At 42.7% G+C, this 119,790-nt stretch overlaps 3 protein-coding genes across 10 annotated transcripts in view; 2 read left to right on the plus strand and 1 right to left on the minus strand.

The window, feature by feature from the left end:
• RAB40B (RAB40B, member RAS oncogene family) overlaps positions 1–575 on the plus strand; it is a 24,368-nt gene extending 23,793 nt beyond the window's left edge. The window contains exon 6 of the mRNA XM_066614700.1: positions 1–575. This exon is cut by the window's left edge and continues 537 nt beyond it. The gene's annotated coding sequence lies outside the window, so the exon portion shown is untranslated.
• Positions 576–5,655: 5,080 nt separating this feature from the next.
• WDR45B (WD repeat domain 45B) lies at positions 5,656–26,907 on the plus strand. 4 transcript variants are annotated; one of them, XM_066613451.1, is made up of 11 exons: positions 5,708–5,798; positions 8,753–9,469; positions 11,884–11,958; positions 13,105–13,206; positions 14,864–14,951; positions 18,036–18,130; positions 18,757–18,947; positions 19,746–19,831; positions 21,642–21,743; positions 24,317–24,438; positions 25,597–26,907. In XM_066613451.1, exons 3-11 carry the CDS (start codon positions 11,901–11,903, stop codon positions 25,701–25,703), a joined length of 951 nt encoding a protein of 316 aa, XP_066469548.1. In that variant the 5' UTR covers positions 5,708–5,798; positions 8,753–9,469; positions 11,884–11,900; the 3' UTR covers positions 25,704–26,907. The 4 variants fall into 4 exon arrangements, with proteins under 4 accessions (XP_066469547.1, XP_066469548.1, XP_066469549.1 ...); XM_066613452.1 differs by having other exon boundaries at positions 8,753–9,465; XM_066613450.1 differs by lacking the exon at positions 8,753–9,469 and having other exon boundaries at positions 5,656–5,798.
• Positions 15,009–92,154, minus strand: FOXK2 (forkhead box K2). 5 transcript variants are annotated; one of them, XM_066613447.1, is made up of 11 exons: positions 91,744–92,154; positions 61,930–62,124; positions 54,227–54,374; positions 51,728–51,874; positions 49,947–50,140; positions 43,207–43,382; positions 41,200–41,496; positions 40,798–41,007; positions 38,564–38,603; positions 37,666–37,761; positions 35,240–35,305 (listed from the first exon to the last, which is right to left on the minus strand). In XM_066613447.1, the coding sequence occupies exons 1-10, from the start codon at positions 92,139–92,141 to the stop codon at positions 37,743–37,745; spliced, it is 1,824 nt and encodes a 607-aa protein (XP_066469544.1). In that variant the 5' UTR covers positions 92,142–92,154; the 3' UTR covers positions 35,240–35,305; positions 37,666–37,742. The 5 variants fall into 5 exon arrangements, with proteins under 5 accessions (XP_066469546.1, XP_066469545.1, XP_066469543.1 ...); XM_066613449.1 differs by lacking the exons at positions 35,240–35,305; positions 37,666–37,761; positions 38,564–38,603 and adding an exon at positions 15,009–15,222 and having other exon boundaries at positions 40,813–41,007; XM_066613448.1 differs by lacking the exons at positions 35,240–35,305; positions 37,666–37,761; positions 38,564–38,603 and adding an exon at positions 15,009–15,222.
• Positions 92,155–119,790: the final 27,636 nt, after the last annotated feature.

The following is a 119,790-nucleotide window of genomic DNA, read 5'->3' on the forward strand; positions in this document are numbered from 1 at the left end:
GTAAAGAGCTTTCAATGACACAGGAATCTCAAAATTGACTGATTTTTATTGCTGAATTAAATATTGTTGAAAACAAAACTTATTTACTGTTAGATAGGAATGTGTCAGTTTGTAGATTCAGGCAGTTTTTAAGCACAATGTATTGTATACATTGTAAGATATACTGTACCAGTAGTGAAGCAATTCTAGTGATGTTGCAGCAGAGCATCTGATTCTGGTTTTGTACAGCTTCCTCAGTGATTTCAATGCACTGCTTTGAGCTACCAGTGTGTATATGCAACAGGCATAAGGTTTTGTCCCATCTGTGTATAAAACATTTGATAAAGTTTTTGCTATGTTGTTTAATATTTTGAGGGATTAATTTGTGGTTTATATGCTTATTTTTCTGGTAAATCTACATTTTTGTATTGAATATTCTAGAGACCAGTTATATAGTTAGAAAAAGCCAAAGACAGCAAATGTATTTGCCACAGCAGCAAGAAGAATGTGATTTGAAAAGCTGCTTTATCAGGAAAGGACACTACTCTTTAAGAATAAATTGCTCAAATCCTACAAAGCATGTTTCTTCAGCAAAATGTTTGTTGTCTTTTTTTCTTTCCCAACATTTGAACATATCCCTGAGTTCCCCAAGTGTCAGGGTATATATGGTTTTCACGATAACTTCTTCATGTCTTGATTTAATTGTTATCTCCTTGCAGCTTAGATTGTGAGGTCAGGGGCTTTAAGAAAACAGATCCTTTGTTAGTTAAAAACCAACAGGACAGTGGCCCACAGGCAAGAGATAAAGGTAATCCTTGCTCCTGCCATTGCTCCCCAGCAACTGCATACTGTTTCTGAACCTGGAGGTTGTATATACTGTAACCATAGTGACTAATAGGCAGTTACAAACCTGTCCTCCATACATGTGTCTAATCCCCTTTATACCATCTAAGTGAGATGCCATCCTGTGGCACAAACTTCATACCTCATACATTGAATAAAGAACTGTTTCCTTTTGTCTGCCTTAAATCTCATGCCAATCTGCTGCATTAGACAACTCTGAGTTGGGTTCTAGTGTTATGGGCATTTTCTCCTTTCTCCATAGCATGCATAATTTTACAAGCCTCAACTAGGTTGTTATATCTTTGGGTTGCCTTTTGTCTGAACTACAAAGCCACAAATGAGGTAGACTTTCTTCATGAAGAAGGTTGCTGCAGCCCACTGACCAGGGTGCTTACCCTTCCTGCATATTTTCTAGCTCTATTTTGAGATATGCTGAGCAGAAGCATACAAGCTATTCCAAATGGGATCACATTATTGTAAGGGCATTAAAACATTAGCAGTTTTATTTTCAATCTCTTTTCTAACAAGCCCTAGAATGGAATTAGCTTTTTTCAAAGCTATCCCATACTAGGTTGACATTTTCATTGTGCAATCCATGACAACCCTAAGACTTCAAATTGAGGGATATCTCTTCTGTGTTTGCTGTTTGTAGAAACTTTTATTGTTTTTAAAATTATTTTTGTACCAATTTTAAATGATACAGCATTTCAGATTTGATTTTTGTTGCTGACTGTATTGTAAACCACTTGAGAACCACAGGACCATGTGACAAACAACACAAAATAATGTAAATATGCAGAGTTTTATGTACTGAAACCTAATGTTGTGAGTTTAGACATACCCACCGCTGCATAAGAATGGGTTGTATTATACCAATCTACATGTTCAAAGCTTCTTGGGAGAGGACCTTTGCTCCAAACTGTTGTAAGAAAAGAGGAGGCTATGGTGAATATCTCCACAAAATGTCCAAATACATGTAGAAAACAGACATGAAAGAGGAGAGACAGAAAGTGACAAGTGATCAAGGAAAGAACAGACATAAGACAGGAGCAGCAGAAATGCAGGAGAGGAGGTGTCGGCAACAAAACATTTAAGGGTACAATCCTAACTAGTAGTTAGGCTGGCTCAAGTTCCTTGTGCCGGCCCAGGGGTGTTGCAAAAGCACTTTCGCACCACCCCAGAGGCAGTTAGGCCAGAGCAAGGGACTTATGCCAGCCTAACTACACAGGCCCCAGAGACGGTGAATTTGCTCACCTGGTCTGGGGGGGGCACGAGGAGGGCAGACAGGAAGTATTTCGGGGTGGGGGAGAGCAAGCAATGGGCGGTCGTGGGGTGGGCAGGTGGGGAGCAGGAGGCAGGGCCTGGATCTTGCTGTTATGTTGGATCCTAACCCCATTCCTGGGGAGCCTGAGCCAGTCCTGGGCTGCTTGGCTATTCGCTACCTCCAGAGGTGGCACAGATCTGAGTAGTCTCATTGGGGCTGCAGTAGCTCTCCCCGGGGTAAGGAGAAGCGATACCTCTTGCCCTGAGCTGAGCCGCTGAGCAACCGAAACTTGCGCTGGCAGGCCCACTGGCCTACCTGTTTCCAGCACAGGTTAGGATTGCGCTGCACATGTTTGATTACATGCCCCACTGCATTGAAGTGGGGCACTGACCTAACTCACTGTATAAAAGGGGCTGTACTGAGGTATAATTTGACCCTGCAGCTATCATAAGCTCCAGAAATGTTCCTACACCAGAGAAATGATGGCTCATATCAATTTGCTATTCATTGATAGTGTATTATATACTATTGGCCTAATCAAGGGATTGTTTCCATGATGCACAATCTGGTCTAAATAGAAAATCACTGCTCAAATTCTGCTCAGTTATGTTGGGGAGGGATAAGCAAACTTCTGATACCTTACTCAGTTTCAATGAAAGGATATGTCCCTTATGATACTCCATATGATACTGTTTGTCTATTGAAAGACCAGCTACCTTAACAGAGACTTCTTAGCTCATAAACACACTGCCCATCATTACCACAGTCCATGTTCACCCTTGTTAGAGTGGTGTGCCAGTAATTTACGGAAAGTAGAAAGAAATTTACCATTACTATTTACACCCTTGTCACAGGAAATCTATCCACTAGTTTCTCCTAGTTCCCAACACTTACACCAGTCAAAATTTATGTAGCACCATGAGCAGAGAATAGTAGGATTGCCAGCTTGTCAGTCATGAAATTCTAGCCCATGAAGATCTATCCCATATGGTATTTCAAGATGCCAGTGGATTTTTTTAGTGGTCATGTTTTTACTAAAAAAAAAACTTATAGCTATTCCTCTGAAACTAAAGACTGCCTGTTCCATTAAGGCTGAGGTTCCCAAATTTTCATCTGGCAGAACCATATCACTCAGTCTTGCACATACAATGGACTGGAGTCAGTCAATTTTAGAAACTAATACTGTACATATATTGTGTACATAAATAAGAATGTCATATTAAAATATTTGCAGCTGCAAAACTGCTCTCTTCCTCCCTCTCTCTCTCTCTGCACTACAGTACCTCAGTCCAGCAGTTGCTTCATCCAGCAGGAAGATACAAGGTGACAGGCCAGGGTAGGCTGAGAAGAGGAAGGAGTGCAGGGGTGCATGTAATTATGCTACAGGAGTCAGTGGACTAGTCAAAATTTGTTGGGCTGGATGAGGTCTGTGAGTTATACGTAGTTCATTGACTCCTCTTTTAGAAGTTCTAAAGCAATTCTGCTGATGGGCTGTATACCCTCTCCCATTTTCTCCTAGACCTACCAGTAGGCATTTAACAAGGCTCTTTCCCTGTCTGCTGAACTAGTCTTACTCCACAACAGATGTGGAAGAAGGTGGTCAAAAGAAGGATCAGGGGAAGAGGCATGGTGGCCCAATATACACCTGCTGATTTTTGGAGCATTTAAAGGGAAAGGTAGGATTGCTGGGTTGACAACCAGGGCAACATGTGCCTGCACAAGCTCACTGGGAGCCCTGGGACAAATTCCTGGACCACAGCCCCCATGGCACTCCTACCCACCCGAATGGTCCATTGGGCACTGACACCAAGACTGAGGGTTCAGGGATCAGCCTGGCCAGATGGCCCATGAGCTTGGGTGTCAGCTAGTGCATAACGTGGCCAATCTCAGATTACATCCCAACTGGAATCTAAATAACCGCAACCTGCAAAAAGCTGTGAACAAATGCAACAGCTTTACAGTCTGAGCCCACATCATATTTGTCTGAAAAGCAAGATCAAAAACTTACAGAAATAAAATATGCAGCAATAGGCAAGAGGAAGCCCACTGATTAAGGATCTTAGAGAGTTCAAGCAACGCACAGCGGGGAACAATCATCCCCTCTCAAGTGTACAAGACAGTCCAATGGGGGTAGGAAAAATGCTTCCTGGATGCATTTCAAATAATCAAATAAAATATTTGATTTTATCATGATCAAATAAAATATTCATTTAGCATGATCAAATAAAATATTCATTTGGTGGAGTCCATGCTACCACTAACCTGTCCCTAATTGTGACAGTACTGGATGCAGAGGAAGGGGCCAGAGCTCTGACTGGACTGTGCCACAAATGAAGCATCAGAAAATATTCTTCAGAAATGTATCAAACTGGCCCTGGAAACCAGCAAGGTTCTTCACTGCCACTTCTTCTATGGCCCCATCCCGTACATGTGTAATTGGAAGTCAGTCCCAATGTGTTCAGCAGAGGCTACTCTCAGGTGTGCTCAGGACTGCAGCCTTAAGAGAGGCTTTTCCAGAATGTCCACTCTAAAGGTGAATGGCCATTCACAGACCGTATGCACCTATCACCTTCTTTCTCCCATTTCTGCCCAGCCCACAGGTGTACACATTTAATTGCTGTTGCACAAATGCAATGTTGGGCAGAAATGGCTGAGGGCCCAAACCTATCCAATTTTCCAGTGCTGGTGCAGCTGTGCTAATGGGGCATGTGCTGCATCCTGTCACCAAAGCCTCCTCAAAGCATGGGAACATTTGGTCCCTTACCTTGGGACTGCATTGTAGCTGCACCGGACTGGGCCTGCAGTTAATCAAAAACTCCTCTTCCCTTTTGACTTTCTCAGCTCAAGCATCAAACACCTTTAATACCTGCTCAGAAGAAAGACAAAGTTGCTTAATTTGATGACAATTTATTGACTGTCCTGCTTCCCCCCCCCAGGAGAAGTCCTGAGTTAACCATTGCTCCGCATGTACACCACACACACCCAGTTAGCAACCAGGCCTACGTTAAAGCACACAAATGCTCCGCAGTGATTGTGCATTGCGAAGAAGGGCTTGTGTCACTCTGAGGGCCCCATCCTAGGCATGTCTACTCAGAAGTCAGTTCCAATAAAGTCAATGGGGCTTACTCCCAGGTAAGTGTGGGTAGGATGGCAGCCTGAGAGCCCCATCCCGGGCATGTCTACTCAGAAGTAAGTCCCATTAGAGTCAATGGGGCTGCTCCCAGGTAAGCGTGATAGGCTGGCAGCCGAAGCGCTCCATCCCGGGCGTGTCTACTCAGAAGTCAGTCCCATTCAAGTCAACGGGGCTACTCGCGGGTAAGCGTGGATGGGGTGGCAGCCTGACTCGTCTGCCAGGCCACGCAGCGCAGCTTCCCGAGCTGGGGGCTCGTCTGCTGGCCCGGCCCGGCCCGGCCCTGCGTGGCTGAGACGCTCTGCGGACTCGGGAGAGGGCTGACAGGCGAGCCGGGGAGGGAGGCGGCGCTCGATGGCTCGGCGCTCCGGGGCGGGGCGGGGCGGGATCGAGGCGCTCGGTGCTCGGGCCGCCGCCTGTCTTAGTCCGGAAGGAATCGTGGTGCGGCCGCCCCTCAGGCGCTGACCCTTCGGAGCTGCGAAGGACCGCCGGCCTCGGCCTCCTCCCGCCGCGCCATGAACCTGCTCCCGGCCAACCCGCACGGGAACGGGCTGCTCTTCGCCGGCTTCAACCAGGACCACGGTGAGCGTCTCGGGGGTCCGCCTGTGCCCGTCTGCTCGGGAGCAGGTCTCGCTCCCTCCCGGGCCAGTGTGCACGGAGCCCGTCCCGTCCGTGTCTCCTCAGAAATGAGTCCCACTAGGGCTAACGGGGCTTACTCCCGGGTAAGTGTGGACAGGACGGCAGCCTTGGGGCACAAGCCTGAGTCTGTCTACTCAGAAGTAAGTCCCACTATGGCCAACGGGGCTTACTGCTGGGTAAGTGTGGAGAGGGAGGCAGCCATGGAGTCCAAGCCTCTGCATGTCTACTCAGAAGTAAGCCTCATTATAGTGAATGGGGCTTGCTCCCAGGTAAGTGTGGAGAGGATGGTGACCTGAGTTCTCCCCCCTCCCCCAGACCGCTCCTTTGCTCTTAGGCGCCCCCGCAGGGGGAGGGGAGAACATGAGAGGACCCAACTCAGGCGAGCCTTGTGTCTCTCCCCCTTCCTTTGCCTGGACCCGCCTCTGAGGTCCCATCTGCAGTCAGTCGCAGCCCCCCAGGCTCCGCAGAGGGGAGGAAGCCCCTGCCACAACCCCATGTGGGAACTGGCGCCTCGCTGATTTCTCTGGGATGCTCCAAAGATGGTATTGAAAGCCATTCCTGCCCAATGTTGCCTATGTGCAACAGGGACCAAATGTGCACACCTGTGGGCTGGTTGCTGCTTTTCCTTTGACTCTCGCTATTCTTTCTTTCTGCCACTAGTTCTCACTGTTTCTCAGACTGTGGGTTGGGTGGGTGGCAAGACAATTTCAAGGGGGTCCCCATTCTTTTCAATATTTTATTATTTAGCATATTAGACTTGATGCGAACATGGTATGTGGCTGCATTTGGGGAGTTTTGTACTTTTAATAGGCTAGAATGTATATACTCTTAACAATACTAGTCAATGGGGCTTATTCCTAAGTAAGCGTAGATAGGATTGTGGCCTAGGATTGTTTAAAAAGTCACTTGATGATGTCACTTGTGGCCATGATGTCACTTCCAGGTTAATGACATCACTTCCGGTGGGTCCTGACATTGTCGTTGGCAACCTTCAGTCTCGAAAGACTATGGTATCACGCTCTGAATGGTGGTTCTGGAACAGCGTCTAGTGTGGCTGAAAAGGCCGATTCGGGAGTGACAATCCCTTCCACACTGGGAGCAAGTGTAGTCTGTCCCTGGTCTGTCTTCCTGGCTATGGGCCTTCCTTCTTTGCCTCTTTGCCTCAGTCTGTTGGGCAAGTGTCTGTTCAAACTGGGGGAGACCTTGCTGCACAGCCTGCCTCCAAGGGGGACGCTCAGAGGCCAGGGTTTCCCACCTGTTGAGGTCTACTCCTAAGGCCTTCAGATCCCTCTTGCACATGTCCTTGTATTGCAGCTGTGGTCTACCTGTAGGGCGCTTTCCTTGCATGAGTTCTCCATAGAGGAGATCCTTTGGGATCCAGCCATCATCCATTCTCACGACATGACCGAGCCAACGCAGGCGTCTCTGTTTCAGCAGTGCATACATGCTAGGGATTCCAGCACGTTCCAGGACTGTGTTGTTAGGAACTTTGTCCTGCCAGGTGATGCTGAGAATGCGTCGGAGGCAGCGCATGTGGAAAGCGTTCAGTTTCCTCTCCTGTTGTGAGCGAAGAGTCCATGACTCGCTGCAGTATAGAAGTGTACTCAGGACGCAAGCTCTGTAGACCTGGATCTTGGTATGTTCCGTCAGCTTCTTGTTGGACCAGACTCTCTTTGTGAGTCTGGAAAACGTGGTAGCTGCTTTACTGATGCGTTTGTTTAGCTCAGTATCGCGAGAGAGCGTCGGAGATCGTTGAGCCAAGGTACACAAAGTCATGGACAACCTCCAGTTCATGCACAGAGATTGTAATGCAGGGAGGTGAGTCTACATATTGGCATTCTAAAAAGTGGGTCCTGGGCTAGACCACAGATTTACCTTGTCTGCCAGTTCAGACTTCAATACATAGCTGTACTCTTTCCCGCCCCCCCTTTTTAATTGTGCAAAACAAACAAACCCAAAAAATCCCCTTGCCCCCAAAATGTTACTTTTTAGCCTTTCTCTATAAGAAGCTGCATATATTCTCCCCCTTGACACACTTGCTGCTTGGCATGTTTATCAGACCGGTCTTCCTGTCACTTTCTCAACTCTGTCATCACTTTAACCGTTCAGCTCAAAAAAGCAAGCATTGGAACTACTGGGATTTGTTTTCCAAAGTAGCTTCTAGGTCAGTACATAGAAGGATCACAGTTGCTTTTTCTCAGGTTTGCTTCAGAGTTCCTCATCAAAATGTAGCTCTTTCTGAAGTGCCTTGTCAGCAGGTAGTAAGAATAGTTGCATTACTTTTGAACAAGTAATGTTCAAGGCAAGGCAAAGAAATTTTAAAAAAATCTTCTACAGCTCATGGCCTATAATGGGGCTGAGTGTGAATGCCTGCAACAATTGCCACTTTACAACCATAAGCAGTTTGTCATTTGAACCTAGTAGGGAAGCCAATAGGCACCTATGCTTGCAAGTTGATGAGCATCTTTGGTTTACAGTGCTGTGTTTTGTTCAGTCACTGAATTTCTTGAAGAAAACCAAGTGTAATAGAGTGTGCTCATGGGACTGTTTTGGGGCAAGGTGGGGTAAAGCTTCCATCTGCATCTTGCTGTCCTTTCCCTGTTCTTCAGCTGGCTGCTGAGCCATTTCACACAGTACAATAGTATGTGCTCAGTAGGGAGCAGCAGCCAGTTGTGACATCAATACTTGTATAATACACATGTCACAATCCTACTTAAAGTTCATAATATTAAAAATTTTAATGTTTGTAGATACTTTAACTTTCTGAATTGGCAGCTATTTCTCAGCTACCATTCTTTTTTGTTTTTTTGTTTTGTTTTTGCAACTAACAAAATGGGAAATGAGTCATTAGAGCAATGCAAATTAGAATTCATCCGTTTCCTTTCCTTCTATTTCAGAATAGCTTGTCCTGTCCTGTTCTGCCACTTAAGGATTTACTAAAAACAATTTAAGACTGAAAAGATAAGTAGCACACATCTTACACCCTAGGCTGTTCCCATTTCTTTAGCCTGCAGTGATGGAAAAAATCTTGTATGACTTCACTATATACTGTATCCTAAACAACCCTTTCTGACTGTGATAATGGTAGTAGCTTAAATCCAGAGGGAGTACTCTTGTAGTCACAGGCATATCCAACCCTGCTGCCAGTCCAGACTATTGGGTGAAAAGGAACGGAAATAAGGAGGGAAAACAATCTTATTCAGAACATGAAAGTAGTTGCTATTGATAGGCAGGGATGCACTGAATTCTGCACTTGATCAGGCTACATAGCTGCAATCCCCTGTACAGTTAGCTGTGAGTAAGGATTGTTAAATACAGTGCAAGGGACTTGCTTCTGAATGCACATGCATTAGATCAGGTTGTAAGAGAGAAAATGCACATGGCATTCTCCAAGCATTATCAGTGTTTTCAGGCTATATAGTACACAGTTTCTACATGTTCTTATTTCCTATTCATCTGCATTGCAGATGTGCAGAATTGGGGTAAACATAAGTAAAGCTCTGCTGGATGAAGCCAAAGACTCATCATCCTGTTCCCTGGCAGGGAATTCTTCCTGCCTTTGCTCCTCTGCTGTGCAACTGGTATTCAAAGGCATACTGCCACTGAACCTGTAGGTAGTGAATACATCATGCACTGTAGGGGTAACACATATGCATGTTCTTATGAGCCACATTGCACCTGTGTTTGAGATGGGTGGATTCTTGTAATATCAAAGGACATAGGAACTGGTCGTACAGATTTATTTTTTTAATACATTTAAACCATGCCTTTCCTCCACTCTGTACGTGCCCAAGGTAGCTAACAAAATATATAAATATGCATAGAAGGGCAGAAGCTGCAAAGACATGAGTCAAAAAGCAGCTAAGTGTACTGGAGGCATGATATAACTAAGGATCATTCTGAGACTTGGGAATGGTGGGTTTGGGGAGGGCTGCTGCAGTAGAGTTAAGCAGGGCATCCTGAAACTGCATTAGTAATTGGCAAGGTCACTTACAGAAATATTTCATGTTACTTAGCATGTGTAAGCCTTTACATGTGTAGCAATATGTTCAATCAATTTGCAAAATTAGCTTAGTGTAGGATATGGTGTGCGTGTGTTAGGTTAAGGAACCTACAGGCTGTATGATGCTCCTTTGTAGGCAGTTTGATTTGCTGGAACTTTATCTTCAATTTTTTAAAAAGCCAACAAAGCTGTTAGTTTTGTTGAAGAGTATATCTGAATGTATAATAGTACAAAATTCTGATATGGTTTTCAGTGCCATTCAAATTGTTCACCTATGAGTATGTGCAGCTAGAATGAGGAAAGGGAAGTTTGGGTTGACTGAAAGAGAAGTGTGTTCTAGGTAAATATGGCTGGGCCCCTGTATCTGCAGATCCCATATCCACAGTTTCAGTTATCCGCTGGTATGGGGAATTCCCCACCCACACCCATTAATGTGTTTTAATGCCTTAGCAGGGTGAAAATCTGCTTACTTATACAGATTGCTATAAGCCTAGAGGCTTATATTGCCTTGCAGGCTGCCTTCAAGCTGGGCTACTTGGAAAAAAAAAGTCAAGGTCAATAGGAAGCAAAGTTAGCACAGGGAGTATCTATGGTTTCTGCATCCATGGGAGGTCATGGAAAGGAGCCCCCACGAATATGGGGGCATGCCTGTACACTAAGCTACAGAACCATGGAAAACCAATGAAAATCCAATATACAGTTCAAATGTGGGAGGGGGATGGTAGGTGTTGGAGGAAATTAAAAATAGTTTCCTCTTTGGGGGGTAAGCAGAGTAGCTTAAGCAGCAGACCCCCCTTTTTGGGTATCACCCCAGGGAACCTTCCTCACCCAGCTGACTGCTAATCAATGAAAACAAAAAAGACAAAGAGGCAATGGCTTGTTAAAGTTGCAAAAAAAAACAAAAGAAGTTACTTACTTACAGTTCCACTGAGTGTATATTTACAGCATCTGATTCGGATCAGAGGTTCAGCTAACACTTAGAGATAGCAAGGCCCTAGAGCTGCCTCGCCCTGCATGCCTTGTGCTCAAGATGACCTGGGCATCAGAGCCCTGGTGTGTGCCATCTTAACAGTTAGGTGGTCAGAGGACAAGAGGAAGTGCTCAGAGGAGAAGGGAAGGATAAAGGGTTAGGGCCACAGACAGACAGCAGACAGAGTTGCACCAACTCCAGCAGTAGGTGGGTGGGTGAGTGAGCAGGGTATCTCCCCCAAATAATACATCTGTCATTAACTACATAAAACTAAAATAGGTAGCTGGAAGAGCTCTCAATGTAAGCATGTCGTCATGTGCAGTCCAGGTCAAAAACCATGCTTGTCATAATGACGATTCTTTGTATCCCTTCAACCTACAGTATGAGTTTTGATGGGTCAGTAACTAACAGCTTGAGGATCTAAGGATCTTCACAGTTTTTTGTATATTACCTTTCATAAGAATGTACACTTTCCCATCTGCTGTCATGGAAACAACTGAAATGGTGTAATGAATTCAACCTATATCTTCACTCAAATTTCTGTTCAGTCATGAACTGCCCATGTGATGTAAAGCCTTGCATATTTTGCTCCATGGCATCCTCTCCATCTCTGTACAATAATTACTGATAGTCACCTACAGGGTTGTTTATAAGACTTGTAATGTACAAGGCAACTTACAATCTATAGGAGCTTTTGGTCAAGCCATGTGGCTTGTTGGAGCTTTTGGACTACACCCACTGAGACTCGGGTTCAAATCCCTGCATGCTGTGAAGCTTGTTGGAAGACACTGTGTCAGTTACATGACGTAACTCAGCTGTACAGGGTGGTTGAGAGAATAAAACAGAGTAATGCTCAGGTATGTTTCCCTGAAGTTCCAGGAAGGAAGACTGGCATATATGTGAGAAATACAAAGCTAAAGGCAGCCATTTCTATTCCAGTCTGGTTAGTAAGCTAAACACTGTGTCTTGTAGAAACCTTCGTTTATGTGGATGTCTGGATTGAATCCTGAGATGATTATCTCCTTTTGTTTAAAAAAAAATTCTTTTGAATTTAGGGTGCTTCGCATGTGGAATGGAAAATGGATTTAGAGTGTTTAATGCTGATCCGCTCAAAGAGAAGGAGAAACAAGGTGAGGTGCTTCCTTGGTATCCATGGTTGTTCTGCTATGATTCTTTGATCTTAAAAGTGAAATGCAAAAGTGAAAAAGTTTAAAAAACATAGTCCTATGGATGTTTACTTGGAAGTAAATCCTACTGAGTTCAGTGGGATTTGCTCTCAGACATGCATAGGTTTGTAGGCTTCAAGCAGCAAGTGCAGCTTACTAAATTTGACTTTTTTAAAAAGTTCTTGGCAATACCATTCATTCTTGCCTGGAGAATGTCTTGACCTGTAATATTGTGGCCATAATGTGTTGGAGGAGGACCTCGGAACAAACTTATCTGAGAGGTTGCTAGTGAAGCATTGTCTTGAAACAAGGTAGGGAAAAGTTTCAAGGTCAGAGGTGTTAGAAATAAGGGCAACACTGGCTGCAGAGAATGACACAACATTCTTCAGCAGTTAATAACTTTTCAATCATCAGTGACAGGTTAACTGTCTTTACCTGAACTTCTAGAGAGATGGATGTGCATAGCTGAGCTCTTTCAGTAGTTAGTACTGTACTCACAAACCAAGAGTGATAAAACACATAACCTAGTTTGTTTGTGTTTCATGTTTCTACGCTGTTAGAACCTCTGGTCCTAAACCAGATGCAATATAAATAAGTACAGTAGTGCCTCGCAAGACAAAATTAATTCGTTCCGCGAGTCGTTTCGTATTGCGAAATTTTCGTCTTGCAAAGCGCGATTTAAAACAAACTCCCCCCCAAAAAAGCAAAAAAATTTGTCTTGCGAAGCACGGCCATATAAAAATTCGTCTTGCGAGTCACCAAAAAAAAATCACAAAACGCTTTCGTCTTGCGAGTTTTTTGTTGCGCGAGGCATTCGTCTTGCGAGGCGTCACTGTATTTACTGAAAGTAAAATTTCTTTGGTCTTTTACCTCACCCTCAGTTTTTATTCCTTATGTGAATCATTTAGTCTTAACAGCAAGTAACCTGATGTTAGAAAGTCATTTTGACTGCAGGAGGAGTTTTGCTTACCAACCACTCCAACAAGGGGACTGGACCCTAGCGGTGCTTTAGCATGTCTTAATAGTCATCTTGATCTGCAAATATATTTTAGTATTAGCAAGTCTTTATATTGACCGTTTTAATTAAAAATCCTCTTTTTCCTCTTCCAGAATTTCTAGAAGGAGGTGTTGGTCATGTTGAAATGTTGTTTCGCTGCAATTATTTAGCGTTGGTTGGTGGAGGAAAAAAGCCCAAATACCCGCCTAATAAAGGTACAGTAGTGACTAGTAAGGATTAATTTAAGTCCAAGTCCAGCCCTAGAAGCTTACAAGTTGTTAATTTTTTAACTGGTGTTGAAGCGCACTAGCTATGACTGTAAGAGTAGTTTTCAATTTGTATAAATTTTAATTTGGCTGTTACCCTCCTTCTAGATGCATTAGTTACCTTCTTGCTGTTTTCTCTCTTCCTCTCCCCCCTTCCCCAGCTCTCCTGGTCATGCCACGGAGAGCTGAAGGCTTTAAGGCTCCATCACAACTGGATATCTTATATCGGGTCACAGCTCCCTGTCTTGCCTCCTATTCAATTACAATTTATAAATTTTAGTATGAAAATAAATTCTGAATTGCTAGCTGGAACTACTCTGTTAATGTGGAGTTTGGAGTTGCTGTTTTTTGGCAGGGGAGAGCAAATGTACAGGTTGAGTCTCGGTATTCGCATGGATGGCAAAAATCGCATTAAAGCAAATCCGTTTAAAAAAACAATGGCCCTTGGCTCAGTGATTTGAAAACAGCCTTTCTGAACTTCGTAATGCATCAAGCAGAGAATCGGTCTGTCTCCAGGCTCTTAGAAAGTCTTCAATGCTAGGCAGCAATCTCTCCCTTGACCAGGAGCTGCAGTGCAGGGAAAGAATGGAAGAAGTGATAATCGCCATTTAACATTCTTTCACTTGCTCAGCGGAAAGGGAGAGGTTGCTTGCCTTGGAGTGAAACTGCTCTAAGTACCTGGAGAGAGAATGATTGATGGATTGTCAGCCGGCTCCCCCATTCCCCCATTCATGAGGCTATTGTTAAATGACTTTTTTCCTTTAATTTAAAGGGCCCTTCTCATCGCATTGAGATAAAACTGCAGGTGAAAAATCCGTGGATAATTGGGTTATACCTGTACTGTATTATAGAGAGGAGCAGTGACTGAAGAATCCATTCTTCTGGACTTAAGCCAGTAGCTATACCAATTTCCACCATATAGTTCCTCAGTTCTTGTATTTTTCCAGATGGCCAAACTGATTTTTGGATAAGTAGGGATAATATTGTACTTCCTCTGGTAGGAATGAATTACTCACAGTAATAGCTGGATGGGTTCCATGCCAATAAAGGTTGTTGATTTGAATTGAGCTGGATGAGAAGAAGGGAATAAGTCACAGAATGGTTCACACAAGCCTTACAAGGAGTTGTTCCTTTGTGATAGATGAATTCAGACTGTAGCACCTTAAAGACTAATACATTTATTTTGGCATAAGTTATGCTAAAGTCCATACCATCGGATGCTTCTGCTGAAGTATATCTGTTAGACTTAAAGATGCTACAAGCTTTTTGTGTTGACTGCAACAGACAGTTTCAACTACCCCTCTAGAAGTTGATGGTAAGACTAGACTTTGAAAAGTCAGGCTTGGGGAGTGTGGCTTCCCTTCTGTTGTGTTAACTGTGCATTGTGGTATGCAGATAATTCTTCATGGATAGAGGTGTTTGAAAACAGAGGGGTTTTTACTCAGAAGTAAGCCCATTGTGTTCAGTAAGACTTTGGCTGTAATCCTATCTTACTCACTGGAAACAAACACCTCAATTCATGGAACTAGACTTTCAAATTTGCAGAATTGGGTGTGCTGTTGACTGTTGCATTTTTGGACTAATGAGAGCGCTTCTGCTTTTGTAGTGATGATCTGGGATGATCTGAAAAAGAAGACAGTCATTGAAATAGAATTTTCCACAGAAGTCAAAGCAGTTAAACTGCGAAGAGACAGGTGAGTCTGGTCATACTGTATTTCACAGAAAGCCCATTTTGTTTCACATGTAGGTTTTTTTCCCCCATGGCCTCAGCTTCTTTTGGAAGGAGAAACCTGTGGAATGTTGCATCATAACATCAAACTAAACATCTTGTTGAGCTGTTTTGGATGTGATGGAAGAGGATGGCAGGACAGGATATTCAGTTGATGTGTGTCTTATGTTCCCCACATCATCTCACAATCTTGCCCAGTACCCAGAGCAGGGAATTGCACTAGCACTTGCTTCAGCCTGTGTGGAAGAAAGCACATAAAGTCAACTTTTGGATAAATTTGAGTAGCTCAGGCATTGAAATGTGTGTTACTTGTAAGTCTTTCCCCCTCCCCCAGTTATGGTTTGGTTTGAATTTTTGTTTTGTAAATTGTGCATTTTTGAATGGATGCATGGGATGTTCTTGTTACTTCCTAGACCATACACTGAAGAAATTGATGGGTACCTCTGCAGTTGAGAATATTAATGCTGTCTTTTGATGTCTTAAAGTAGTATCATGTGATCTGAGGATACGCATTGTTACCGGGTGTGCTTTTCATCATGTGAGAGAAATCTGTTGCATTGTAGACACAGAGTTCAGTGACCATGGTCTATAAGAAAGTGTAGAAGTGCAACAGCAACAAACTTTTTTTGTGGAGATAATGTTAGCGGAGTGGGAGGGATCAAAATACAAAGTAATGCACTGTATTCATTTACAGCGCATGTTTGTACCTCCTCAGGAGGAAGATGTGCCAGCGCACGGAGGTGTGCTGGAGCATAGAGGTTGCATCCAGCCTCCATGGCAGCTCCCCCAAGGTAACTTGCATTGGCTGAGCTCAGCCGACGCAGGGGTCGGGGGTGGGTGGGAGGGAGGGGTGGGAGGGAGGCATTCTGGGATGGGTGGGGGGCTGTCCCAGGGGTGGGCGGGGGGGCTAGAGGAGGTGCTGCCAGATCCCAACCCCATTACCCAAGCAGCACAGAGTGACTTCAGGCTGCTCCGCTCTCCTTAGACTTGCGCCACTTCAGGAGATGGCACAAGTCTGAGGAGACCCATGGGGCTGCAGTGGCTTACCCGGAGGTAAGGGGAAGAGTTTCCCCTTACCTCTGACTGAGCCACTTTGGGCACCTATCCTGTTCCAGTGCAAGATAGGATTGCGCCGTTAGTCACCCTAAGCATAAGCAGTTTCTAGGTAAAAGAGAAGAAGAGAGTAAGAAATCCTTACAAGGGGTAGGGGGTGCATAATGTCATGAAAAAGAGGGGGAAGGATGTAGGGAAATTAGAGGGTTAACTGAGGGAACTGGAAAACTAGGAGTTTTGTGGTATTGTAGGAAGAGAGCTGAGGGAGACCGGAAGAGAAGCTAGAGCAATTTGAAGGTTTGGATTGTGGTATTGTAGATCTCTGTAAACAAAGGATATAGGCAAGAAATGAGACCCATGATGGGCTGTGAAATTGCTTGTGGTAGGCTGGTTAGTCTCTGTGATAGTTAAGGGTATCCACCTAAAATGAAGGCATGGAGCTGATCTCAGACCTCCCCTTAAAGCAGTTAACAATAGAATACACCCAGAATCCTAAACTCCCAGTCATATGTGCATACTTGCATATGAAGCTGTGGCTGTTTTCCTGGAGGAACAGCCCCATTGCAAGTTGGTCAACAAAAGACTGGCTTTCCAGGAGGCACTAGGACAGCAGTCCTCACTTGTGCTCTAGAAGAGAAGGGGGGGAAGCTGGAAAGAGAGTTGCCAGTACTGGGTACTGGCTTGGTACTGTGGTTCTTGGGTAGCAGAGGAAGGGGGTGCTTCATGCAATACTAGTGACTAAAATGAACAAATGCAGCAACAATGTAAAGGGCTGGTTAATGAAGGAAGAGCACAAGGGGTCTGTCATCCAGCTTCTTGTATACTAAATTTCCATAAGAACATTTGGGATCTTTTGTGGAGTGAGCTCATCAAATAACCTTATTTAGTGTCTTGATAGCCCTTAATTGTGCTCCCCCCCACGCCTTAAATGGGTGCCTCTGTTTTGCACCCTGCTGAGTGTGTAGCAAGAAATTGAGTCATTCTGTAAGTCAGTGTCTTCATTACCATTGAGTCCTTGATTGAATTCAGCTGTGGAGTTGATGAGGATTGGAAAAGGGGGGTTGTTTTCATTAGCATTTTTGTTTGTTCCAAGTTGGGACGCTCATAATGTGTGGCTTTGGTTTGCTGCTTCAGATGTGTTGGACAAGCAAAGTGCAAACAATAAACATAAACAAGCTGTTTATGGAATATTTTCCAAGAAATAAAAACCGGCCCGTTGTGTGGGTGAGGAGGGAGGATGATTACTCTGACAAATTAAAACTGTGGCCTTCCCAAAGCCTGTGGGTTTTGAGGCCTCTTACTTTACTCTACTTAAAGGTCACGGTACTGGCCTGCCTTGTACTCTTCTGGCAAGCACCCAGTGCCACCACATATGCATGTGTACAAATGTCCTTTGTCACACATCCAATACTGAGAAAAAAAGTTGGTCTAGATTTGGTCAGTGTCAAGACCTTCTTGTAAATGGCCTTGAATGTCATGATGGATAAAAGACAGGATCTAAATGCAATGAAACTGAAAGAGTTTTGATAGTCTCACTGTTGACACAGTCTAGAGCAGGGGTGTCAAGGCCCGGGGGCCAGATGCGGCATGCAGAAGCCTTTTATCTGGCCCTCGGACTCTCAGCTGCTGAAGTGTTACTTCTGAAAGGGTGACCCACAAGATAATTGGGCTCTCCCATATCTTGAAATATGATCAAGATTTGTGTATTTTCTCTTCTGTCATTTGCAGCTAATGTGTTCCTAAGCAAGAAAAAGTGCTTATTTCTGGTCATGACCTGTTTAATGACATCACGTACTGCCTAATGACTAATCACTTCCGACCCTCAGCAGGCATCATAAATGCCATTTGGCCCACTGTATGAAATGAGTTTGACATCCCTGATCTAGAAAATGCAAGAAAATAATGTACTTGGTACTAAATCGGCTTAACTGGACAGAACGTTTGTTAGTAATATGAGCGTGTGTGTGTTGCGCACACACTGCCTTGTCTCTTTCAGAATTGTGGTAGTTTTGGATTCCATGATTAAAGTTTTCACATTCACACACAATCCTCACCAGCTACATGTCTTTGAAACCTGCTACAACCCTAAAGGTAAGCTGTTTCCAGTACGAAAGGTGTAAGTAGGACAAAAACATGTCTTGGGTGGTTTTTTGCTGTTGTGCTCCCTGAGAACAACAAATGTCATCTTCACAAGCCTCCTCTTGAAAAGCAACATGCATCTTTTGGACGCATTATTGAACTGCTCAGTCCCATTAAATGTACAATAAAGCTTAAGAAGTCTTTTGTCTTCCATCTTCCTGAACCCAGTGAATAAAATCTGAAAACAGCTTGTGGGAAAAATGTAGCTGCATGAGGGCATTTCAGTATTGGATTGAAATTGCTTATTTGAACATCATTTTTTGGCTACATTTATACAAGAATCTGCCTAGTAGCTTCTTTTTTGTGCAAGGCACGCAAATATGAGTTTTACAAATTTGAACCCTGAATTTTTGTTTGCTTTGAAAAATATCTGAGTATTCAGATATCTGTTTTCTTGTGTTTTCCATCTGGTGGGCCACTGAGATTCAGGAAGCTGGACTAGATGGTTCTTTGGTCTTATCTAGCAGGGCTTTTCTTACATCCTTATCCTGAGGCTCTTAAAGTTTTTAGGGGTTAATGGGAAGAGATATGGTAGTAAACATAGCTGTTTTTCAGAACTTTTGAATTGTGTTTTTTAGGTCTTTGTGTCCTGTGCCCAAACAGTAATAATTCCTTACTTGCATTCCCTGGAACACACACTGGACACGTGCAGATAGTGGACCTGGCAAATACAGAAAAACCTCCTGTAGATATACCTGCTCATGAAGGGGTCTTGAGCTGCATAGCTCTAAACTTGCAGGGAACAAGAATTGCCACAGCGTCAGAAAAAGTAAGCAAATTAGCAAAGCTAGTTGACTAGAAGGCCACAGAGCAATTCTTAATGATCTAGTATTAAGATGAATGTATCATGTGATGTCTGCATGGGATCTGTGTAACATTTTTATTTTATCGCTCCCCCTTGACTACCCCACTGGGGAAGGCTATATCTGGTACAGAATTGGTTTCAAATTCTTAAAACAAGTTTCTAACTACTGTAGTTGTGGTGAGGCATCTGAAAACATGCGTGCTCCACCTTTAACAGCATTAAAACTCCATTTTTAACAGCATTTAACTCCATTGTTTTCAACAGCAACCTGTCCCTCATGCACTACTTCTAACTGGTTCCCCAGTGGCCTGTCCCCAGTTAAGCCTCTCATACTGGTGCTTCCTGCTACCCTATTGCTTGCCAGAATTTTCCAAAATTTATAAAAATGCTGAGTTCAAAATAAACAAAGTGGATCAAGTTTATGCAAACATCCTCAATTTTTTTTCCCCAAAATGGAAATTTCCTTGGTGCTAAACCTGGGTATACTGATGCAGATAAAGTATCCTGAGAGCAGATCCAAGCCCACTGGAAAGACAGTCCTTGATTTTAAAATACTTTGATCAGTTTTGAATTGAACTGTAAATAAGGCAGAGCATTCCATACAGTAAGGTGTGATAGCAGCTAGTGGTAAAAGAATGTAAACAATTTCTCATCTGTTTAAGCAATTGCATCTTTGCATCATGATTGTCTTGGGAGACCTAACATTGCTTTTAAAAAATTCTTTCCGTATGTCTTTGAAAAAGTGTTTTATTGCTTTTCAAGGGGACTCTTATAAGAATATTTGATACATCATCAGGGCACTTAATCCAGGAACTGCGCAGAGGATCTCAGGCTGCCAATATCTATTGGTAAATTTTGCAATTTTACTGATGGGTTAAGAGTGCCCCAGCAGCATGTTTAGCTTTAAGGCATTAGAGAGTTGGGTAGCTGCTTTGCATGGATGGGAGTGTTTTCCTGCTTGCTAATCACACTTGTAAAATTACTTTCAGGGTTTCTTTAGTTAAGGCATATGGACTTGTAGATTTGAGATGAATTATTTGCAATATTAGTGTATGAGGACTGAGATGTGTTGACTCCTCACTTACCTGGGAGTAAGCCACATTGACTGTAATGGAACTTAGAGCCCAATCCTATTCATGTCTACTCAGAACTAAGTTGCTGTAGCCAAACTTATGCCCCAAGACTAAGTACTTGGGGGCTTGTCTTGGGTATTTGAAGACTTGCTGGAGCTCGTACAACTATGTTGTGTTCAAAATATCTTTAAAAATTGTGGCCTCTAAGAGGTACCATCAGCAGCAGTACATCTTAAAGAGGGATTTAATCTTTGGTCAGTGTGTGAAATATAAAATACAAACATCAGTTAAACAGGTATACTTTTCAGTATGTTCTTAGCTCATACATTTGGGAAAACCAGAATCTTTGTTTCTAAATCCAGTTAGATGGTCAATCTCTGCATCTTACTGTTGGAATGAACAGGAAACAAAGGGTTTCCTTTGTTTAAAGCAGGGGTCTCTAAACTTTCAGCTTGTCAAGGGCCGGGGGGGGGGAAAATTCAATAAATATATTAGAGAGGGAAGTTAGATGAATGAATAGATGGGCTCAAATGTCCAGGATTTCAACAAGCACCAGCACAGCCCAAGAAATAAAACACACACTTAAATGGACCCCCATTTCCCCATCCGACAAACACAACTCTGGTTGTGTTTGGTCAAGTGGGCCAGAGGCTCTCAGGGGGCCAGAGGCTGGCCACGGGTCGGATAGAGGCTGTCCGCGGGCCACATCTGTCCCCCGGGCTGGGGCTTGGACACCCCTGGTTTAAAGAAATGTAATTAATATTATTCCTACAACCTGGTTGATATTGACTATGAAAACAAGATAGTAAACCAGTGGTTCTCAAACTGGGGTGTCGTGATGCCCCAACATGCAGAGACAGGCAAAATAATGATTATGACTCGCTTCTGGTTTTGCAATCGCAAACTGTAAGTGGGTCACAATCGTTATTTTGCCTGTCTCTGCATGTTGGGGAGCCCTGCGGGGGCTCCCCACACCCCCAGGAGACTGCTGCAGGCTATGGTAAGTCTCAGCAAGCCCCTGCGCCCCTCTAAAGCAACGCAAATCATGTCACTGACTTCCCCGTCCCCCACAAGGACTGACAGTGGGGATCGAACTCCCTAGGAGTTTGAGAACCGCTGCACTAATCTAAGAAATAGCTGGATCAGTATGTAGCTTTGCCCTAAGCTACATAAATTATGAATCTGTTAACATTTCTTATAGTGTGAAGGTGTTCTCCCTATTCATGTTTGCTTCCAAGATATGTGCTTATTCACTTTCATGGTTGCTGATGCTCTGCTCAGTGTTATGTTTTACTGTTAAAAGGCCATCTGATTAAGCTTATTGGATGTCAGTTGATTTAGCCTTGGCCATTGGACTCCAGGTGCCTTTGTTTTGTTAACTTCCCAACAAGCTACAGGTTGAGAGGTTTCAAGCTTTATGGGTGGGCAAGTCGGTCTATTGCAGGAAGACTAATTGACAAAGAAAATGCAGGAAAACCAGGAAATAGCAGAAAAGGAAGCAATTACTAAGTAGTTTGTAAAGTTTGTATACACATGTTGGGTGCAGCATTGGTACAAACAACTTTGTTTCTCGCCTTTTCATTAGTATTAACTTCAATCAGGATGCTTCACTTATCTGTGTGTCAAGTGACCATGCCACAGTACACATCTTTGCTGCCGAGGATCCTAAAAGGAACAAGCAGTCAAGGTAAGAGGCTGGGTGGGATGAGAGGAGGACTAGGCCTATTCTCTGTGAATAGTCTGTCAAGGAGTCTGTCAACCATGATAGTGAAATGAACTTTCATGTACAGTATATTGCATGCCTTGTTTGTAAAATTCCAAGATGTAGGAATTTGTCTAAGCCATCAAGAGTGTTCTGATGATTGGAGCCTTTATTGAGGCATACCATTGGTTATGTACAATTTATTTGGCCTGGAAATCTCAGGCAGAGGTCTTTCCAGGCTCTGTCACCTATGAACTTTTTTTAACAAAAGATGCCTTTGAGCAGGGGTGTCCAAAGTTTTTGGCAGGAGGGCCACATCATCTCTCTGACACTGTGTTGGGGGCCAGGGGAAAAAAGAATTAATTTATGTTAAAAATTTGAATAAGTTTACATAAATGAATATATTAAAGATGAACTTATATGAATGAATGAAGGTCTTGCAATAGCTCAAGGCCTATAAAAGGCCTTGCACAAAGCAAGGTTGACCTTTCCTTTGCTGCTGCTACTGCATCACAGACATGAAACAACAAGCAGTGGAGGGGAGCCCTCATCCCACAGCTCACGCGAGAGGTCAAACAGTTGCCCTCATGCTGAGAGCAGTTGCATCAGGCCAGCGTGGGCTCCAACAAATCTGTGGAGGGTCAGAGGCTCATTGGAGACTAGGGGCTCCCTGAGGGCCGCATTGAGAGGCCTTGAGGGCCGCAAGTGGCCCCAGGGCTGAGGTTTGGGCACTCCTACCTTTGAGGATTTGTGTGTGTAAAGCATGAGCCATGGTTCTTGTGGTGGTGGCAGCAGTAGTGTAGAAATTCCTACCCAAGGGACACTTGCTTTCTAATTCAAGTGTGGAACATTTACTTTCATTCTATCTGTTTGAAGACTTAAGACTATCTTGTTTGAAGACTCAAGAACAGTTTATATAAAACTGTATAAAACTCTGTAAAACAGTTTATATAAAATGGTATAAAAATGTGAAAAATAAGTAAAATAAATATATCCCACACTTTCGCCTCAGGAGGCTTCCGAGGCAGCTTACAACATTTTACAATGCAATACAATACTAAAACTCTCAGGCTAATGCTGGTCTCCACAGAAGCTGGTATTATAAGCTCTGTCTGGTCTGAACTCTTTCCCTTCATGGCATGTAGGAAGAAGATTTTAAGTAGTCCCGGGGGGGGGGGGGAGTGTCAGGCCCCGACACAGTGTCAGAGAGCTGATGTGGCCCTCTTGCCAAAAACTTTGGACACCCCTGGCATAAAGAAAACATCATGCAGCATGATAAAACAGAATAACATTATACAGCATCAATAAAATGTTACAGCTGATGATGAAAATGTTTCAGAAGTCCTTGCATCACATAAAGAGGTTTAGCACCTCATGTTTTAGTTGCAACTATGAGCAGCCCTTAGGTTTCACTTGTTTTTCTACCTTGTTCTGTTCCTTAGGACCATATTCACTGTAATTTGTAGAAACACCACAAAATAGATGCACAGCTTTATGGGTGGCCTGTCCCCACTGTTCTGTGGCATGTGCATTTCATGCTCCCTTGTACCTCTACCCACGCCACACGTCCTCCAAGGGTCCTGAAGAGCACTTCACTTAAAGCCAGCAGTAGTACACCCAAGAACAGGGGATCTTATGGATCTCTGTCCTACCAAAGGGACAAATCAAAAATTTGATCCAACCTCCTGGAATGCCTTCATGGGCACTTGTCCTCTTCTTTGTCTCTCGATCTCAAAGTGGAATAGAAGTATACCTATTGAGTAATTGAGAGGTAGATCTGGCCTCCACAGGAAACCTCATTGTTTTCGTGGCACGCCACCCCATTCCCAAATCCTGTATCAAAAAAATCTTAGTATGGCTAAAGAGGAATGGTCTTATATGCAGTATATAAGGGAAAATCTATATAGATAACTTATACAGAGGTAAGAGTGTACATACAGTTGATAATTATGCATGAGTAAAGAGAAGCCACTAGATAACAAAAACACACATACTCTCTGAATTATAAGTTCTGTTCTGGTCATCCTTACATGTCAATTTTTATGTAAGTTGGATTTCTTTTTGCACATGAGCAGGGAAAGAACTGTGCAAGGAGAAGATGGGCAGCCATGTGGTAGTGGGCAAGGCTTATGGAATGCTTTGCCATGGTTCAAAATCACTCTAGTTGAGGCTCACAGAAATTTTCAGAAGGACAATCTTGAAATTTCACTTAAGAGAGCAATTGGTATAACACAGCAATGCTTTGGCCTGGCTTTTGAATTTTTTTAAATGTTAATCTAACAATTTAATTTTTAAACTGCTGAACCCATAATCGAGCAAGCATGAAAGGTTAAGCAAATGGATCTCTCAATTTGTGTTTGAAATGCGTGGGAGTAATTTTCTGACTGGTTGGTGGTTTTAATATACCTAATTCCAAGTTGTCTAAATATTTGTAATTTTGACCAACAATAAAATTAGTCACTGAAATAATTGAGGCACCTGGGAGCCAGGTTGCTTTGATGGTTGGAATTAAGACTTCAGATTGTATTGAAGGGGTTTCTTTACTTTTTCTCTTCTAGCTTAGCATCTGCCAGCTTCCTGCCCAAATACTTCAGTTCCAAATGGAGTTTTTCTAAATTTCAAGTTCCGTCAGGCTCTCCCTGCATTTGTGCCTTTGGAACAGAGCCGAATTCTGTCCTAGGTAAAGTACTAGATCCGCAGGAGGAAAATCCACCTCCAAGCACATCCTATGAGTTTGTGCCTATCTAAACAAACTTTTAGCAGGTTCACTGTAACCCTTTTTACTTGAAATATCAGTTACAGTCCTAGAGTGGTTGAGTTTGTCAGTGGTATAAATCAGAGGTGTCAAACATAAGGCCTGCAAGCCGGATGTGGTGCAGAAACCATTTATCTGGCCCACATGATAGTTGGGCTCTCCCAGCACTGACATTGGCTGCTGAGCTCCGAAGTGATTTATTGGCAGAAGAGGCATTGCTGAAACAGTAGCCCATGTGATCATTAGGTTCTTCCAGTGCTGCCCTTTCAGCAGAGGGAATTCTGTTGAGGCTCTGGGAGGGAGAGATCAGAGACCTCAGGAGGCAAGGAACAGTATGGTGGAGGAGGCAAATCAAGAGGAATGAGAAAGGGAGATGCTTTTGATGTTACTAGGAGAGTCTTTCGTAGGCCACCCTTTCAGCCTTGCTGCTTCTGCTGAGGTGTTACTTTGCAGAGCATCTCTCAGCAGCTGCACTACAAAGTGGCACCTTGGCAGGCCCGCTGAAAGAGTGGCCTGTGTGATAGTTGGGCTTTCCCAAATCTTGAAAATATGATCAAGATTTGTGTATTTTCGCTTCTGTCACTTGTAGCTAATGATTTTCTAAATGAGAAAGTGCTTATTTCTGATCATCACCTGCTTAATGATGTCACTTCCTACTTAATGACATTACTTTCAGTCCTTGGCTGGTGCCATTAATGGTATTCAGCTTGCTGTGTAAGAAGGGTTTGACACTTCTGGTGTGTAATGTTTAGATTACAAGGCGCATTTAATTCTCCAGACTGTCGCCTGAGATCCTAGCATGAAGAGCAGTGAAATGAACTGCTTCTGGGGCAAGACCATGGAATTGAACTGAATCTAATTCCACTACAAAACAATTTAAATTACAGCTTATTCTTTGCAGTCATCCAATATATAGCAGTAACTACCTTAATAGAAAAATAGCACTTTACCCAAGTATGGGTAAGCAGTAGGTCTTCTCTTGCAGTGTTCAGTGGTACTACAGAAACTGCTCAATGAAATAAAGTGTAAACCAAGTTACTCTGTAGTTGCCAACTTGAAACGCCTTTCTCTCTCTTCTTGCAGCAATCTGTGCAGATGGCAGCTACTACAAATTTTTATTCAACCAAAAAGGAGAATGCTCTAGGGATGTCTATGCTCAATTCCTAGAAATGACTGATGACAAACTTTGACTGAACTGCTGGAAGTATGTGGAGGGGAAGGGCGTCCAAATCTCCCTCCTAATTATTCTCCCTCTCTGAAGAGACAGCCTCTGACTACCCCAGCAGTCAACAATGCTGCTCAGGATGGGACAGATGATCTTTAAGAAGCCAAGGCCAAAATGTTCAGAACAAGACAGAGGACTAGTAATTGTCAACAGCTGGTTTTAAATGTTGGTTTTGGCTGCTGTTGTTCAACTTTCTTTACAAAAAAGTTTCAATAGCCTGTGCCTATTGAGTTTCTCTCTGTAATTAACCTATGAAGCTTCGTGCCTGACATACCATAAGGCTGAAAGGGAGGGAGGTTGGTTACAAGTGTTTTAAGCAGTTAGTGAACTCAACATACAAATTGGGAGTTAAGTATTAGGATGGGGGAGGAGATGGGCCAGACAACATGGATTATTTGTACCAGCAGCTTTTTGCCTTTACAAGTACCCATTTCCTCCTCTTCCTCCTAATATCTAGAAAGCAGTCATCACCAGTTTGCTCTGAGTTGTGCTTGCTCAGGGATAGAATGCTCAAGTCCTTGTTTCCATTGTTATGAATGTGTTACCTTTTTAATGTCATTTGTCAAACATGCCAAAATATATATCCTGTTAAGAACAGCATTAAGTACTGTACTCAAATCAACATTCTGCAGGGTAGGATGTAAATGGCATGAGAGGGTGTTCTCAAGCTCATAGCAGATAAGAGTTGTCTAGATATTGGAACTAGAACCATTCCAGGCAGTTAAAGGTTTGCACTTATGCTGTGCAAAGAGAGGCTGTGAGGGACAGGCAACTCCTTGTTCAGTACACTTGTAACCTGCAAAATGTCCTTCACTCATTTAGCAAGTTTACTATGTTTAGAACAAGCAAATCTACTGGCAATTCGTAAGTGACAAATTGCACATCTGCATTTCAGGTGTTTTGGAAAATGTGGTATGTGGGCACTTAATTTGAAATTACCACCACCTTTCAACAAGCACAACTTTGGTTATTAGTTTCCTTGATAATTTCATGCTTCAAAATGAATTGAAGTCTTACTTCACAGGGTAGTATCCCAATTTGTCATTTAACTAAAAGCTGTATTCAGACTTGTCAGTTTGCATGTTGCTTTTAAATGTGTATTTAATCATGAATGTTGTTTTGCACACCTTTTGTAATATTCTTTTAATTAAAGTGACTAATTTGCTGTATTCATTTTATAGTGAATAGAATTCTATGTATGATCACAATTTATCTTTTTTTCCTCTTGCCTTATGTAGCTGAAGATGAAGCAATGGAATGACACTTAAAATGGTTCATACATCAGCAGTAGCAGCCTGTTCTGTCTCATGCCAATGTAGATATTATTGGACTTCACATTGGGTAGACTTCACAGGGAAAACTAAGTGACTTGTTTAAAACCACTCTCTCCTGCGATGGCTGTTGATAAGAAAGAATGGAAAAGGGTTTTAATTTTAACCAAAAAAGCCTTACTACTGAACAGTATGGACTGTAGTGTTGAGGTGCAGGTGCTGTAATAATTACAGAGATCTTCACATAGCTTTTTGTTGACTTTAAGGCAAGTTGTAATAAAAGTTAACTCTCTAGCAGTAGCCCCCTACTTGTTCCTTTCCCTAGGGGCAGCCTTTTTCCAAAGGATTTCTTTTCCATGTAAAGACTAAACTTAAAGATGCACTAGGCTTACAGGACTAAGCAATATGCTTCTATAGTGGGGTGTCAGACAAGCTTATTGCATATTCAGTGAGAAGTAAATCCTGCTATGTTCAATATGTCCTAAGCTGCACACAGTTGCTTTTTATATTTCTGCACAAAGTTCTCAGTGGTATTGTTTCTTTGCATCCAAAAATATATGGAAGAGGAAGTGGTGGCTAATTCCAGTAGAGGAAACAGTTTTATCAGAGGAACAGTTAAACTTAAGACAGGAGAACACATGAACATTTAAAACCTAGAACTCCCATTATGTACTCTATTTTCAGAGTTCTTAAAAGATCCTCAGTAGATAAAAGGGGGGCTAGGCCTCCTTAAGACAACAATTTAGCTACTAGTAGTTCAATATGATTTACACTCACCGTACATGTACTTATAACAACCAACAATTAAGTAGCTTATTGCAGAACAAGTAACTTCTGAATAACTTCCTTAGAAATGGGGGGGGGGAATAGCTATCTAGCAATTTGAAACAATTGTTATAGTTTTGGTTAGGATGAGTTGTAGCATGGAACCACTTTAACTATAGTCACAGCACCAGATAACCCATGTAGTAGGTTATTGGCAAAGAAACACAAAAATAAAAAAAAGTAGTGCGGAAGGGTAACATTTCCTAATTCATGTCTGCCTCGTTCAGGGGTGGCTGAGATGCTTGAAAGTTAGTTCACTCAGCAGGTTGTTATTTTACACAGCTATTCAACCATTTGAGGTCAAGTATAGTCCTGATGCCCCCTTACTTTTGGGGAAGAAATGGGCGTATACTCTGGCTCGAATCTGATTCTATGGTCTGATCAAAGGAGGTGTGCAATTGTATTTGGTGCTGCAGGCTGTGAATCTGTCTCCTGGGATCACATAGCTTCCGCAGTCTCTATGAGCCAGTGATCCATTGTTGACCCAACCCACCACTCTGCAAAGTTCAGGAGACTGAACAATTTGGCTTGAGAGCATGCTACTTAATATTTGAACCCCCCACCCCCCAATGGATAGAGTGTTAAGGTGGGTTGGGTTCAGGGGTGGAAGCTTGTTGCATGGTTGGAATGAGGGGCTGAGTCCTCTGCTGCCACTCTTACCACTGGCATGGGCTGTTGTGGTCAGGAACCCATAGGACTGGTGTACATACTTGCAGTTCCACATCACTCTAGTAAGCAAGGCCTTCTTGCCCTTAGTTTTAATTACCATGGGGTCAAGTGCATCCACAAATAGCTTGCCCCCTGAAAGGGGAAACCGCCACCTTGGGTCCATGGCCATGTCTCAGCGAAATAGCCCTGCACACTGCCACACCTGCTGCCATTGCTGTGGTGAACTGGAGGACATCTGATGAGTCATCAGTGATGAAGGCTGTTGCAAAGGAGACCTTTTTTTAGTTCACTCCTGGGTTGCTTTCGACTGGTGTACTGGTTCAGTAGGTCCTAGGGTCAGAGGTGGGAGCCTCCCATGAAGACTGAGCTTGCCACCAAGGACTGCAAGGCCTTAGAGGCAACAAAGACTTTCCTGACTGTCGTCTCTACCAGCATCCTTGGGGAAACTGAGGCAAGATGGAAGAGAAACCCAGTGCTGCAACAGGGGTGTCCAGCAAGAGACCTTCCAAGTCTCCACCTGCTAGGTTATAATCTTGTGGACAGCCTGATTCTCTCTACTCTTGGCCAGCAAAGACCACTCCTCCATTAGCATCAGGAAGAGCACAGATAGAGGGCAGCCCATGAAGTTCTCCTGCTGTGCAGGAAACACAGCATTGCATACCCACAGCTTAGCTGTAGGATCCAGGTTTGTTCACCGCTGGAGTTTCAGGACTCACCACCTTATGATACATATGTTGGAAGAGGTGTGAGCTCTGGGACTCCCATGTTTTGCTCCTCCTTGAACAGCCCCCTCCTGCGGAGTGTCTACTGAGAGGTCAGCAGCAAGTTGGTCCCACTGGGCTGGGCCCTTCTATTTCTGATGAGGTAGAAACTTGTGGTCAGCTCTATCAACACTTCTGGCCTGTGTCCTTCTGAGAGCGGCGGTCACCCTCCAGGACTGCTCTTCTAGGAATGGGGGCCACTTGGGTGCAATGTTCCTTTGCTCTGGAAGTGTATGACACTCTCCAAAGAATGCGTTGACCCTCTCTGTCACAAGTTGGTCAACTCTTGCCCTTATTTTGCCCATCTATCCCCTATGGGCCTGGGGCTGTCCAGGGTGATTGGGAGGTCTGCTCTGTGGGCATGGCCAGTTGCAGATCTCCCACCACCTGCTGGCCATGGATGAGGCCTACTCTGTGCCTGAGCTAGCCATCTTGGCTTCAGGAGTTACAGCCTGGCTTATCTTCACTCTAGACCAGAGGTTCTCAAACTTGGGCATTGTGACACCCCAGCCTGAGGACTTCTGCCTTTATGTCTTTAAGGGTTAGGAAGGGGGAATGCAGCAACACATTCTTGGGGCACTGGGGACTTTTACTTACATGGACACAGCAGCAGCCTCCTGCGGGGAGCCCCAGAGAAGCTTCCACAGGTCTCCCTAACTCACGGAGAGTATCAACTGTTGTGACCCACTTCTGGTTTCACAATCGCAAACTGGAAGTGGGTTGTGATGGTTACTTTGACATTCTCTGTGAGTTAGGGAGCCCTGTGATGTTTCCACAGGACTCCCTGCACCCCAGGGAGCAGCTGCTGCTGCATCCAAGTAAGTAAAAATCCCTGGTGCCCCTGGCATGATCATGGGGATTGTCACCTCATTCCCCCCTCCCCAACAACTTACTGAGGCTCCCAAACTGGGAGAGTTTGGGAACTGCAACCCTAGGCCCTGGTGGGTCAGGCTGGTTGAGGGGTTGGGGTGGTGGTGTTCAACCACCAGTCCTGCTGCCACACCTCCTCTCTGACCCTCCAAGGGCAGGTCAGAGCAGAAATGCACCTGTGCTGCTTCATCTCTCTGGCCAGCTGGCTGCTGAGTCTCTACCACACACCGCCACCCACAAGGGAGCAGCAGCAGCTTAATGGCCACCCCACTACTGCTTTGGTTTCCTTTTCTGATCACCCTCAGGTGACAGGATATATATTTGTTTGTGCTTTCTCTGGCCCTCCGCTGCTGCAAAGCACTGCAGCTATGTTTTGTTCTCCCAGCTGCAATATGGCCCAAGCAACAGGGATATATGGCAGCTGGTCTTCTGGCAGCCACACCTCCAGCAACTGTGTGCTATTGCATGAGGCAAGGCTCTTCTAGAGCCAGCTGACCTCATTACAGGACATCCACAGCAAGTTGCCTTGTGGCTTGCCCAAGCATCAGTTGGGGGGAAAATGTAAGACAGCAGACCGTCCAGCACTGGTATACCTAGGGGGTCAGGAGGGCAAATGCCCTGAGGTATCACGCAGGAGGCAGTAGAGTGACTCCCCTCCCTCCACACCATCCATTAATTAAAGTTGAAAACAGGAAGTGACATTTTTTAAGCTTTTTAGAGGCCTCAGAAGGCCTTCTGGGAGCCACAGAGGCAGTGTGCTGCCTCTCCAGCTATCAGAAGGTCTCCAGACATGCCCAGTGGGGAGGGGCAGCACTTTGCCATCCTGGCCGTGGGCGAGATGGGCCAGGATCACAATTGCCATCCAACACTTCTGCTTTCCCTCTCCAGCAATCAACTCATCTCTTGAACAATTCCACAGAAGTCGCCTGCTTTTATTGTAGATTCCAAGTGCCGGGAAGTGCTGCAGAGGGCTGCACAGGGCTCCCCACACCTCCTAAAGTCTGCAGCCCTACAGCCTTCACAGTAAGTCTGAAGCACCCCCCCCAATCCACTTAGCAACACGATCCTGGGGATCATGTCGCTGCCCTAGTGCCCCCCCCCCCCCGCAAGAACCTACTGAGGGAGTAAATCTCCCTCAAAGTTTGAGTAACGCTCAAACTACCATTGAGGCTAGCAGGACTTCATCAGTACCCGAATGAAAGTTAAACTAGTGTAACTATGCCCAGAAATTCACTAAAAGTCAGGTCTTATCTGGTAAGTCTCCTAATACAGTGCCATATAGCACATGAAAAATTCTTAAGGTTTTCCAGACAAAAAAAACTAAAGTAAGGAGAAGACAAACTCAGAACATCTCTCAGATCTCAAGAGCATATCTTGAGTTGTATTCGAAGGTTTCCCAAGAACAGGAGACTGAGTGAGCAGGCCTTTTCACAGACTAAGATCTTAGGATCCTACAGTTCTATGGGAAAGGGAGTAGGCTACAACCAAGACATACATGAAGATTCACCTCCCAAACACTTGATGCATATGGGCAAATGTAGTACCCACATGTATCCCTTTAATTTGTTCCACATAAGTAAATAGCTGGCATGCAGTCCTATGGGTAGAGAAGCAAAGTGCTGTACTTGAGAATGCAACAGTGAGGACCAAATCTTGTCAATGTAGCCCATCCTCTACTGGATCAGGACCACATAGGCAGGCAATGGGTATATGTAAAATGCAAAGGCTTTATACCCTACTCCAAGGCTTTTCAAACTGGGGCATCACGATTCCCCTGCCTATGAGCCCTGGCCACTTTCCCCTTAAGGGGTGGGGGAAGGCAGAGACATGATCCCCAGGATTGCATTGCTCAGGGGGTTGCAGAGACTGGCATTTACTTACCAGTCCCTGCAGCAGCCACCCTGCAGCAGCGAGGGTCTGCAGGGCTCCCCAGGCTTGAAAAGTGAAAGCACTGCAGTAAGTTCTTGTGGGGGCAGGGGGAGGCAGTAGGGGCTGCAGGGACTAGGATGCACTCACCAGTCCCTGCAGCAGGCTTCCTGGGGTGTGGGGAGCCCTGCATGTGTGTCTGCAGGGCTCCCCTAGGTCTTGAAAAGTGAAAGCACAGTGATCGCATTCCACTTCCGCAAAACCAGAAGTGGAGCACAATCGCTGTGCTTTCACTTTTCAAGACCTAGGGGAGCCCTGCAGACACACACGCAGGGCTCCCCGCACCCCAGGAAGGCTGCTGCAGGGACTGGTGAGTGCATCCTAGTCCCTGCAGCCCCTACTGCCTCCCCCTGCCCCCACAAGAACTTACTGCAGTTCAAACTGTTCCTGAGAGATTGAAAACCACTGCCCTACTCCCAAAGGCACCTGCCTTATAAAATGTCCTTCTGCCATTAATGCACAATTCTACAATTGTCATTGGACAGATTCACATTCAAAGTTGCTTCTTTGAGAGGGCAAACTATATAGAACAGTGGTTCTCAAACTGTGAGTCAGGATCCACCAGTGAGTCACAACCCAATTTTTGGTGCATCATGAAACAAGCACCAAACAAGCCAACAACGAAAATGTATTGAACTCTATGGAAACTGACATAGAGTAGCATGTGCATTTACTTGTGAATAGGTGATTGTGTCTTAGTCACTTTGAAGAGCAGGCTAGGGGAACAGAAGGCCATCAGAATAGTCCCAATCCAATGAACGTGGAGCTCAACAAATGCTCCAGCAACACACACACCCCAATAGTAAAAAGGATAAAAAACAGAGGCTTGAGCAGCTGGTAAAGTGAAACTTTTTTAAAAAGTCTCATTATGCTAGGTGAGTCCTGATAGAAATTAAAGATTTTAGAATAAAAATCCCTGCAGTTCCCTATCCCTAAACACAGATTCAATTTACAGGAATTTACAGCATTTCTAAAGCTTGCAAGTCTTAAGCAAGAACAACTCCCATGCAAGCCAGCTGCAACAGGCAAGTTTAATCACCCTGAAAATAAAGTCTCTTGTTGTAAGAGCCTGCGCCCTCTATCTAATTTGAGCCTGCATCCTCTCTATCTAATTTACAGGCTACACATACAGAACTTCAAGTGTGAATAATTTTGATTGACTTAATTATCGGTTTTTTAAAATTCAAAAATTTGCAGCAGTTTGCCCAATGCTCAGATTTATAACCAAGTATTTTGCCAGTACTTCAATATCATTACTTCTAAATTAGGTGACAGCTGCACAAGCTGTAGAATGCTGCAGTTACACAAACTGTTTTGTTTTGCCCATCTTATAAATGGCTTTTATAAAATGAGCTCGTGTACAGCATTTTTTCCATAATCTTTTAATATGTATTCTCTGCATTGACACTGTGACAGCTCTACTGTGTGTTAACATGATACTTGGTACAGAGCTTTCATATTTGGTCTTCAGATAAACAGAGTTTCCAAAACTGTCTAAGTATAAGCCATTCCAAGCCATTTCAGTCCATCATGAAAATACAGATTCTTCGCAAAATTAAAAAACCACATAAATAATGGTATTGCCAAAAAAGGACAAATCAAAGGTTAAAAGCCCAGTCTTCACCTTTAACTCGCCTTAATATGTGAAGGGACAAGACAGAGAGAGAATTAAAGACATAAGAGCAGTCTTCACTTTTAGTTCAGTTAAGTTCTGAAATGTAAGGTGAATTCTACTATCACAACTCTGAGAAATAACCTTTAAAATGTTCAACTGCAGAACACACACTTTAAAAAAAACACATTTATTATAGTATGGTAGCCACTGTTAGAAAACCACAATAGCTACTCTTAAGACCAGAGGTCTGTGTATGACATCAAAAGTTAAGGATAAACTCGTCAGATTAATTTCTACTGGTGGGTGCTTATGCTTAAAAATATTGAATATACCTCTGACAAGATAATTTTTCTTTTCTTTTTTTAAAAGGACTTGTGATAAAGAATTTTTTCTTTTCTAAATGAACAATAGTCTGTCATTTTTAACATACACAATATTAAGCGAGACTCTTGTTTTACCTTAGACTGGAAAAATATGCCAGGGACAGTCAAAGTCAACACAAAGTAACAAACAGCAAAAGGTAGCAAGAAAGAGAAACAGATAAGTGCAGCTCTGGTCAAATTCATAGCAGTTCTTTACGTCAGTTTAACGGCTCATTTACACTGTAATTTCTAATCAGTTACATGCAAGCCCAAAGAAGCATTTGATCACTACACAAGGTAATAAAATTTGATTAAATTTATCAGGCAACTGCTAAAATATGAAAATTTGCAGATGTAACAAAGTAGCTTTATCTGAACTTTTAACAGGACAAAATTAAATCATTCCATTGGTTAAAAAACCCTACATTCAGTTTTACCAAACAAAATTTCACATGAAAAGTATTGTGTGATTCCAAAGTTTCTGGAGTAGAAATGGAGTGATTTGAAATGTCAAAGACCCCATTATTTTGAAAAGAAAATGAAAGTACACATCAAAAATGTCTAATTCCACATGTGAACAACAAAATACTGCATATCTACCAACAACTGCATTGGGTAGGTCATTATGAAAGGCTAGCTGCCAAGATGTAGGAAATGGCTCCTTGCCTCTGTTCCCTTTGAGGAATATACAATCGTTTGAAATCCGGTCACATGAACCACTTTTCATGCTGTGATATACGGAGACACTCAATCTTTAAAATCATCCAGAAGAAGTTTTAAAGTTGCAGACTTCCCCAACAATGTATCTATCTCTCAACAGTGAAAGTCACTTCAGAACAGCAAGGAGGAGAGGGGGAGGGGTCACAGCCTCTGGAACAAGATGTTTGACAGCTTATTTTTGTTTTGTTTTGAATTAAGTTTTAAGGCCACCTGTGTTTTTCTCAGTGCTGAAAGTTGAAGTCTGATCACAGGGCCCCTTTCCCCACTGTGTGAGAACATATTCAATATTTTAGGTGTTCAAATGTCTCCTTTTGGCACCATGGAGCATTATTAAAAAATATTCCTTAGTTCCTAGTTCTGGCTGCCTTGTTCACTCACTGCCACAGGCGGGGTTTCAACATTCACAGCTATGACTATGCTTTCCCCATCCTCTGTTTTGATACGTTTCAATTCTTGCTGTTCAGACTGGTCTCCATTCTGGCGTTTTGTTGGAAGAGATGCAGACGCAGATGCATGGGTGGCTAACATGTGTAAAGGACTTGCTGCAGCTGTAGAAGAAATGAAAGAAACCACCTCACTACACACAAGCCAAACAAGAGCAAGTCTGACTCCATAACAAATGTTAGTGTTTCAAGAAAGCCTGGAAGACAAAACACACACACACACACACACACACACACACATACTACACTAGCTGTTCTCTACCTTTGGGGGCAATACCTATAATTGACACTAAAGAAAACAGCAAGGCCCAAATCCTAACCAACATTCCAGCACTGGCATAGCTGTGAGAATAGGATGTGTGCTGCATTCTGCAGTTGGGTCACACTCACAGAGGCCGCCTCAAGGTAAAGGAATGTTTGTTCCCTTACTTTGGAGCTGGAAAGTGCGCCCTAAATCACTCCACAAGGTAGAAGCACCAGACAGATCAGTGGTACATTTGCAGAGGAAAAAAGGAATTGCTTACCTGCACTGTTCCACAAGTTGGCATTCTGTGCAGTCACACAGAAATGTCCGCACCCAGACAAAACCTTTCAAAAGCTCTGGAAGATGCTTTGGGCCCCCTCGTTTGCCCATGTGCAGTGGTTTTCCCGTGCATGGGGGCAAAGTGATAGAACCAGTACCTTCCCACTCAGTTTGATTCACTGACTGTTGAAGAACAGTCAACAGGAAACCTGATTATAAGGATCATGATCTCTGGTCAGTCTCATCCTGCAGGAATGGAGGACAGAATGTGTGACTGCACAGAATATCTACTCAAAGAATGGCTATAAGCAAGCACAGTCCTACATATAAAAAATTAGATAGCTCAGGTGGCAGGAGGAAGAAAGAATTGTGCTGAGACAGTTAAGTATAATTCACTTGAATTAGACGTCACTTGAATTGCAGACGTAATGCTTTGTTTCCACACTGTCCAAAGAACACTCGAGACAACAGATATGGGAGAAAGGGCCACTTTATTTAGCAGTTACAGCAGAAGAGGAGGCTGAGACCTGCAGCATCAGAGGCAGCGAAAGCCCCCTGTGGTGCAGAGGCGGGACCTCTGGGTGGTACCAGAACACCTCTGCCCACAGGCGGGCATGCACCCGACTCCAAGTCATGCCCCGTTGTTGGGCGGCGCGTCTCATCCATGTCTGTCCCTTAAGGGGAAGGCAGCCAGACCGTGGGCTGCGCCACCTCGAGCCGCTGAGCCTCTGAGGTGTGCCCCGCGGTCCCAGCCAGGGCCCCGTCTACGTCCTCGTGCCGCCGAGCCTGGGGGCTGAAATTGGGTTGCGCCCTGCCTATGCTGCCTGAAGGTGCATGCCCAAAGTCCCATTCACGCCTCCTAACCCGCACCACCTGCCCTCTTAAAGTGACCAATGGCAGCTGGAAAAGGGGAGCAACCCCCTGGCCCCTGACAGCCTGGAGTAGGCGAAAAAACTGCCTGCCCTTTGGCCAATCTTGACAGGCAGCAAAAAATTCCTACCCAGCCCCAAATGGCGACCAGTTAAACTCAGACTACCTCTAGGGCAGACGGGTGGGTCTTCCCATGGTGCCCACGTGCAAAGTAGGAAGAGGGCTGGGTCTAGCGCCTTTTAAAAGGCCCACTGTAGCTGCCAGCCCCAGCCCCCTTCCCCTCTCCACTGGGAGAAGACTCTCGTGTCCCAGGCCAAACAAACTCCGATCACCCCTTCAATTGGGCGATCGGGATTGTTTCTGCACTGTCCAATGAACACTCGAGACAACAGATATGGAAGAAAGGGCCACTCTATTTAGCAGTTACGGAGGCTGAGACCTGCAGCATCCGAGGCAGCAAAAGCCCCCCGTGGTGCGGAGGCGGAACCTCTGGGTGGTACCAGAACACCTCTGCCCCCAGGCGGGCATGTACCCGACTCCAAGTCATGCCCTGTTGTTGGGCGGCACGTCTCATCCATGTCTGTCCCTTAAGGGGAAGGCAGCCGGACCACCTCGAGTCGCTGAGCCTCTGAGGTGTGCCCCGCAGTCCTGGCCAGTTTCCACCTCCACAAAATGAGCTTTAAGCAATTCATATTCCTTCAGAGAGTTTTTGGCAAATTTTGCAAAATTTTAAGAGGGCCTTCACCTAAACAAAATCCATGGAATTCTGATGCTAGGGTTTTACTCCAATAACTGCAGTGCATTAAGTGCCTTGCTCAACATATGGCAAGAGGTAAAAATCCTCGGTTTTTATCCAAGCAGAAAACTCCAGTAAAAAGACTACCATTTACAGAGCTAGGCAAGAAATTCTTTACTGCTGCTGCTATCTGGGCAATCAGAAGGAGGTTAATAGGAAAGTACATGAATTTGACTCAACATGAATGGCCCCTGAAAATGAGAAGGCATGTGCTGATCCCTGGAGAAGGGGAAAAATGCATCCCTTTAAAATCATTTAAAAAACTGCTTTTCTTACTGTTGTAGAGAGAGTCATGCAAGCGATCATTCCATTCTTCAGCTGAGCCAGGCAAAGACAGGGAGTCCTTTGCATTTCTAATTGCTGACTGCCTCTCTACAATAGTAAGAATAGCTGTTTTTAAACCACAATTGTAACGAGACACACTTTAATTTTTTTAAACTGCTTTTATTTAACACATTTTATGGTATCATCAGGGAGTCCCAGACTAAAACCCCTGCAGATGTCGAGACACAACCTTATTCCGTTAGGAGCAAGAAAACTGGAAGTGGATCTTTAAATCTATTTTTCCACTTTTTAAAATCCATGGATTTTTTTTTTATTCACTAGGGCAGTGTTTCTCAAACTGTGGGTTGGGACCCACTAGATGGGTTGCGAGACAATTTCACATGGGTTCCCATTCATTTCAATATTTTATTTTAAATATCCTGTATTAGATTTGATGCTACCCTGGTATGTGACTGCATTTGGGGAAATGTTACAGAACTGTACTTTGAACAGGCTACGATATATATTCTTTTAACAATGATAGTCAATGGGACTTACTCCTTGGTAAGTGTGGGCAGGATTGCAGCCTAGGATTGTTAAAAAGATTCCTGCTTGATTATGTCACTTCTGGTCATGACATCACTTCTGATGGGTCCTGACCAATTCTCATTCTAAAAAGCGGGTCCCAATGCTAGATGTGTGAGAACCACTGCATTAAAGCATCTAGTTACTTCCAGCAATAAATTCAGCTTCTTTACAAATAAAGAATTCAGCTATATTCTTCAGCTTTTTTACAAATTTAACTTTTGGCAGTATGCGAAAACGAAACTAAAGCAACACAGCATCCAACCATCCCAGCTGGTAGACAATGAATCCCCTGACACAGACATGTGTAAGTTCTTCAACCTACCTAATGGTGGAAGAAGAGATAGTTTTAATCAAGTTCTGTCCTGTAAGGCAGTTAAACAAATTAGCTGAAGTGGTAGGAAAAATTAAACACTACCTTCCTACTTGTCATTATTAAAAGGAATTTTTTGTTACTTATAGGCTTGCTGACCTGGAAGCAATCAGCAAAAACCAACTTCTGTCAGTCAAATGACAGTAATTTGTTTTAAGGAACTGTTAAGGCTCTGAGTAAAAAGACAAAAGATAAAATATACAATAGTTTAACTGGTATTTGAATCTTGGAACAAATATGAACACTTGAAGTTGCTTTCTACTGAGTCAGACCACTGTTAATTTAGGCTCAGTATCATCTACACTTGGAGTGTCCAAAATTTTCAGCATGAAGGACGCATTGTATATTTGACACAGTGTTGAGGGTCGACAGACAGACAATTTGATTGAATATAATACATGGGTGGGGGGTGGAAGGAGGAGGGGAGCAGAGGGCAAAATTGAATTTCACAGGAAGGTGGGTGAATGGATTTTGAAAAAATATTGGGGAGAGGAGAGGGCAAAATTGACTTTACTAAAATGCACAGAACTAAGAACCAGGAGTTCACAGGAAGAGTGCCTGGGATTCTCCTCTTCCCACCCAGCACCTTATTAAAATGCACAAAACGAAGCATCTCAGAACTAGTAGAATTGCTGGATTTCACCAAGCACCAAAACACATCCCCAGACACATTACTAAAACGGGAAGTATCTCAGAATCAGCAGATTGCAAGAGACATCCTTGAGTTTCACAAGCACCAATACATATACATACTTATCTCAGAAATAAAGCAGGCTCTGAGATACCCATCCCCCCAAAAAGGCTTTTTTAAAAAGGTGTGGAAGTAAATTTCTCAGAACAAGCATCCCGGAAGAGATGTCCCTGGGTTTCACAAACACCAGTGTACACACACACACACACACACACACACACACACACACAATCACAGCCTTCCACTTCCCTCACAGACCTGAGAGAGGAAAGCAGTACCAGGGTCAGTGATAGGATCAGCAGTGCAGTCTCTCCACCAGCAGCCTCTCCACGTGGTTCTTCTTCTGCGGGTCTCTGCAGTTTTAATTCATGTGGTAGCCCAAGAGCCCTGAAGCTCCTGTACAAGCTCTCACGTGAACTGTAGGGCTCTGCAGAGTTTACACTGAGCTTCAGGGCTCTCGGGTGACCTGCAGAACTGCAGGGCTCTCGCATGAGATTGCACAGGAGCTTCCAGGCTCTCGCCTGACCTGCAGGGCTCTGCAGAGCTCACACTAGCTCATGACCCAGGAGCCCAGAAGCTCCCACCTGAGATCTGTAGAGCTTGGGTGTAAGTGATTACAGACCAGAGGGTCTCTGTGGGGCGTAGGTCTCCAAGGGCTGTAGTTTGGGCAGCTCATGTAGTCCCATGGTCTACACCAGCGTTTGTCCCCAACTGTACACTTTGCATAGTCCACCTACTGTAAGTACCACAGGAAGTAACTTCCGCATTGGGAGGCCAGATGCAACAAACACCAGTAAGAGGTTCAGGGTGGACAGGAGGACATTATCGAGCATGAGAAAAGTGCATGCTGGAGCTCTGCCCACCAAGCCAAGCTTCCTATTGCTGTTTGTCGTGTTGTGTTGCTGCTCTTGCTGCCAGGAGGCAGGGATTTGGGGGGTCCTGCACATACCACTGAACACCACCTCAAGTACCACCAGTGGTACAAGTACCACTGGTTGTGAAACACTGGTCAACAAATTATTACCAAAGTCTCAGACATTGGATTGTATCAGACAGGGGTCTTTCCCAGTCATACCTGGAAACATTCAGGACTAGAGCTAGAACTTTCTACATGCAAAAGAGGTACTCTACCACAAACCTAAGCCCTCAGCTCATATAGCCTTATGTAACACAGACCAATGATCAGAAAAGTTACTTTTGGCTTTTTAGTTTTAGAAGATGTTTGTCATGTGGTATCAGGAATTGCTCTTCCAGAAATACAAACCCAAAAAGCCCTGCTGGAGAAGCAAAGTGAACTGCAAATGATACTAAGGATCCCAGCCCAACTTCAAAGGGAAAATGTACACTAAAACTTGATGTGCTAAGACAGCAGTAAATAAGTCAATGAGTCTATAAAGATTTGGAAAACAGCAATCCACTTACTCTGGCTCAACAATTCTTTGGGGGGGGGGGAACACACCACTCAGGCATGAAAAACACCATTCCAAATGCTTACCAGTGTTGGCCTGACCTTGAATCGTGGTGGTGATGGGGACTATGTGTGTTCCATTCTGTGTTACAGTTTTTATTGGTAGCTGGTGTTGACCTAGAGGTGTCTGTTGCACTAGAGTAACCGTCTGTAAGGGTGTGGTCTGAGATGTCTGAATAATCCGACTAGCAGCTCCTATAGTTGTATGGCTAACTGCAGGTATAGGCTCCACTTTTACTGGGGGGGAAAGAAATAAAAATCTGTTTAGTTAAAATACTAAATCATTAGTGGAAAAGCATCAATCTTAGCATTTCTTAAATTAGTATGAAATAAAAATGTGAGTAGTAGTTCTCTCTTATAACAATGAAAAGAAAAATATATGAAATGCATCAATGCAAGAGTGAACAGTGAATGGAACCAAATTCTCACCTTTCATTTCATTGTGGTCTCCATTCTCTTGAGGTTCTCCCTTAGGCTGTGCCACTACAGCTGCTTGCGTGACCACTGCTTGTCCAGCTACAGTGTATGTATTTGCTGGTGCTAATCCAGTCACATTTGTGACAGACACAGCTGGTATCTGGTGAACAACATGAACTGTCTGTACTACAGGCTGCTGGGATGTTGATGTTGTCACAGGAGTTGCAACAGTGTACGTGACAGGTTTCATAGTCTGTGGTAGCTGCCTCTGTACAGTAATTAAAACAGGCTGGCTAGATAGGGGTGATCCTACAAAGAAAGGAAGAGAGAAATTGGTTACATCATCCTCTTTCTATAAGACTATGAACTTATTTCCCTGACTGAAATCCCCCCCCCCCCCAAAAAAAAATCCCACTTCCTTTCTTCAACACCAGGGCAATTTGGAGAACACCTGATAATGTAGAGAAGGATGAGAGAGAAGATGTCAACCAAAAGTCAAGAGGATGGGTTTAAACAAAGACTACAGGGTAGTCAACATCAAACGATCCAATGGGAAAAGTTGAGGGAGGTCCAGGAAGACAGAGACCTGGAAAGAAGTGCCTGGGAGGCACAGACAGAGACTAGAATTGATATATTTCAATTTTAGCATTAAAGAAAGGGGCAAAGCCTCAAGGAGCAAGCAATAAAGTGCTTAATAAAATAAATAGCAGGCCTTACGAGGGCATAAAAGATAGAAGAGACTGTGGAGATTCCTCAAGGTGTGAATCAGAGAGGTGTAATATAGTTTGACTACACAATGGCATATAAGAAGAATTTATAGCAGATGAAATCTGTCAACTCTTTTGTTCTCCTTCAAAAGCAACTACACGAAGAGCAGAAATGTTCTTTTTGGGAACTGCCTTCTAAACCTCAAACATGAAATTTCAGCCTGATTCTTGAGCCAACTGTATCTCTCCAAGTCTCAATGGTCCCGTCTGTAAAAATGGGACTTGCATTTAAAACACTGACACAAACACATTAAAAAGTTAACAAAAAAAGTATTTTCTGTCATAGGATTCAATGGCTGGCCTTTAGGAAATCATATGCAGCTGCAGTGTTCTTTGCTTGCAAAATCATACTATTCATCTACCTTGAGGTTTTGTGCAACTCTCCTGACACAAATTTAAGATTTGACATTAGAATCCCTGATCAATAGTAGCTCAACCGCTGTCAAAAAGGCTATTAGTACTGCGACACATGAGTATACCTGTGTATGTGAGGTATCTACTCAAATGAACAGTCTAACATCTGAGAAACCTATTCCTAAAGTATGCACGTGGCAGCTACTGTACGTTTGACATCCCTAAACGGTTATGCTCATGCAAGCTGCTGCTGTGTCTTCCAAGAGGAAACTCCTCAGATGTGAACTGTTCACCCAAAGCAGATCACTATCATGAGTAATTATTTGCTGGAGAAATGTCTGAAGTTTTAAATTATTGTTTTTTTGTTTGGTTTTCTGTCCTATTTGCATAGAGCTTGTCCACAGAAAGTTATGGGGGGGCATGGTTTGTACTACTGTCTTCTAAAACATTACTATTAAAGAATAAGGATTATGAATTCAGTCAGTTACCCAATTAATACAAAACAGTATTGCCCCTTCTGAAGCTGGCTTGGGAAAGACCCACATCATGACTCCTGCCACATGAACCCAAACTTTGGGGCCTCACTGACAATAGTTCCCATGCCAGCTAGAACACCAGAACAAATCCTCAGCATAGCATCAGGATGCCAAGTCCATTTCAATCCAACTGTATACATCTGTAACCCAGCCTAAATATTCAAAAACCAAAACACTGTATCAGTCTGCAAGAGAAGGTAACAGGTCTGCACAGAAATTATGAATGAAAATGAAACTCACTGAAAACCAGCCTGGTTTTTGAAGTGAAACCTAGGCCTATGTTGTACCAAACTGACAGAGATCATCATTATTTTTAATATATACAAAGGTTTAAATACACCAGAACTGAGTGCAAATTTTACCTGGGGCACTCTGTGCAAATCGTGCTTCTTGTATTACTGCTAGTTTTGGCTGGATAGTGCTCGGCTCAGGCTCCATGGGGACTGGAGACCCTTCCCTTGACAGGCTCTCTGGGGTCTGCACACCACTCGAGTGAGCAGACAGAACTCCAGAATGATTAGGGGAAGCTGGGGCACTTCTGTAAACAAAGAAGAAAGGCAGCCATTTAGATTAAGAGTTAATAAGAGAAGTGTATCTGCCTCACATATACATATTCTTTCCACAGGGAGGAGCTCTCTGACTACTGCTTAGGTAGTAGTAAAAATTCCTGGTTTTGTACCAAGTTAATTGCTGAGATAACTGAGGCAGACTAGGTGGCTATTGTAGAAACAGCAAATGAAAAAAGGGGTCAGAAGTAAATGAATTACACTCCTGAATCAATAGAACCACATACCTTAGAACAGTGTTTCGCAAACGGTGGGTCAGAACCCCCTAGGTGGATTATGAGCCAATTTCAGGTGGGTTCCCATTCATTTCAATGTGTTTTTTATTTTTATTATATTAGACTAGATGCTACCATGGTATATCTGACTGCATTTGGGAAAATGTTACAGATCTGTACTTTTAACAGGCTACAATGTATATGCTTTTAACAATGATAGTCAATGGGGCTTATTATTGTGTAAGTGAGGATAGGATTGCAGCCTTCAGGATGTTTGGGGAATTTTTTTTAAACAGATCAGCAACTTCTTGGGAAGTTTAGGGGGGTTCTTCATTTTAAATAGATTTTTATACTTATTGTAAACTTTTAATGTGCTTAATTGATTTGATTTTGTCATATGGGGTGTCAAAACTTTTTCCACTTAATGATGTCACTTCCAGCCATGACATCATTCCAGGTTAACATCACTTCTGGTGGGTCCCAACAGATTGTCATTCTAAGAAGTGGGTCCCAGTGCTAAAAGGTTTGAGAACCACTGCCTTAAAGCATATTAGATATACAATCCCCCCCCACACACACACACACTCCATTTGGCTCATTGCCAGATATCTCCATCTCCCTTTATTATCACTTCTGGACTAATATCAAGCGAATAAATAGCAGATGGTGAACAGTTTGTGCAACTTCAATCTGCTCCTTTCTAAGAGAAAGAAATGAAGCTAACGTAAGTCCTTTCTTCACAGTGGAAGGACAACATCTTCAGACAGGTTGGTCCTCTTAGTTACTCTAAATAGATACGACTGTGCAATTTAGGGCACAATTCTGACCAACTTTCCAACACTGGCACACCTGTGCCAGTGAGGCATGTGCTGCATCCTCCACTTGGGGGACAGTCATGGAGGCCTCCTCAAGGTAAGGCAATATTTGTTCCCTTACCTCAGAATTGCATTGCCCTTATGTCAGTGCTGGAAAGTTGATTACGATTACGGCCTTAGTCATTCTTAAGGGCTGTAAAAGGAGGTACCCTCACCAACTAGATTCTAATAGTGGAGGAAGAATGACCTTGATCTCCTGTAACTTCAATATATCCAACTATGAATAAAGAATTGCCCAACTTGCAGCTTTGGAAACTTGAACTTTGAGTGTAGAACCAAGTGGATGGAAGAATAGGTTCTCCGTAGGGTTAGTAGTATACCACCTGTCCATGTGAAAGAACCTATTACAGTAAGTCCAACTTTGCTCTTTCTTGAAGTGCAGAAGATCTCCAGGTGGGATTGCCAAAAGCTGCTTGCCTGATCTGAAAATGAATTGGTTGGTCTTCTCCAGACTAGACTTGCATCTTCTGTTGCAGAACCTGTCCACCAAAAGGTGACATTTGCTGACACAGACGGATGGCATGATGGCATTCCATGTGGCTACCTTGAAAATATGTGATGGAGAATATTTGGACTGAAGACATTTAAGATACCTGCACTATGCCCGGAGTGTGCTGCAATTCTTTAGGAACATGGTGGGATAATGCCTTGCAAGCCAAGGCAACACATGCTGTTCGGGAGGTTTTCCCCCCCCCCTCCAAGTTGGTAGGGTGAAATGAGAAGAGCAACTGAGAAATGGAAGGTCTAGGTCCTCCACAGTTTGACCTTCAAGGTTCTATATACCTCTAATTTTTGCCAGTCCTTTTCTGGAGATGAGGGGTGGCAATAGAAGGAATGTGTCTTATGCCTCATGAGAAGAGTCGACTGTGGAAGGAAGAGGAGGTCTACACGAAGTGTGATGCAGCCCTTGCTAAAGATGCAGAGATCCTTCCAGACAGATGCAGTTGCAAATTCAGAAACCCTATGGGCCATGGTGATTACTACAAGGAAAAGGACTTTCCACAATAAAACATGAAGGGGAACCAGCCTGAGAGAGATTTGGTGAGGGATCTGATAATCTTATTAAAGTTACACTTTGGGTACCTATGGATGAGAAAAAGAGAAAGTAGTGAAGTTCCACTGAAGAAGTAGTTGAGGTGAGGGTGTGATGTGAGAGAGGACTTCCTTTTTTTGAGTTAAGGACTGCAGAAAATATTGAAGTTTGTCTTTTCAGGGTATTAGGATCTAGCCTCTAGTTCAGACAGTCCTAGAATAATGTAATAACCTCAGGAATTGATGCAAAGGAAGAAAACAAGCTCTTTTGGTCTGCACTATTGTGAGAAGGCTTGCCAGGTAGTTCTGTATATGGAGGATGGAGAAGAGTTTCCTGGAAGCCATGGTGGACTAGGATCTTTATACTGTATGCTGTTCTAGAAGCACCACTCAAGTCTCCACACATGCAGCCACCTAGAGACCCTGAGCCAGCAGATTTGGAAACAAAGAACTCTTTCCATTGTGATCAAATGGTCTGAAAACCAGGTCTGTCCAGGTCAGTAGGGTCTAGGATGATGACTTTTGGGTGTTCTAGATCCATCTTCTTTAGAACTCTGGCCAATAATATGGACAAGAATGTATAGAGCAGCTCATCAAGTCACAAGATTGTCAGGCCATCTCTCTTTTGCCCCAGCATTCAAACTGTGCTACAAACCTGGCAGCTTTGTAGATCACTGTAAGTAAGAACAAGTCCACTGATGGGCATCTGAAGCATGCTGAGGTTTAGTGAAACACTTCCAGAAAGAGGCTCCATTCGGTTTGATCTAGGTCACACCAATTCAGCCAATCTACTATCTTTCTTCTTATGTTCTTGACTGCGATAGATCTCAGGTGATGCTGAGTCTAGAGTGTGTGTATTCTTCATGAGAAAGTGCAATCTGGTTCTCCCTTAGTCTGTTTATGTGAACCTTGGCAGCAGTGTTATCAGTTCAGACCAAGACAAAGGCTGGAACTCCAGGCGGTTCCAGTGGATCATCTGGAGCTCCAGCTAGTTGATAGTGTGAGAGGTTTCTGCTATTGACTACTTGCACTGTGTGAAAGAAACTTTAGACTAGCACCCCAAACCACCAGACTGTAATCTGTTATGAATTCTATCCTTCTGGGGTCTCCGAGAGGGACTCCCTTAAGAAAGGGCTGGAGTGATCAACCACTAGAAGAAGTGTTTAAATCTCAAGTGGAAGATGAAGGGCGATTCTGAAACATCTCTCTAAAGGTAAGGTTGCAGACCATAGGGGCCTTGAACAGAAGTTGCCCCAGGGAATGCAAGACACACACAGTATCAGAAGGCCCAGAAGTTCAGCACTGCCATCAGGTATGTCATTATTGGACTTTTTCCCCCCTCCAATTCCTGGGAATTGAGACTAGGGCCCTGCTGGTATCTAATGCAGGGTGCTAGATATGCTACAGTGAAGTGTGTGTGCTCTTTCTGAGACTGACAAGGAAACCATAATCTTCCAGAACTCAGAGGACCATCTCCAGATTCCTGACCCCCTGCAGGAAACAATGGAGATCTCAAGTGACAATCATTCAGTTAAAGGTATGGTTAAATGTTTCTGACTCTTGGGTGTGCCACAAGCACTCCCATCAATTTAGTGGCTACCCCAAGAGCCAACAAGAGACCAGTTGTAACTTCTCTGTTCATAGGTCATACACAGGAAGCAGTAATGGTCCATGCAAATTGGAACATGGAGATAAACTTTCATGTGGTCTATGGATGAGAGGAAGTCTCACTGTTGGATAGTGCTTATTATAGTCCTCAGTGTCTCCATCCTGAACTTGAATTCTTTCTGCTGAAGTTGTTGTGCTTGATGTCAAGGATGGTGCTTGATGTCAAGGATAACTCTCCTTTCATCCCCTTTCTTTGATATGGTAAATAAACTGGAGTAAGCACTGTAAATCTCAGTCAGAGAAACAGATTCTATCATACTGGTGTCTAGGAGGTGCTATATTGCCCAAAACATGCAAAGGTGTTTTTCCTGGCTTCTTAGACAAAAAAGTATCTTTATGAAGCAATCATGGGGTAGGACAAATGAAATCTGGTGCTCTCCTGAGAACCAATGTGTCCATGGTGCAAGTTTTGGTGTTGCCAATGGGATAAGAAAGGCATTGAATTAAGCCCTCCTTCAGCTTCTGTTCTAGTCAGGTTTCAGCCCTGCTGCTCACCTGCCTTGCTCACATTTGGATGGTTGTTTCCTCAGGAGAGCCTTAGATGCCGTTTGCCCACTTGGCAGATGGCTGTGCAGCTACCATGATAGGAAATCTGAGCCTCCCGTTACTGACGTGGTCCAATATGAAGGGGCTCTCTGAAAGACTGCCATGATGTGCTTGGGCTCACCAGAGAGAAGACTCCTAAGGGACTATGTTTCCCAAGCCATAAGTTATTTCTCTGCCTATGAAAGAAATCCTTAGATGTGATCAGTGATGATCCCATCACAGTCTGATTTCACTGAAGTGAAATAGGACCTGAAAGGGTTCTTAAGAATGCTAAGCTGTTTAGGTCTATCAGAAGCAGGAGGAGAAATATATCTACAGATGCCTTCTTCTTTTGTGAGAGAAATCCTTGCATAACAGTATTTGCCCTGCAAGGTATGTCCTTTTATAAAAACAACTAATTTTCATACCCTGAAGCAACATGTGTAGTCACTATTGGTTGCATACTAAGCAAAGGGCACAATTCTAACCAAGTCTACTCAGAAGTAAGTAATATTTTGTTCGAGGGGGCTTACTCTCAGGAAAGTGTGGTTAGGATTGCAGCCTTAGTTATGTCTAAAGAAATTAATCATGATTAAATCCTACTTATTTCAAGAGGTCATGTCAAACATCTTTAGGGTTATTACCCCAAGTAGCACTTGTATAATGGCAAGCTATCTTCCCACTCCTCCTCAAGCTGAAAAACTGCTTCTAAGGCTTTGACAGCATTGGGATGTAGTGCAAGAGGGGAGGCTGCTGAGAGAGGAGGAGTATCTAAAAAGCATAAAGAGGATAACTTCTCAGCATATAACTCTTAATTGTTTAGGATACATTACATTTTAGTTAAATGCTGGAACAGATGCAGCTACTAAAATAGTTTTCAAAGTGTTAGTAGCTTTAGCTTTCTCCAAAAACCACCACACATGCAGCTGTCTTCCTGCTAGTAGGAGCAAGCACAGAGCATAGGGGATTCATTTTTCAAGTGAATATACTGTACAGACAATTTTTTAAGTGACAAAAAAGCAGTACTGTATACATTCGAATTTAAGCCTTAACTTGCAGGATTCTTTTAGTCTTATTCATGGGAAAGAAAGGCCAGGAAGTCATCTAATCCAACCTTTTGGCCTAAGGGTATATCTTCCACCCAATGATCTAGATCAGTGATTCTCAAACGTGGGTCGTGACCCACCAGCTCGTGTAACACTTCCCCCATCCCTTTAAGGGGTGGGGGAAGGGGAAAGGCAGTGATGCAATCCCCAGGATTCACATCAATTAAGTGAATTAAAGATACAAGCATCTCCAGAATGTTCACGTTGCAGCACAAAGCAAACAAAATTCATTTAAAAGCCATGTGGAAGTGTGTGCTCACTCACTAGCTTCTACAAAGAGGTGATCAAGTTGTGAAGGAAGGGGCTCATGCACTTGCTTGCCATCACTGTCACATAGCACTGTGGAGAAGAGGACAGACTGGCAGGCACTGCATCAATGATGCAAGCCAACAATATTCAACATGAGAGTATCAATATTTGTGGTTGCCCAGTATCCACATTGTGCAATCCACATCCTTCCCTCTTCAACAGTATCAGGCAGCTGAGAAGCGTGGTGCATTCCCACTCCAAATGGGCCACAACTGAAGACGCAGTATTACTAGCCAATCTTACACTAACTATTTCATGACCCCAAATATGGCAATCAGATCTTGAGCATAAAAGCAAAACCCAACAAGCCACAAGGAGGAATTTTAATAGCTCCTTAATACTACATCCAACATTCCTCCGGTATTTGGAAAAGGTATTTGTCAAATAGGTCTATTGCTCCTCTATACTGATCTATGTCATCAATTTCTATTCCCATTTCTGGAAAACTTTCAAGGATCGGATATTGACACTTTTTGGTATCTGTTGGATGGGAGAAATGAGTGTTGCTCGTTATATGTTGCAAGGTATTTGTTCTCAGTGTTGTCAAGGCATAAATTTTTAGGTATATCTGCTCCCCTGCATGGTCGTCTTGAACAATGAGTGATTTCAACCTCGGTTGTTTTATTCCTGTTTACTGTAACCCTCTATGTTGATATTGCTGTCATTTATTGGAAATTGGTTATGCCAATAAAGGTTACATGAAAAGAAAAATGTTAAATAGGTCAGTGATTATTCTACAATAGCAAAATGTGAGATTCAGGGGTTTCTCCTTTAAATGTTTTTCAGTCCTCAATTTGATTTCTTACCTAGATGAAAGAGGTCCCAGTGGGGTTCTAAAGCAAGGTACTCCCCTTGGCCGCCTTTTCCTAAAAGCTTGCTCTATTAATTTGCTTTCAGAGGCAGGATCTATCCTCCAGAAGGAGCCTTTGCCTGGTTCTTCCTGGGAACGTGGTACTTTGATGAAATAACGATTCAGAGAGAGATTGTGACGTATTGAATTCTATGGACATAAAAGATACATAGAAATCATCCATCTCTTCAGTAGTAAGTAGGAAAATGGCCTAATACAAAGGTGTGAATTCCTTATGAGAACAGACTCTGGCCACCACACACTCATTTGGCATGACTTGCTCTTTCAGCAGATGAGAATTTTCAGAAGGAAAAAACCTGTAAATTAAATCTGATACCATATAGCCCCACATAAAAAATGCAAAAAGAAAAAAGTACAGCTATTTCTCCCTCCTTAATTTTAAACCTTTCCCTTGTTTCGACTATTCCTACTCTGACACTTGCCTGAAATACTTCAAATTCTGCTCATATGCTAAAGAGACATTTACTTTGCTCTGAAGTTTTATTACATCATTTTCTATTCTTAAATTGCTCCCAACACCAAATTTAGGTCTCCTCTTCACTAACATCCTTCCATCCCAGTCTATACCTTTGAAGTCCCCATGGTCTTGCCCCACTTTACCTTTCAAGCTCTCTGCATTATATTCCTGGAATAGGCATATCCATACCTTTCAGTTTCATCACAGTCAAAGATGAAATTCTCTTAACTAACCTCTCAGTATAATACCAGAATAAAGTCTGAAAATATGCAGGCAACATCTGTTAAAGAGTGCGTGAGTGAGTGTACACCAGTGCGAGCAGTTTTATAATGCAGCCCCAAATAACAGAACAAATTTGTCACAAACTTTCATGTTCCTTCCCTCTTCTATGACACTTAATTTTTCAATTCCTGTCAGAAAATGCCTCATCCTTTTCATCCCATCCTGTGCCAGATAATCCCAAACTGTGCAAAATCTTAATAGGTGCCAAAAGACTATATTTGACTATATTAGATGAAAGTATTCAAATTGACTTTACGAGATTAGGAGCATAAGTTATTCAAATATGGTTACAGCGTTTTTGATCCCAGTTTATATTTTGCAGATATAACTTCAAATCAAGTTTTTCCTCCACATCAATGACGTGATAATTTTGAGAACTAGCATAAGCACAGTAACAAAGAGACTGAACTGTGAATCAGAACTTGCCCATTCAAATCTCACATCTACTGGGAGTCACTCCTTCTAAGCTTCAGCTACAATATTAGAATACTTATGGCTCTGGTTAAGAGAATATCATGATAACATCTGATGCATTTCACATATTCAGAAAGTGCTATACAATGGTATTATTTCTCCCCTAATTGAAATTTAACATTTGCTTTGAATTCACCCCTACCCACCCCATTAGACCTCTGCCACTATTTTTTTAGTTGTGGACAGATGGCATTCTTTAGTCAAGAAGTCACTGAAACAGTTAAGTATAAAGGTTTGCTTTTGTGGAAACACTATGAACAGGCCACTTCTACACACACGCATATGCGCACACAGAAATGCTGTCAATGCAGCACACCCCTCCAATGAACATAACCAGATAAACATACCTGATTTCTTAAAACTCTTCAAAAACCTCCTTTACAAGAAATCATGTATTTATTTGGGGGTGGGAGAAAACCCTGCACAGACTGTGGTTCATGTACTCAATTCTATGACTGTCTAATTTTGCTCTTTATTTCAAATAATACAACCAGTTACTTTACCTGCCAGCCCTTGTCTGCTGTCCTGTAGTAAGGGTAGTTTTTAGTTATGTGCGTATAAATTCCATTTAGTGTAAGTTGCTTATCAGGTGCCATTGTAATTGCTTGTACTATTAGTTGTGCATAGGAATAAGGTGGCTTTGAGTCATCCTATAAAAAAAGATTCAAATATTTCCATAGTAAAAGCTTTCTACAGCAGTTTATCGCTTCAGTAACATTAAAAATATACAATTGTTATATGGTGACACTTCAAGAAATCTGAAAATACCAGAGATAGTTCTGGAAGAGATTTATATTAGAAGCTGTTACACCATTTGATGTCTTTTCTATTTGAAATTCATTTTTATTAGGTTCTGACATTTTCAACACTATAGCAAACAATGGTTTGTGTCCTAAGTTTAGTCAATCATAACTAAACTTAGGATACAACCTATTGTAAAGTGACATATTTTAAAAAATCATATTCATTAAGTAGGAAAGGATAAAAAGCCAACAAATAGGGATGGAGCTCCCAAATTAAATGAAGGATTCTATGGAAAAGAGATCAGTTGTATACAATGCAAAACTGGAAGTGACCTTCTGAGGACCGCAGAGGCCTTCATGGGCCTCAGAAGAGACCAGAGCACAGCTTTGGTCGCCTTCAGAGGCTTCAGGTTGGGCCAAATCTGGTTCACATTGAGCCAGGTCCATAGATATAAAATTCATGGTTAAGTAGGCTCAACCTGTATATTTTTTCAACATAGAAAGATAACAGCATGGCGTATCTTTTTCTGTTAATTTCTAGAATATGAAAGGAAGAAAAAATTCAGGTGATAAAAATTATTCCAGGATGGTCACAATTTTTTGATATTTGGGCAGCCAAATCCTAATGAGGCTGTTATCTTGTGGTATAACAGCACTGGAATGGCCGCTTTTGCATCCCATAGGGGCAGGGAGGCAGCTGGAGGTCTCCTCCATGTCGATCCCCAGCCTACCCAACGGGGCTACTCTGATCTGGACCAGTTCAAATGCTGGCACAGAAACAAGTAGCCCCATGTTAGGCTTTCAGGCTCAAGACCAGGTTAGAATGCAGCGGACACCTCCGTTGCCATCCCTCCCCCGCTCCTGGACCTGAATAACCCTGCTCCCCCACCCAAAAACCCCATTCCCCGTTCTGCCCTCCCCCTGCCTCCCCACCACCTGGCAGTGTCCCTACCCTGGTCAGCGGGTGCAGCTCCAACACTGGCAGAGGCCTGCTGGCAGCAGTACTGGCCTGCACACAGCCACAACGTAAATAAGTCAAGTGTAAGTCAATCTCGTGGATAGGTTGAGGGCAAGTTTTAAGCCAAAAATCATAGAATTTGCTATGATCCGTGAATAGGTTGTGGGTAAAACTTAGGGGTGTGTGAAATTCTTTGAAAATGACTTTCCAGTACTGTAACTGTTCTGAGGTAACAACAGAAAGACAAAAAAGGAGACAATTTATCTTCTTCTCCAAACAGGAAGGAAGATGAAGGCACTTATGGAAGTTGTAGCCTTTGTGAGGAATACAGTATAGTACTTCCATAGTAGCAGCCCTCATAAAGAGTACAATTCCCATAACTGCCTTCTTTTCCAAACAGGAAAAGAGGTAAATTTAAAATACCAACTTTTGGGGGGGGGGGGGGGCTTTCTGCTGCTACCTCTAAACAATTACTGATATGTAAAATTGCCCTTTTTCCACACACCCCCGAGTCCTGCTTCTCAGCCCAGCAGCAAGCAGCTGCTCTTAGAAGTTTTCTTTACCATATTTACTTCTTGACCCATGTTTTCAGGGTCAATTTTAAGGCATAATTTTTTTAAAAATTAAACATGATTATATATGGTATCCCCCAACACTAAGTACGAAGACAATATTTGTGAAAGATATACTTAGGATACAACCTAAAACAGACATGCTACTGACATGCAGGTCTATATGAATCTCTCTGATTTCAAGTGGTTTTCCATAATCTAAGGCAGGGGTGCCCAAACACTGGCCCTGGGGCCACCTGTGGCCCTCAAGGACTCCCAATCCGGCCTGCAGGGAGCCCCCAGTCTCCACTGAGCCTCTGGCCCTCCAGAGACTTGCTGGAACCCATGTTGGTCAGATGGAACTGCTCTCAGTGTGACAGCCAACTGTTCGACCTCTCGCATGAGCTGTGGGACGAGGGCTCCTTCCACTGCTTGCTGTTTCATGTCTGTGATGCAGCAGTGGCAGCAAAGGAAAGGCTGGCCTTGCTTTGTGCAAGGCCTTTTATAGGCCTTAAAGTATTGCAAGCCCTTTATTCATTCATATAAGTTCCATCTCTAATATATTCAAACTTGAATGTAAATTAATTTTTTTTCTCAGACCCCAACACAGTGTCAGAGAGATGATGTGGCCCTCCTGCCAAAAGGTTTGGACACCTGTGATCTAAGGTCATACTTCTGCTTTTTCTCAACATTTCCATTAGTGTAACATTGGAGTCAAGAATCAATTTTCAGTATGGAAAATTTTTTTACCTTTGGGCTATCTCCACCTGATGCTTCTTTGTCATTTTCTGACTGTGAATTATCAGCAATTAGATGTAGGTCAGATGGTATTACACGACCCATTTTGTACCCTGAAGATCCTGCACCGCGGGGGCTAGATGGGCAGGAATTTGCAGCACTGAAGAATAGAAAAAAAAGAGGAGCAAACAATTCTATTATAGATTATATCACCACTACATTGGATATCAAGAAGCCCCCAGTCACACACAAAAAATAAATCATGCAGTTAAGTGTCTCATACTTTCACTGTTTTCCAAAGATTTTCTTTGTAAAGGAAAATCTCTCAACAGATTTCAAGGAAGACCATCACAGGTTACAAGCTGTGATGGTTATGTGCAACCTCCTGGTTTTAGAAATAGGCCACCTCAGAAGGCCAGATGCAAGGGAGTGGCAACTAGATGCAGATACCTTGTTATCTTATGTGCTCACTTTAAGTCTAGTGTCTCACTTAAGCATATATTAATATCTGTGGAGATAATGGGTCTGCTTTAAACTAGCACAAGGCAATCATGGCCTGTACAATAATCTATTTCAAAATAAACAGCTTAAACATGAGTTGATATTATGATTTAAGTTTGCCACTCCATATTTCCCTGGATATAACTGCATTTTTCTTTCAAGTAGCTGCTCAGTCAAAAATATGACACATCTGATGTAGTGCTAAACACCTCTACAAAGCAGAGAATGAAAAAAAGTTCTACCAAATCAAGTTTCTCTTCAGAAAGACAGTAATTGGAATGATATGGTGATGGAAGTTGCCACCTCTGATGTTCTTGAGGAAAATACTTCTGCACTTGTGGCAGTAGGCACAAGTTTTAAAGGGTTTGGTGGGAAGGGAACCAAGGGACCACTCAACAATTAATGATGAGCAACACCTGGGCAGACTACCATCTCCTGTTACCTTAGAATATGAGCAAGGTAGAAACTTAGCAACAGTCTCACATTCACTCAGTACAGAAGAAAAGAACCCTTGGAGGCCAAGAGGAAAAGGTCATCCCCCCCTCCAATGCCTGAATTAATATTTATGGAGCACTGAAATGTAAGGTGGAAGGCAATACAAATGATTGATAAAGATTGGTTAGTAGACAGAATTTAGTGAGACACAGCTGCTGTGTTCTTAAACTGGAAGTAGGGCTTAGCAAAAAGCTTTAGAAGCATGCCAAAAGCAAGATGGTAATTACTGGTTGAGCAGCAAGGGAAGGAAGGGTCCACATAATGATTTTCAATACCACAGCTGCATCTTCTTTCATGGCTGTAGGACTGTCAAAGACAAGGGAGTCTCCAGACTACGACCTGGCAACCCTATTTGGTGCCATAATTGCTTGTTAAAGATGGGCGCAGTTTTTAACGAGTGTTCATATTTTGCAGTTGCTGTCAGAATTAAGCAAACTGGGCCATCTTTAATAGACTAGTTGGAATAAAATAGCAGGAGCTATAGGCAGACCTCACACTGAAACTCAATTTATAACCTTTCCTGACATATGCAGGACTGAATATAACTGGCCACAGGATTACGGGCTTAGGAAAATCAGCTTTTATATAGGCACTTTTGCTTAACCTAACTAGATATAAATGAAATACAGTACTGGTATCTGAGGATGCCAGTACTCAGAACACTACACTTGTAGTGTTCAACAGAGATGCAAACATATTGTTTTGATATACAATTCCTGAGCCCTGGAGATCCACCTGCTACCAGCTTTCAGAAGGGTAGCAGACATATTTCTTTCCATCTAACTTTTCTTTGATTTTCTTCTGTTGCCTACAGTTTTAATGCTCCTGGCTCTGACTTTGAATTCTTAAATTTTATTTTTGTTTGTGTGTTGCCTTTGTTTTCACTTTGCTGCAATTATTAATTATATGCTTGGGGAGGAGTATTTTAAATACAGTATTTAGCCACTGCAATGGTCTCTTAAATAGGATGGAAGGTTGCAGGATATAATTATTTTAAATTGGTTTTTTTAATACTATACAAAATGCTGAATACAGAGCTCCTAAAATATACTACTGGTAAAAAACAATTGTTTAAAGTTCTGCACAACATTTTTAAATCAGTTTGTCAATCCTGTCAGTTTGTCAATTCCTCAGTCATTCAACACTAATAAATTAACATGTCTACTACCAGGTAATAGTTGATTCAAGGTGGATGAAGAATGTGAAGTTTTTGGAACACTACTTTTCACCCAAAGTTACTTATAAACTGTATTTTCTGCTTTAGTAATAAACCTGTGAAGTATATGTAATGATTAACAGTCATTATTCTATTTAATTGTCAGCAAATTACCACAGGCAAATTACCAAAACATGCGCAAGTGGAAAGTGCCTATGGTGACACAGAGGAAAGGCCAAATTTCCTTCCAACAGTAAGCAGTCATGCTTTATGGGGTGCTACTCTGAAGGACCCACAATTCTGGAAGAAGTTATTCAAGGGGTAATTTAAAAGACCACATGTGCAAGCAGAGCAGGTACTTGCACCAGTGTGGATTCTGGTCCATGGATGGCTCAAGCAGAGCAATCACCCAATGAAAAGACTGTCACAGCACAATCAAATCTGTAGATCCAGCAACACAGCGGTCCCTGCGCAAGCAGAGGATGTTGCCAATATGCCTTACAGCACATTTGCACACCTGGAGAGTAAACACCACCCCACTGTCATGAATATGTACACTTTAGGCCTAGGTTAGCATGCGAAGCCTGAAACAAAGTTAGTAACGGAGAAGTGGCTAGCAGTTCCTAGCTGCAAGAATGTGAGTAAACCAAGAAAAAGATTGTTGTCTCTCCTTTGCTGGCCAGAAAGGACAGACAACAAGAATTACAACCCATTGGAATGTTTAACACCTCAGTAAACTGAGGGGTGCCTGACCAAGCGGAATGGAATGCAGTTATGGATCTCCAGTTGGGAGGGGTAAGGACTAGGGGGGCTAGCAACCAGACTCACTCAGAGAAGGTTCTGTCCTCAAAAATTTCTGATTGGACAGTCTAAATAAGTATGAAGCACCTCAGTACTATTAGCATAAGAAGTATAATAATGAGTGCCCCAAGGGGTGTGTATGGTTCTTCTTGGGCAGAGTTTTTGGGTGCAACATCCTGCACGCTGGGAGCCCCATTGTCCACCATGGGCATCTGGCCTCACAGGTAGCCTGGAGCTAAAAGATCTACAAGAGAAGCTGACCCAAGTGAGAGATAGGGATTAATAGAGATAGCCAGCTAGCTTTATTATTTTATTGCTGATATGTTTCCTAGATGTTTATGTCTCTAGCATTTGCTGCCTTATGTAACCTTATGTACGTAATAAACTAAAATCTCTTTTACCAAGTTGTTTCATTGTCTGGTGGGGACAAAGGTTCAGAATCCTGCCTAGCAGTTCAGCAAGCTACCAAGTGCTCATTGAGGTCTAGTAACTTGAGGACTGAAGCTTTAATTGGAGAAAGAGCTCAGAGCCTGCAAGGGATAGAGTTAAGCCTAGAGGGTCTCAGTGTCCCTGGACTGAGGCACTGGCACATACAGGGTGGTGGCAGTACTACTGGACAGGGGGCCTTGAGGGCTTTAGGGTTCGAAAACCAAGAACTCTGAGCACCTCAAACCCCCCTAAGTTTGCAACATCCACCAACATTGCATCCAGGAGACTGGCCACTGGTGGAGGTAAGGAATGCACCAGGTGGCAGGGGGACAGTGGAATGCAGGTGGAAAGTGTGCTTCTGGGTGGGGAGAGTAGGATGGGGCAGATCAGGTCCAGGATTGCTTGGAATTGTATCTGCTATTCAGTAGGTGCACTTCTGAGTAGCTCTATAGGGCAGGCTGGGGCATTACTCGGGGTCTTCATCTTCCTAGCGTTGTTCCCATGCTGTGGTTTGGAACTATCCCTAAGGAAACTTTCTCCAGCCTGCTCCTCAGCTGCACTGCATACAGCAGAGGCAATGCAGCCCCACTATGCCAGCACAGCTTTGAAATGGGCTGCCCATTAAGCATATTAAATCAGTTAAATTTGCTTATGACTAAAAAGTTTTGAAAAGAAAAAGCACACAGTTTTTAGACTACATATTGCAATGAGCACCACCCCAGAAAAAGCATTTCCCTTCTAGTCTCATAATAGGGAACACATCTTCTAAGTTGCCTGCAATCTGCAGTTTGGAAAAAATCTGATTTTTCAAAATTTGTTGCCCAGTTAATCAGGGGCCCAGTTATTGTAGGGCAGTTGACTTAAACACTGAAGCCCAAGTGTTCTACCACTTGAGTTGCGATAAAAGCCTTAAGGATGAATTTTGAAAGAGGTAACAAGCAAAATATTTCAAGATGTATGAGTTCTGATTCGCTAAAACAGAAAATGCTGAGTATCACCATTGAGCTAAACTTTCCTTGGGAAAAAATATTAGCATCTCTGCCATATGCATAGGAGTGTACAAGACTACAGGCAGAAGTTCTAGTCACCAGTCCCAAGAGAAAGATGTATATGGCCACAGTTGCTTCTCTTGGGATATGCTGTTTATGTTTTGTTCAGATAGGCAAGGATGTTTTTAAAATGCTGCATGGAAGAATGTTTCTTTTGATACCAATTTGATATTTTTTTTTAAATCAGAAACTGCTAGGCATGCCAATCCATATCATGTTCAATACATTATGCATTTAAGATTTCCAACTGGTAATTAAAAAGTGTGTTTAAAAAGTCAAGAGTGTCTCTCCAGTGTTACACTGACTGCATCAACACTACAGTTGATGACAGTCTTGGTGGTTTCTTGATCTTCAGGGACGGCTTTTCATGGACTGCGAGAGTCTACAGTGGGAACAGAGACAGTGCTAAACCCCCACCCCAAGTTCACCCAGAATGCAGTGCAAGACTCTTTGGCTCCCAGTTTTTGCACAGTAGTCTTCATTTGTTTTAAAAGTAGTTATTACCACCTGTTTTAAAACGATAAAGCACAAAAGCTTTTTAAAGAAGCTATAAAGCTTGAGGCATGAAAATAAAAAATGTATTGAAACATTATGACCTGTCAATTGTTTAGAAGCTACAATTTCTGAATTTAAACAAATTTGACCGAGCTTTCATTGAACACACTGCTGCATGCCTAGCAACTTCTGATTTCAAGCAGAATCCCAACTCAATTCCCAGTTTTACTTTCTTTTAAAATTAACTGAGTAAGGAGGAAGCAAAAAAGATTTTAAGACTTAAGCTTGACTGCTCTGCCATGCTGGCCACCCAAGTTATTCTGAAAAAGCTACCCGGGATACTTTCATGGTGTCTCTCTCTTAGCAACTCTCCTCAGTCTGATTCATCTGTACCGCCAAAAAAAACCTGCTCTGGGGCTAAATGGACTCTCCAGAGCAAGATTCTATAAAGGTATAGACAGCTCCAGATTTAGAGGGAAATAGGCAATGCCTGCTCCTTCCTCTAACAAAAGTGCCTTCCATTTACAGAACAGCGTGTTGGCTAATTTCCTGGTGTGAAAGTGATTTAAGTGAATTGCAACTGGTAACCTAGTCAATTCAAATACCTGATCAACAAGAATACTAAGCAAGATGCAGGAGCTACTTGCCACCTAACTTTTAAGGACATTGGTACATTCTCAGAAACCCCTACTGATATCAGAACTAAAGTTTATCTCCAAGAACACAAACACAGTTGCAGTTTTATAATATACAATGCACATCATAGGAGTGCTCCTATTTTGATACCTGGATTATGTAATCCTAAATATTCTTAATAATAATACTTTGTTCCTTGCATCCTCTTACCCAGATACAGGTGTGACTCATGAAGGAAAAGTCTATCATTGGTTGTGAATCATGATGGTCATATGCAGGCTCAAAGGCTCAAAGGCAGTGTGCCTCTAAGTACCCACTTAGCAATGGTAGGAGAGGAGAATGCTTTCATCTCCAGCTTGGGCTTCCCCCAAGCCAATTGGTAGGCCACTTTAATAAGCAGGATGCTAGATGGGCCTTTGTCCTGATCCTGCAGGGCTCTTATGTCTCATAGGACTTTGGAGTGCTTATAAGAACACCACAAGTAGAATTTGGTTTTCTATCAGAAGCATTCCCACTATCAGGCTGTTATCAGCCTGATAACATTTAAATATCTTGAAGTTCCTTTTGTATCCCCAGAGGACGCCATTTTGTAGGACACCATTTACTTTGCTCTCCCCCTAAAAGGACTGCATGTACAAGTTTATATTAAAAGGTTGTGCAAAAAAATTAAAAAGCTATGGGTACAATCCTAACTAGGTCTACTCAGAAGTCCTACTTTGTTCAATGGAACTTACTCTCAGGAAAGTGTGGTTAGGATTGCAACCTAAAAAAACCTGTATCAACATGTAACTGCAAGTTGAAACTGATGCTTTGAAACTCAGAGCAAATCCTACCCAATTTTCCTGTGTGGATGCAGCTGTAAAGCAGCCCTAAGGGAACAAACATTCCCTTACCTTGAGGAGGCCTCTGTGACTGCCTCCCCCCCCCCACCCGAGGATACAGTGCACTCCCTGTTGGCATGGCTACATCAGCACTGGAAGTTTGGAGAAGACTGGGCCCTCAATCTTTTTACAACACACATTTCTAAAGTGTACTACACAGGTTAATGCATCACAGTACAGTACTAAGAAACTGAATCATCACAAAACACTTGTATGTTTAAATCAAAACAACATCACATTAATTCATAATAGGTAACCAACATTACTTAAAACTACTATTTTTTTTTCCCCTTCTCCTTTCATGCACATGTATTATTGGTTAGTTTTATCTTAGCAACTTTCCAGATCTTAGCTAACCAGCCTCTAACACCAGTAGTTACTGTTAATCACTATTTGGAGACAACTACAATTTTAGCTGCTGCTAAAGGATTCAAAGTTAGCATTTGATGTTATTAACTGAATTATCCATACAATTCAACAATACAGGGCAAAAATACTGTTGTAATCACTTGAGCTTTTTAAAATTCCCAAATAGGCCAGTCTTCAGGAAAATCTACCATATAAACAAAACCAATTACTGTGTTAATTTAAGGTCAATATAATCTAGCCTGCTTCTTAAACATATTCTATTGCTCCCAATTCAACAGGTATGAATCACTGACTCACCCAATATTCTGAGTCCTAGAATTGCTATGCATTCACATATTGAGGAGCAAACTAGATATGACAGCAGTAAATCCATCTCTTCATATGCATATTTGCCCAATCACATAAAAAGGGCACAACCCCCTGAACAAGCAAAAGGGGCATGCAGCTGCTGAAACCTCTCACCCCATCTACAGTTTACCTTCTTGCTGTTCCCCAATGTTACTTTTCTATCAGATGGGCTCTAATAATCTGAGCAACCCTGGCTGTGAAAAAAATACCATGAAGAACTGTAAGTAGTAACTAGAAAATGCAGCAAATGTTTAGCTCTTGGTCTTAAAACAGGACCATCTTGCCACTGCTTTCTGTCCAATTTTGGCAGACCATATTTAAAGAGATTATTTTGCCACCATCACATCTAGTTTTGTCCTGACAGATCCTGGTATTATAATTTTACAATCAGACTGAGGTGATCAGTGAGAACATGCAAAGCTATACTTTCCTCCCAGGTAGAACTGAGCTATAAGCTCTACCGCACAGTGAAACAATTTCAGATGATGCACGGCTCTGAATTAAATTCTACAGTCCTATATTAATCCTGCATGCAGGATTACAAAGTCTAAATACCTGATGGTTCCTGTGGGAGAAGGGAGAGGGCTGATCAGGTGAGCCATGTTGTCTGGAATGTTTATTGTTAGGGGAGAGATCTGGGGTTGCACAGGTTTCACTGGGGACTGCGGCGACTCCTGTTTTTCTCTCTTTTCATTGGATAAAGCTGTAAATGTTATCTTGATGTTTGTGCTGGGGAACCTGAATGTACACCTGAAAAATAAGAACACACACACACACTTATTAACTGGAAAGATTTTAAAAGGGAGCAAAACAGCTATCCTAACAAGTAGATTTGAAAACAAAAAAAGCAAAAATTGGCAAGCTATTGAAGCAGCAGTATGCAATCATGAAGGACAAATTGTCCGTTGCAGACGCTGGTTCGTGCAGGTATCTAAAATACCAGGTTAAAAATCCTTCTGTCCTACATGGATAGTGAAACCATATATTTGAAGCCCTAGAAATTTAGCTTTCAGTTACTTCCTTATTACATGTTTGTGAAGAAAGTTTCAAAATAGGATTGAAATCTAAGCAATTTGTTCAAATATAGTCCATTGACTATCTTTGAATACCAGGGGTTTCTTCTGTGACAAGGAAGAACAGCTGAATGGCCAAGAAAAAAACAAACAATAGAACAGCTGATTAGAAAGATACTGTACTCTTTACTCCTAAAGCATTTTAAGATTTGTTCCTTAAAGGATGTAGACTTTATAACTTGAAACAATAAAATCAACATTTATCCATAAGCTTAAACGATAACATATTCACACATAAACATAGAGCGTTTGGGGGGCATTTGCTTTGGAATCTTGCCCAGGCATACTGCAGACCTAAGGCAGTTATAGTAAAGGACAACCAAATTGACTTTTAAAAATTTTGAAGGCTTTAAAAGTTTATAAGAGATGGGGGGAGCAAAAGAGAGAATTTTGAAAATTTTAATCGGAATGCATACAAATACATTTTTTTCCCTCTCACACAGAACTACAACTCCAAGTCAATCAAAGAAGCTGATCCATAGTGGGGTCCAGGGTAAACCAAAGAAAGTTTTTTCACAGAATATATAACCAATTGATGGACTTTTCTGCTACCAGGTACAGTGATATCCACTTAGCTTAAAAAGTGGATTAGATATTATAATGGAGAAAAGGCCTCTCTAAATGGAACTTTTTAGATTTAGAAACAGTATACCAGATAAAAATGAGCAGAAAATAGGGAAGGGTTGCTCTCTTTATGCGATGTTTGGAAGCTGCATATCCAAGTACAGAAGGTCTACAGGCGTTCAAGTTATAGACATCCAACTTAAGAAAGGGCTTGGTCAGGCCTTAGAAGCAGGCATAGCTGTGAAGACATTTAAACAACCTACAGAAGCTGCTTGGAGGCAACCAGACAAAATAATAACTTTGAAAACTTTGTTCTTACTGTGGCAACCAGGAAAAACAAAAAACAGCTCAATAACACTCGATAATCTTGAAAACCTGGGGATTCCTGGGGGCGAATAGGAGGAAAAGGATTTGGACCCAGGGAAAGTAGAGACATTGCGAGGCACAGGGGAGCATTAATACTGTATGAGAAAAAGTGGGTACTGAATGAAGGAGACTCCAACAACAGCAACAAACAAAACATCCACCTTTTGCCACTACTAAGGAGTAAAGGAACAATGGGAGGGTTAAAGCTGAGTTTGATCAAGGTCCCTAACAGCTGCCACCTACTCTTTACAGTCTGAATGTTATTATTGTGACTAAAAATTAAGACCAAAGGAACATGACGGTATCTTTCTGTGTTTTATATTCCTTTGGCCAAGTGGACACCCAAGAGTTGTACTTTTACCCACAAGCAAGTGTTTCAAATTATGTTGGACCCTCAAGTTACAGACAGCCGTGCAGGCAACAGTTCTTTCTTTGGTAGTGCTTTCACTCAAGCATGATAGTGCTGGGCCAGCAAAAACCAAATTTTTCAAATTAAATAGGTTTCAACCTTAAGTAGAGATCCCTAGAACCTAATCTGTATTTGAGTAAGGAGCTTAGTGTATGTTGGAAGCAGAAAGCTGGACTAGGTAAACCCTTGATGTGATCAAACAACAAACATTTCTTAGGTAGTCTGAAAACAAGTCCGCCACTAGCTTCTCTGTGAACACTACAGATTCCATCCCTACACTATTTTGATATAATAGGCATTTTTGCAAGTGTGCTATTCCACAATTGTAGCTTACAACTATTTTTCTATCTGTAACATCAAGAATTACTGGCTGACAGCAACACACACCAGCCTTATATCATTCCAGAAAGCATACTTTGCACACCAGTACAAATCTCACCATCATGTGCGGCATTAAACCATACAAAAATTTAAACCTCCTAGACTAATACAAAAAAGAGCCCTAAAGAAATCAAGCACAGCATCCTTGCACAGTCTAAAAAGAATGCTGAAAGAAAGCTGCCTCCAGGCAGCAGTTACTGTAGAAACCAAACTCTTCATCGTTTTTCTCCAAGCAGAAGACACAAAAGAGCTGGAAAGCAGGGATCGATGGGAAGCAGCTTATAAAGCTGCTTGTCACATCAGCTGCAGGAAAACCAGACACTAATTCATTAAAACTGCCCATGTAATGCTTCTGGAATTTGAGGCTCCATCGTCTGAGAGTACAAAAGAAACCCTGCCTATGGAAACACTGCACTTTTTAGGTATTTGGCATCTTTAAACACAAAGCCGAACACAGTCTGGTTGTGTGGTCTCTAAGATTTCTTCTTCAACCTCAAGAACATGAATGAATACAATTCGTCTGGAAGAAGACAGCATGTCTATACTACTTTTACATTTACAAATGCCTGTTTCAACAACTAATGTCATTTTGATGCAATACAAAAGTTTCTTCTAAATCAAATCAGTTTACCTCTTTTTCACTTTAGTACCATTTTCTGCTGCCAAATTAGTTTATAAGGCCTTTCCTCATCTACAAAAGCTGTAGGGGCCCTTCGTTTCTGGATAACCCTAACAAAAAGGGTATACATGTGCATGTAGGTATACAGGGAGGGGGATTTTGGTACAGTACCAGGAACTATTAATAACCAAGATCTTAAGAAGACCACCAGCCAATTGCTTTCAGAAATATGAAGGGAGCATGCAAATTAATGTCTTCACCTAAAACAGAGTTAGAGACAGAGTACAGATCAGGTATCTGGATTTATAGTAATCGGCACTCAAGCAACTCATGTTTATAAGTAGGAATCACACTATAAGGCACAATCCCTGGCAGGCACTACTGAGTAAAGACCATATATTTTCTGTCTGGGAGGAAGCAATTCAAGTACAGGCGTGCATCTCTTAACAACCATTCACTTAATGACAGACTGCATATATGACAGTGGTCAAAGCACAATAAAGATGCTCTTAATGAGGCAATCGCATCTCCTATAGCCTGCAGCAGTGCCTACACAACAGAGAGGCTCTTAATGAAAAGAGACAATCTATCTCCAATAGCTTGTGCAGCCAGCTGGTGTCAGGCAAGGAGTGTCTGTTTACACAATAAAGGCAATAGATTGGATGGAATGTTCATTTAATGACCTAATCGCATAACAGGGAATCAAACATATCCCCATCGTTAAGTGGTGCACACCTGTACTGATAAAGTTCAAAAAGTGCACTGTTAATCTGATTTTCTAATAGCACTTGCTACTGTACCATCATATAATTTGAATATGGGGTAGAACTAAACAGGATTCCTGCACACCTAATGCTGCAACTTGTTTCCCATTCTGATAGCTTTTCAGCTAGTTCATTGCTCTAATTCCACACATTCAACTCTACCCAACAATGATGGTCTAGAGCAGGGGTGCCCAAACCCCGGCCCGGGGGCCACTTGCGGCCCTCGGGGACTCCCAATGCGGCCCGCGGGGAGCCCCCAGTCTCCAATGAGACTCTGGCCCTCCAGAGACTTGCTGGAGCCCATGCTTGCCCAACGCGAGTGCTTACAGCATGAGGGTGACTGTTCAACCTCTCACATGAGCTGTGGGATGAGGGCTCCCTCCACTACTTGCTGTTTCACATTTGTGATGCAGCAGTGGCAACAAAAGAAAGACCAGCCTCGCTTTGTGCAAGGCCTTTTATAGGCCTTGAGCTATTGCAAGACCTTCATTCATTCATAGAAGTTCGATCTCTAATATATTAATTTATGTAAATTTATTCAAATTGGAAATGTAAATTAATTCTTTTTTCCCGGCCCCCAACACAGTGCTAGAGAGATGATATGGCCCTCTTGCCAAAAAGTTTGGACACCCCTGGTCTAGAGTAGGGGTTTCCAAACCCCAGCCCGGGGGCCAGATGCAGTGAGCCTCTATCTGGCCCGTGGTCAGCCTCTGATCCCGAAAGCCTCTGGCCCAGTTGACCAAACACAACCAGAGTTGTGCTTGTAGGGTGGGGGAAATGGGGGTCCATTTAAGTGTGCGCTTTATTTCTTGGGCTGTGTTCATTCTTGGAGAAGTCCTGGACATTTGAGCCCTTTCATTTATTCATTCATCTAAGTTCCATCTCTACTGTGTTTATTTAAATTTTATATTTAATTTTTTTTCCAGCCCTTAACACTGTTCCAGATATAAAAAGAGACTTAACAAAATGGAAAGAATTGCAACTTTCACTGATGGGAAGAGTTGCTGCAGTGAAAATGAATGCTTGCCTAAAATAAACTTTCTTTTCCAAACAATCCCTGTAATTTTGACGCAAGATATATTTAAAGAAATTAATCAAATTATCTCAAAATTTATCTGGCAGGGAAAGAAACCAAGAATTAAAATGAAGGCCTTGCAAGATGTGAAACTAAGAGGAGGCATGGGGCTTCCTGATTGGTTTTTATACTATAAGGCCGCTGAGCTACTATGGATTATATAGATATTATATATATTATAAAGAAAATGATGCGTATTTAGTTATGATATTAACTGTTGCAAGGATTTAATATGCTAGATACTGGAAAGATATTAAAATTCCAGCGAAAGATGAATTAATAGAGAAAATAATGAATGTGGCGGAAATTGATAGACTTACAGAGATTTTGGATCAACAGTGCAAACCAACACATATAGAGCAATGGAGACGATTCTATGCTTGATTGAAAATATGATATGATAGATAAAGCATATTAAGAGGCTAAATTAGAAGAGGAACAAGATCAGAAGTTATGTATTGATTGATTAGATATATTGACATATGATTGCCTGCACCCTCCAACGCTGTGTTTTTGCGTTGTGTATTTAGTTTGTATTTGTTTGTTTTATACTTGTTGGTTTGTTTTTATTTTTGGAAAAAAAACACTGTTCCAGATATTTGATGCGGCCCTTCGGCCAAAAAGTTTAGAAACCCCTGGTCTAGAGCAGTGGTCCCCAAACCCTTTAGCACTGGAACCCAAAAGTTTTTCTTTACAGCCGCTAAAGCCTATTTTGATTCTGTCTACTATTGGGGGGCACCTTCTGGAGCATTCACTGAGCTCCAGTGAATGCTCCAGAAGCTCCAAAAGGTAAAAGGGTTCACTAGGAGGCAGCAATCCCTCCCTTCACCAGGAGCCCTAGCAAGGGGGAAAGATTTGAGGTGATAATCACTGCCATTTAGCCTTCTTTCACGTGCTCAGGGGGAAGGGAGGAATAAAGCCTGCAGAGAGAATGATTGATTGGCATTAGTAAATGACTGTTTTCCTTTAATTTAAAGGGCCCTTCTCATCAACTTTGAGATAGAAAAATCTGTGAAGTCTGTGGATAATTAGGTTATACCTGTAATCACTTGCATGACTGTCTCTCTGAAACAGTAAAAAGCAGTTTTTTAAACTTTTAAAGGGGTGCATTTTTTTTCCTTTCTCCAAGGATCAACACATTCCTTCTCATTTGCAGGGGCCATTTGTGTTGAGTCAAATCCGTGTATAAAAAAATCCATGTATAACAAGGTTGGACCTGTAATTATTGTTGTGTCATCAATTTGACTACACTATCCGCAACAGATTTGCCTGCAAATTATTTTTAAAAAGGTACTATCCATTATAATGAAGCAGCTAGGGAAATCTTATGTAGCATTTTAAAGTGTACAATTTCGGAAGAAAATTAATAAACTGAATTTGGATTAATTCAGATTCGTATACAAAAGCAGAGCTGTGTGTGATATTAGACCCAAACCCACAATAACATCTACCAGGAAGACACTGGATATTTCTAAGATTTGCTAACATTTAGCCATCTATTGATCAAAGCTACTAAGAGTGAAAAAGCATTTACTTGGTATTTCTAATGATATTCATTTCCTTGCTATCCTTGCAGAGAGATCTGGAGTTGTTTGAGGAAAAATATGACAACATTTTCCTGATCAGCAAGTCTGTTTCACACTTAGTTTTGAGAGCTAGAACAGATATCTGCAGTTGTAGACACCAAGCCCTAGTTTCATACATAATGGGAAACCATGGGTTTCTGCTACGTAAATGAGAGAGCCATATGCTCCCACATACCTCCTGCACCTGCCCCCCCCCCCATCAAAACAAGATGACTGCAAGCTCCTGATTTCACTTTAAGAGCTGCAGTGGAAGAACAATGAGGGGAGATAAGAGGTTCAGCAGAAAGTGATGACCCTTTCTCTCCTCCCCCCCACCCGTGACTGGTCCTACTGGGTCATAATAAGAAAAAATGATAGCTTTTGCTACCATCACCCATAACTAGGAAGACCAGACAAGCAAAGGCCACCTTGTGCAAGTCTCTCCCCCACTTAACAAGAAGCCCCTAAACTTCAAGCAAGTCCTACCTGAAATCAAACAGCAAGACTGGGGCAATCTGGGAAGTAATGGCAACCCAGTCTCTCTTAAGTAAAACAAGGCAGGTAATCAGTAAAAATGAAAAGGGAAAGGGATGCACCACAAGATGACACAGCTCTCTTGCTACTAACCATGGTTTTTAGCAGGGAGTGTTTTATCTATTTATAACTGTTATTTTATTGCCTGTTTATTGCTGCTATTTTATTGCCTACTAATTGTGTGTTAATTTTTTTAATGATGTGACTGTATTTGATTTTATTGTAAGCCACCTTGTGCTGTTTTTAACTGGAAATGTGGGGTATAAATTCATTAAATAAACAAACAAACAAGTACGGACCAAGACAGGTGGTTGGCAAAGAGCTGGTACAAAGCTTAAACTAGCAGAAAATAAAATAGTATCTCTGGACACTTTTCCCTTCTCTTAATTACTCTCACTGTTACAATTTTAAAAGTAAAAGAAGGGGTCAGAACTCCAGAAAAAAAAAAAAACAGTTTTGAAGATCAGGTAAGCTGACCAAGAAAAAATCCAACCTACCGTGCCTAGAAGCAAGGTTGGTCAGGGGAATCGAGGAGCCCATCCCCTCAGGAAGACTTTGTAACCTGACCTGCCTGCCTGAGTGGGAGGAGCTTCCCAGATGTCAAGGACTGACCCTGCCATAGAGATTCCACCAGAGAACCAGAGACACCACCACCAACTTTAAACTTTTGAACTTTAAAAGCCATGGGGTTGATTATAACATAAGGTCATCTAATTGGACAGTCCCCTTTTCCTGTCCCATGACCTGGTCATGTGGCTGGAGTGACCCTAAAAAGGCTGAAGTGGACCAAACATCAACTGGCACATGCTAATCTTAGCAGAAGAGCTAGCCAGAATTCTTTGCTTGAGGGAAATCTAATCAAGATGGCACACAATCAATGCAATGTTTATCTGAGATACTATGTGGTCCTTCTGAATTCAAAAAAGGACAAGGCTTACTGTAGTTTTAAAGATGCTGAGTCATCACAGAAGCCTGGAGATGCCCCCAAACAGGGAAAAATAGACAGAAATTAGGGAGAAGGCAGCAATTTTCAACACAAAAAATAAACTGCAGTCTCCTATACACAATACAACTATCAAGATGTTAAGCCAGAAACAAACCATGGTTTGATATTTTGACCTGCTCTATATATTACTAACAAACCTCAGTATCCCTGTACTTGATAGATAACTTCAGAGTACTCTGGAAAAAAAAAAAAAGATCAAAAGCTTTCATTCTTATCTTGTATGTGAGAGAGGACAACAAGATCTCTCATTATGTGTAAACTATCTAGAGTACCCATTTTCAACCACTATGCTGTGGCACATTTGTATGCTGTGGGAGTTTGGTGGAGGTTCATTTATTAATAGGACCATTGAGGATATGAGCCCGTCACCAACAGCAAAGTGTGCCTTGTCAATTGTCCAAAAACTGATGGTTTTCTCTGTAGAACTAGAAACAGTTCTAGTACCTTGTCAGTGTGCCTTGAGAGGAAAAAGGTTGAAAATCACTGAGTGTACTGGGACTCTGTAGAAAATGATTTGTTATATTCTGAAACATGTTTCCATTTGTGGAATAATTTATTGTATTAATTCTTACTTCAGAAGCCAGAAATCTACAAAAGATGCAAAGTTTTGCAGTGGTCAGTTCCCCAAGAAAGCACTTTTGCTTACAGATTACACACTCAGCACTACACAACAGGTTAAAACCTAGTTAATTGATAACCATTTAGCTCCTCACTCTCCTGGACAAGCCCAGTCAGCATGTGGTCCAACAAGATCAACACATCACTTAAATTTAACCACCCATGAAGTAGTGCATCTAAGCATTCTTCACATTAGCCATTAAGAGCAACTGCTGATCTGTGGTTTTTTTAAGTTCATCATTCTGGACATATTCCTACAAACTGTGTTAGACCATTACACTTGCACTCTCTCCCCCAATATGTATTAGCTCATTTGACACATGCTTAGAACCTATCCCACTCCAATGAAGTCTGATCACTACCTGACAAGAGCAGTTGAGGTACCATTAGTTTTCCATCTCATGAAGTGCTATCACAGTTTCTTTCAAACTCTGAGCATATGCTTCCTCTTTTAGATTACTTTGCCTTCTGCTCCCCCCAACCCAGTACCAAACACTTGTTCTACAAAAGACTACAGAAACCCTTGCAGGCAGTACTGAACATGCATGATGCTAAGAAAGCAAGTATTTGGCAACTGGAGTATTGTAAAGGTAGCCATACCTAAAGACTCTAATGACCTAGAGCAGGGGTCAGCAACCTTAAACATTCAAAGAGCCATTTGGACCTGTTTTCTGGAGAAAAGAAAACCTCGGGAGCCACAAAACCCTTTTGACATCTAAAATGAAGATAACACTGCATATATAGTTTTTTTTTTTACCTTTATGCTATGTATAAAAAAACTATAGTGTGTTGCATTTTTGAAATGAATGAACTGCTACAGAGAAAACAATATGTAACATTTTAATGTTACAAGATCACCATAATCTTAAATTTAGAATTACATATAAAAAACAAAAGAGCTAAAATAAAATACATTTAAATTAAATACTAATTTATTTTCCCAGGGCCTGCCCTAGCCAATTTGGTACTATAGGCAAGACTTGGGCTGGTGCCCTCCCTAGCAGAAAATCCTGACCAACAGTAAATAGTCATCTTTGTGTCTTTTCCATAGTAATGTAAAAGAGGTACAATGAAATACAAAATCTAATGACTAGTATTTTTCAATACAATAAAGAGATTTATAGTTATTACTCCCCCTTGTATGTCCCAATTTATAATGCACTCCCCTCTTGTATATGCAACTTTTATAATGTGCTCCCCTCTTACAGGTCCCATTTTTATAATGTAGCCCCTTCTTGTAGCTCCCTTGTAGGTGCTGGGGCACCTTCCTTATGAGGAAAGGCTACGGCGTTTGGGCCTCTTCAGCCTAGAAAAGAGGCGCCTGAGGGGGGACATGATTGAGACATACAAAATTATGCAGGGAATGGAAAGAGTGGATAGGCTCTTTACACTCTCACATAACACCAAAACCAGGGGACATCCTCTACCTGTCTCCTCAGAAGTGAGTCCCAGTAGAGGGAACGGGGCTTCCTCCCAGGGAAGTGTGGACAGGCTCCTCTTCCTGTCTACTCAGAAGTCAGCCCCAGTAGAGGGACCAGGGCTTCCTCCCAGGGAAGTGTGGACAGGAATGCAGCTCACCTCGCTCCTTCCTGCCCATTGCCTTAGCAGCGCTGCGTCTCCCGCGCTTCTCCGACCAGCCTCGCCTCTTCCATTCAGCCCCCTGCCCGCTGCAGGGCGAAGGAAGGAAGAGCGCAGGGAAGAGGTGCCCGGCTCCCCCCCCCCCCGCACCTGCTCGCAGTGGGGCGGGGAGAGCAGGTCCAGGAGAGCGCAAGCTGCCCCTGCCTGCCTGCCGAGGAAGGAGCTGCTGTGCGCGGGGGGGGGGGGGCGCTTTGCAGGGAAGGAGCTGCAGCTTTGCAGGGAGGAGCGGCACCCCGCATTCACCAGCAGCCACCTGCAGCACATCGCTGGCTGGGCGGAGGCCAAGGGGAAGGGCGCCCCACTTCCAGCCCCCACTGGGGAGCCGCATCAGAGGACTGAAAGAGCCGCATGCGGCTCTGAAAACACAGGTTGCCGACCCCAGACCTAGAGTATTCAAGGCCACTGAATATAGGCCAAGTGTATATCTGAAAATTCCAGGAATACACCACACAAAATTGATTTAAAAGATATTTATTCCACAAATAACTTTACATAAGAGAGAACTGAAGGTGCTCAGTGATTAAGTATAAAGATAGGCACAGAACCAGTAAAAAAAAATCTCTAAAACCAACTCACTCCTACCAGAGTACTGCAGAACCCCAGATTATAAAAAACAAAAAACTACCAATTTCAAGGTTCAAAAAAGTAGGAAACAAACCCAAGGGTCAAACTGAAGAACAGATTAACACTGGTTCCCAGGCCCTTCCTTTGATACCTCTTCCCTTTCTCCGGAAAAGCTCATCTTAACCCCATGACTCAGCTTATACTTCAGCAGAAGAGAAAGAGGGCACCGATCCTAGAAACTTACTGTTCTTCAGTCTTCCTTAGATCCTTCTACATGATCCTACTTGTCAACCTTATACCCAATTCCTATATTTTTACAAGTATTAAACACTAGCATTAAAATGAATAGTCTCTGATCCTGCTTAAAAAAAAAATCACACAAAGAAAACACAATTAAAACAAAGCAACAGCTTATCTAAAACAATCATTGAATAAGAATGATGGAATAAACACAGAGCAATCACCCAAACAAATCCACTGTGAATCAGTTAGGATTCTCTACTGAGGGCATTCAAACCAACCACTTCTTGGCTTACAAAGAGAGGAAGACTTCACCTGTCTCAGCATCTTTTCCCTCCTTGGAACTTTGCAGAGACACACTACTCTACCTTTCAGATGCATCCAAAAGTTTGACACACCCTACCTTATGATAAAGACAGACTGACGTCAAAGACTTAGTGCTTCCTTCTCTGCCAAATCCACACAGTAGTTGCTCTGCTGTGAGGAAAGGTCTCACCATACCACAAAGGCACCTCTTGTACCTGTGAAGTGGCACTCTGTACTATAATTGTGGGGCACGCACAGAATCAAATTATAAGTCTAAGCACTCTAGGACAGTGATTTTCAAACTTTTTCATCTCATGGCATATTGACAAGGCACGCTGTGTTGCTGGTGGGGGGGGCTCATATTTGCCAATGGGCCAACAAATTAATGACCCCCCCAAACTCAAGTGGCACACCTGTGGGCCATTCACGGCACACTGGTTGGAAATCATTGTGGAGATAATAGCCAATTAACTAAGCTTTAGAGTGCCCCTGAAAAAGGCAGATAATATGTTGTCTTCTTTATGAGTCAGATGGGTACAGGTACTTCCTGGGGCACTATCCAAGATCTAACACGAAATATGAAACAGGAAATGGAAAATTCTTTGGCGAAAGGCTTAAAGTTTCAGGTAAACAATGCTTACATCCACCTTAACGAAAAGGTTTCCGATTTCAAGAAAACCAATCAGCTGCTAATTCTTTTTAAAGCAATCAGTGACAACTTAAATGGTCAATAAATATTCTCTTGATATTTGTGCACATAATTTATATAAAATGAGTCAAGAAAAAATCATTTCTGTTGTAATTATACTATTTTAGAACTGTAATACCAGATACAAAAAAGGTGAGAAAAATAGTAAAATGCAAAACACAACCTACTGGAGGGGCATATAAGCTTAATACAAATCCATGCCATGGATAACAAATAAGCTGTTGTTGGGGAGAGGCAGAGTCAGTAGTCACATTCACTTTGCTTCAAGTCTACAGTGATTTAGAAAACCCAAATCAAATACCTGCATACATAAAACTAGAAACATTTTGGCCAGGTTAGCCTTATCTTAAGTAACTGCTCTTGAGGTTATTTACAACACAAATCCACAAAGTAATTGAACACTACTTAAAGTTTACAACAATAGAAAGTTGCTCCATCAATGTTAAAGACTCAACTACAATACCTTTATTAATTAGCTTTCTCCATTTTGATCCCAATACTGCAACAGTAATTAAAGGTCTGCAATATATAGACCTAGGCCTCTCAGTCAAGGAAAAGAGAGCAAAATGTTTCAGGACTCAACATACTATAGACACATGCTTAACAGCAAGAACAGTTTGACCAAGCAACATAGGATGAACATTTCCAGTAAAATACGTGTTAAGTCAACCTTCAATTATACCCCCCACACCAAAACAAAGCTAGCTTGTCTCAAACTAGCAAAGCAACCCAGACCAGCACAATGAGTGATTTTCTCCAATAACTCAGTGAGATGCATATGCAAATTATACAGCAATTGCTTACATCCAGATATCCTAACTGTCTAAACTGGGAAGGATGTTGCTTCCAGGACTGTGGGCTTCCTGGATGTGTCTGGTTGACTTCTACTGGAAACAGGACTCTGGGACATCAAACTAGAACAGTTCTTCTTACATTCGAATGGTTTATAATGATATTAGCAATTGCATATGCAGACTCCCTACCTGTGGCTAGATGGAAGCAGGTTGCTGCCATATAAAATATTAGTTTTGGTATGCATGGGGGCAAACAATGTTTCTTGTGATTCTCAAAACTCACTCTTGCATCTGAAAACAAGTGCACATGACTGGCTGCCCACAAGCAAAATACCACTACATGTACTTTTCAAAGAGTCTGCAAGAGGAAGAATATGCCACATGATTATGTGATTCAAACCTAAACTTTTAGACCCAACAAAATAGTAATAGACAGCAAATTTGATTTTATTTAAAAGGGAAAAAAGGTTCAACTGTTATTTGAGGAAACAACTTGTGTGTACATTTCTGCCTCAGTCTGAGAAGTATTTTCATTTGATTTCAACTGACAAACTGTGGCAGATAGCTCTAACACAGGGGTGTCAAACTTGTTTCATACTATGGGCCAAACAGCATTTATGGTACCTGCTGAGAGCCAGAAGTGATGTCATTAAGCAGGTGAGGACCAGAAAAAAGCACTTTTTTCACTCATTAGCTGCAGATGACAGAAGAGAAAATACACAAAACATGAACATATTTTCACGATATGGGAGAGTCCAATGATTACATGGATTACCCTTTTAGCAGTGCCACTTCTGTCACCTTGAAACACAGACGCTGAGAGATGTTCTGCAAATCAATTTCTCAGCAGAAGCAGCAAAGCTAAAATGACAGCCTGCATAATAAATGGGCTCTGCCAAGGCATCCACAGCTTCTCCCTCTCTCACCCCTCTTACCTTACTGTTTCTCACCTTCTGAGGTCTCCTTCCATCTCTCCTTCCTACCACCTTGGCAGAAGTAGTGATGCAGAAAGGGTGGTACTAGGAGAGCCCAATTATCACACAGGTTGTCCTTTCAGCAGTGACACCAGTACTGCAGGAAGGGTGGCCCATGTGATAACTGGGCTTGCCCAGTATCGCCTACTCAGCAGTGCCACTTCTACCAATGCATAACTTTGCAGCTCAACAACTGATGCAGATGCTGGGAGAGCCCAACTATCATGCAGGCCAGATTAAGAGCTTCCACAGGCCACATCCAGTCCACAGGCCTTATGTTTGACATCCCTAGTCTAAAACACATTAAGATTAGTAATTTCTAGCAGTCTGAACTATTCTGCAACCAAACTAAAATCTAAAGAATCTCTTCAGAAAATCTAAACTCCACTTTCATTCCAAGTTCTTCACCAAAGCCAAACCAAGATCACAATGTAGCATTTGCCAGCACTTCACCTTATAAAACCGCTGAATGAATAAAGCACAAATGGCAGCAACCAACATTACCCTTCTGACTGTAACAGACCTACGAAGTCACCTAACTTGAATTGTAATCCTATCTCACATACCAGCCAAAAAAACCCTTCCATCTCATTAAGAACATTGATCTGCCCAGCAACTCTTCCCCCCCCCCCCCCCGCACAAAATGGTGTAACATAGGGCAGTTATATTAGAAGGGGGAAGGGACAGACTAAAACAGAGAGAAAAGAAAGAAAGAAGCACTTTAGTGTTAATTCTAATCACAATTATCAACAAAAATCTGTCAAGGATACAGGTCATAAGAAACCTCACTTCGGAAATCTCTTCACTCAGAAAAGGAAGATGTAGCAAATGTACAGTAAAATAAAATACAGTGGTGCCTGGCAAGACTAAATTAATTCGTTCCGCGAGTCGTTTCGTATTGCGAAAATTTCATCTTGCGAAGCGTGGTTTCCCATAGGAATGCATTGAAATTTAATTAATGCGTTCCTATGGGCAAAAAAAGTCAGAACAAAGTCAAATTTGGTTTACAAAGTGTTTATTAAGTGCTCTTTAAAGGCATACATACTGTACAGAGGATTTCAAAAATTTCAAGCACAAAACTTCAACTTTTTAATTTTAAAAATTCGTCTTACGAAGCACGGCATAGAAAAATTCGTCTTGCGAGTCACCAGAAAAAATCGCAAAAGCACTTTCATCTTGCGAGTTTTTCGGTGTGCGAGGCATTCGTCTTGCGAGGCACCTTTTGTATTGGCAACCTTCAGTCTCGAAAGACTATGGTATCGCGCTCTGAAAGGTGGTTCTGGCACAGCGTCTAGTGTGGCTGAAAAGGCCAATCCGGGAGTGACAATCCCTTCCACACCGGGAGCAAGTGCAGTCTGTCCCTGGTCTGTCTCCCTGGCTATGGGCCTTCCTTCTTTGCCTCTTAGCCTCAGACTGTTGGCAAAGTGTCTCTTCAAACTGGGAAAGGCCATGCTGCACAGCCTGCCTCCAAGCGGGCCGCTCAGAGGCCAGGGTTTCCCACTTGTTGAGGTCCATTCCTAAGGCCTTCAGATCCCTCTTGCAGATGTCCTTGTATCGCAGCTGTGGTCTACCTGTAGGGCGCTTTCCTTGCACGAGTTCTCCATAGAGGAGATCCTTTGGGATCCGGCCATCATCCATTCTCACGACATGACCAAGCCAACGCAGGCGTCTCTGTTTCAGCAGTGAATACATGCTAGGGATTCCAGCACGTTCCAGGACTGTGTTGTTTGGAACTTTGTCCTGCCAGGTGATGCCGAGGATGCGTCGGAGGCAGCGCATGTGGAAAGCGCTCAGTTTCCTCTCCTGTTGTGAGCGAAGAGTCCATGACTCGCTGCAGTACAGAAGTGTACTCAGGACGCAAGCTCTGTAGACCTGGATCTTGGTATGTTCCGTCAGCTTCTTGTTGGACCAGACTCTCTTTGTGAGTCTGGAAAACATGGTAGCTGCTTTACCGATGCGCTTGTTTAGCTCGGTATCGAGAGAATGAGTGTCAGAGATCGTTGAGCCAAGGTACACAAAGTCATGGACAACCTCCAGTTCATGCTCAGAGATTGTAATGCAGGGAGGTGAGTCCACATCCTGAACCATAACCTGTGTTTTCTTCAGGCTGATTGTCAGTCCAAAATCTTGGCAGACCTTGCTAAAACGATCCATGAGCTGCTGGAGATCTTTGGCAGAGTGGGTAGTGACAGCTGCATCGTCGGCAAAGAGGAAGTCACGCAGACATTTCAGCTGGACTTTGGATTTTGCTCTCAGTCTGGAGAGGTTGAAGAGCTTTCCGTCTGATCTGGTCCGGAGATAGATGCCTTCTGTTGCAGTTCCAAAGGCCTGCTTCAGCAGGACAGTGAAGAAAATCCCAAACAAGGTTGGTGCAAGAACACAGCCCTGCTTCACTCCGCTTCGGATGTCAAAAGGGTCTGATGTGGAGCCATCGAAGACAACAGTGCCCTTCATGTCCTTGTGGAAAGATCTGATGATGCTGAGGAGCCTGGGTAGACATCCAATCTTGGGGAGAATCTTGAAGAGGCCGTCTCTGCTGACCAGGTCGAAAGCCTTTGTGAGATCTATGAAGGCTATAAAGAGTGGCTGTCGTTGTTCCCTGCATTTCTCCTGCAGTTGTCTAAGGGAGAATACCATATCAGTGGTGGACCTGTTGGCTCGGAATCCACACTGCGATTCTGGATAGACGCTCTCTGCAAGTACCTGGAGCCTCTTTAGTACAACTCGGGCAAACAGCTTTCCTACAACGCTATGGAGAGAGATGCCGCGGTAGTTGTTGCAGTCACCCCTGTCACCTTTGTTCTTGAACAGCGTGATGATGTTTGCATCCCTCATGTCTTGAGGTACTCCACCTTCTCTCAGCAGAGACAGAGGATTTCATGCAGCTCAGTGACGATGATCTCTTTGCAGCATTTTAGGACTTCAGCAGGGATGCTGTCTTTTCCAGGTGCCTTGCCAAAGGCAAGGGAGTCCAGGGCCACGTGAAGTTCTTCTAGGGTTGGTTCACTGTCAAGCTCTTCCAGCACAGGCAGGCACTCAATGTGGTTCAGTGCTTCTTCGGTGACTACATTTTCTCTGGAATATAGCTCAGAGTAGTGCTGCACCCAGCGTTCCATCTGCTGCGCCCGATCCTGGATGACCTCGCCTGTGGCAGACTTCAGAGGGGCAATTTTCTTCTGTGTTGGACCTAGGGCCTGCTTGATACCATCATACATCCCCTTGATGTTGCCCGTGTCAGCTGCTATCTGTATCTCGGAACAGAGCTGGAGCCAGTAGTCGTTAGCACATCTCCTGGCAGTCTGTTGGACTTTGCTGCGAGCAGTTCGGAGGACCTGCAGGTTGCGCTCACTGGGACAGGCCTTGTATGCTGCTTGAGCTCTCCTCTTTTCCTCAATGACTGGTGCCAACTCCTCAGAGTGAGCTTCAAACCAGTCTGCCGCCTTGTTGGTCTTTTTGCCGAATATGGACAAGGCGGTGTTGTAAATGGTATTCTTGAAATGTTCCCATCTGTTGGATGCGTTTGCGTCGGCCGGGCCTGGAAGAGATTCCTCAAGCGCTTGTGCAAATTCCTCCACTTTTCTCTGATCCCGGGTCTTGCTGGTATCAATGCGAGGTCTTCCTTCCTTTTTCGTGTGATACAGTCGCTTTGTTTGCAGTTTCACTCTGCTGCACACCAGGGAGTGGTCAGTGTCGCAGGCAGCACCATGATAACTGCGTGTGATCTTGATGCTGGGAAGGCTGGAGCGTCTGGTGAGGATCAGGTCGAGCTGGTGCCAGTGCTTTGATCTTGGATGTCTCCAAGAGACTCTATGTTGGGGCTTTGTGTTGAAGAACGTGTTGCTGACACAGAGACCGTGATGACAGCAAAACTCTAGCAGGCGTTGGCCATTTTCGTTCATCCTCCCAGTGCCAAACTGACCTAAGCAAGTGGGCCATGAACTGTTATCAGCACCAACTCTAGCATTGAAATCGCCGAGGATGAACAATGGCTCTTTTACAGGGATTTTCTTGACAGTGGTGGCCAGGTCATCATAGAATTTGTCTTTGGCTTCTGCTGGAGACGACAGAGTCGGTGCATAAGCACTGATGAGAGTGATAGGTCCTGCTGATGACTGGAGCTGCAGGGACAAAATTCTTTCACTTCCCACAGTAGGTGGGATGATGGATTTCAGCAGGGTATTTCTGACCGCAAAGCCAACACCATGTTCCCTGGTTTCGTTGGGTGGTTTTCCCTGCCAGAAAAATGAGAAATTTATCTCCTTGACAGATCCGGAATCTGGCAGCCTAGTCTCTTGAAGGGCGACGATGTCCATCTGCAGTCTGCTCAGCTCCATGTCGATGACAGCTGTTTTGCGTGCGTCGTCTATTTCTTGCAGGTCATCAGAGAAGCCAGGTGTCATTGTCCTAACGTTCCAGGTGCCCAGCTTTAGGGCAGTAGTTTTCTGTTTTCTGTTGCATGGTGCAGAGTTGTCGATCCGCTTGTCGGTTTTCACCCTAAACCCCACGCACCCCATGAGGTTAACGGACCGTCCGAGGCACCACTGTAAGTGTATAGTGAAATAAAAGTTATTCTGAGGTTCAAGGTATCAGAATATGGCTTTATAATAATAGTTATTTCCTAAATAAGTGCAGAACTGAATGTTTGCTATTTCTTTCAAAACATTTAAAATTAGCCATTTTTCTTGGCGATTTAAATGCTAATTTAATTTAATGCTAATTTAAAAATATTCCAGCTTGCACTGAACTCAGTAAGATTAACTGCTTAATTCACAAGCTTAGGACCACCAATGTACAGTTTCAGTTTGCAAAGCATGGCACTTTGAATCTGCAAAAGGCTCTAGGAGATCAATTATAAGATTTTGGCTGCAAACCTATCCAAAATTACCTGGGAGTAAGTCTCATTTACTATGTTGGGACTTACTTCTGAGTAGATATGCATAGGATTGGACTCTTAAACTGCAATCCTAAAATCGTGCTGAGCCAGCACAGGTAGGCCCCCTGTGGCAGTTCCTGAGTGTTGCAATCGGGCAGTAAAGCATGTTTGCACTGACTCAGCAGCAGGCCATACTAGCCTGCCAGAGCCAGATCCCATCCCTGCACAGGCCAAGTCAGGTAGTTTTTACCGGGCAGCACAGGGGGTGGGAGAGGGTGACAAATGGGCATTCTGGGGATGGAAGGGGGCGTTTGGGGTAGGGAGAAGGCGGAACGGAAGGTAGGTTAAGCTTGGGAGTGGGGTGGGATTGGCAGAGGCAATCCTAATCGCCATCCTGGGCAACCCTACGTGGACTGCTTGGATTTGCGCCAGCTTTACAGCTGGCTCAGATCTGAACTGCCTCAAAGGGCGGGTTGGGGTGTTACATGGGGTAAGGGGAAAAATATTCCCTTAAGAAGACTTCCAGCCTGCGTAGGATACAGTGCAGGCCACGCAGCTGGACTGTTCCAGCACAGGTTAAGTTTGGTCAGCCCGTTGCTTTCTTACAATTAAACCTATAGATGACAAAAATACTTTTGAGATGCTCAACTGTGTGGCCATCTTTATGGGTACCATCTTTTTGTTACATTATTTTTAGAGCTGAAGGTTCTAAGTTGCAGATACCTACCTATTATGATTCTAATACATACAAACTCAAGATCTCATAATCTAAAAGAATAAAGGTGAAGAGGAGATGCTTCTCATCTCAGCTCTCCTTTCAAGATCTCAATGGAACTATCTATTCCACTTCCTTTGAAAATAAAAAATGTATCCATTCATGTTCAGGTCTGTGTCAATTTCACCCACCCTCATTCTGCCAAGTGCAAAAAGTTCTTGTTCTTCCACAAAATTATACAAAATAATGCTCTTCAAGTGGTCAAAAACTGGGACCCACCTTGAACAGCAATCTGTAACTCAAAGACCAGCAGCAAAAGTCCAGCAGCAAAAGCTAGTTTAAGCTATAAAGCTATTCCATGCATCAAGAATTCCTTGCCACCAAGTAAAATATCCATCTTACCAACCAAGCAAGATTCCAGCTGGGTCATAAGAACAAAGGAAGAACTAGATGTGCATAGCTCAGTTTGTTAAGTATAGCTACAGTTTACTTATCACATGCATAAACACATATTCAGCATGTAATCAAGGAATTAAGCATGAAGACATTCTGAAAAGCCAATTTAGCCATATTGCATATGGATCAAGAGTTTTTAGTTCAAAGGATAATCAAAAAATATATAGTCCTGTGTGAAAGAGAGGAAGCACAAGCAAAACAAGCTGGCAACAGCAGTTAGTTAACACCTTCCTGTCCTTACCCTCCCCACTAATTAGTCAGGGATTAATCCTCCCCAGGAATAAGTCAGGGAGGAGGGTATTTGGTAAGTCACAACTGCCACCACCAAGGCAAGGCAGCCAAACAAGGGAGATCACCTTCAAAAATCTACCTCCCCTTCCCCCCCCCCACCAATCTCAAGAGGTTCCCAAAACATAGGGAATTCCCACATAAATAAATGCCAAAACAAACAGTAGCAAGAATTGAGCAGTTTGAGGAATTGTGGCAACTTGCACTCTCCCTAATAAACTGAGGTCAGACAGATCAGTAAAAGTGAAAAGGAATTTATTAAAAAGACTGAATAAGTGAGATAAAATAAAGAAAACAGGAAGGGAACACAGAGGATCAAAAGCATAACTCGGAGCAAAAATAAAAATAGGACTGACCACGATAAGCAGTTGGCAAGAAGCAGGCACAAAGTCTACACGCAGAATAAAATAAAGTTGCTAAACACACATTTCTGGTTACTTTCCTATACTTAGTTACTCATAACATGCAGGGGAAGGGTATTGAGCTAATGTACTTCAATGAGGAGTGAATGAGCCTGTCATTAATGCACAGACATGGTACATCAGCAATGAACCAGAGGCAACAATCCCAGAACAATTATGTGTGCAAACTTTAAAACTTAGGACTGATGATGATACAGATGATAAAGGGTCATCTGACAGGATGTTAGGACCACTGGGGTATCCCATTCCACTCTTACCTAAACAGGTGGGCTTAGCTGCCCAATCACTGGGCACACGCCAATTTCATTAGGAGGGTTGACCAGAATCCTGTGTCTGATGGAAATTCAGCCACAACAACATCTAATCCACATTATACTTGTCATAATATACACAGTCGTTCTTTCCAAGGCACCGATTTAAAAAAAGGACAGGGGCTACTGCAAGAGAATTTCTCAGCAGCATTTAGGATGCTGCAATATCACAGAATATCTAGAGGGATTAAAAGTGTCAAAAATATGGGAAAATCAAAAACTAAGGAAAAAACCACTTATTTTCACCAAAAGAACCCAAAGCAGATGCAAAAACGTCACAGTTAATTGATCTACTCCTGCATATCACATATAGGTGAGTCAAAGTCCTGCAGTTTTAAGAACAATTTTTAACCACGCCTTTTCTTTTAATTGTGAACAAGTCACTGGTTTATTTTCCACCTCACACATGCAGTCTGTATCCTAAGTTATTTTTCCACTCATGTACAAAGACTTTGCATGCAGAAGTTAAAGACCAAGGTTCTTCAGGGCAGAAATACAAATGCCTTCACACTTGTACAACACATTGCATAAGATGTTACCCATAAAACTGCCAATACCTCACTGCTGCTCAATTTCTTAGGTATGCCCATGTGGAACAACACAAAGTGCCACCTTATTTCTGCAAAAACTAGGATACAACTCACTGTTTACATCCAAAGCTGCCGCCTTTCTTCTTGTAAATGACTGTTTATAAACACACACAGAGAGAGAGAGAGAGAGAGAGATTTCACTTCATGCATCTGATGCAGACTGCAGTTTATGAAAGCCTGTCATAATAGATTGTGTTGGTCTTCAAAGTGCTATAAGACTTTCTGTTTTTAAAAAATAACACTTCTGTTTAAAAAGTTAATCTACAGAGGTTCTTCTTCCCCACACGCTTTTAGTAATTCACCTTGGCATCTATTTTCCCAGACCCCAGGAAAGACATATGTACATACACTTCTCTTAAACCACCTAACCAGTCATCATCCCCCTTTTTAATAATTTATCCACATTTTTTCCCTTAGATACCAGTAAAGGCACACACATATATTACTGTTACTTTTAAACATTTATCTATTTCTTCTGTCTGCCCTCCTTTAGCAATTTGTGTTTTTCCTCTTCCACAGCCAAAGAAAGACAGTTCTTTCTCAGGGGAAAACAATGAACGAACAACTTTGAAACACTGCTATTCCTACGGCTGTCCAGGAAGCAAGTTGAAAGTTCCATGCCAGGGACAGGACAGCTTAGAGGTGAAAGAGTAGTAAGAGAGCTGGAGCCAGAGAGAGAAGACTGGCTGAGTGGTTGATCTGGATCAGTGGCAGGAAGGTGGATAGATCAGATGCCAAGACCAGCACACCAACACAGGAAATGACCACACTGGACTATCATCCAGATCTAAAACTAGCACCCCGAGGAGCTGGGACAGGAGAATTCGAAAGCCAGCACCATATCATCAAACCAATCCAGGCCCCAGAGAGAAAGACATCACTAGACAATGTCAGGGCTTCAACGGAGAGCAGGGTGCTGGCAGAAGGAAAATGACAACTCTATACACATGTATACCCTGCTGCAATAGCAGCACGCACACATAGAAGGGTGTTCTGGGTTGTGACTGGTTAGGTTGAACTGGTAACATTGTTGAGACTGCCATGGTCTGTGAAGAATCAGACAGTGAGCCAAATAAGTCAGAGGCATTGTATAACAGTGCCTCACCTCATGAGAAGACCAGCATGTCAGCACAGCCAAGTTAGAGGTACCACACACACAGCCTGGGGATTACCGATGATGGCAACAGTAATCACATGACCCACATGTTCACTGTTGAAAACTAGAGTAGTAGAAAGTCTAGCAGGAGCTAAAACCATTTATACCCCACCTTTCTTCCATTATGAAATTCCCTTCAATTTAGAGAAGTACAGTCGTTCAGGTCATTGATTCATCCAGCCCTCACATGAAGCATGGTGTCACTGCACAACACTTCTGAACTACTTGGCTCATCACACTGGTTTGTATGCTGAAGGTCCCAGATTCCATTCCTGTCGTCTCTTTGGAGAACTGCTACCAGCCAGTGTTGACAATATTGAGCTACCTGGATCAATTATCTGACTCTGTAAAGGCAGCTTCATATGTTCTTTAAGGCATTGTACACAAGCTCGGGACATCTCCCATCCAGGCACTGATCAGATTCAGAATTCCTTATCTTCAGCAAGATTGCTGCATCATGTTTCTCAGACCAGACCCTTTTGTCCACACAATGTGCCACAGCACTGCGGGCAAAGCTACAGCTGGGGCTGCTATGATGCAACCTCTTCTCTATATTTCTTTAACCACAAGTACAGGCATCCACTAAAATATAAGCACATACTCTACTTGCAACAGTACTACAACACTTCTTACTGTTGCTTTTGTTAATCCATTTATATCATGACACTGATTCTACATTAGTACCCTCATTTATTATCAATAAGTGCAACAGGTCACATTTTCAGAAAGCTGTTTCAAACCTGGCACTGGCATATTTACCCACAAGCACTGGTGTCATTTTACCTCCAAGAATATTGAATATCAATGCTGCTTTGGATGCCCATTTGGGAGAAAAGCAAGATATAAACTGAAGGCATAAATAAGCATTGTGGGTTTTAGTAACACAAGCACTTGTTCTGTGCCCTTCCCCCTTTCTTAAACTACAAAAAGACATATGAAGATTGTAACTTATAACAGAAAATTAAATTAGAAGTGAACGGCTGACATGCTCAAGATATAGAAAAATGGAAGTTTTCATTTTGAAAAGTCTTTTGAATTTGGAAGGGTGGCAGAATCTATCTTTGGAATCTCATTTAAAGCCCTCATCACCAAAAACAAAATCTATGCAAAACAAACAGTAAGAGGGATTGTAAATCTAAGTTTGTTCAGTAGCTAAGGTGATTTATCATTTATCCTCAAGGCAGACTTGTCTGAAAGAAAAAGAAACTGAAAGAAAGAAGGCACCAACACAGAAAATGAAGAGGAGGAGACCACAAAGGTGCACAGGAATCATTTTCTAAGGACCCAATAAGTTTCAAGTCAAGAAATTATCTCCCAGGGCAAACACAACTAGTTTTTATTTCTCCCAAAATATTGTTGAAATAATCTTGTACACTAGCTGACAGTAATGCAGCTAGTTTAAGTAATGCCTCTGAAACAAAAACTGGTTTAGTTGCCCTCAAGGAGAGTTTCTCAACTTGAAACTCATAGGGTCCTAATAAAATTATTCCTTTATACACTTTCAGGTCTCTTTACAGGCTGTAGATGAAAGCCACATATGCATTTGTATAGAAGTTATAGTTATTGCTCCAGAAAAAGCAATTTGAGGAATATAGGCGGTGGATATTAATAACCAAACATCTCCCATTAAATGTAGTAAATTTCAAGAAGTGATAGCTTCATTTTTAGGTGATGCATAACAATAGTTATTTCCTATGCTGTTTTGTCTCTTTAGAAACTTCTCATGGTTACAGCAGCTAAGGAAAATCTTCACTGTTCTGCACCTAATTCATAATGAATAAGATACCCACTGTTTTAAACAGTGCTCCCATAAAGGTTTGGTGTTGGATCTCTTGACTTCTGTAGATGGCTCAGAACAGTCAGTAGTTTCTCTTCTCAGCATAGGAAAGGTTTCTATCTTCCTGTATTAGAAGCTGTTTGTTCAACTGCTCTTTTGGAATCCAATTTATATCCTGAGGGCCAAACTACACATTACTTGTATAATCTCCAACTGTTTTACAAATATAAATACCGAAGGACAGTTGAGGGAATTAATACAGAGACAATTTGTACAGAGCAGGGCAGGTATATGCATATGGAGATGCTGAACCTCATGCTATTTCTCCAACAAATCACAGATCTTCCATGTAATGTGTAGTTTCCCCAAAGAAAGGTGGGAAACTGAATTCTTCTGTCCCTTCTCAAATAAAACATTCCCAGTTCAACATCAAAGTAGGCAGTACCAACTTTTTGGGCAAGTATATCCTCAACAAATTTTTCTCTTTTTTTACAAAAAGGCGTTATAGACACTCTACTGGTCCCTGAATTGGAAAGCATCAGAGTATGCAAGTCATACTATCTATATTGTGTTGAACTAAAAAAAATTTCACCTGAAGTGGAACAGACTTAAACACTATAGCAGTCCAGTAATAAAAAGTAGTTTTACTTGTTTTCACCAGGGTCAGTGCCCAGTTACTCTTCTCATACACCAATTATAAACAAGCCTAATGAACTCTGGAGATATTTACACAATAGTGAACAGACAAATTAGTAAATGCTAAATTAGAACTTCAGCAAAAACACCCCACGCTAATGAAGCAAGTAGAATTTTGAATATGGTGCACCCTGGGCCAGACATTATTAAATATACAGTATTATGTCTGAAGACTTCTCTACAGCAAGAATTTTTTAAAATAGATGCCTGATATCGCTTAAATGAAATCCAAAGGACATTCTACGTATATTTGCAAATATTTAAACTGACAGCTTTTCCTGAAAGAAAAGATAACACACATCACTAAGATTTTCAGAAAAATGTCACCAAAAACAAGAAGAAATGACTAAGTCAATGTCTTTGTAAAGTTCTCACCAGAGAGATAGAATGTGCTCCATCATGCTTTAAATACATCTCCATACCAGAGCCATTGTATCTTCACAACTGCGGACCATCTCCACACATGATTTTGGAGACTACAACCTCAATCCTCTATTTCTACTTAAACGCTAGTTTAGACATTCACTAAACATTAATTCTGCAGAAGCTAAGAGACTGTTGATGCTTCCATTACCAATGGTTAAAGTAGCAACGACCAACCTTTTTGGTAAGTACTGCATATCAAGTCAATCCACAGTGACATTCTAGTGCACATTATTGTGTACATATATAGCGAACTTTTGTCTTTTAGCCTACTAGACAGGTGCTGAAAGGGGGGGCAGGAACAAGTGCCCCTCTGAATTCATGCCATAACTCCAGACTTCTTGCTTCTCTCCAGATGTGCTACAAATCACTGCTACTTATGCCACAAATTGACTACCCACACCACAGAACATACACATTCGAAGAGAGTAAGTGCTCATTTTTAATTAATAAGAGGCAGATAAAGTATAACCTCCTTAACGACAAGCCCTCCTCCACAGGCAGAGGAGATTTTGTACTGAACAGCCCATGCTCACTTGTTACATTCCCCAATATTTACATAAATGTAAACCTTCAAAGATGGCCTCTAAGCATTGAAAGAAGGCTAGTAGTATAATATAGCATCAGAATGAAGAAAAGTTTCTCAGATGTATTATTTCAAGTCTTATGATTTGTAAGCATTTTTCATTGATCTTGATACGGATGGACTCCGTATCAAGCTTGAAGCTTGATACGGATGGACTCAAAATATTTTTTTAAGTTTTTTTAAAAAAATTTTAAAGTTTTTTTTAAAGTTTTTTTATTGTTAACTTTTTTTAAGTTAACAATACAGTACTGGGCTTCTTAGCCATCCCATAAGACTAAAAAACCTCACCCGATAATTAGGCATTTGTCAGGCTTCCCAACAAGCCACAAACCATTTTCTTATAAAGAAATATCACACAAGTCGCAGCCAGAGTTCATATGTGAAGCAACTGCAGTAACAGTTTTTTAAAGTTATTTACCTTTTTTCTACATTACTCAATAAGACCTAGATTCAGGGCCTTTGAGAGGAATTTTATCAAGGGGTATAAAGTTTTTTTGGGGGGGCCCTTCCCAAAAGAGGAGGGGGCAATGGGGGCAACAAGAGGAAGGACAAAATAGGGCAGGGGGAGGGTGCTGACAGCCAGAATAGTCTTTGGAGCCCTGATCTACCAGGCTTCTTGATGCAGAGCCCAGGTCAACCTGACCATGCAGCACTGGCAACTAGATAAATATGGAAAACATAACACACTCCTAAGTCTTTCTAAAATCTTTGAAATATAGAAAATCAATTGCAGAAAATTACCATCATCGTATTTATGCTCACACTAAAATGGGCCGAGCAGCAGCTGTAGCCGCTCAGCTGCGTCCCTGAGCTCTTATAAACTTCTTCATGGTTATTGGATCCACAAGCCAAAGAGCTACTGTAGCAGACCAGTTTTCAGATTTGACAGTGTTCAGGAGAGTCATGGATGCATTTCTGGGCCCAGTGTGTACGGCTTGCTGCAGCAGTTCCCACTGCATGCCTATGGTTGTGCCTCCAGCATCATGTGCAGACAGTGAATTTGGGTGAGATAGGAAAATGTCAGATCCCAGAAACCCTCTGGCCCCCCTCCTTTGATTCCTGGGCCCCCTTTCTGACCCTGGGCCCGGGTACAAATTACCCCCTTTAACCCCCTCTCCTAGGCCCTGCCTAGATTAATACAAATTTAAAAAGTACTAACCACAGTAACTGTAACAACTTTATAGCACAGGTTCTTAACCTGGGGTTAATGGATGAGGTTCAGAGCATCGGGGAACTGGTCACCAAAACACACTGATGTACCTTAACAATTTTAGTGCCTTCTCATTGTGGCATGAGATGAAAAAATTGAAAATTGCAGATCTACAGAGAGACTTCTGTCTACATAACTGCAAAACATTACTTTGCATTACACAGGAGTTTCAAAATAGACTGAAGGTCTGAAGTAACTACTGTACCATAAAAACCAGTAGGACTTCTCAAATAAACATGGTGAGAAATCATATTGTAAGATTGCTTTTGGAAACCCTTGGAAGATTGAGCTATTCAGAAGCTATTTCCATGGTTTTAAAACTACTAGATTTACCCAACACACTGATTATGGGTTTCTTCCCCCCCCCTAAAATTGTTAGAGAAATAAAGCAGTATACAATATGTAAGACCAATTCACATAAATTTATTTCTATTTCATATTACTTTGGATGTAAACTTTATTTCTAAGCAACTGATTTAAATATTTCTCTTCAGATTTCCTTTCACTGTCATAAGAATTTGACTCTACAAACAGAAGTACTCAACTTTATAACTGAAAGTGATCGTTATTAAACAGTCAAAAGCAGCAAGATTTTACACAACAGCTTTCAGGCTCAAAGTATTACAAGAAATTGAAGTATTACAGGTGATATCTTCCCTCCAGATTAAAATTATTACTGTGCTCAAATGAAAGCTGGGTAAACTGCTTACAGTTAAACAGGACCCTTTCCCCTCCCCCCAGTCTATGTAAACACCACTGACGAAACTGGCAAAGCTCCTGGCTGACTTCAGGAGGGTGGAATTTCACCCCAGTTTCCTAGGTAAGCAGATCTCAAGCTTACCTAAGCACTCCTTCTGAAATTAAACAAACATGATCAAGATCCCTCCTTATTTACAGTATTCTTGGGAGAATACTCAGCATTTATAAAATTGATTTTGCTAGTCATCTTCAACTCAACAAGAACACAAATAAACTTAAGAAAATGTCTTTTAAAAAAAGAACAGCAGCAAATACTGTGGTAGATTCCACACAGGCTGAGGTATTCACAATCAACTTCTGTAGGTACATACCAGCTTAACAGTGGCAGATTTGGGTTGTAATTCTAAGCCCATTTACTTGCAGGATCCATTAAAATCAGCTCGACTTGCTTCCAAGTAATCATGTTTGGGATCATTTGACTAGTTAAGCATCCAAACAAGAAAGCATAAATTCCAAAGGAAAGAATTACACATGCCACCTTATAAGCAGCCATAACAGTTACAAGCCTCTTTTTGCAATAGTTTGAAAGCAAATTTTTCAAGCCAAATTTTTCAGATCTGCACACTTTAAACTAAGTTCCTTTGGTACAGCAATCTTACACTGTTATTTACGTTGATGGAATAATAATGCTGTAATTGGTCTGTTTCAACCAAATCTAGTTCTCTTGTATTCCCAGAAGGCTAGTTTGTTTGGTGTAAAACTTTCTCATTCATAAGGCAGCAAAATTAAGTGATATCTTTCCTTGGAATTACCATAATGGGACAGACAAAAGTTGGGAGGAAAGTCAATTAGACTCCTGGAAGAACTTTCCTGAAAAATGACGATTATGAAAAATCATTGTGCACAGTACATAAAAAATATACTTTCAAATCTTAAATGAAGGGTTCTATTTCCCAAATAACCTTGATTTTGACATTTTATGCATTACAATATAAGAAAAACAGGAACCCGTTTTTTAAAAAAATGGAATTTGTGCTTCCCTGCTATATTTTCAGGTTCAAAAAAGGTCAGCAAGACAAGGCAGAAAATTGCTTTTCTTTAACTGTGTCGCTGCCAAAAGGATGAATGGAAGTAACACAGTAGCTAGAGGTCAAACAAGTCATTCCACCAGCCTGACAATACAGCACTGTAAACAGACAACACTCCACAAGCACAACAGGCATGAAAGTGCCCGGAGTGTGCCGGCTTCAGACAAACCTCCCAAAAAATTCCAGCTGTACGGCGCTGGGGGAATCGCATTCAGTTTATCATTCAAATCCAGAACGGCTGGAGTTTAGGACTGACGGCAGGCGAGAGATCTTCAGCGACAGCACGCTGTGCAAGCAGCACACCGGGAGGCACTCCACGCTTCGGAAACCAGAAGCACACTGACATCGCAGCCACGAGGCGCTCCAGCCCCCGTTCAGAGCGGAGGGCCACAGCGCCTCGCTTCTCCCTGGAGCACACACGCTTCCTGCAGCGCCAGGGAATCAGAATTCGATGCACGAGGCGTGCCGGGCGCGTGCAGCCTGCGAGGGAAGGGCCCTCGCCCGCTCCCCGAGTGACAAGGGCGACCGTGCCCTGGATGTGCGGGCCAGCAGCGAAGCCGCAGGAGCGCCTTCCAGACAGACGCTGCTTGGGGTGCAACGCCTGCTCGGGCTCCAAGGCAGCGGGGGGGGGGTGCCTAGGCCGGCCAGGCCGAGGAGCCGCGCTCGGGAGCTCCCACTGGCTGCAGGCAGACACCCTTCAAGGCTCCTTGCCTGGCTACGGCGTCCTCCTCCTCCCGCCGCCTCGGAGACCCTGGGGAGGCCCGCGCCTCCTCTCACGAGCCCGGGTGACAGGCACGTCGGGAGCGACCCCCGGAAGGCCGGTGGCGGAGCGCGTGCCTCCGCGCCCCTCCCTCCCTCCCTCCGCCCGCCCGACACTCACACTCGGGGCAGCTGCAGCGGCGGCGCCCCCCGGCGCTGGAACACGCCGTCCACGAAGACGCCGTTCTTGCCCAGGCAGCGCAAGTAGAAGTCGCCGCCGCCGCCGGACGAGGTAGCGGCGGCGGGGTCTGCGGCCGGCTGGAGCCCGGTGCCGTCGCCGGGGACGGCCGAGGCGGGGCCGGTGCTGCCGCTGTTGGCGGCGGCCGGGGCCTGGGCGGGCGGGGCGGTGAAGATCTCCAGGTGCCGCCGGGAGATGAAGCTGGAGTGGCCCATGCTCACGTCCACCGAGCCCTGCGAGGAGTTCCGGCCGATGGTCACCGAGCGCTTCTTCATGAGGTATTCAAACTCGCGGCCCTCCAGCCGGGCCACGGCCGCCGCCGCTGCCGTCCCCGCCGCCATCTTGGCCGAGACAGCGCGCGGGACCGAGAGGCCCCCCCCCCGCCCGCACACGCGCGCGCCCCACACCGCCCACCGGCCCGGCCCCAGACACCGACAGACACAGCGCCCGAGCGCCGCCGCGCAACCCACCCTCGCGCGGCCCCTCCCGTCGGCTCGACGGATGGGCGAGCCCGCCAATGGCCGCGCTGCACGCCCATGGAGCTATGCCGCTTCCCCCAATCACGCGCTTCGCCGGGGCAAGCGCAGGGCAGCAAGGTAGACTGTGCCGCACAAGAGGCAGGCAGGCAGCCTGGCGGCAGGAAAACCCGGAGTGGACTCCGAGGGAGAGGTGGGGGGAGTCTGTTCCTGACAGCACATCCACCCAGCACTCTGGGAACTGGCCTCCAAAGTCGAAAACACCTCCCAGGAGTGCAGGGCAACGTGCTGCCTGCTGCCAAACGCATACATACAAGTGACTGGGAGCCCAATCTAGGCTTGTCTACTCGGAAGTAAGTCCCATTGTAGTCTTACTACAATGGGGCTTACTCACAGGAAAGTGTGGATAGGATTGTAGCCTGAGAGCCCCCTCCTGGGCATGTCTACTCAGAAAGTCCCATTAGAGTCAATGAGGCCTCCTCCCAGGAAAGTGAGGATAGGTTTGCAGCTTGGGGAAAATCCACTCACCATGCCCACTGCATACATGATAAAAAGGACAGGGCATAATTCTCCCTATTTCATTAGAGGCAGTTTCCTATCAGTATCTAGTAATAGGGCAGTTGCAGCACTGCTTAGTAATCAACTATATAGGCATGTATCACACACCAGAGTAAAGTGCACTGTTGTGATCCCTCTGAATTAACCTAATTAACTAATTAACCTAATTAACTAATTAAGTGTCAAAGACACTAATTAAGTGTCAAAGACAACAGCATGAGGTGAGCGTGAAGTAGTAGCGTCCTGTGCAGTTAGGACTGGAGACAAGCCCCGACACAAGCTCTGGTCAGGATTAGCAGTCTCTGTGCCTACACTGGTGGGCTCCAGAAACCACACTAACACCTGGCTAATAATAACAGAGGGTTTGCAGTCTTACCAGGAAGCTTACAGTCTTCTGTGAGTGGCACACAAGAACAGGATCCAAACAGGTGTGATAAACCAAGTCTTCAACCTGGCCTTTTGGCTGCCAATTCAGCCATAGGTTTCACAGGTGTAGTAGTATACCAAGCCCGTTTGCTAGGGCTTCCCCAGTTTAGGTTGTGCAACTGCAGATCCAGAATACCTTATGCAGAGTACCGCACACCTTTATTCCTTCTCTTCTCAAGGATCCTCACTGGGCTTTCACCAGCCTTCCACAGACATGCTATTTATTTATTTATTAAAAATATCTCAACTTTCCAGTCTCTTTAGACCTGCACAAGGCTGCTAGGCCAGCATTTCTCAAATTGTGGATCACAACCTGATTTCTGGTGGGTCACAGAACACTACCTGGAACCAGTAACACTTCTGGGTTGTCAAGCTTTCATCAGTGAGAACACACTCCAGAAGTGGGCTTTTCACATTTAAAAACAGTTTAGCAATCTGGACATATTGACAGTAACATGAAGACTGTGGGTCACAGGACAGGAAAGTTTGAGAACTATTATGTTAAGCTGTAACACTTTGCCTTTCCCTCTGTCCTTCAGACTCCCTCCTTTTGAGAACCTCTCTTGCCTCCTTCAGGGCCTTTCTCCATCAGAGGCTGCGTTCATTTTTCAGCTTCTAGTGCTAGAGACCTGTTCTTTTTTCACCTTTCAACACGTTCAGGTCATGTTCTTTTTTCACATTCTAGTGTGTTCACCATATTAGAACGTGAATTTGAATTTGCGAGCTTGCAGCTAGAAAAGATGGCTGCCTCCTTGCATTTATTTCTACTGGCAGGAACATGGCAGTCTGCATACATTAACAACAGTGGTCTCCATGCATTTGATTTCAATTACTCTTGTATGACTGGATGCCATTTTGTCATTTTTTAAATGAACCACACTAAAAGTATGCTTGAGGCATGCTAGAAGCGTCACTTCCACCAATCCAAAAAATGAACACAGCCAGTCACCTGTCAAAGCAGGGGCTGTTGGGAAGTGTAGTCCCATTATATGTGTCCTCACAATCCAAATTAAGCGAAATCAGCCAGTTAGCAGGGAGCTTTGCATTCCCTTTGCAGCTCAAGGGTTTGAATCAATTTGAATCAAGGGTTGCAGAGTCCTGATCCAGGTGGTTACTTTTCTGCACAGAATTTCCCAAACTACATGCACCAGAATCCTCCATCACTGGAACAAATTAGCCTTGGTTGACTGGCTTTGCAAAATATTGTGTCCTCTTCCAAATCACTGTCATCTGCAAAGCCTGCTCTTGGGCTGGAAATGTGGGTGCCTCCTAACTTCTTTGCAGCTCTGGGAAATTGTCTATTTTGTGAAAAGAATTTCTCTGGGCCACTTGTAGTTTTTGTGCATACATGTTGATCTCTCTGGTTGAATCAGGATCCCAGAATGGTTTAAGCTCATTATAGCAGGACAAAACTATTCCCACCCAAAATAGGTGCTAAGTGAGACAGCACCTCTTAACACTCTGCTAGTCACTCTGTATGGACCTTTGCACTTTGTTGCAACTTGGCACTCAGGCCTTTCCATTTCTTGCTGTTCTTAATCCAGAACAGCTCTCTTACTTGATATGCTTGATAGTGATTTGGTATTCTTTGGAGACCCAGTTTTACAGGTCTCACATCTTTTGATCTGACATTTTGTTCACCCCATGCATCCTAAATCATCGTCTCCTACGGATAGGATATCACTAGAATCGTCTAGCACAGCGTTTCTCAAACTGTGAGTTGGGACCCCTAGGTGGGTCGGGAGCCAATTTCAACCACTATTGAAAACAAAGATCTGAAAATACAGGGTACTGAATATCCTGAGCTGCTGGATAGGGCGGGCTCCCAGTTGGAAAAAGGCATGGTGTTTTGCCCTGAATCCGTGGGAGGATGGGATGTTGGAAAGGGAGAGGGCTTATAGTTGGAGAAGGATCAAAGTCTGTAGTCTGCTTTGAACTGGAATGTTTGAATTCCAAGCTATGCAAAATAACAGCACAAGTGTGCTATGTAATGTGACCTTTGGTTGATCGTGGCTTAGGTCTGAAGCCTAAACAGATGATGTGACTTCCAGACATGACATCACTTCCAGGTTAATGACATCACTTCCAGTAGGTTCTGACAGATTGCTATGCTAAAAAGTGGGTCCCAGTGCTAAATGTTTGAGAACCACTGTCTAACAACTTCTAAATGCTTGTACTTGTTTTAAGGACAGATTTCTTTTCCTCAGCTCCAGCTTTTCTATAAACCTGATCATGGATTATTCTCCCATTAGTACCATCTTGCTGTTGCTGTTCTAGTTGCATTGATAACATCTCAGGGGGCAAATATGCATACACCACATCTGGATGTAATTTTCTCAGGCTCATGGCATGGTACACAGCATGGGATTAGGTTATCACGTTGGCCATTCGCACAAGGACTCAGCTTTTGTGGCTCCTGGCTATGGTGGGCACAAAGAAAGTCATGACAGCCTTACGGTGTGGGTTCCAACATGCCTTCTCCTCCTTCTGTGAGGTTTCCTCACCCTTCCAAGTTTAACAATCTCACTTCTCAGGGTAACATCACTGTTTTTTTCCACTGTCTCATTTATCTCTGCTACACCAACAGGTATAATAGCAAATATGCTATCCTTCACAATGCAGAGGCCCCTCTCAAAATTCAGTAGTATCATAACATTTAAGGAAATCAGTTGCCACAAGGGCTGCTTCTGTGACAAAAACAAAAAACTCTCAAGATAGAAGAATGTCCAAGGTAAAGATGGACTTACCATACTCCTGTGACTATGAGTTTAGTCTGGATTGCGACTTAAACTACTCTTGGAAAACATTTAAACTTCCAGTGGTCTCCTTTAGTGGTCCTTTTCCAAAACTGCAAATGTTCAGTAGAATTTTTAGCTCCAGAATCAACCAAAATGTTATATGGAAATTCACCATTGCACCAGCAACGTAGTATTTCAGTCCAATTTCATTTGCCACCTTTGGCAAATTGGCATCATTTGGTATACCATTGGTATATCATTTGGATACCATTTGGTATCTTGGGTGGAGTCTACTGGTAGGAGCTTGGCCCAGTCTTTCATCCTAAGCAGTTTCTTATGCTATTGGCATTCACATTTAAAATAACCTGTACTGCCACATTTCCAGCACTATTGCCCTTCTAAGGGCACAATCCTAATCCCTTCTGTCAGTGCTTTCCAGCACTGGCATAAGGGCAGTGCAGCTCTGAGGTAAGGGAACAAACATTCCCTTACTTTGAAGAGGCCTCAGTGAGTGACACCCAACTGCAGGATGCAGCACATGTCCCATTGGCACCGCTATGCCAGTGCTGGAAAACGCTGGCATAAGGCGTTAGGATTGTGCCCTAAGTCTTTCCAACTGGGCCTTCTTTAGTGGTGTGCTTTATCCCAGTGTTTTTGTCTCATTCTTTCTGTCTTTTGGAGACTGCAAGTTCTTTTGCTGTTTTGAATTCATTGCTTTCGTACCTTCAATCATCTTTTGGATTTTTGAGGCTCATGTCGTGCAGTAACTTCTATTTCAGTCTCATGGATGTGCCTTTGAAATTATGCTGCTATATGCAGCTTCTGTGGCTTGCTTTAATTTTGTGGCTGCCTTAGTGGCTTCTATTTGTCCCTTTGGTGTCTCATTATGTAGGATTCAATGGATTCTCAGCTACATGGGGTACATATTGATGCCTGATCAGGAAGTCCCTCATGCTATCATTGTAGTACTGTTTAGGAATGCCATGGCAGCCAAGAATTCCAGGGCATACCCCAAATCTCTAACCAATTCCCTATTCTCTTGAGTCCAGTTACTTTAAGCCGCTCAATACAACTCAGGTTCTTTTGTTCTGTCTAGTAATCCTTGGGGATTCCTGACTGAAATGTAGATTCCCAAACCCCTTTGTCTTGCTCCCTCAAATATCTCCTGGGCTTTTTCCAGTAGCAGAATGCCTAGAAAAATCAAACTTGATGGACTCAATGTTCCAACTATTTACACATGTAGCCTATTCAAAATTATCAAAATTCAAAATTATCCAACTGGTCCAGCTCTTGCTATTTCCAGTATATACCTCTGTTATTCTGGCTGCATTGGTTGTAGGTTTGTTTCCAGACACCATTCAGGCTGCTGGTTATAGCATTTAAAGCCATAAACAATTTGGGGCCAAAGCAGTGTGGCTCAGTTTCACTTTCCATAGGGCTCAATGTATTTTCTAGTCTGCTATCAACTTGTTTGTCAGTTGCAGTTTTGCAACCCACTGACATTCAGGTTGTGACCCATCAAGTGGGTTGCAACCCACAGTTTGAAAAACGCTTTTGTAAAATTCAAACAAAATACTCATTACTGTATTACTAATACAGTATACAAAATCCCATATGTATATACTAGTTCCGTTCCGGTGGTCTGTATGGAACATATGTAGTTTGAAATAGCCAGCTTTTGCTGGCCCACCTCCATCACACTTGTTAAAAGCATCAGAAAGGACATACTGCACCCATGCAAGTGCCAACACAGCCAACTGTAACTTGGATGTCTGTAACTCAGGAGCCAATATATGCAACTTTAATATTAGAGAAACTTATATCCTGCCTTTCCGATGCTGAAATGCCTTTGTAGCTTAGAGCAGAGCAAGTAATTGTTTCTTGATAGTAGCATTTGTACCTAGATGCAACATGAAACAACTGTGAGTTGTGCAATTGTGTTAGAGATATAAATTGACAAACATCTGATCTTAAACACTGGATTAAACACTGGATATTAGCACCCACTTAAAAAACTACTCAGAAGTAAGATGAATGGGACATACGCCTGGTATGCAACTTCAAGGAGCAATACATACGCCTGGTAAGTATTGTTTGTCTGTTCAATTTGTGCCCTGCCTTTCTCCCAAAGGGCACCAAGACAGCTAGTAGCAATTAAAATACATAATAGATAAATACAAAAACTATACAATACAAATTAAGCTGTAAAATCAAAAATAAAAGCCAAGCAGTAGCAATAAAACCAACAATTAAAACATTAAATAAATTTCAAAAAAACAGCCATCATACCTTCTTACAAAGCATCAGCTTTCCAAAACAAAAATGTCTTCAGGCCTTGCCAGAAAGTTCACCATGAAGGAGCTGTTCTCAGCTCAAAGGGTAGGGAATTCCACAGTGCATGTGCCACCACTGAAAAGGTCCTATTTCTGGCCACCATCTCCTGATCTCTCTTAATGGCAGCACAACCAAAAGGGCCCTCTCAGATGACCAAAAAGCATGAACCAGACTGTTCGGAAGAAGGCACTCTCTCAAATATGCTGGTCGCAAGCCACAAAGGGCTTTAAAGGTCCAAACCAGCACATTAAATTGGGCTTGGAAATGAACCAGCAGCAAGTGCAGCTGCTGAAGAAACTGTCCAACAAAGTCAAATCGCTGACCTCCAGAAGCCACACAAGCCACCACATTCTGCACTAGCTGCAACTTCCACACCATCTTCAAGGGCAATCCCACATAGAGCATATTACAATAATCCAGTGCTATTCAAACTGCTATTCAAACGCCCCAGCCTGTGGGCCCTGGGCTCTGCCCCCTTAAGGGGCGGGGGCAGCCTAGAGGCCGGCGGAAGACAGCAGCGTGATCCCCAAGATTGCGCCACTCAGGGGTCTGCAGGGACTTGGGCGCGACTGCTGGCAGGGCTCCCCGCAGCAGGGAAAGTGGATGTGGAGCAATCCCGCTCCCAGAGAGTTTGAGAACCACTACAATAATCTAATCTTAATGTCATCATGGCATGGACCATTGTGGCCAGATCCAACTGAGGCAGGTACAGCTGAAGCTGATGCACTAGCCAAAGTTGTGGAACTCCTGGCCACAGCCGATACCTAGGCATCCAGGAGCAGCTGTGAGTCCAGGATAACCCCCAAACTGCAAACCTGCTTTTTCATGGGGAGTGCAATCCCATTCAGAGCAGGATGATAGTCCAGCACCCCACATTGTGGATTTCTGAACCAGGAGGACCTCTGTCTTATCTGGATTTAACTTCAGCTTGTTAACTCTCATTCAGATCCCAGCTGCTTCCAGGCAGCACTCCAGGACCATGACAGCTTACCCCAGTATCTGATGGAAAAGACAGAACTGAGTGTCATCAGCATACTGATGGCACCCAACTCCAATCCTTGCATGACCTCTTCCAGTAGTTTCATATAGATATTAAATAACATGGGGGACAGTATAGAACCCTGTGCCCCCCACACCCAAAGGGCCAACTTGGCCAAACATACCAGAAGGACCCCATGGTTGATGGTGTTAAAAGCTGCTGAAAGGTCCAAAAGGAGCAGCAAGGATGCACTCTCTACATCCAACCCTCAGCATAGGTCATCCATCAAGGTGACCAAGACTGTCTCTGTCCCGAAGCCTGATGTGAACCCAGACTTAAGGGGATCCAGATAATCTGCTTCATCCAGAACCCTCTGGAGCTGAGATGCCATCACCTGCTCAACCACTTTGCCCAGAAATTGAAGGTTCAGTTACAGCATTAATATGTTTCCAGAAGCAAACTATATAGCCTTTGGCTGTGATTCCAATCAGTAGTATCTGAATTATTTAGCTGTACCTTTATATTGAATTTGGGTTTTGTTCTTTTTAATACAATTGTTTAAGAACTGAAACCAACAACTACCTTTATCTAAGAAACATAGGTATGACCAGAGGGCAAAGTGGAATTCTTCAAACTTCAAGGAGCAATTCTTGATCTGATATGTTTGTTTGCTGATGTTTGAACTCCACAGCAAAATAGCCAGGATGTGACCAGGAGAAGCATACTAGAAACTGGACTAAAATGATATCTCTTCTATGATACAGTAACTCTTTATCATAGCATTACATTATATGCTGTGCAATGCAACTCAGAACCCCAGAGAGGTGCATTTACTAAAAGAGCCCATAATAATATCTATGCAGAATATATTGCTTCACAGAATTGCCTGAAAAGTTACATGCTTTTTGTAAACTGGAGTTCATGAAGTACTCTTGTTCAGCCTAGAGACATACTGGGAGTATTCTAGGATGATACTAATGTTCCAAACAGATGTGCAGGCCCCCCAAAGCAGTATTTTTTAATTATTGTTGCTGCACAATCACAGCACAACTGTTATTTAGTTGCATGGAATCAAGTTTTTTTCTCTAGATTGCAGTTGTTACTAGAATATCACACATTACTCCTACAATATTTAGGCTGCAGTCTTACACTTTCTTGGAAGAAAGCCCCATTGGACAGAGTGGGATTTACTTCTGAGTAAATGTCAGGGTTCCCCTCCTCCCATAAGTCCCCAGCTTACCCAGGGAGAAGACTTCTGAGCCAGAGGATCAGGGTGGAACATGGGGTCACCTCCCCATAGGCTGCCTGGGCACTCCTGTGGGCGGCAAGGCACAGCAGAGGAACACTGCATGCCGAACCCCCTGCTTCGCCCCCTGCCTTGGAGGAGGGAGGGGGGAGACAGGACGCAGGCCATTCGGCTGCTGGGTAACCACCCCTCCCCTGCCTTGGGGGGGAAGGGGAGCGTTCCCTCGCCTAACCAGCTGGGGCCTACCTTGCCAGGCAGGGCACCTGGCTGTGACATCAGGAGCCCACAGCTGGACCTCCCTGAGTCATCTGCAGAGCTACAGGACCCAGGTGGGCAGGGCCAGCCAGCCCACCCCCCAAAGGCAGAGACCAGAGCAGAGGCAGCAGCCTTCCCAGCCCTCTCAGGAACAACCCTGGCAGCTCCAGGTGAGAGGAGGTGGAAGGGAAACAGAGAGAGGAAGGGGAGGAGTTGTGGTCATCCCAAGGGAGGGCAGTCCTACAGACAGGCCCTTTTTGTACCATCCTTGTGAGGGAAGGGAAGGGGCCAAAGGGGAGGGGTCTGCCCTCTATAAACCTGGAGGCCAGGGATGACAAGGCAGTTGGGAGTCAGAAGAGCAGGTAGGAGGATCTGCTGACAGCAGCCCCTGCTCCTGACTGGCAAATGCTGCCAACCGAAAGAGGGGGAACTGGGTGACACAACCCCCCCTTCTTCTGGTGAACTGTTCTGAGGCCTCCACAAGGGGGTCCCCCTTAGAAAGGCTGGGCAGGCCCTCCTGTCCCCCCACAGGGAGGTCTCACAGTAAACATGTATAGGTTTGGGTTTTTTTGCTACTGGAAAATGCATTTCCACCTCCTTCCACCTTGATTGTGAGACTGTGAGTGGAATGTGGTTGTGCAAGCGTCACAGGCACCTGCCCAATGCTACTTCTCCAGAGTCAAAGGGCACATATATTCCCTTTAAGAACAAAAGAGGAAATTGAGTCATCTCTCCAGCAGGACTACCACCTACTATTTGGAATGGACATAGCGCTGCTGGAGCTGAATAGCTCAAGTGTAGTTAAAAGAGGACCTTTTTATCAGCTGGAAAAGTTCTCATTAATAACACAGGCCTACAAAATTGAGGGTCAGAAAAGTTTTTCCCAAACTTTATGGTGGTTTGATATGAATTTGGGGTGCCGATTCCAAAAATGGCATCCGTTTTGCCCTATCATGTCTAGTTTTGGAGATACAGTACAGCCTCAGTAGTGAATGGTTCAAGCCTCATTAGGAAGCTGCTTGAATCGTTCACTAAAGAGGCTATGGTGTGTGTCCAAAACTAGATGTGATAGGGCAAAACGGATGCCATTTTTGGAATCAGCATCCCAAATATACCCAGGAATTGGTGTAATGTTTAAGGAAGCAAAATGTGTGTTGGCCTGTGTAATGGTCCAACATCCACAACTGAACTCTATGATTTCAACATGTGCTCACTGTGATTATCATTGCCAAAGCCAGACAGCATCACAATCCAGTCCACTTCCATCACACAGTCTTCTATTTCCAAAAGAAACCAAATAATTTCTCCAACTGTCTTCTGAACTACAATAGGTAGTTGAACATGGCTTATCATCAGCCATGTTCAGCCCTCCTCAGCCAAAAATACAGGCCCGACTAAACACTCATTGTCTGATTTGCAGTTTCCTAGAGCTGCAGTCCTATAGGCTCTTACCTGGGAGAAAACTCCATTGAACTCAATGGGGCTTATTTCTGAGTAGTCATGCCTAGGGTTGTGCTGCTATAGAAATGTAGCCTCACATATTTTGCAATGGTACCTGTTTTAGTGGTTTGTGAATTGCCTACATTCTACATGTATTTTAATTGTTTGAGGATTTTTTTGTTTATTTGCAAGCATGCATTACTAATATATTTTGTGCTAAAAGAAAATAAAAGTTGTGTATCTTTCACAATAATGTATGCTTGGAAGAGGAAAGCAATACCAATTACAGTAGGATGATTTGTTGATATATGGAAAACTCATATTGACAAGATCACACTGAGAAAGATGCCTGCTTCAATTTCATATAGCTTCCTATCCTGGAAGAGTTGAAAATTATAAAGATCTGCAAACTATGGGTCCCGGAGCCCAATCCTATGCATGTCTACTGAGAAGTTGCATTATAGACAGTGGGGCTTACTCCCAGGTAAGGGTGGAAAGGGTTGTAGCCTCAAATATGTTCTAAGATAGAAATCTTTATAAACAAAGTCTATATGCAATGGGATGCATATGCATATAAAAAATGGGATTTTTTTTAATGGTGAAAGTAGAATATATACATTCACTTTGTATGTATTTATAGACATAGAAAAATCTGAGATTAACTCAAAAAAATTACAGGCATTTTATAAAATGTACTTCAGATTATTATTTCTCCAACCGTATTCTGTGTTAAGTATTTAAAGAAGCCAGTTCATTCCACAACTATAAACACTGGACAAATTCCAGTCCAGTAGTCTGAAAAAATCCTTGCCTGTTATTATGTTCAACACAAATGTCTGCAGTTGGTTTACAAACCATGCTACCCATAATGCTCCAGGCACCAAGCTGCTTATGGAGTTTGCAACGTGCCAAGCAATAATCTCTGATTAACTAAATTATGTAGTCTTGTCGAGTTAAATATTATACCAATGAAAGTACTTCACTATTGGATGCCACCTGTCTTGTTTCCAGTTCAATCTGTGCTTCCGACAGCCCTCTCCTGGGAGGAATTAACAGACCTCAATGCTGCAGCAAGACATGTGCTTTCTAGATGACATCATTCTTCTTAGTGTCTGGGCTGTGACCTAGGCAGAGTGTGTTTGTAAATACAGAAAAGGGCCTTGGGGGTGGGGCAGGCAGAACAATTGGTATTGGAGAATAGGGCAGTTCAATCAATGCACTCTTGCCTGCATTTCCTCAGCAGATTGTTTCAGAGGCTGGAATAAGCTGTTTCCGAGTTGGCAAATGTTTCAAAGGCAAGAAATCACATGATCAAACTGTGCCAAGGGCAGGTTAAGGAACTGTCTCAACTTGAAATCGAGGCAATTTAAAATAATTATGGAAAGTTGTTTCATGTTCTGCCCCCTATTATTAATGTGGAAATTACTATACTATATATGCTCAACAGTGAAACTGACAATTAAAACAATATTAAATTCAAAGTTATGTGTGTCTCCTCTTAATTTTCTAAGGTTTGTACCAAGAATAGCAGGAGCTATAACATTTGACAGAAATGCCATTATGTATTGTCTCTGTGCCCTTTGAAAGATCATTATTTTAGAATGATCATCCCACACTGACAGCCACCACTCAAATGCTAACCTTGCATAATAATGGTTATTTTTTTTTAAAGAATACTCTTCACAATTGTTGGTTGGAATAATAGCATTTTGGTATTCTGCATAACCTTGGAACATTAAGTACTGTATAACAGACAAACCTAAAAACAGCCAACAAAATGGAAAGAAATTGCAGTACATCTGGTCATTGTGACTTTTCTGCTTCTTATTCATAAATGGAGGTCATCTCCATTCCAATCTGCCTATTAGCAAAACAGAAATGCTCTGTAATTTCCTTTAATCAAATTTGGCCTCCTGTAACTGGCGTACTGTAATGTTCACACAGCCGGCCCATGCATGGCACAAGCAACACGGCTCACATTGAGAGTTAAGTTGTGGCAAACAAACACACTTGGTACCATATGATTATTAGTCTTTCAGCCCAAGTCTGCTGCCACGTTCCTCCAGTCTTCCATGGATGGAGCTGCCCTAATTTGCTTTCTGCTCACTAGACATGTAAGCAAAGCTCCTGCACTTTCTTACTTATTTAAGGCAGGGGCCTCCAAACTTTTTGGCCAGAGGGCCGCATCAAATATCTGGCGTGGTGTGGAGGGCTGGGGAAAAAAATTTAAATATAAAATGTAAATAAATTAGAGATGGAACTTAGATGAGTGAATAAATGAATGAATGGGCTCATTCATTCCACCTCTCTGGCCCTCAGAACACCCTCCAGACACAATCAGAGCACAGTTCTGGTCATGTTCAGTTGAGTGGGCCAGAGGCTTTCAGGGGACAAGAGGTTGGCCACGGGCCAGAAAGAGGCTTGCTGCGGGCCGCATCTGGCCCCTGGGCCAGGGTTTAGAGACTGATTTAAGAGGATGTGCCAAGGTGAGTGGGTAGGGAAGCAGATTTTGCTGATTACACTGCATACACCCCTCAACCATGCAGAAAGTGGTGATCTATTTTCTCCCTGCTCACCTCAGTGCTTTCTTGTTTGGTTCCTAAAACAAGCAGGAAGCATTGAACGTGCTGGGAGCACTCCCAGCTGTACTGTTTAATTTAAAGGGACCACATGAAAAGGGAGCAAAGTGGTATGTGACCATGGCTGCAATCCTAACCACACTTTCCTGAGAGTAAGCCCCATTGAACAAAGTAGGACTTACTTTTTAGTAGACCTGGTCAGGCTTGTGCCCTAAACCACTGTTCTCCATGTGGTTTTGATGCGGATATGCTGTAGTGGTGGCAACAGTGGAATTGGAGGCTGCTTCAAGGGTTTGGGTTTGGGCCATGCCTAAACATTCAAATTGAAATGTAACTGCAGCAAGTATTTTTTGGGTCTGTAACAATTAGAGATTCTTTCCTACATTAACCCATTTCTGACCAGCCCACATTTGATCCTTATTGCATATATGCAACGTTGGGCAGAAATGGCTTAACATTTTTTTGCAAGAAAATGTATGTTTTTGTTTAATTTTAAAAACTTCCAAAATTGTAGAGGGGTAGCTGCATCAAAGTCCTGGTCCTTCGAGAGTTAGCAACCTTATGGCTAGTGTGAGATTAACCCTCTTTCTGCTGAGCAAGTGTTAAACAGACAAGGTTGGTCAACTGATCACCTAATTAGATATTACCTTAATCACTGTGCCACTGTGGAAAATTAACACTTACAGTCCGCAATCCTAACCACATTTTCCTGAGAGTAAGCCCCACTGAACAAAATAGGACTTATTTCTGAGAATACCTGGTTAGGATTGTGTGCTAAATTTTTGAGACGGCTGAAAGACGAGTAGAATCAAACTATATAATCTGGTATGACTATTACTACCCACTTACTACCTGTTAAAGAAGGTGACAGCACAGTAGTACTATTATAATGTTAAGTGGTATGATGCTAACTGCAGATCATGAAGTTAAAAAAGTTTGTAGAAAGAAACAAATTCCAGAGGGACATCTGTGTTAGGCTGCAAGCCTAAACACAGCTGGGTGAAAGCCCCCTTGAATAAAGGAGAATTTACTTTTGAGAAAGCAAGCTCAGTATTGCACTGTTGGTCAGTTACAGTAAATGCTACAAAGAGTCTTATGGCACGTTTAAATTGCCATGGACCAGAGCCCAATTCATCAGGATTAGGAGAAGGGAACAAAACAGAACCTTGGAGGAAAGTAGAGTAGTAGGCTAAATTAATGTTGGAGGAGCAGATGCTGGCACATCACCAGGTAAGTAGAGTGGCATTTGAAGGTCTTTGGTAAATCCTGTTCCAATGTGGAGAGAAGAAATCTATATCCTGTGATTCAAGCACCAGTCTTTGTAATTCTGGGAAGTGTAACTTAGCTTGTCATTCTAAACAAAACAACACACTGAGCTTCAAGTAGCCTAACATTTGTTGGTGAATTTGATTGCCAGATTGGGAAAGCCAATGGATGCATGTAATCTGAACCAGAATATGACTACAATTTCTGGAGTGGACTTTTCTAGGACTTTCCAGGGCTTGAAAATGGCTACATGAGTAGCAAGGAAGCCTATAGTGGACAGGACTCTGGCTCATAATAAAAGACTACATGTTATGTATTCAGTTTGCTATTATTTTCACAGCACAATACTATATATGTTTACTCAGAAGATGCATCCGATGCATCCTCGGCATCACCTGGCAGGACAAAGTTCCAAACAACACAGTCCTGGAATGAGCTGGAATCCCTAGCATGTATGCACTGCTGAAACAGAGACGCCTGCATTGGCTCGGTCATGTTGTGAGAATGGATGATGGCCGGAACCCAAAGGATCTCCTCTATGGAGAACTCGTGCAAGGAAAGCGCCCTACAGGTAGACCACAGCTGTGATACAAGGACATCTGCAAGAGGGATCTGAAGGCCTTGGGAGTGGACCTCAACAGGTGGGAAACCCTGGCCTCTGAGCGGCCCACTTGGAGGCAGGCTGTGCAGCATGGCCTTTCCCAGTTTGAAGAGACACTTGGCCAACAGACTGAGGCAAAGAGGCAAAGAAGGAAGGCCCATAGCCAGGGAGACAGACCAGGGACAGACTGCACTTGCTCCCGGTGTGGAAGGGACTGTCACTCCCGAATCGGCCTTTTCAGCCACACTAGACGCTGTTCCAGAACCACCTTTCAGAGCGCGATACCATAGTCTTTCGAGACTGAAGGTTGCCAACATTACTTACTCAGAAGAAGGTCCTAAGCTGTTCAGTGCAACTTACTCCCAGAAAGTGTGTAGAATTGCATCCTCAACCAAAGAGCTATAAAGGAATCACTGCAGCATCTTAATAAATAGGTCATCAAAGGATCTTTCCTTTGGATGTTGCCTCTTCCCATATTTTGCTGTTACAGGAGATAGGATGGAACGGATCTGGCTATGGGCACAAGAAAAATATACGTTAAATCTTTTTGATGGTTTCTGGCTGCAAGAGATAGTGAAGCAGAGTAGGGTTTGCAGCTTTTCCAAGTTAATTCAATTTAGGGGGATAATGCCTTTCTATTCTAGGCTAGACTATAGGATAATAGTTTATCCTTGGTGATGTTTTAATAAAGAAGACATAGACTTCCTCAGTTTATAAATCCTAAAATCACTTGAAATCACTAATATGATTAGAGGGAGTCCTATCTACTAACTTGTTGATTTAACGTAGTCTAATTTGCTTTTACATAACCCAGGGGTGTCCAAAGTTTTTGGCAGGAGGGCCACATTGTCTCTCCGACACTGTGTCTGGGGCCAGGGAAAAAAAGAATTAATTTACATTTCAAATTTGAATAAATTTACATACGTTTACATAAATGAATATATTAAAGATGAACTTATATGAATGAATAAAGGTCTTGCAATAGCTCAAGGCCTATAAAAGGCCTTTCACAAAGTAAGGCTGGCCTTTCCTTTTCTGCCGCTACTGCATCACAGATGTGAAACAGCAAGTAGTGGAGGGAGCCCTCACCCCACAGCTCACCGAGAGGTCAAACAGTTGCCCTCACATTGAGAGCAGTTGCATCGGCCAGTGTGGGCTCCAACAAATCTCCAGAGGGCCAAAGGCTCATTGGAGACTGGGAGCTCTGTGAGGGCCGCATTGAGAGGCTTCGAGGGCCGCAAGTGGCCCCAGTGCCGGGGTTTGGGCACCCCTGACATAACCCACTAAAATATAGGTTAATGAAAGAATGATATGATTAATATTTTATTAACTGCAAGGGCAAACATCCAGAATTTAACAACTGTCACAATACTCTAGTAGACAATGCCTGTGGCTGCAGGATATCATGTTTAGGACCCAAGAGTCACAAGCTTGTCTCATTGATCCACCACAGCCTGTTGGAATCACCATGGAATAATGCAACCTGCAACAATAGATGGAGGAGAAGCTCTTCTTGAATCTTTGTCACACATTGGGTACCTGAGTCCTTGCAAAATATGGTGCTAAAAGTTGGGAGGACTGAAGATGGCCTGAGCAGAGGCAGTGAGTCACATTTTCAAGCCTCAAAAGTTAGTTCCTGGCAGTCGGGGTACAGGGCTGTTGGGAGGGGTTGGGAGCTGGCTATCAATTCAATTTGGCCAGAAGCAGGCCCAAGGTCCAGAACAGGCAAGGGTTTATCCTAAGGCATAATCAGAGAATGAAGAGAGCCAAAAGGAAGTATCTTATCACAGTCAGGCGGGAATCAGGAGCTTGAATTTAGGAAGTAAGCTCATACCAACGAAAAACTGCTCAGGCTGTGGAGCAAGTTCTGAGGCAAAGGTTTTTTAGGGCCTGCTAGCTATTGGCCTACACTGGGGTCAGCAGACTGAATGCTCATAAAGGGGATACTGTAGGCTTGATAGTGCCTTCAAAAAAAGTATGGAGCTCAGCCTGCCATATGATAGTAAGGAGGGGTCTGCAAAGTGTTCTCCATGTACAGAGATTGAAACAGATTCTGTCAGTTCCCTATCCATACTGTCAGTTCTTTTTTTCTTTTCTTTTTTTTGCAATACTTTATTTATTTATTACAGATACAGGTAAGGAAGATTGGATAAACTTAGGGCTGGGACTACACAGGTTACACATAAGGGTATTGGCCATCGATTACAACATACATTGATACAAACTAAATTATTCATTAATACAAAAAATTATTATATTTATTAATCTACCAATTAATAGTTTAACTAAACAATCAATATTTTCTCTAAAATTATCTATCCAATCATAAAAAGGCTTCAAACTTTTACTTATACAGTTTTCTTGCCACTAAACTAATATTTAAAATAAAGTTTTTCTTATCTAATTCTTAGTTTCTAATATCACACTTAAGAGGAATGTCCCCAATTGAAATGGTAATACAAACTTCAATATCTCTTATAACATGATATATCACTTTCCAAAATTTCTTTACTTTTTCACCATTCCACCCCACATAATAAAAAATTCCCTCAATTCTTTACTGATCCATCATGTTTAATAATCCAGGGTACACTTCTACCATTTCCTCTAGAATAAAATACCATCTGTAGATTATCTTATATAACTTCTCTTTTGAAAAATAACCCTTATTTATCTTAATACCACTTAATTTTCACAATATTTATATTTCAAATTTTCATTTACATCTATTTTGATTTAATATGGTTAAAAAAATTCTACTTATTATTCAGCCATTTTAACTTTCTTAGTGCTTGCTTTATTCTCTGTCTTATCAGTATTCCTTCTTACTCCTCCCACTGCTTCTTCCACTTCTTCTTTTTCTTTTTCTTCTTGAATCTCTCAAATTTCTTGGCACCTCTCTGTTTTTCTTTCTTCTTCTTCATTCTGTTGTTCATTCTGTTATTGATTCATAAATTCTTCCTCTTCTTGAGACAGCTTGCTCCCTGAACGTTTCCTCTTTTTTCTTCCTTAAGATTCTCAATTGTTATAGTGACAATTGCTTCTTCCGTCTCCTGTCTCATTTCAAAATACTCCACTTCTTTAATTTCGCCCTCCTGGGTGCTTACAAGAGAGGAGCTTATTTGCTTCATTTGTTCAGATAATTTTCTGACCTGTTGTTCCATTTCTCTTCTAAAGTCCATCAAAAAATCCATTAATAAGGTCTGGCTTTTACTAACATCCTTTACATTTTTAAATGCCATTTTTATCAGTATCAAATCCAGCCACTTCTTGTAGGGCTACTTTCCAATTTTTGTATCCAAAAAATATAAATCAATATTCCACATCCAATCAATATCGATGTCAAATCAGTCAAACCATTAAAGAGTCATCCAAATCTTTATCTTGCATCCCTTCTTCCAGAAATGGTGTATCAATAATCCAGCTCAATAACACAGTCAAATTAGGTTAGTATGCCTTTAAATCAGCAGGGCAGATTTCAAGCCTCTTGCTAGGAAACCAAAAGTAAAGGTTTTTTTTCAGCCTTTGAATACTAATTAGTCATTTCTTTTCCTTGCACACCATTAAACAAAATAATCTTGTGTTTACTCCAGCAGGGGTTACATAAAGTTCCCCTCTGGGTGGCTACCGGCCAACGTAAATAGTCTTAAAATTATCTTTTCCTCCTTCGGATGTCTGGATTGCAGTTCTCGTTAAAGCCTTTTAATGAGTCTAGTTTACTCACATTTTAAAGCTTTTTTCGCTGTCATGTTGTTGTATCTAGGCCGTGGGAGGTTGAGTTCTCGGCTTTCCGGATCTTCTCCAAGATGGCGACCAGGATAGAATGTGATTCAGCACAGAGCAAATGGAGAGAAATCCTTGAAATTGCCTGTTTCAAAAGACTCCCCCGTTCAAGCTCTCAGCTCTTCGTACCGTCTTCCTGGCACTGAAGCGTGCCTTAGTTGTTAAGGCACATGAAAAACACATCTATTTAGCAGTCCCCCTGGAAGCCCCCGAGGTTCACTGCTACTTCACCAAGTGTTGGCTCCCCATACTGTCAGTTCTTACTAGGTCAACTGATGTGCTGCTCTTTGAGATGTCTTAAATGTAAATCATGAGGCTTGAACCAGTAAGGTTCAAGGTTTTTGAGCAAAGTGATAATTTATCATAAAATTAGTAAAATCCAAGGGCACTACCGCAGCCTTGGATATTGACCAAACAACAAAATAACAATAAAAACAGGAATAGCAAACATTTTCTCTGTTGTGTCATGCCATTAATCCTACACAAGTGTAGGTACATAAGGAAAGTATCCAACATTTGTTTCCAAGCACTGCTGTTGAAATGTCCATAAGTACACTGGAATTAAGTACCTGTACTACAATATCTACACTGCAAGATCACACATCTAATTCCAAGATCTGATGATAAATGTCTAATAATAAGAGTTGGTACGCTTCTGTGATTTTATTGTGCCAGTTTCATGTTGCCACTGAAGGTGTAGCTTTTAGTTGTGATAGTAAGGTGACAACTTCCCAAACAATATATGAACCATCTATTGGTTTTGCAATACTCTATTTCACCACAGAAAACGGGATTTTATATATTCCTTTTAATCTGAGAGCTGTTGTCATCATGCCACAATGATCCAGCTGTCAATGTTGAAGTAAGAATTAAAAATTTTCAATTTAAAAAATGAAAAATGTAAGAGTCACACAAATCCATGCTGTTTTCCATAATTCATATCCACAATTACGTTGATTACACTGTGTAATATTTCCACTTCAATTTTTCAAATATTCCTCAGTCTTTCATAAAATACCAGCCATTATGTTAAAAATTAAATAATGAATAGCTACATTACTTGATAATGTAATGTCCATCATCTTATAAATAGCTCTCATGCAGAAACCACTGGCATAGTTTGAAATTCTCACAGATTTTACTGGATCTTCTCTAACTCTGCAGAGAATGGTTTCTAAATGTAAATTTTAAAATCAAAGCCCTGTCCTTGCTTCAGTTGAAATCAAAGTTGTCTGGTCCAATTTACTCTTTCTGGAGGCTAAGCCTACATGCTATCCCATCTCATTCTTAATTGAGGGGATTACAAAACATGTGTTATCCATTTATGCAAATAAAGATATCTCTTAGATACCCACCTTTCAAAGTTGATCTGAAAATCTTTGACAGGAGAAGATAATTTTGAGGGTTTTTTTGTGAACTTAAAGCACTGTGAAAGCAGTATCACTGCTCATGGGATGTACATAGATTCAACTTTTTATCTCTGATAAACAGGTTTTGAGGTTTTGTAGTGTTTAAAAAAACCAGACAAACTTGGGTTGACATTGAGGGGTGGGCGCTTGTGACTTGCAGACTCGACTTGAGTCGTGAAAACATTCATTTTCCGAGACTCATGGGGGCTTGAATCACAAGCGTCACTGACTCAGGTGTTGACTTGAGACTTGGGGTTCTTACCCCAAAAGTCATGACTTCTATAAACACAAGCCACCAAGACTCTTCATTTTGGGCCCATGATTTGAGTGACTTGGCTTCGTGTGTGTGCATGCTTACTTACTATATTTTTTGTCATTTCTGCATTGCCCCAAAAGACCTCATGGGCTATCCTGAAACCTGTATCCAACCAGCATGAGCAGTGACTTGGTGTGAGGAGTGTAGGTTGTGTAGGCTCCAGTGTAGTGTAGTGTAGGAGTGTAGGCTCCAGGATGTGGGGGTTGGAGGGGTGGAGGGAGGTTGCACGAGGCTGCAGGGGGAGACCAGGAAAAGGCGAGGGCAGCCATGACATGGGGGGCAGGCTCTCTTGTCCACCTTGGAAGGAATGGACAATTGATTGACTGAATGGATGGCCTGAACTTTTTTCTCTGGAGAGGGAGGGGAGGAGGAGCCCAATTGAAGAGGTTATTGCGATAGGAAAAGATGCCTGGATAGCCCATGGTGGGGGCTAAGGAGGTGGGTGGCATTTCCTAGCAATGTGGGTTCATAAGGAACCAATTGTTTTTCTGCACTTCTCCACTCACTCGAATAACACAGCACAGCTTTTGTTTGCATAAATGAAATGACCACCATGTTGGTTGGTTGAAAGACTTCACACATTGCTGACTGCTAATGGGATAGTAACATCAGGGGAGGGTTAAATGAGAACTCCAACACATCCCCACCAACACCTCATTTTTTTCCTGCAGAGCCACACCTGACTTGTGCCGCAACACGTGTTTAGAAAAGAATCAGGCTTGAGTCAAAATTACTCTTAAAAAAACTCTGGACAAGTCATGACAGCCGCCCATTATGACTTATGAATAAGTCGAGTCAAGGGGGTAGAGACTGATATTGAGAGAGGAAGGTGATCACTGCATGATTTTGAAGACCATTTCAGTAAACTCGTTTGTCTTGCCATGAAGCTACTGGTATACAAATGGAGTCACCCTTGACTCTGGCTGGCTCAAGCTTCCCAAACAAGGAGCACATAACTCAAATGAGCCTAACACTGTAGAAATAATCACCCTTACAGTCACCCTGTTGCTGTGATATATCAGGTGATGGTCTTGTTATCTGAACTTTTGGCACATGTGACTATATTGCACCAGGTTGAAGAATTCTGCTTTCCACCATCCCAGTTCTGATAATGGAATTTCTTTATGGTCTGTAATCCTGAGGAGGCCATGGAGGGTGAGGAAACAGTTCTGGAAGTGCCACATCCCCAGTCCTTTGTCTGTGAATTTGTCCCTTAATCATATAAATACATTTGGAATGAGGAGCCAAGGAGTGGTTAAAACAAAATAGATGGCCATGAAACTGTGCACCTATGGTAGTACCAGCACTAATTTGGGGATGTAACCACCTTTTGGGTGGCAGCATTACTGTGTTTACTGATCAGTTGCAAGTGCTTGCAAAGGAAATAATGACTGTGGTACCACACTTGCACAAGTCAGCATCCTGTTCCTGGTCAACACTTTGTGGGCTCTGATGGCCAAGCACTCATTGTGTAGGCCTCTGATAAATTTCCCATTTGCTGCCCCTTCTCTCCCCCTTCACTTTAGGTTGGTGGATATGAGCGTGCTGGTCAGGTTATAGATCCTGTTACCTGTTGTTTTTGAACTAATGTTTCATGAGTCACAATATTGCATTAGTGGAGGGCAGGGACAAAATATCTGGTCTTGTCAGGAAAGAATTATGCTTAGTGTCACTTTCCTACATCTGGCCCCCCCTGTGCCTCTCAACTCTCCCATCTGACTTGTGCAAGACTCTGAACATTTCCAGTGATATACTGGAGCAACAGCCATTGCACCTGATCCTATCAGCTTTTTAAATGCACAGCAATATAGTTTGTTTTGTTTGAAAAACGTATATCCAGCCTTTCCCATGAGGAAGCAAATGCTCAAGGAGGCTTATAAAATGTACAATAACAATAAATAAAATCATTACACGGGGGGGGGGGGGCGCCAATAGGGGGTAACAATTTGGTCTAAAAAGAAGCAGCCAAGCCACAGAATGATTATAGAGGGCAGACATCAACTAATCACCCAAACATCAGATTAAACAGTCATGCTTTGAGTCATCATTAAAAAGCCATGAGGGAGGGGCTGGTAGGTGGTAATTTTCAGAACTGTTGAAAATCTTGGAAATTTCTGGGACATCAGGTAGTGGATTATTGGGACAAATTTCAACTTCAATAGCTGATACTGGATTGCACAAACATTTTCCTGTAAATTGTAAATGAGGGTAAAACAGGCCTGTGGATTTTCACTAACCTCACTTATGAGCAATAACATGGATAATATGAGGCTTTATCCCAAAAGTTAACTCCCTACTCGAATTAAGCTAGCAAGTACAGTAGTTGTGTTTGCTTGTGTACCCTGCTAACTGGGTAAAGAGGCATCTTTTAAACTGTCTCGTCCTCATATTTAGCGGGGATGGGGGGTGGAGAGCAATTGTTCCTGTTCACCCCAGCATAGCATCTTTTTTTTCTTTTCCAAAAACAACTACAAACAAAAACACACAACACATAGCACACAACACAAAAACCATCACTACACCAAAAAAAAACCAAAAAACAAAGGGTGCAGGAAATCATACATCACCATTGTATATCATTAAAACTAATAAATCATTACATATCTTAATCAATTTCCTCTTCTAAATTTACTTCTCAATATCATTTTCCATCCATAATTCATATATCATATCAGATATAATATATATAATACAATCATCTAAATGCCCTATCATATATTTCTAAAGCTTCATTTTCAGCCAAGCATAGAAGCGTTTTTTTCCATTACTCAATTTGTATCGGCCTTTGTTATTGATCAAAAATTTCCAAAAATCTGTCCATCTCCGCCACATTCATCATTTTCTCTATTCATTCATTTTTCATTGGTATTTTAAAATACTTCCAATATCTAACACATAAAATCCTCGCTACAATTAAAATAATAATAACTAGGTATACATCGTTTTCTTTATCTATAATATCTAAAATAATATAAAATTTGCTACTCTAGTAAGTTTCTTATTATGCTTCCAGATCTGTTCCCATTGATCTATTGTGATATTATGGTCTATATTTTGTGCCCATTTTATCATGCATTATTTTACTATTTCTTCTTGCATCTAGCATAGCATCTTTTACAGTAACTGTTGCTGGTGTCTCTTCTATATTTTTTTTTAAGATTGTGAGCCCTTTGGAACAGAAAACCATTTATTTATTTTACTATGTTAACTATGTTGTGAACTACTCTGTTGAAAAGCAGTATATAATAATGATGATGATAATAATAATAATAATCATAAATACCCCAATGGAAAGGTGGAATGGAAGTTACATTTGAAGAGGACTCAGGGCATAATCCAAAGGCCCAGTTGGGCCAGTGCAGGTCCCTTGCGCCAGCCCAGAGGTGTTGCAAAAGTGCCATTAGGCACTTTTGTGCCACTGTGGGAGGAGGCAGGCTCGCGCACCAATGTGCGCCAGCCTCTGGAGGCTGAATTCCACCTCTGGAGTGCCAGCTCCTGGTATGTTTGTGCCGGCCTGCTTCAGTCAGCGAAGGGGTCTAGGGAGGGTGGAGAAGGGCAGTCTGGGAGCGTTCCAGGGCAGGGAGAGGGCAGGCAGCAGGTGGGCCTGTGGGTGGACCAGGCCTGGGAGGGGGTGGAGCCAGGATCTGGCACTTAGGCTGGATCCTAACCCCCCCTCCTGGGTGGCCTGGCCACACCTCTTTAGTGTGTGTGCGCGCGCGCACACGCATATCTGAGTAGCCCCATTCCCTTTGCCCCGGGTTGTGCCACAGCCAGCCCCAACCATGCACTGGATACAGCACAGGCCAGGCAGCCTATTTCAGCACAGGATAGGATTAGGCTGTCAGACAGCCTACTTCCATGCACATTTATTCAGAAGTAATTCCAGCTGTGTTCAATAGGACTTATGCCAGGGTAAATGTGAATAGGACAGCAGTTCAAAACATAAATTGACTCCAGTTGCTCAAGTCTTTAGGCAACAGATTAAAACACACTATAGGATCTAGGGCTGAAAGACTAGAGTAACATGTTAAATTCACCTCACAGCTCCCTGCTTCACACTGCCTGCCTCTCATCCCTGGCTTCCCTGTTTTATGGAGCAAGCCTGCCCCCTTTTTGGCCCCCCCCTTCCTCCAGGTGGGGCAGAAAAGGCCTTTCCTGTGCCTGGCTTGTTTTCTTCTGAGTTCCTGGTTTGCCCTGCCAGCTGACTCTGTCTGATTGGGGTGAGCCAACCTTCTTTGTTCCCCTCAAGAGCAGGGAGGCCTCCCCACTCTGGGCCTGGGGTGCCTGCTCCAGGGTAAGTTGGGGGTCAGGGCATCTGGGAGGGGCCCCAACAGTATCTGAAGAACTACTTGAATGGAGGTGGCAAAGTATGATGTTTCAAATGTATACTAGATACTGTACAGCAGTTCCTTGCACTTTTAACTGGTTGGGGACCAGAGCATGGATGAAAGTAAAAAATTGATACATGTTAAAACAGAGCCTGCAAATTTAGCTTGCAAATTTATTTTGGCCAGTGAAAAACATAAATAGTTCAGGGTGCAATCCTAACCCCTTATGTCAGTGCTTTCCAGCACTGACATAAGGACAATGCAGCTCTGAGGTAAGGGAACAAACATTCCCTTACTTTGAGGAGGCCTCCATGAGTGACACCAACTGCAGGATGCAGTACACGTCCCACTGGCTGGAAAGCACTGACATAAGGGGTTAGGATTGCGCCCTGAATTAACTATATAGCACATGCAAATGAATGTGAAACCTAAAGAAACAAAAATAAACATATGAACATTGTAGAAGGTTGGATGAAATTGGACGAAAGAGAAAAGCACATGGACAAAATTTGAAAAAGTTTTCAGTGAAAAGTTTTCAGTGTAAACTACTGAAAGAGCAAAGCGGTGAAAGTCAAGGTATTGTTTATATGAATAAAATTCACAAATTCATGCTCTCAATCTAAATTTAAAGAATCAAAATTAAATGAAGAACTGTTAATTATTTCTAAACTACCAAAGTTAATGGGGGCTGTTTAAACGTATTGTATGTTTGCTACTTTCTAAAGCATGTTTTAAATAGAAAAGCAAGCCCATATCAAGTCCACCACAATTAATTCATAAGTCTACCAAAGTTTTTAATTGATTAAGGGCCCAATCCTATCCAATTTTCCTGTGCTGGTGCAGTTGTGCCAGTGGGGTGTGTGCTGCATCTGGTGGTGAAGGGGCAGTCACTGGGGTCTTCTCAAGGTGTGGGAACATTTGTTCCCCTATCACGGGGCTGCATTGTGGCTACACTGGAGCTGGAAAGTTGGATAGGATTGGGCCCTAATTTGGTAAACTTCTGAATTAATGGCATAATTGACTGGTCACATTTACCAAACATATACATATTATAAAACAATAAAAGTGCTTTTGTAATAATTCCACTGATAATTTATCTTGTAAAGCAGAGAACATCTAATTAAAAGTTAAAATTAAAAAAATCAACCTTACCTTATTTAGGAACAAAAAATTAAACCATCACTACTATTTTCAGTAAATCCATGTGTAGTGGAATAGTGGAAGATCTGAGGAGGAGGTAGAATGTGGTGTCTGCAGTGGCCCCTTTAACAATTAAGGCCTGGGCTTTCAGCAAAGGGTGTGCTACACAGCTGCAGCCACTGAAGGCAATAAGGCTCTCAGGCATAAAAGCACCTGCTGAAGGGAGAGTGTGGTGTGGGTAGCAGAAGGAGGAAAAGCTTGAGAACAGACTGGACTTGGGAGACACTGGAGTTTGGTGTGTGGCTGCTGTGCCCAAGACCTGCTGAGGACCAAGGGTCTGCTGTAGTGGTGGGAGGCTGCTGGCAGGAGAGAGGACCTCTGCAGGTTGAACAGGCGAGCTACCCTGGAGGTGGGGTCCAGCAGGAGTGCAGGGCAGAACCAGGGTCATTTGTTGGGGGAAAGAAGGGAAGCTACTTTGCTTAAAGTGGGCATAATTCTCCAGGCAGAGCTTGGCCTTGGAATCTGGCAAAACACCATGAAGTATTGCATCTTTACCATGTGTGTCTGTCTGCAGCATGGAAATTGAATCCACATCTTTCCCATGACAACTAACTGCACTGCAGTGTATTTACTAGCTATTTTTAAGCTCCAGAATTATGTTTCTTTTTCTTTCAACAGTTTCTGGTAAGCTGCTTTTTCACAGAACTGTAAAATTAGCTATCACAAGCAATGAAGAACGCTCCATAGGTTCCTGATTGCAAAAGCTGGTATAAGTCACACAATCAGCACAAAGCACACCACTCACACCATGCAAAGTGAGAGCTATCCTGCAAGTGACTCATTTGATCTATGTGGCTACCAGACAATGATGTTTATGAGGTATCGGGAAGCATACTTACCTGATAATTACTGACAGCAGCTAACTTTCACAAGGCCCTAGGGTCACTCGGGTGGCTGGAGCTCCAAAATCATACTCCATTATTCAATGGAAAAATATATCCTGTTGCTAGATGTGTGATGCAGGATGATTGGGAAGGTTTGTCTGTAACTGAGACATTTATATATGGGTTATCATCCCATCCATGATACAGCGACCCATTTGCTTTCATTAGTTGGGAATCCTCAGCTGCAAATTAATTCACATCTGCATTCAAGCTATTGAATGTTACACGGGGATGTAGGACACAGACATGACTTAATAACAAAATGTTTGGTTTGTTAAAGTATATTGGGATATAAGGAATATTATTATACATAACTTTCTTTAAACCCAACCCTATAAACAAAGATATGGAAATTACATGAGCCAATATTATTTATGCATTTATTACACAGGCCAACACACATTTTGCTTCCTTTAAAGTTACACCCAATTCCTGGGTATATTTGGGGTTCTGATTCCAAAAATGGCACCCGTTTTGCCCTATCATGTCTAGTTTTGGAGATATCGTATAACCTCTTTAGTGAATGGTTCAAGCAGCATCCTCATGAGGAAGCCATGGTGTAGGCTTCCTCATGAGGAAGCTGCTTGAGCCACTGTACATTTGCTTTGGCATGGGGAAGTTAGTTTTGTTAGAGAACTCAGCAGAGGAGAAAACTTCATTGGTATGAACCCTAGTTATTATATTATAGGTAGGGGTGTTTGAAAATGGTTTTATTTTTTCCACAGATTTTGTGATTTGAAAAAATGAAAAAAGCAGAAAGTGGTGTTTGGTTTTTATTCTAAGTGCTCATTCCCATTGTTTATTAATTTTAAATACTTTAAAAGTGTACTAGATAGGTCAGCAGATGCAGCCACTGTATTAATTCTAACTGGAAAAGTAATCTATTTAAATTTCTGGAAATTATCTTAAACACCAAAAAGTGGTGTTGTGTTGTATGTTTTTAACAAAAACAAACACCTCTAATTATGTGCAGGGTTGAACCTGGTTGGGTTGTATGTGCTTTCAAAAAAACCCATTAAGGTTGGAGCCTTTCTTGGGAACAGATCTCACTGGACTTAGGGCTCAATCCTATCCAATTTTCTAGTGCCAGTGCAGCCATGCCATGGTGGCATGCACTGCATCCTGTTGTGGTGGGGCAGTCATAGAGACCTCCTCAAGGTATGGGAACCTTA

This window comes from Tiliqua scincoides, chromosome 2 (assembly GCF_035046505.1).
Source record: "Tiliqua scincoides isolate rTilSci1 chromosome 2, rTilSci1.hap2, whole genome shotgun sequence".
Taxonomy (NCBI): domain Eukaryota; kingdom Metazoa; phylum Chordata; class Lepidosauria; order Squamata; family Scincidae; genus Tiliqua; species Tiliqua scincoides.

What these genes read in the sequence shown, in the direction of transcription:
- WDR45B (XM_066613450.1), top strand. Translation starts at nt 5,732, where the DNA reads ATGAACCTGCTCCCGGCCAACCCGCACGGGAACGGGCTGCTCTTCGCC. An exon ending in CAAATACCCGCCTAATAAAG is followed by an intron (nt 13,207 to 14,863) that starts GTACAGTAGTGA and finishes CTGCTTTTGTAG; the next exon opens with TGATGATCTGGGATGATCTG. An exon ending in AAAAGGAACAAGCAGTCAAG is followed by an intron (nt 21,744 to 24,316) that starts GTAAGAGGCTGG and finishes TTTCTCTTCTAG; the next exon opens with CTTAGCATCTGCCAGCTTCC.
- FOXK2 (XM_066613445.1), bottom strand. Translation starts at nt 92,141, where the DNA reads ATGGCGGCGGGGACGGCAGCGGCGGCGGCCGTGGCCCGGCTGGAGGGC. An exon ending in TCTCCCACAGGAACCATCAG is followed by an intron (nt 54,375 to 61,929) that starts GTATTTAGACTT and finishes TCTATTCTTCAG; the next exon opens with TGCTGCAAATTCCTGCCCAT. An exon ending in CTGGGACCTCTTTCATCTAG is followed by an intron (nt 43,383 to 49,946) that starts GTAAGAAATCAA and finishes CTTTGTTTACAG; the next exon opens with AAGTGCCCCAGCTTCCCCTA.